This window comes from Syngnathus typhle, linkage group LG6 (assembly GCF_033458585.1).
Source record: "Syngnathus typhle isolate RoL2023-S1 ecotype Sweden linkage group LG6, RoL_Styp_1.0, whole genome shotgun sequence".
NCBI lineage: Eukaryota > Metazoa > Chordata > Actinopteri > Syngnathiformes > Syngnathidae > Syngnathus > Syngnathus typhle.
The window spans coordinates 5,785,004-5,900,443 of NC_083743.1; the positions used below are offsets into that span (position 1 = coordinate 5,785,004).

The 115,440-nt window shown below is 43.5% G+C and overlaps 3 protein-coding genes across 3 annotated transcripts; 1 reads left to right on the top strand and 2 right to left on the bottom strand.

Moving 5' to 3' along the window:
* Window positions 1-5,186: 5,186 nt before the first annotated feature.
* On the bottom strand, window positions 5,187-66,772 carry nectin1b (nectin cell adhesion molecule 1b). The gene is made up of 7 exons (XM_061280816.1): window positions 66,163-66,772; window positions 63,709-63,744; window positions 25,162-25,533; window positions 23,184-23,483; window positions 22,353-22,470; window positions 19,339-19,490; window positions 5,187-8,688 (listed from the first exon to the last, which is right to left on the bottom strand). The coding sequence occupies exons 1-7, from the start codon at window positions 66,215-66,217 to the stop codon at window positions 8,198-8,200; spliced, it is 1,524 nt and encodes a 507-aa protein (XP_061136800.1). The 5' UTR covers window positions 66,218-66,772; the 3' UTR covers window positions 5,187-8,197.
* A 31,375-nt stretch (window positions 66,773-98,147) lies between these two features.
* ttc36 (tetratricopeptide repeat domain 36) lies at window positions 98,148-99,195 on the top strand. The gene is made up of 3 exons (XM_061281818.1): window positions 98,148-98,353; window positions 98,494-98,682; window positions 98,803-99,195. The coding sequence occupies exons 1-3, from the start codon at window positions 98,248-98,250 to the stop codon at window positions 99,072-99,074; spliced, it is 567 nt and encodes a 188-aa protein (XP_061137802.1). The 5' UTR covers window positions 98,148-98,247; the 3' UTR covers window positions 99,075-99,195.
* On the bottom strand, window positions 99,095-102,998 carry LOC133156066 (F-box only protein 40). The gene is made up of 4 exons (XM_061281817.1): window positions 102,868-102,998; window positions 100,745-102,482; window positions 99,686-99,857; window positions 99,095-99,425 (listed from the first exon to the last, which is right to left on the bottom strand). Exons 2-3 carry the CDS (start codon window positions 102,476-102,478, stop codon window positions 99,690-99,692), a joined length of 1,902 nt encoding a protein of 633 aa, XP_061137801.1. The 5' UTR covers window positions 102,479-102,482; window positions 102,868-102,998; the 3' UTR covers window positions 99,095-99,425; window positions 99,686-99,689.
* Between the last annotated feature and the right edge of the window lie 12,442 nt (window positions 102,999-115,440).

The window sequence follows — 115,440 nt, forward strand, 5'->3', positions numbered from 1 at the left end:
TGGTTTTATTCACATGCTGCTCGGCTTTAGTTGATTGTTTCGGGGAGGACAGCATGAGATTAAATTCTTCCCGCCGCTCGGAGCTGATTAAATCAGAAGAATTAGACTGTGTTCCATTGTTGGCGTTAAAAAAACACAGGCAGGAAAAAATCCTCAGTTTTGCCGTTTAGCTAGGATGGAAGGAGTGCATCGGGAGACACGGCGAGCACAAACGTCATTAGCCGCCGCGCAAGACGGCGACAAAGCGTGTGGCCTTTGCGTCTTTTTGCCGCCATGCTCGCGGCCTTCAGATTATAATGTACCCTGCCGTCGCTTCAATAGCATTGACGATTGAATAGAGGAAACGGTTTCCCGGGTGAGCACAATGGATCACCTGATTGATGGCCGCTCCCGGGAGGAGGCACCCCGAACAAAACAAGAGCCTGCGCTTCAATTCCCTCGCCGCCGATGAGTTTCGTCAGGCGTCAGGACGGACAAGAAAAGGAGCGCGCGTTCATTGTGGCTTGAAACGAGATGACAGAATGAGGCTAAGGCGGTCCGACATTCCCGCCAACGCCAAACTAAAAGACCTGATGAAAAAAGCTGTTTAATTAGGCGCTACAGCCAATCACATCCACGATGACAATTACTGCATACAACAGCCAGGTGGGCTTTATTTACGCAAATGCAGAGGGGAGGGGCTGAGTATTTGCAGATGGATGTTGCTAGTAAATTGTCATAACTATCGATTATCACCCAAGTAAAACTCCCAAAACAGTCAAATGTTGGAACTGTCGCTCGAGAACGAGATTTTGTCATCGCTGTCCACCATCACATAAGTAAACCTGAAAATCAAGATGGCCGTCCATCTAACTGTCCACCTGCAGCAAAGTCAATTAAAAGCAGAACGTAACAAGAGCAGGTTACATTCTCCTTCATTCATTAGCCCAAAGTGCGTCTTCCCCCGAGAAGTCAAGAGGGTTGACGCGTTTCCACATCAAGCAAGACCGTGCTCTTGAGCGCCATTGCACCTTGATTGCAAACGGCGTCGCCTACGTGAGCAGAGCCGGGTCACGACATGTCAACGTGTTGATGAACGCCGCTGAGTTGCACGCATATGATGGGCTCATTTGCTGCGTTGCGCACACTTTGTTGGTTCCCCGTTAGCACGGAGCCCCTGTGGCTTCACCGCTCACCTGGCAGTCGGACCACTTCTCATTATTTTTAAAGACGTATTGAATGGTTAGCATTTCTGTTGTGCTAACAAATAGAAGCGCGGTTCCTGCGCAGCAATTGTAAATTTTATCATCACCATCATTATTATTATTCTTAAGTTGTGAAAAAACAACAACAACATGACTACGACTCAGCGCGCACGTTAGCATGATAGCACTTTCCCTCCACTCTGTATGAATTCCCAAAAGATTTGATACAGAAGAAATGCCAAAGTGTATCTTTGTTCTTGCAGGTATATTCTTGTCTGGAGGCCGTCAGCCGGCGCACACACCTTCCACTTCAGACGAAACCTCCGACAATAACAACAACAAAGCCCGCAGATCACATTTCGCTTTCTAAACAAAAGTCGCTACCCGCTCGCACCCCTCGACTTAGCATTCTATGAGGGAAAACATGTTACAGTTCGAGAAGAATCTTATAGCCGGAGGTAGGGGGAAAAAAAGCACTTTCAATTCAACAGAAATATTTTTTCAGTCAAGTCACAAGTGCTTTGATTGAGCACAGAGGGAGGCTAAATGCTAAGCTAACCCTATCGAAGTCTGGCAGAATATTCAGCAGGTTATAAATAAAGATCAACAAGTCGCCGGGAAAAGCAATCAGCGAAGACGTTAAAGGTCGCCGACAAACAAAATAACTGCCTTTGCCTCGCATCGTCCTCAAGGAGGCATAAATAAACATCACTCTTGCACTGCTTTAAATTATGCTAATACCTTCCCAGTTTTGATTGCTCAAGGAATGCAGGGAAGAGAACAAAAAAAAGTCATAAAAAAAGACAAGTGCGGTACTTGACGAGTGGTGTGCTCAAAAAGGAGCAAAAGGCAGCTCTGGCGGCTGATTAAAAAGATGCTGAGGAGTTTTGGCCACAAAGTCACGACTAATATCACAACGGATTAAACGTGCTATGCATACCAGTTGTTACTCATGAAGGCCTTTTAGTGGCACCTAAGAGCTGCTTCAATGTTTTTCAATCCACTACGGTACATTTGTTTGGTACACGGTGTGTGTATGTGTGTGTATTGGAATAATACAGCTGGCTGCAGTGAATCAGCCGTGTTATTAGTTTGAGCATTTCGTCTATTAGTTTCATTCAAGACATGTGGAATGACGTCATCAAGCTTAATGAGAGTGAAATGCCAATCCAGAGCATAAAAATAACTAAGAATGAATATTAGTTCTCTATAAATATATTAAAAAGATGGTAACTATAGAATAAAATAAAACTTAATTTGTGTTTAAACCTTCAGCCGTGCCTATGATAAGCTCATAAAAAGGACACAAGCTAAAATAAAACATGAAAAAGGACACACAGAAAAATATCGTACATCCATTTACGTATACTGAATTAATAATTAAAATTGCCCACGTTTTATATCTTAATCCCATTCAAATTGGCGCGTGAAGCACGCCGACTACCGTCGCTATCGTTGCTTCCATCAATGCATTCGCGTTTGTCTGTGTGACTGTTAATCATGGAATAATCCTTTTTTTTATTTTACACAAATTAAACCGCAAATCAATATGCAATCAGAGACGTGGCAGCGTGTAATTAAAACGCAAACTGTGGACTGTTTGGGGAAATCCCCTCAAAGGCATCAACTGGAATTACGACACTCGTGTACACACATTGGAAATTATTTCCACATAAGTAGTGTATTTTTTATTTTTTCTTAGCATATATCGTCATATATTATATATCATATAATGTGTGTATACGTAAAGACACACTCAGCCGTTTAACTTTCATTTACGTGAGATAATTTGTCAAATCATGGCCGATCCATTCCAATTAAACATCAGCAGGGGTCAAAAGGGGCCAGGCGACGCTCTGCGACTAATCGATGCGCGTCACACGACACAAAAGAGAACAAACAAAACCCGGAAACGAGAACAGAAAGCTAATTGGAAGTGACGACAGGAAGCTAAACGTCACGCGGGAGCAAAGTTGACTCGTTGCAAACTTTTTACTTGTTGCCTTGGAAGAACGAAAGCGTTCATTGTTGGACAAAAAAAACGGCGCTCATCGATCAACGAGGGCTTTCCGTTTCTCGGCAGGTGGATTCGTTGATTTGTGCGTCACGTGCCGTTGATGCTTATTGATCACACGTCGACTCGCATTTCAGCGTGACATGCAACTCTTTAGTAATCACATTTATCGCATGCGTTACTATTAAAATTGTTAATTAAGTAACAAATAATTCTTTAGGAATAATACAATCATATTTCAATTTAAAGTAAAATACAACAGAACTCCACTTAGCCACCAACATTGTACGTACACACTTTGAAAATTGGAAAAATGGCTGACGTACAGAAGTTGCTAACGCTACTCCTTCCAAGGCAGGTTCATTATTTTTTAAAAGTTATGCCCAATCCAACAATTGCTGCTTCATCCCGTGGCTTCGAAGCACAAAAGTTGAACCACGAAGAATGAGCGAGCGAAACCGCCTCGATGCTAACGATTTGTTCACGCGAGTACATTTGACAATGATTAGCGAGTGTTGCAAACTTTGGCACCCAATCACTGTTTATCTAAGCGAGCCGACGCGGCCGATAATAGTCGCGCGGGGGCGAATGGAAGAAATTCTAATCAATACCATTCACAAGAGAAGCGTAAAGAAAACTCATTAGCTCTTAGCGCCGCTCTTCAACTTCTCGTATGAAAAAGCCCCAAACAATCATCAGATCATTTTGTGCTTTGTCTTTAGTTAATAACAAATCGATCGCTTTTAATATAGTCGCGCCGACACTTTTACAGCTTTTACATGAATTAATGAAAAATCAGGAGAGTGAAGCAGAATGGCGGCGCATGCTAAAAGGCCAAGCTTGGTCGTCGCTGTCAAAGGACTGTGAGGAGCAAACGGATGGCGCCGTTCCACTCCGCTTGGGTTGTCATCAAAGTGCCGATGGCAACATGCAATTACAGCATAGAATCGATAGAAGCCCTCCTTTATTAATTGCATACGGGCTTTAATGGGCACACGCTGGGATTCCTTACATTGATTTTTTTTTTTTTTTTTGAGAGCTGTGTCCACGCGTGGAATAACATCACTGAACATAAGAGAATTTATAGGGGCATGTTGTCACTGTCCTATTAAATCGTCTATATCATTCTCAAATCAATGAATCAGAATACGCATTTCTATGTAGGAATAAATATAATTAAAATCCAAGAAACGAGCGTTTCATTTGATAGAAACAAAAAAACTAAAGACTTGCTCCTACCAAGAAAAGACAAAGTAGTTTTCTCACGTTTGGCTCAAAGTAGCCGCAGGCACGTTTTCATGCAGTCGCACATTTTCTGATACTGTGCGGTAATGTCCATTTTTGGGATTGATGTTCTTAAGTGTCGACTCTACTGCGTTTGCATCGCGGGAAGGGTCATAGTCGATTCACATCATGTTGTGAGATGTGAGCTTGCATGCTGGGAAAGGGAGGTTGCATCAAGAGAGCCCTGCAGACATTTTATAGAACATCGGAAGTTCTCGTGCACGCCTCCATGTTTCGCAGGTGGAGGTTGAAGGCTTATCGACGATGGACATCTCGCCTGCTGGGTGGTCCGCAACATGAATTGGGAAGCGCCCTTTGATGCGTGCGCCAATTCGGCAAATAGCGTGACATCATAGCGTGGTGACTCAAGCGCCGTTAAATTCGCCGAGGCCACGCAGTAAACAACAATGGAGGACATTTTTCTTCTTGACATTTATGACAAGAAAAAGACAAGCTTTTGGTTTTTGACATCTTTCCCGTTCGGGAAGTGATCACTCTTTTTCCCTCATCTGGAAATAGACAGCAGCCATGTTGTGGCATTACCTAGTGCAATGTTTTCCAAGATTCGAGCCAAGACGCAAATTTTGCAGGAGAAACATCTTTATATCTAAAAGTTACACGACCTGTTCGTGTTGCAACTAAAAAGTCTCGTAATTTTTTTTTAAAAAAAGGGGCATTTGCTTCTACAACACGCACACACCGAGTTGACTATTAAAATCATTTAATGCTTAAAACAAATACAAGTTACTTCACTGGGTCATCACAATTTTGAACAATTGTTTTTTTTTTTCCATCTTTGTAACACCCTCAGAAATATACATTCACATAGCTGAAGAAAAACAATTTCTCTCTTTTTTTTCCCCATTGCCATCGATATCCCGGAACGTAACGTAGACATTAAAAGCGAACGTATCAACTGGCGCCCCCTAGTAGTGGTAAACTGAGAAACACGAGCGTGGGGGGGAACGAGGGGGGTGGGGGGGCGCTTGACGTCTCTGGGGCTGCAGTTCCATTTAGATAACACCCTAACACACACACGCTCACACACACACACAGTGGACCTACACTCTCAATCTTATGTACACTATTTACAGTGCGATGAGTACAAAAAAAGCAGGATGGAATGAAGTTACAGTCATTATTATTATTACAAAATGGTAAGACCATGTAAAAAAAATGTCAAACAGCGTCTATGGCAGGACGTTGATTTTGTGCTTGGACAGCGTGCAAGTTCGTAATCTCTTTGATGGGGTTGTGCTTACACATGGGGGGGCTAAGACTTGCTTTTTTTTTTTTTTTACTTGGGGGGGGGGAACAGAACAACTGGCTGTGATAGGCACTGAATGCACCGGGATATTAACATGGAAGGAAAAACTCAAATTTTTCTTACGTGAAAAAGACAAAAACAGACGTCAAAGGTGGAGAAAAAAAAACTTGTTGGGTATTTAAATGGAATCCATATAAAAAAAAATGACACAGAAGAGAAACGTCTTGACACCCTTTACTTTGTTACATTTTTACAAAAACGTTGACATGCTACTCTGAAAAAAAAATTGTAAAACATTCACCACCTAGATGCTTTCCCTCTCTCCTATTTATTTATCTATTATATTTATATATTTATATCGATGTCATAAAAACGCGCTAGCGTTGTTTGTGTGCCCATCAACTTTTGACTGCAAATGAAAACACGCAAACACTCTCTCTCACACACACGCGCACACAAACATGCAGGCAGTGGAGGAAATAACGACTTGATCCCCTGCTGAATTTTTAACAAGGATCATTAAAAGTCTTACATTTGATGGATTTTATGGACACCCTAAAATAAAAGTTGTGACAATGTGGAATTCCGCCAAATCATCTGGTGCCTGTCAACCAATCGGCCACTACTGATCTTAACAGGTCATGTGGAGGAAGATGGCCGTTGTGGGAATTTCAAAAGCTCTCAAAATCCAGACCCAGAAATTAGAAATGCACAGTTTGGTTTAAGCCACAGGCGCTAATCGATTGATTAGAAACCAAAGTTCGGCAGACTTTTTACTTTCTGAACCTGGTCTTGACCGTAAAGTCTTGTGCCTGAACCTCTCGCCCAAGACCAGCTGGGCTACGCTCCAGCACACTCTGGGCTCAAATGAGGACAATCGTTATAAAAACTGGATGGACAGATGGATTCTGTCTTATTACCATAATCAATTCTAGAAATTGGACATTTTTCCAAGTGAGCAGACTTACAATTACTACCAGCAGGGAATCAAATTCTCATTTGTCCCACTGTAACGTAAGGCCTAATACAATTTCTGTATTTTTCCACTCATTAACAGTGATTTTTTTTTTAATATATTAAAAAGACAAACAAGCATTCATTCTCATCAAAATAAACAAACATGAAAGCTGTAGGCAACCTGTCCCGCTCCAAGACGGCCGCCGTTCATGTTGGAATTCCCTTTTAATAGGTTGGAGGGTCCGCTGCAGTCCTTGTACCATAAACAGACGCTTAGCGCGCGACCTCAATCGCAGTGAGCGCTCGAGTGTCATTGATGACATTTGCCACCCCCTTGAGCGCTCTTGTAAATGTCACGACATGGTGGACAAGGGGGCGGATTGAAAGGGGGGGCTCCAGTCCGTCTCCAAAAACGCCCCCCCCCCCCCCCCAAACCAAACAATAGCTGCTGTCTTTTTGATCGCAATATTACAAACCAAGTGAGACACGTAAAAGAAAACGATTTTTAAAAGCCACGATGAATCCAGTGTCAGACTTTTTTTTTCCCCCATAAATGTGCCTGAAAAAAAAACTCCACCGGCAAGTGATCTACACGATAAGACATTTACAACAAAGAGATCAGAGACACCAATGAGCTCTCGCCTCCAGACTAAAACGGCGGTAAATGATCTTTGACTGGCGATGATTGGTGTCTGGCGAGACGAGCGGGCTTTGACCGACGTGGGTTGGAAATAGACATACCGGAAGAAAAAAAAAAAAGGACCGATGTATCCAGTGTCAAACTTTTTGCCGGGCGAAATCTCTCCCAGCGAGTGGTCTACACCTTATGACATTTACAACATGATGATCAATTAAGTCTGTGTAGATTCTGCGTCTTCCAGGTAATTGGCAACACTTGAATGGCGGCAAGTGGACTCTTCTTGTTGGTGAAAGAACTTTCACATATCATCTAAAACATTTCTTCAGTTCTAAAATTCTAAGTGTGGTGTCCAACAATAACATTTTATCTATACTATCGTGAACCTTGGGGCGTTCAAACCTAAAACTGAAGAATCGTTTTCGATGAAAGTAGAAAGTCTTCACCGACCAAAAAGTAGCCAGTTGCCTCGAATCAATTTAAGCGAGCATGGGTTGTGCCACCGTCCGGGTTCCCCACGCGTTTTTTCCAACGAAAAACCCTTCCACCTGCAAGCAGTCCACACGTTAAGACATTTACAATAAGATAATCCAAGAGATCAAAGACACTAAAGAACCAGCAGCTCTCGGCACCGGGTCAAAGTTTGTGATCCGATGGGGCTCCAGACAAAAACGGCGGTAAATAGAAGTGATTTCGAGGGTCCGGCAAAGGGGGGCGGGGTTAGTGAGGAAAGGACGGAGGGCTCCGAGGGTGGGGGGGTGCAGTTTGACCAGTGTGGGTTGGTGATGGAGGTGAAGGGGTTGGGGGTGCGCCACCGCAGGGCTGGTAGGCTTCCTGGTGGGGGGCGGCGCCCGCTACACGTACCACTCCTTCTTGGAGATGACAGAGCCGTCGGTTTGGGAGATCATGTCGTCGGCTATCTCGGGTTCGGCGTCGTACTGGAAGGCCAGAGTCCGCTCGTCGTAGTCGCGGCTCTCGCCCTCGTCCACCGTGAAGTAGGGCCTCTTCAGGTCCTCGGCTTCTGCGTCAAAATCGCGCTCGCCCCCCATCTGCGTGGGTTTCTTCTCATCGTCCGAGTCGTCCGGGTACTGCAGGTTCTTGGGCATGGGGGGGTGCACCGGGTGACCCCCGCCGCCACCCGCCTTGCTGTAGCCGTTGCCGAACACGTGCTTCTTGGTGCTGTAGTCGCCCTTGAAGGTGCGCTGGCGGCGGCGGAGGAATACGAAGAGCAGTATGGCGGCAACCCCCAACAGGGCCACGCCCCCTACCGCCAGCCCGATGGCCACGCCTGCACTGTGTTGCTCCGGCGGGATCTCATTGCGCCCGGATGGGTTGTTAGGGAATTCTGGGTAGGAAAAGACAGATGGAAGGGAGTGTGTCAGTGCTCTGGTGGGAGGAGGTGTGGTTGTGCAGATGGAAGGACGGGAAAGACAAGGATGGGAAAGCAAAGGGGGAAAGGGAGGACACCCCAAGCCCGTGGCGGACCCCCGAACCACCCGACCCAAAAGGAGGCGGCATGCAAATTCAGACTGGAAAAACAAAAGTAGAGAGCCCCAAGCATAACCAAAAAATTGTGGCCACAATACAGTCATGGTTAACCAATTCCGGACCTTGGACTCCTCTGGTGACCCCTGGTCTCTGGACCACAAATTCACAAACGACTTTGTGAGGGCTGACTGTTTTCTATATTGTGGCCACAATTGAATCCCCCGCCCCGTGCTTCATACAAAAGTGCATCGTGAGTTGAAAAGGGGAAAAAAAAAATGCATGCATGAACTTGGAATTGTCTGGAATTCCACGAGGTGTCATCAGACAAGCGACAAACATTCAATCAAAGCTCATCATCAGCTTGGAGGCAATGAAAGCAAACAGCCAGAGAGCAAACAAAGCAGCCGAGCCGTCACACAAACCAAGACGACCTCCTAAAACCACACCGAGGTGCTTTCTGTCAAATTTGCGTGGCACAAAAAAAACTTTCAAGTCGCAGCCTGCACAACGATGACATCATCCACTTCCTCAGGCCGGGAGAATACCACACCCGACTGACAACAATTTCTTCAGCCGAGAATGAATTACCTGCGTTCCTCCACAATTTACGACACCGTAATTCCATCCACTGATCAATCAGAAAACATATTTTGATGAGCGAAATGCATGAACAAACACATTTGCCATCACATCCCAGGCTATAAATTCTCAATTTTACCACCCTTTGGTCATTATTTAAAAGCAATTAAAATAAAGACATGCTTCTGACAACACATTATTTTCACTGTACCAAAGCGTCTGCCCATCCAGGCACTCAATTTTGTCACCAAAACGTTCTCGGCTATAAATCTTTCACCTAATCGCGTCTGATGTAAACGCGCTATGATGAATGCACTTCTACAGGGCATGGCGCAGTTGAAGCAATAAAAAAAAGAAAAAAAGATACAAGAAAAAAAAAAGGCTGCAGTATTTCATGTTATTCATTGCCCGTATAAATCTATCACACCCCTGGATTGAATTATCGCCTCTCACTGCGCATCTTGGCACCTATTAATCTCAATGGTAGCTTTTAGTGCTTCCAAGTCAAGGTTAAGGCGCTATTGGAATATTTTCTCGGCGCATCGCGAATAGAGGCTGCCTTGTGTTGCTGGGAACAGGATCAGGGCTGTTTTATCAGTCTGTTGGCAGGTGTTGCCGCTAGCGACGACGCGTCGGTGGGACGTCGGCTCCCTCCCGCGCGCTGTCACAGACGATTCCGCACAGGCGACGTCACCTTCAATGTGCCATATTAATAGCGTTTCAATAACGACAAATTAAGACAAGGTAAGGATGCTGAGATTTTTGGCGGAAGGCCGACACCAGTGAGGCGGGGATGGACTTTTAGTTTAAATATATATATATATGTACACACACACACACACACACACACACACTATTTCATTCTCTCTCTATATATATAACAGTTTATTTTTATGTGTCAAACGCAAAGGATTGGAAAAGATAACATCAAGGCCATTAAATGACACGAGTAAGACATTAATAGCAATTCAATTTGCGTTCTCTTACAGGCAGACAAAAGAACAATGACCAAATGTGTGAACATCTCTCGACAGTTTTGATCCACCGCTTTGTGTTTTAATCCAGATGTAAAAAAAAAAAAATTCCAACACGCTGCATGTCATCGTTGTATTTGTTCTTGCCGACTTGTAATTTCCCTCTTCTCCTTTTCATCCTCACTTTGTCACGTTACCACGCCCTATGTTTCTCTTTGAAAGGACCCCCTCTCGCCCCCTCATCCTCGCAGGGATGGGAATGTCTCATCGAAGCGTGTGCAGACACGCAAGTGGAAAAACGAGCGGCTGCAGGTTGCTTTTGATAAACTTGTTTCCTTCACAGCAGTGTTTTCTTGTCGCATTCTTGCTGGCGTCATGTTTATTTAACGTACGAAAATGCGCCGTGGTGCCTTCATGCCCGAGGGGATAGACCAAAGTCTTTGGACACGCCTTTGAATCAATGTTACATCTGTCGAGGGTGGGACTCCACCCCTTGAATGTTGATTCCTTATCGACGCAAACAGTTATTTGTGTTTGTGAGCCGTAGGCTCATGGCTACACTTACTTAGGTCTTCAAAAGGCCACAGCCAACCAAGATAAAGCTATGAGACTGGGATAAAGCCGCACCGTTGTCCGTATAGTTGAATGCCTTAAAAAAAAACAAAAAAAAAAACAACAACAACTGGCAGACCTTTGTCTGCTTTGATATACTCGTATTAGTGCTACACCTAGCTTGAAATGCTAACCAACGTCAACATTCATCGGCTCTTACCTGGCCTTTATTGTTAAAAAAAATCATTTGATACCTTTTAAAGTAAAAAAACTAAACCCAAGCCAACCAAGTGAACCCATGCGGCTATGTAGTCTTATTCAATTCCACACCGATCAAAAGCCACATCTTTGTCGTAGCTGTAAAATCCCCATATGTTGTTGTCAGCTTCAAAGCTAACGTTATACTACCAAGGCAGCGACATTACACACCCCCTACTGATCAAACGTGAATTAGTCAAAAGAGCACACACGGCAATTTCCATTGTTCTTTTCTTAATCTCAATGGCACTCAATTCAAAGACTTGGTCTCTCTCTTTTACAAAGACGGCGTCTCCAATATCAACTTTTAAGCATAGCAGCTAATGGGATTACAGAGACACAGCTCCTCATTACACACATGAATCAGAGGTCACCCTCCGCAGGAACACCTTGTCCCACCCAGCCAAAAGGGGGATAAATATGGGAAAGGCTTTCCCGTAATCCTCAGCCTTCGATTCACGGGTGCGTCGTCGCTCTCGTTATCGGAGCCTAATTAGCTCGGACAAATGGACGACATGAAAGAGCGCCAGCCGCCCGGTTCCCATAAAAGATCAGGTGATGCCACCCTTTGACATCCGCCTTGGAAATTTTGCTACAACTCACGGCAGGAGAACAGGCATGAAAGAAGCCGTTTAAAGCAGATCTATTTTTAAAAGTTCCCAAACTAGAAATATTAGGATCGTTAGCTCCAGAGGGTTAAAGATCACAATATCTTGCTCTGAAGCCGTTCTACCCGATTGACCGGTATTGAAAATGATTTCAATCCAACTAAATGTTGACATAGTGATTAAAGTCTATTCACAGAAACGACATGAGGGCCACGCATTTTTACTTTGCTTCCCATGGAGGGAAGCCTGTGGAGCCTTTTGCCTTTCACATAAGTCTGCTTCACCTGCCACACTTACTAAAACCCCCAAAGTGGTTTGAAAGAGGCCAATACAAGTCATAACGGGTGGAAAAAAAAATCTAACAACTTTCTTTTTAAAAGCCAAAAGCATGTCAAATGTTCCCCCGGTAGAGCCTCAGCGTACGTGTGGGACAAGATAACTGCGCATCAAAACACCAATGACGTCATCGGTGGAGAATGTGTGGACACAGAGGATGCTTTTTTTATTTATTTATTTTTAACGTGCACAGCGGCAGCCTGCCCAAAAAAATCATTTTATTTTCATTTGTGCAATATTTGCTATTTCATTCATTTGTGACATACATCTCTTCTTTGATTCATTGCTGGCTATTCTTTGTGCTACTTAATGTATTTGCGGAGGCGGCCATTTTGCTGAAGGGCTCCATAATGCGTGCGTCTGTGTCAACAACTCGTCTGGCCTCCTTGATGCACTTTATTGCCATCGAGAGTCTGGAGCGCTGAGCGGACGCGACGTAAAGACGAGTTACTGGGTCAGCGGGTATTCCACCGCGAAGGCTTTTGCTCTTTTTAAGCAAGCGGCCATTTTACCCCAAACCTTCTACTTGTCTTCTTGCTTCTTAAATGTATTCTTTTTCCCCCTATTTTATTCGTTGATCGTTATTATTTTTACATATCTAGAGCCGACGGCGTGTGACCTACATGACGCGCTGTCGTTGAGGCGTGACTTGGAGATTGTGAACCGAGAACGCTCGGGCAGACGCGTCCCCGCTGCTCGTATCCTCGGGAGAAGCCAAACAAGCAGAGCTGGCGGAGAAAAATGTTGATGATAAATGGAGCTCGCCTGTCACGTGCGCTCTCCTGGTGACATTTTATTCCTTCACAACAACAAGATGGAGGAGCATGCCCCTAAGCCCCTTCTCCATCTTGTCGAGCCTCTGTCAATACTTTTGCATTATTTAGAAAATATGTGCTAGCGGGACCAAGGAAATCCAGCACGGATTCGTTCGTTGTTGACGAAAACTGCAAATCTGGTCATTGTTGACACTAAATTGTCTTTAGTAATTGCAAAATTGTACGTGAAATCATATATTAGGGTACTTGGAAGTGGTTTTGATGTTCTACATTTACTACATATAGTCTGATGTTTCGGAACTATACGCTCAGAGATTAAAAATGTATTAGATTAAAAATTGAGATTAAAAAAATTAACATTCAAGAGATTAATCTCATCCTCACGATTAAAAATTGAGATGAATAATTGTCTTTGGCGCTAACAAACAAATTGTACAAGACTAAATGGGATTGTCATGATAGGACGCACAAGTCTGAAGACCACCAAATAGACCTTTCAAGTGGTTTTAATTAGCATTAGCCGAAGCACTAACTCAACTACAGCACGCACGTACATGTGGTCTGGAGGCGCGTTGACGCTAATGCCTCATTTGGATAATGAGGGGTGATCTTGGCCGAGGCAAGGCCTCCCGCAGCGAGGACGCGTCGCTTCGCCGTCGGCCCGACTGTGTCTGCGAAAGAGCGTTTCGGCCGACAACAAGGTCGAACCAGACGAGTCAACCTGCCCCAGTGTGCGATTATAAATATCTTTGCATTGCTACTAGCAGAAGGTGGCGGTTTGGCCTCTGAAAACTCTCTTGGAAAATGTCAAATCTTTTTGTAGATGTTCTCCAACATCCAAACTTTTCATCTCCATTTTGTATTTTTCTCAACACCGACCGCTGCTTTCTTGCTAACATGGGAATCTTTAAACAGAAGCACTGGATTATTCACACGTTCTCCAAAAAGAGGTTAGTTAAGGGAGTAAAGTTTCTTTTGGCCTTCAATCCTTTCCAAAATCCACTTTCATCATGTGCCTGAGCCCATCTTATTTCCCATTTTTTCCTACTGCCGGATGTTAGCAATGCATTTGTCTACTTTCCTCCTGTTCTTGACGGATCTGGTTGAACAAAAAGCTTTAGTGCACCTTGACTCAGATAAAAAAAGAAGCTTCAGATAGAATAAAATATATCTCTGGAAGCTAGGTTCGCCCATGGGCTGAACCTTAACTTCTCTGATATCATCTCCTCCTCCTTGATGGCGATAAAACAAGGATATAAAAATTGTTTACAGCGCAAAGCACATTACAAGTATGGTTGCCTTCCTTAGGCTGGTTAAAACAGTGGAACCGCACAAATGTATAATTGTGTAATAAAAAAAGTGTATAATATAAACAGGCTTATCCTTATCATGAACTATGTCAGTGATTCTCAATTATTTTCTGTTACGCCCCCCCCTAGCAAGAAGAAAACTATTCGCGCCCCCCCTCCCCACCGTGACTATCCTAACTTGTCTTGTAAGTCGTAAAATGTTGCACTGTCGCAAACGTGACAGAAGTAACAATGAGAGCGCCACTGCCCCCTGCTGTAGTAAACGCGCAATTACACTTTATTCTAGTACTGCCAAAAAAAAAAGCCTGTTCCCCAGGGTCACACGCGCCCCCCCAGGAATAGCACCGCGCCCCCCAAGGGGGGCGCGCCCCACTATTTGAGAAGCACTGAACTATGTCAACGTGAATTGATGAGTTTCGTGCGGTGCTTTGCCGCTACCTTATGGCCGTTACTTACATCGCACCACATCTACAGTAAGATGGAATCCTAATAATAACAACAATAAACCCGATAAATTACACAATTGCCTCAGCATTTGATTGCTGTGAGGCTGCGGTGCAAACTTTGAGACAGAACAAGTTTCCCACCTGTGCGATAAAACGTCTCTGTGGGGGGGGTGTTTAAAAAAGAAAAAAAACTAACAATAATAATATTTAAATGAAAATTTCCACAGGTCGACCCACCAGAAGGGCAAATAAATGTTCCCACATTTATCAGTACAATGAAAACAAAAGACAAGAGGATGGGTGATTATGGCATAATTGTGAGGCCTTTGCGAACAGAGAGGCCATTCATTAGCACTTATTGTGTGGGGAAGAAAATGAAGACGGCGGTATCATTTTGCCCACCGCACAAAAACAGAGCGGGCTTGTTTCCGAAGGTGATTAGTGTAAAAAAAAAAAAAAAAGAGGCTGATTTCCGTTTCTTAGATGACCACAGCGCAAGTTCATTGCATGTTTATAAAAACTCGATTAGTTTGAAGTCTCAACATTTTCTTTGAAATGTACGATTATATACGGAATGCTCATTAGGTTGATGACTCGGAACTGTCTTTTGCTTTTACAAAAAAAGATTCATTCAAAACTTAACTGCTTTTGATGTTTAATGAATGCTCAATTGTCTTTCATGTTTATATAAACATACTCTAGCGCAAATGAAAACACTTGTCTTTGTTGGTAATGGTCTTTGATGGTCCCCAAAAAATCCTAAAGAGTGAATCGTCTTATTAATTGACAGTCATGGAAATGTTGAGTTCATTAAAGACTGAATTGCGTTATAAAATAGTATTTTAAAAAAGAAAACACTAAGTAGTCATCATTGTCCAAAGTTGGGCATCACTTTTGCTACCGAGAAGGAATTGGACAAATATCCGACTGCATCCCTAGCAGGAACTCTGAGTGTCAGTATATTGTATTTTTCTTGAAATTTCCGATTTCCTAGTTATTGGAACAGCCTCAAGATTGACAGCTTTGACAGACTTCAGCCAGTCTGTGACGGTGACCGGAATAGGCAGAAGAAAAAATAATGGAAAAATGGACAGATGGATGGATGGAAGCTAGCCACAACTATTCCACACTGTTGCAAAGATGATACACACAGTTGAATTCACCAGCCAATTGCGGATGCGTACAAATTAATCTTGACCTTTCCAATTTGCTGCCTTGATTGTTGAGAATTAGATGATCAAACGTTCCCAACTTCAACAGCCAGCTGTGCATAGATTAATTTTAGAGCAACTATTTTGTTTCCGGGGTTGATTAGCATATCAGTAAATTTTCATTGACAAAAATTTAAGACCTAAGATTTGAGAATTTGCTTGATTAAAAGTAGGTAACATCAATATATTGCCAGTTGTGGGCGCAATTTATTCGAGTCCAGCTATGTAGTTAGCTGCTAACCTAGGCGATAAGAGAAGCTAGTATCCCCATATCTATAGTAATAAGTATGGAAATTTGGCCAAATTACAATTTCACTCGGCTAATTTGCTACCGAGACAAGCTAAGCGACCAGGTTTGTTTAACATCCGATGCCCTTCTCCAACGAGTTGATTAATCGGAGCGGAGTACCTGTCGGCTTCCCTTCTGTAGAGTTGTGAGCGAAATGGGAATAAGCAATTTGTTTTGAAGAAAAACAGGCCTGTTTTTCTTTGGTTTATCTTAAGGGAGAAGTGATTAAAAGACGAAGGTGCTTCATTAGATTGCAACGAACGACGCGCGTCCTTGGAGGAAGCGCTCCGTGCCCGCGTGACTCATTGCGGTTCGACGCCTCCCCCCCCCAAACTAATTGAAACAAGGTGCTCCTTGGCCGTCGCTATCTGCTGAGCGCTGACAAACGGTGGGGCGAAGAGCGAAGAGCTTGATTAAAATTTGCCTCTCTTAAGTGCTCCATCAGCGTTGCTTCCCGGCGCGGTGAAAACAGATTTCCTCGGATACGCAACACCTTGTCTCGGACGTTTTATCTTGGCGAAAAGTGGAAGCAGGGATGTTTTCCCTGGCAGACTTGTACTGCTGTGTCAGTCCACGCTCATGCATAATGCACATCGCACGCAGCGACCGCGCATTCGAATAACATCCCATTTTGATAGACGCCGGACGTCTGATATTTTCTGTCAGCGTCTCGGGTACAGTTCGGAGCCGGCGGGAAAAGGCCAAGGCGTGAACGCGTTATTGACTAAATATGAAATGATTACATTTCTGCCCTTTAAAGCAACATTTGGAAATCAAATGTAAGAGCAGGTAAACAAACTTGTCTGGAAGGCGAGAAACAAGAATTGACCGGAAGCCGACACCATAAAATGAAGTTATTCAACCACGAGAAACAATCTGTTGACATTTTCCAGACCGCAAAATCACATTGCTGCGGACTAATGCTACCTGTTAGCAGGTACGCAATATTAGCTACCAGTTGGTTCAGGAGTCTTCTCATCAAAAGATATATAGCACTTTTTCTTAATCAGTAAGGCGCTAAATGTTAGCTTTACATGGACCTGAAAATTTAACAGAACCTAATACCAAAAAAGTGCTATTGAAAGAGTCGAGAGGTCCTTTGTCGCTAAGCACTCGGCTAGTTATATATAATGTTCGCAATGTTAATCCCTTTTGTGACACACTACTAATCTTGGAGCGAGCAGAAATCAAGCTGTTAGCATTTTAGAGACTTCAAAATCAAATCGCTCCGGATAATGCTACCTGTTGGCAATGACACAGTTAGGTGCCGACAAGTCGCTGCTAAGCTTGCCCCAAGAGTCTTCGAATCAAAACTTAGCATGTCCTCGCTCGTTCTATCCCGACAATATGTTGCTACACATTCGCATTTCATCCAAAGAAAAACCTTTTGCATCTGTTTTAATTCAAAACGCTTAAAAATAGCTGTATGGAACTCAAACGTTGAGATCGTAAACAATCTTGTCTGAGACAAATAAGGATTCCCCTGGAAACTGAGGTGCTTTATGTATTGTAAACAATGCCAATCGTTTTGCAGACAGGTCATGTCAATATTTAGATGAAGCATTCCAAAAACAAATAATTACTTTGGCATTAAGGTCGTTAGGTTAAACAGGCTTATGAGGCTCTTTGCAAATGTACTCTCTTGAACGGAAAGAGTTTAAGAACCTCTGGCTTAGAGCGTGTCTTGCATTTGCCGCTCCAGATAACAAACAAGGAATTGGCATTGTACATTACGAAAACAAGTCTCGACCTGAATCGGCCCAGGAAACAGTTTCATCTCCCCGTCACGTAGCACCTGCAATGTCGAGGCGCGTGGGCATGTTCCGGCAAGCCGCCGCATTCCTCGCCACATCAAACGGCAACCAACCCTGTGTTTGACAGTCATCTGTTACCCTGAAATTTGACAGGCCGGCGTGTTGGAACTCCCAGCAGCTATGTTGGGTTAGACTGTGACCTTTCACCGCTCATATAAAAAAAATTGTGAACCTTTGGGAACTTGTCCAAAACAGATTTTTTGTTGATCAAACTTGAAAACAAACGTTTGTTACTTCACCAGCCACCAGTAAGAACAAGTCAAGTCTGTCCTTACTCGTTGACTAGCTAGATAGGTTGCGCCTCGATTGTGCTTTATCGACCGACTCGCACTCGGCCACTTTCAGTGAGCTACGCAACCAGGCAGAAAAACCAAGTCGTGCATTGAAACGGCGTATGCAAACATCCAGCAGCTGAATGTGCTTAAATGAAGTATCGTCTCTCTAGAGTCACTCAGCACAAAGACACAGACGGCGGCAGTAGAACAAAGCGTGCTCATTGACAATAAATAGAGAAAATGACTTCAGTGGCTTTTCCTCTTTGTCTTTGCGTCGCATTGTGTGGCGTTCAGGGGCCTTTCGTATGAGCCGATTGCTTCCTCGCTTTCCTGTCTGGTGACTAACGGCCGCCTCTCACACCTGAATTATCACACAATACACCCCCCACCTCTCCTATCAAGAAAGAATAGCAAATAAAAATAAAGGCACTGTATGACAAGTTGTTCCCGAGACAGGATGTGAGTCACTAACTAGAGTGTTGGTACAGCACCACCCCCGCCTGGGAGGAGCGCAAAAAAAATCCATACGTTTAAGTAAGATGTTTCTACGCCCACCACGATGTTGCTGAATCATCCGTCAATAAACCCGCTACCAACTTCCCCAACGTTATTCAGGGTTGCACAACACTGGTTCATTCCCGCACTTTTATGATATTAGCATCGACGTATCATCGGCTACATCCGAGTGAAGCTAGCTTCTCCAATTTTGTCGCTAACCAATGAAAATCTCAAAACAACAAAAAGCTCACGGCGATGGCATTTTGGCAAACCTTGTCACTTAGCCAGCTAGCGCTTAGCGACTGCGGATTTTTGGCAGCTGCTTAGTCACTTAAGTCCTTCCAACACTAGCAACTTGCATTTTTTACAACTTCTTTCATTTGTCAGCGCTAAGCAATTGCTTAGCGACCCCACCGGTCGCTACACAGTCACTACCACACTCATTCATGAGCAAGCTGTTAGCAAAACATAGAATCGGAGACGGCTTGTAGCTTTGTTAGTAGCTTTTTGCTCTTGCCAGTTATGAAGCCATGCCAGAGAACGGCAAAAGAACAAGAAAGCGCCGAAGAACGGCCGCCTACCGGTGATGTTGACGTCCACGATGCCGGTGCGCGTGCCGATGCCGTTGGTGGCGTCGCACACGTACGTGCCGGCCAAGTCGTAGGTGACGGGGCCCTTGAAGAACAAGCTGTTGTTCTTGATCTCCACGTTGCTCGGCAGTGAGCCGTTCAAGCTGGAAGGTGGAGGGAAAGAGCGTTAGAGAGAAAAGCAGAAAATACGGCACCGCGCACAGATCGCGACCATCGTCCATCTTTCTAAATTACGAGGGAGGCCCCAACAGGGACGTTGCACACTGAAAGCTGAAAATTTATACGAGAAACAAACATCCAATATAGTAAATAAAAAATGTCCTGAAATAAAATGAATTGTAAAAAATGTCAAAACTGGAAAAAAAAAGACATTTCAATGACAAAAAACAAAATATAAATAGCAAAGACACATATTGAAATAAAATGAATTGTACAAATGTCAGAAGACTGAAAATGACGTCAGTATACGAGGGGACTTATAGGTTGTGTTTCGGGGCTTACTTTGACAAACGGCTTATTGTCTGCATTTCATCAGGTAAGCTAGCTGCCCTGCGGGAGATTAGAAACCAGGAAAAAAAAAAAAGAGGAGCATTCGCAGGGCAGAAAATGGGGAAAACGTAGCGTGCATGTCTACGCAATATTAGACAGAGTTGCATGTTGAATGTAATCTGTCATACTTAATGACTGAGCAACCAGATCCCAATAGGTATGCTGCGGCCTGAGGGGGGGTCGTTAAACAGGTATGTAAGTGGGAGATGGAGTCAACATTTGTGTTCGGGGGGCTTACTCCCCCCCTACCCCGGAAGACCAACTGATGAAATGATAACCTGTCAATGAAGTGGCCTCAGGTGTTTGCCGCCACGGCAATGCTTCCGCTCGCTTGATCAGGTCATGCATCGGATAGCCTCTTTATTCATTTACACGTGAAGGAGGGGCCGCCGTGCCTGTTGCGGCCGTATCGATTTCCAACAACAAGTCGCCCGTTTCCTTCGTTGGCTTCATTGACCGCGAATGGACGAGAGTGTCGGACTCTGGCGAGTGCGCTTTGACGGTCGCTGTATTAACGGGAGTCCATTTCCTCGTGTTTGAAATCTTTAATAACATCTAAATAATGGTTAACATGTGTGTTTTATTGTTTTGACATTTTTAGTACTGACCGTTTAACATTTTTGACACATTTTGACACTTTTACTATTGACAGTAGTTAACATGAAGGATTATTGTTTGAATTTGAATGCGGTTAACTTTGTTTTTACACTCTTAGGTGGGTGATTGTTTTGACTTTGTTAACATTAACAGCAATTCAACAGACCTGAAATATGATGTCACGCTAATGACATGAATGTCAGTGGATGCCCTGACACCTCTGCTATGTGCTAAGTGTGTGTGCGCAAGCCCTGGACCAGCCTGTTCCGGACACTTCCGTCACAGCCTTGCGCTGACCTCCAGCGCCGAGCCCAGGGGAGCCTTCACAACAAATTTGGCGTCTGGCTTTCAGCGCCGCAATGGCCGTCCCCTCCGATCTGTCAGCGCCGCGCCCTCGTCTTCCTAGATCACATCTCTCCTATCTGCCGCATTTGATCCCCCCTCCCCCGCATCGTCCTTTGAGTTCTTTATCCGAGCTTCTCTTGCTGAGCGCTAGCTTGATATATATGCACGCATACATAAAAGCGCTAACCGGAGGGAGGCTCACGCCGTGGTTACGATGATCAATTAATCTACGTCTACTCCGCTGGCGTGACTTATTCGTTCACCTCGCCGCCGCTGAGCATTTAGCGCATAAATTGCCGCATTCATCTCTGTGTACTTGGGCTCGACGCTGCTGTTTACAAACAAAAGAAGCCACGGAACAGTTTTTGTGCTATAGTGCGAGAATACAAAAAGATGAAATCGTGGGAAACGTTAGCAATATTTGTTCCTATATGAACTCTAGCATGTTGGCATTCGATCAATATTAGCAGCTACGAGGGTATAAAAAAATAAATAAATAAATAAAAAATATTACATTGTCAACTCGTGAACAATTTGAAAGAGTCTCTGAATTTCCATTCAAGGACCGAGATTGGAACTGTTGTTTGTTTTTGGCATCATTGCTCCAATGGAGCCATTGTGATCGGCCTCGGGTCAGGCTTCTTATCGCCATCAAAACAAACAAGCCACCGGAGAGAAGTAGCACGGCAAGGACACTGAAGATATCCTAGACGTGTTTGTACAACTCCCAAAAAAAAAAGTGTCGAGCATGATACAGAAACTTTGGTCAAACGCACGAAATTTGAGGAATATTTTGATTGCGAAATGCTTTAGATGGATTTAAGAAATGTGTTTGTAAAATGTGTCGCATGTGGAATACTAAGAAATGTTACAGAATTACTGCAATATGCCATGCAGTAATGTTATTTAAATCTTTTACTTCCGAGTTTTATTGATGGGCACAATTGCACCATTTGTGAGACAGTCAAGACTTCTTTAGCTGTTTATCAGGAGGGCTGATTGTTGCGCTGTGTACAGAGCGCATCGACTGCTATGCGACGAGGCCCTGCTGTCATCATTTTAAAAATGCTTCGCCACACGGAGACCAAGCTGAGCGAGCCCACTCATTCTGTTAACTTGACTTCATTATGCGCTTTTATTATGCTTTATTACCCGCGGGGGGTGCAAATTTGTCATACATTAGCCTGCCGTGTCTGCTCGGCACAGAAACCTTTGCAAAACTCAAGAAAAAAATAAAGGAAGAAAATAGAGCTGTGCATCACTCTGCATGAAGCTTTAAAAAGAAAATGTTAAGAACGACAAACGAATAAATAGGGGAAAAACAAACAAACAAAACCTTTGAGTATTAAAAAAAGCCAGCCAAAAAGATCATTCGGATAAAAGAAAAATAGCTTAGGTGAAGTAAACAGACAAACCCCAAAATAGAATAACATAAAAAATGTATAATGATAAAAGAATAATAAAGATAATAAAAAAAGTAGAGGTTTTTTTTGTGACGTGTGGGCACCACTCACAGTTTCCATTGGTAGATGGTGACCGGCGGGTTGGCATCCGCCCGGCAGGTCAGCTGAACATTCTGGCGGTTCAGGTACCAGTTGGCGTCAAAGCCCTCGATCTTCACCTCGGGTTCATCTGCAGAGCGAGTACAAGAGGGAGCCGGGTCACACAAACATGCTTTTGTGGAAAACCAGATTAGAAAAAAAAAATGCAGGAATTTGCTTCCACTCAAAACAAGCGTGTTGAGTTCTGTCCTCGCTGCTTGGCTTCATACCGAAGTTCAGACGGCAGTCTCTACTCATCACGGTCGTATAATTTGTCAACAACTGATTCATTGCCGGGAGCTACATGCTGGTGATATACTGTACAAAACGTTTGACTTGGTTTACTGAGAGCAGCAAAAATTCAAGCTGCCAAGTGTTTTGTTGTTGTTCGAATAGCACGATTAATACTGCTTAACGCTAAACAATATTATTCTTGCTGCTCTGGTCGCCTCTAATCTTCCCCAAAACCCAACAAATTTCTGTAATTTACTCCTCAATAAAATAACCAAAAATATTCATCCAAAATCCAAACAAAATCTCAATATCCTGACCAAAACCGTAAATATAATTTTTACTCCCCTTAAATCCTAGAAAATTGGAAAAAAATAAAAATTCTATCACCGTCCCAAACCCTCCCCCCAAAAAATCTAAAAAAAGGATTAATTGGTGACCAGAATGTATTCCTGCTAAATCATCATCAAAAAATTAATATTGGTCAAACCCTATTTAAAATTGATACAGATCAATTGTTCTGATAGCCCAAATGTCTCCAAGGACAATAAAAGCAAATAAGCGGATGCTTACACTGCACATTGAGCACCACGCTGTCGGTGAACCTCTCGTTGCGGTAGGTGACGATGCACGTCAGCTTCTGCTTGTGCGTTTCCCGGCCGGGCACGACCACGTAGTTGCTGCGCACCGTCACCGTGCCGTTCTGGTTGCGGATTTCCTGGAAGGTGGCCTCGCCCTTCAGTCTGGTGTCCCAGCGGATGACACTGGGCGGCTTGCCGTTGGCCGACACACACGTGGCCACCGTCATCTTGCGGCGCTGCGAGCGGGCCACGATGGTGGGCGTGGTCAAGGTCATGCGAGTCATTGGGCGAGCTGCAGAGGCGGGCACAAAAATATTTCTTTAGGGGCCAACTTAATTTTTATTAATTATGCCAAAAAAAATACAAAGTTTTACCCCTACCTTTGATAATTGAATTAATTAAACAAAAAACTTTGTACATGACGTGCGTTACCTCCCAGGGGGGCGTGCTAAGTAAGCAAAGACGCGCTAATCAAGAAACGTTGTGCAGTGTTCTCAAAGTGAAAATGCAAGTCTCGCAGATGGAGAAGGCCAACGTGCGCACTCATCTTATTGGAAATCCTTTGTGAGGTGCCAATTAGCAATCTCCACTTAGTGCACGCTTGATCTAAAGTAAACGAAAAGAGGGTAGGCTCTTGCGGATGCGAAAGAGCTCAGCACGCTCTAAAGAAGCGCGCAAAGGGGCTCTCGGATCTAAAACGAGAATCTAAGAGTTGTTTGGGAACAAGGGCCACTTGGGGGTATTTCTTTCTTTCAAAGGAAAATGCATCAAGCCTCACATATTGGCTTTGATGAGAATCAATTCTTGTATTTTCTTCTAAAACCAGATGATTCAAGCACAAGTGGGTCCAAAACCTTTCAGCCTAACCGGTAATCTTCTTGAAAAGTGGATTAATCAAAGTTTTCCAGCCGAGTTTAACTCATTCACAATATCGCATGTTTCGCTTTCCTAGAATTTGCTTTCCTGGACATCGCAGTACCTTGAATTAAAATTCAAAGGAAATCAACTCTACATTTGGATTACAGAGATTCACCGGATTGGAAGAAGACATTAGATTTTATTAACATCAAATGAAAAAAAGCAACAAAGTAACACCCCAAATATCTTTTGGAAGGAAAAAAAATATAAGCCTAGTTAGCTGGCTAGCCAACGACACATTAGTTCCAAGACAGCTAGTTAGCCAGCTAGAGACAGCTTGAACTAGTAGTTGACTAGGTTAAATTAGCTAGCTAGCCAACAACACATTAGTTTCAAGACAGCTAGCCAGTGAGCTAGTAAACTAGCTAACTAGAGACAGATCGATACCAAGGAAAAGCGTGCGCCCATTGGAAGTCATTAAGTTACATGGTTTAAACATAGCTGTAACAAGAATATAACACAGAAGCGTGCTGTAGATTCTTCCCGAATCCTGCAAAAAAAAAAAACAACAACACTGTGGTGATGAGGCGTTCAAAAGGAGCGCCTCACCCCAATTATCGCACTCGACCCGTGGCGGCGTCACCGTCAGAAGGCGCGGCGGCTGACACAGAGGTTGCGTTTATGCAAACTGTAAAAAGTATTTTCAGACAAAAGTCTTCAGAGCGGAGGGGGAAAAAAAAGTGCTGCTTGCCCAAGGCCTTCAAAGGCAGTTTGGCCACACAAGCGCCGAATTCAAAATGCGACGATCATTCTTTAAACGCTTCACTAAATAGGAAAATGTACCTTTGACCTTGCTTTATCTGACTCGTAAGAAAAAAACATTCAAGCATTTAGAAGACTAATTCGACAGAAAAACCTTTGACCCTTATTAAAAGGATCTTTCAGCAACTTATCATTTTTGATCAATGGAAAAAAACATTTTTATGGAAGAAGCTCACTGCCATCCTCAAAGCAACTGGTAAATATTCTCAAAATTCAAGTTATTCTCTTTATGAAAGAAGAAAAACGTTTAATATCTTCTAAATGCAACATAGTTATAAATCCCATCTTACCAAAGACGGTGAGGTTGACCATGTTCTCGCGGTTGCCCGCCGGGAAGGTGGTGTACTCGCAGATGTACGCCGCCTCATCGTACAGCTGCAAGTTGGAGAAGACGATGGTGGTGTCCTCCAGCGAGGGCGTGCGGTGGCGCACGGCCGCCTGCTTGAAGCTGACGCGCTCCTTGAAGGGCGCCAGCACGGAGACGCCCAGGGCCGGGTTGGCGATGGCCACGTTCTGCTTGGTGCCGTTGAGCAGCTTCTGCCAGGTCACCTGCGAGATCTTCACCGGTGGGTTGCTGTTGATGAAAATGCAGCGCAGCTCCACCTGGGAGCCCACGAAGCCCGACTTGCTCGAGTCCATCTGGACCATCTGGGAGCGGGCACCTGAGGAGGTAAAGATGAGAACGTTCGTCAGGAATTGCAGCCAAGTTCCGTGACGGCAAGAAACTGCGATCTGCTTTCATAGATAAAATTCAAATTCAAAACGGTAATAAAACCTACATTGAAATCCCCAAAAAAGCTTTTTAGTTTTTTCACTCAAAACTATTAATGTCATGTCTTAATGATGACATTTTTCTTGAAAAGTATCATCTTTTTTTAATTCCCCTGCCATTTACCTCTGCATGATAATGTTTAATTGGCATACAGATTATGAGAAGGTCTTTGGGAAAAAAAAGAAAAGTTTGTAAAGGCCTTGCTGCACAAGCAAATGAGCAAAAGCCTGACCCTGGGACGCCCATTTACCGCTGAAAGTCAAAGCCTGCTGTTTAGGGACGTGCATAGATAGCAGTACAGTCGCTTAAAATGCGCTAAAAGCCGAGGGAACATCGGGGTCCGCCGTGGGTGTCGTTCCTGATGAGAAGGGAGGCTTCCCGCGAGAAGCAATGCATCGCTAATGAACGAGGGCGACCGGCTGACGCCAAAGTCGCCTCGCCGGCGTGTCGTTTCCCACCGACTGCCTCCTCCTCGTGTAGCGCCAATGCTATTGCGCTTTTAATTACCTCCGACTCGCTCCCACGAACTGCCTGCGGCCATTATCAACCATGTGGAAGCTCTTAATAAACGTAATGGGAGCATGCGCATAGAGAAAAATCAAGCTAGCTCGTTTGTCGCCGACATTCAAAGGCTTAAGTTATAAAATGAGGAAAAAAAAAGTATGTTTATTTAACCCACACAAAATAAGTCCCAGACTTGTAGCCCTTTTAATAGCCTAGCAAACAGGCTCGCTACAAGCTAATTTGAGATTATTTACACTTAATGTCCGCACAAATGGGAAACGAATGGTCACTATCTAAGGAAACGTGGTACTCTAACGGCCCCATAAGAACAATTAAGTGAATTAACGTTATCTTTCGTCGGTCACGAAGCCAAACGCCGGCCTGACAAGCGCACAACAGCGTGCCGTCACGTCCAGCGGTTTGCCTCATCCAGCTTTGTCTTTGCTGCATCTTTATTATCAGTCGGCCTTGATTAATGTTCACTTGCAGGTGAAGTAGGATGATGTCCCATTTCCTCCCCCCCCGGGCGTCTCCTCCTGAGAAGCCTCGGATTTACAAGCCGGTTGTAATCAGCCACAAGGCGCGAGCCAGCAGGACTAGCTGCGAGGGGAAAGTCTTGAGTTAACGACTCATAAAGCCACTGCTGAATCATGTCGTAAAAGCTGAGAAAATTTGCTGTGGTACTTAGCAAACACATGGACCCAAAACAGAAAACCTAACCCAGGCCTGAAACAGTCACTTCAAACCCTAACCGGTTTTGAAACCCGAATTCCAAACTGTAACCCAGTTTTGAAATGCTAATTTGATACCTTAAGAGAGTCTGGTAAATGCACCTTGAAACTCTAAGATGGGCTGGAAAGCTCAATACATCCTTGAAACCCTAACCCAGGATCACATTTTAAACATTTACCCAGACTTGAAGCCCTCTACCAAACCTCAACCCAATCCTAAAATCATAATTTGACTTGTTTGGAACCTTGAAACAAATCTGAACATTAACCAAAGTTTCAACCAAAGGTTAAACCCCTAACCCATGCCTGATATTCTGAACTAGACTTGAAACCCTAATTGGAAACTGATGGCTAAACGAGATAGAGAGATAGCGAGAGATGATCACATCAGATTGACAGGTGTGGCTCTGATGTGTCACGGCAAACTTTTCTGTCAAAGCCGTCTAAGCCGCAGCAAATAAACGGCAGCGCATTCCATCTCCGACACACTCATCACTTGCGTTCTGAGGCGGAACGTTGTGAAAAAAGACCAATTCCATGCATTGTTATGGCTTTCGCTCAAGCGCCGCCACCGCCGAAGAGACTTAAGTGACAACCTTTGGAAGTTAGCAAGCGCAACATCATCTTTCATTTCCCCCTCGTCCCCCGCATCGCGTCTGCGGAGATTTGGACTCGCACCACCCACCAGATGACAGATTGATTCACTAACCCGCTTTGACAGCGAGGACTAGCAACCTTGTCATATGTACCTTGAGGAACACCTGTGTCCTTGCGCACCTCTGCTCTGCTTTATCACCGCTAACATTAGCCGGCCTAACGCTAGCAGCCGTGAGATATTTCAGGAGACGGCAAACGCAATTTAGCGCCGCTTTAAGTTGGATCTGGAGCTCCTTCCTCAACGTTTAAAAACAGAACCGATCAAAGCCGTTGATGGCAACTGCTATGAAAACATTCTACGCTAACTTTTTGTAATATTTACAGACGTGTGCTAACGCCAGCGCTAAAGCCTGATATATTAGCTCGTCAATTAAAGGGATGGGGGAAAGAGATTAAAGGTGAAACACCATCAGGCCAAATCGAAGGAAAGCCTAAACCAGGTTGTTAACTTTGATCGTTATCTTCTCTCACCTTGAGGGTGTTGAATACAATTAATTGTCAGGTACATATTTAACATTATGTGAAAAACAATAGAACAAAGGGTGTGAAATTTAGCACTCAACACTTGCTTCACTCATCTCTGTGTGAAAAATAGCTGATAAATGGCAGCTCTAATAGGCTGATTTGAAAAGAAACCATTACAGCTGTGTTCTTGATGCTGCGAAACAAACACGGAAGTCAAACTTTCCGGCAGTATTAAGTTAAAGAATAGCCCAGACGCTCACTCGCCTCGCTGAGTTCTGTGAGAAAGACCCCAGCTGCCACTCCTGTGCCGTTGCTATTTTCCAGAAATATTGGGTCGGTCATGTTCTTTAAAAAACACAAAGCCTGCCAGACCCACAAAATACTGGCAGGAGATTTTCTGGTGTGAAATACTGCAGTCCCTCCCATCATCTTTGCTGCTCTTCCTCCTCTTTTTTTTTCAACAGACTGAAGCTAATAAACAGGCCCTCGCGCAAATGGAAACCAGAGGGCTACGCGTAATTACGCAGCCACAGAGCCCAGATCCCCGCTGTCGAAGGGCCAGGGGGCGCCCACGGGGACTTGAAAACTGGAAGAGTCCTCGCCTGACACGGTGGAGCTGTAATTACAGCGTTACATGGAAAAGGTAGACTTTGGGATGAGTCCTGAGAGAAGGGCGGCGATTGAGGGAGATTTATTATCACGTGGTCGATTTAAAGCCGAGACGGCAGAGGACGTCCAGAGGACAAAGAGAGAGTACGAAACACTTTCAGGTGAGCCCGCTGGGATCGAAAATGGGGCGTCATTAAAGCAGCCGCAGTCGTCTGGCCCCCCACTGATAGTGACGCTCCCTCGGCCTTGCGACCAAGCATTCAGAACCGGTCGGGTCCAGCAAGCGTGGGCTTTGTGTTGTCTGGCAAAAAAAAAAAAAAAAAAACAGCCGTCTCTTAAAACCGCCTTCCCACTTTCTGATAAGAGCCGTCACAAGTACGATAAACATGGGGGAACGGGCTCGACTCGTTTCTCTCATGTGGCTGTGGGATGTTTGCTTTTTCATCTCGGCTGCTGGGAGAGAACGTGTGGGCCAATCACGTTGTTCTGTTCCTCGGTCTTGTGTCAGCGGAACAATAACTGCGGTGGTACCTTCAAGTGTGACCACAAACCAAACTGTCGCCGTCGTAAAGTTTGTTTGAACTGTACAAGCAATGTTTGAAGCCACGTTAACATTCGGAACTGTTACGCAAAATTACTTCTCCATTTGTGTTTTTGTCCTCTGTCACACCCTAAGAGAGCACAAAAGGACAACAGTAGGAGCTAAGGTTAGCCTGGGTTACATTTTTGTAAAAAAAAATAAACATTTGTAAGTTATTAATTTAATCATTTTATGGGATGAATTGGAAATAATAAGCAAAAATCATCTCAAATCCACCATACCAATCACAAAAAAAACTAAAGTTACTAAGTTGATCCGAAGGTGCTGTCAAGCTAGCAAGAAGCTAACACTACTCAGTGCTAATACTACTCAGTACTACTTGGACACCATCTTGCCAAACATCAACGTTAACACTTTGCATTAAAAACGAGGACACCCTTCCCCCTAAAGCCTTTTCTTTTTTTTTCGTCATGAAACAAGCGCTCCTTGGCAGTTACGCACCAATCCAGCTGGCGGGTGCCCAGCCAGCTTTTCATAAGACAATTATTGGCTCGTTTGCTGGCACGCTCATCCCAGAAAAAAACTCATTTGCGCCAGAGTCCAGGCATAATTCACGGGCCGCGACGTTGAGCGAGGCCAAGACGAAGTAGGACCCGTTGCATATTTCAGAGGAGACGCTCATTAATGTCGTCTATTTAAAGCCAAGCCAGGGAGCTTTGGCGGACAAATGGCGTGCTCGGAACGCTAGCGAGACGTCGCCGTCTTTTCAAGGGTGACGTGAACTTTACGCTGCGTTTAAAGTAGTGATGACAACACCTCCAGATGGGCGCAGCTGGTGAACCTTAGCGTAAACGTTTTGGTTAGTGGGACACGGAAGGATCAAACACGATGCGACCCACTCGGGATAATGAGCGTTTAATGCGGTCGCCGTTCCCACGACGACCGTGCCCAGGGTGTCCTCATTGGCCTCTGGCCACACATGCAGCTATTGAGGGTGGCAAGAGAAATCTTTGAAGTATCAGCTTTTATGGAAAAATCTCAAAATGATCACGTAAATCAAATTGGGGGGGAAAAAATGGATACCTAGGCGAATTCCCTATTTGAGGTTTGGCAAAGCGTGAAATGGCTGCTTCGAAACAAAATGGCTGCTTTCTTGTTCATTTTCGGGCACGAGTCCTTGAGACCTTTCATAGCATGCCCAACAAATTCATCAAATTTCATGTCTTTGTTCATGAGAATGTTTTCCAATTACAGTTTATTTCTTTAGTTGTTGTGAATTAAAAAAAATAAAAAACTTCATTCGACAGCACACTATGGAAAATTTGCTTCATGTTTATCAAGAGATTTATTTTTATATCCTGTCATGAAACGATTAGCAAAAATAAGAGAAATATTCTGTGGTTCAAGTGAGGTGCATTTTTCTCATGAGGATAAAACACCAAATCCCCATTTGACATTCAATGTCACAGATCAGACAGTTTTTTTTTTTCCAAGTGGCAATTTGTTTTCCCACAGATTTATTGCGAATCCTCCCGCCCCTTTTGTTTATCGCTCGTGCCAATTAGCGCGCTGCCGCTGCTTTGTCAGTATTTCTTCGTAACTGTGGCACTTGTCGAGGGACAGCAGCATTTTCTTTTTTCTTTGAAATGCGACATTTTGCAATTTGTGGAAAAAGTTCATTCACAGCCCGATGAGGTTTTGATGAATAAATTAGACTTATCGGGAAAATGTGCTTTGACGGCAGTGCATTTAAACGATGACTAATTAATGACAAAACATTCTTCTGTTCTGGCAGAAAGTAAATAAGAGACTTTTTGTCTACTAGGGAAATTAGTTCATATGACAAAAGCTTTGTGTAAACAAAAGAAAGTCTGTAGAAATAATAAGCGGTGCCGACAAACAAATACGATGACAAGGTAGCAAAGTAACTGATGAGATGGTTCAGAACACAACTCGCATTTCAGATGTTTCTTGGACCATTCCAAACCATCCTCACTTCAAAATGTTCATCATCAAAATGTTCGGTTCATTTAAAAGCATTTCTGTATTTCATATTGTCCAAAACAACTTCAGCGTCACATGAAGCTAATTCATTATGTGGCAACATTAGCATGTCAGCAACGAGCGCTTTCAACCCAAATGACAGACTGGACCTGTTTGAAATGGTCCAGCCACCTGCTTTTCATTTCCAACGCGCAACCCACCGAGAACAATGTAGCATCTGCTGCAGCGCTGTAAACGTTAATGATTATCGACAGTATTTACGGCCTTGGGCCAACGTCCCGGACTGACTTCTATCTGCGGCAAACGGTTGTTTGTTTTCAGTGATGGCTACGATCCCATCGATTCTAAGTAGGGATGTTCGATACTACTTCTTTTCAAACCGAAACCAGGACGACTGTTTACCTTTTGAGCAATGATACTGAGCACCGATACAGCTAGCATCACATTTCATTTAACACAATTACAAAAACATTTGTGCGTTTTGCTGAAGATGAGTCAAACTGCAGCAGTATAGCGCCAACTACTGCGGAGGAGGACTTACTAGAATTTTTCCCCTGGTATTAAGTATCGGTGGCTGGTATCGTCATCTTCTGTGAGTACCCAATACCTTAAAATAAGGCTCGATACTGATGTCCAGAATATACCTCAAACAAAAGGAAGCCGTGGCAGTAATTTGTCGCATTTTTGTTGCTAGTTGCAGTTTTTTTTTTTTTGCAATAGAACATCGTCCGGCCTGGGCAACGCTTGACTGTAGTAGTAAATGGTTACCATGGCAACGGCATTTGACTGAAACCACACAAATAAAAATGCCCAGAGCATCTTTAAGGCATTCCAAATGTCAAGGGAATTCATCAGTAGGATGGCTTTTCATGACAGTTCAGCGGAAAGCTGATTCGCCGAAGCGACGCAACGCTGCAAAACACGGCAACTCCATTTTGTCAATTTGGCTTTTTGCAATGGAAATACATGCGCCATTCTCATTCCTACAGAAGAGAATTAGGGCCACATTTGACACCATTCTTATCCATGCCACATCTATGGAATGTTTTTTTTTTTTTAAATAACCAAAATCACCACATTTCCATGGTAATATTTCCCCCCAAAAAATCTCAGGTTAGCTTTTTGCTATTTGCTAGCATACACATTTTAGCACTTGAGCTATTTTAATGAGAAACGATACATAAATTCAGGATCAACCGTATTTTCCTTCATTTCACTTCATTTTAGCTTTTCGGCATTCAGACTAGACAGCATCTTGACACAAATTACACTCTTGAGTTGTAATTAAAGCTTTCTTGTTTACAGACGACACAGCATGTAGTGTAATCTGGGATTTTGCTCATTTTTAACCACAGCAAAGACACACACACACACACACACACATTTTTTTTTGTGGCTAAATAAGTGTAAACAACGCCCCCCAATCCATGGAAGTACTCCCCCCCCCTCCTCCACCCACCCCCGTCTCGCTTCTCCCCTGCAGCTTAACTAAACAAGGGCACAACCGGTTTCGGTGCGACGACACAAAATAAACAGTGATGACGCAATGACCAAATGGTTGGATGACATCACCCACTGATACCCGATACTCAGGGACCAACCGTCTGAAAACAAGAACAGATCCTGTGCATGGGGGTCTGTCCACCTGGTGAACAAGTAGGCTCTCTAATTCGTTCCGTTCTGGACATGAAACTGACGCATTAGTGGTTGAGGGGGGAGGGCGCGTTGGGACTGGGTTGGGTTAGGTAATGCTGTCTAATGGAGCCGTTGTGATAAGAGCAGTAAAATAAAATTAACATTTAAATAAGAATAAAAAATAAAATAAGTGTAGTATTTGGACATTTAATCATCCATAAGAAAATTAGAGGATTAAAATCTTGCCTACATTAGCCACAGCCTGAATATGAAATAAAATGTATTTCATGCAAATAAAATACAAGGTACTAAATAATATAATATTTAGGAGGGCCTAAACATAAATAATTAAATATTCAACAATGTCATCCTTCTATTTGACCCTAATCAGGCACCATAAAATGAATTGTAACCAAAATAAAGTTGAATATTTATTGGCTGAAGAAAGTACGCCGAGGTCTTCGCGTACACAAGCACAGTGGGTCCATACACCCACTGCGAGGTGACCTTTACAAATACTCAACCAACCAGTTTTTTTTTTCTTTCTATTCTGTTTTTCTTCAAAAAAGGCCAGCTTGATATCTCCAATGTCTAAGGATATATATGTACACATGCGGAAGACCCCCGCTGTGCGCCCACCGGCTTTATTAAAGTGAGAAAAGCATACTAGCCTCCAATCAATATTTGATAAGAGGAGCGCATCGACTGTCGCCGAAAGAATCGTGCGTATCATGCATTTTTAAAGACGTGCGAGATGAAACAAACAAGGGCAGCCATCAAAGCGCATGCCTAATGTGCGGTAGGGACCTATGCAGGGCACGCTCTTCCTCAGCTCCTAAAAGCTCCTCCTCTTCCTCCAGCTGGATCCACCGTCTGCTATCAATTAGCTCATCGCGCCTGGATCGGCGACGTCGTGACCTGCACGCGTCGTCGCGTCTGCGCACGTGTCGGGAGGAATTAAAGGCAAATCGACGCGATTATGAATATAGCCCCCCCGCGGGTCACGTCGTTTAGGTACGGATTAGCGTCCCGTGTTTAGCCTTAGCTGATCCACTTAAGACGTGTTTTAGTGCGGAACCTGTTTTTCTCTTTATTGAAATCGGTTTTTCACACAATGAGAATGAAGGTGCTATGTTATCGGCGACCCTTCATCTGTGGCTGTAGTCCAAATCAATTCACTAGATGCTATGATATTTTTTACAAATTGATACGAGGAATGTTACAAATCACTTCTTTGGAGGCATCGTTAAAGGTAGAAGATTTCAGACCTGTCCAGTCACCAAACGCACTTAATCTCTCACTAATCTCGTCTCGTTAACCGCAGTGCTAACAAAATGCTAACAAAAAAACACTAGCGCAGCGCTAGCACATGGCGGTGGTGGCGGCTAGCACGAGAACACACCAAGCTTTTCAGCATAGCGGCTCAGCCGCCAACCTTTGCTGTTTTCATGTGTGTTTTTGATCGTAAATCTCGGCGGTTGTCGCCAGCTCTCCGAGGCCGGGCCTGAAGCGTTTCCTAAACCACGACCGCAGCCCAGTTTGACGAGGCCAGCGCGGCTCCATGTTCCACATACATATGAGCATTGGAATGCTGGCCGCGTCGCATCGCCACATTCGCGCCGCGCCGCATGTGCTCTCCAGCTGCGAGTCCTACTCGCCACTGTCACCCTTCCCCAATGTACTTTTCTCAAGTAGTTAATCAAAACCCAGCTGGAATAAATAACGCCTCTTTGTCACAATCCAGTTCACTAATAAAACTGTCCAGTTCTGGTGACAATCTTAAGAGCTGTGATTCTCAAACTAGGGCCCCAGTTATCTAACTCGGATTCTGGCCAATTGAAAGCTCTGATATGATTGTGATAAATGGTGACAAATTTGATATGAATTGTTGCTGGTTTTAAGAGCAAAGAGTCAATGACTACAGAGGTGTTCCTATTTTTTCAAACATAATGAGACGTTAGGATTGAGAGGGGGGCTCTTGGAAAAATATCAGTCCTGGACCCAAAAACTTCAGAAATTGAGCTTTCAAGGGGAAGGCGGGGGAACCACAAAGCCACAGCAAGAGGGAGAGCGAGTGCAGCTTGAAAGTAGCTTCGAGTTACTCGCATACCCGCCGCTTGTTAGATGTCTGACAATGAGTCGCGACAGGCTGCAACCTGGGCCGACGAGTCGTGCGCCGGATTTCAAGCGATGCGCGCCGCCAGAAAAACAAGACGCAGAGAAAAGGATGGCAGGCTGAGCTCAATCTGAGGGCGTCTGAATCGTTGGGCGAATCCGGGGTGTCGAGGGTTTGCGTAGCGCCGTGGTGGGTGGGCTGTGGGCACGGGGAAGGGCAGGAAATTAACTCATGCTTCCCCCCCAACCCCCCGCTGTCAAAAAAAAACGAGGAGTGGGATTCACATAGCGCCAGAGAAAGGAACCATAATTGCAAACAGGGCAGCTCGTACATCGGAGTAGGTGGGAGGGGGTTAAGCCTCCTCTCATGTTGCGGGTCAAAGTCGGCCATTTTAAATTGAAGAATAAGATAAGCATACAAACTCCTCTGAAGGCCTTATAGCTGTCTTCATTTTTCACATATCTATAATCATTTTTATGAATTTGCTAACAAGATCCACTCTTTCAGCCCGCTAGCTCAATGCTAACGTAGCCATTAGGTCAGAATTTAACCCATGTCATGCACATAGTAACTCTGGAACCTTAATCCCAGTAAAAATTGCAGTATTCCATAATGTCCCCCACACACACACTCAAAAGCAAACCCTTTATTTCCTCCCCGATTGAACACACGCAAGGCACAGAAAAGTGACAAGCTCGCAGGTAACAGTGCACTGAGCGGAGGTAATTGCGCACGTCATGCATTTCGAGCGCGGCCAAATGCTAAGCGTTTGACGGGCGCCCCCATTTGTGCGTTATCAGCGGCAATAAAAAGGGAGCCCAAATTACCCGGCAAGACGTTCGCTAGTCAAAGGTCGTCGCCAGCCGCCACGAGACGGCAAACGGACCTGAATGTGCTGCGACTCGCCAAGCGCTTTGATGAAACAAAGGCAAAAGCATCGCTGACACATCCTGATAGCGTCGTGCTATTGATCACGAGGCGGCCGAGTGAAGCGGGCGAGATCCAGGAACTCAATTAGGGCGTGTTGGAATCACTGTCACTCACCCCAGGAGAACCAACGATGCTAAAGTTCTGCTTTTTCCCCCCCTCCTAGATGAGACAAAACAGCCTAATTAGAATTCTCAAAGCAGACGAGAAGGTTTGCTTTGTTGTGTCACAGAGGGAAGGTTTGTGAATCCGTGGCCTCTTCATGTAGGACAAGATGTTTATCTCCAAATCGAACATCCTTGGACTAGCTTGGGCGTTTGCAGTTCTTTTTTTATTATTGTAATGTACAAGTATATAATTATTTGTTTGTGACTATTTAATTCAATATATTTGCATTTGGTCATAACAGTCAAATACTTATTAATAATTAATTAATTCATTCATTCTTAATTTTATTATTAATTTGCTATTATTAATGTATTAATATTTATTTTCCGTCTTTTTTTTTTTTTTAATTTAGACTTACCCACTACCTTAAATTTCCTTCTATCAGGTCGCCCCCCCAAAAATCTTAACAGAAAGCGAGGACGTGGCTCTCCAATGGAGCGCTTATCTTAATTCCCCATCATCCCGAGTAAATTGAAATGTCCGCTTGTGGATTATGACTCCCGGACAGCACGACCGGTCCATGTCGGACCCTCGCTCGCTGATGGAACTTAATCGAAGAGGTTTCAAATGAACTCGAGCATCTCTTTCATGATCTATAATCCCTCAGCGGGCAACCGAAGACTGAAACGTTATTTTTACCAGTATGTAGAAAAGGATGAAAGAAGATCTGACTCTGCACATTCTGGCGATGGGGGGAAAAAAGCATTTAAAAGACTAAAATCACTTTTAAAAAAATTAATAAAATTAAGATAAAACTAGGGATGTTTGATAGCACTTTTGAAATGTCATCGGATTCTGGAAGTCCTTTTAGCAAGACTTAAAGGCTGAGCGTTAGGCGTCATGTTGCTACGTGCACTTTGATACGCAGGAAACCCATGCAGGGTTTGTTTGTGCTGCCAAAAAATAGAAAACGTCCCTCATCGATCTTGGGCGAGCAAGTGAGGTGGGGACCTCCTCGGCGCGTACAGACAGGTGTTGTTCGATAGCCGTCCCACTTTCTTTGACCTTAAAGCTTTTAATCAACTCGGCCAGGGAGCTTGTCAATCCTGTCAAACAACGCGCGGGGCGTAAACTGGGGGAGGCAGGACGCCCGGGCCTAGAGCTGCAAATAATACTAGTGTGATGTGAGAAAAACGTAACCTTTCGGAGAAGAAAGATAACATTTGCTCAGGCTAAAATGTTACAAGGATGAGGGCAGGGTGTTTTCCAAAATAGTCATAAAGTCAAACTGTCACAACAACAAATTCATTAGGGGTGTATCAAAAACTAGTGGGACCACATGAAACCCTCTCGACCTGATTATTAGCATAATTTAATAGGATGGTAATGCCACTGAAGTGAGACCCCCTATTGCTTTTACAATAGTATTTTCCATCAGGCTTATCAAGGGTCGTGATACATTTTAGAGTCAATTTAGGCTCAACTGGAGATCATTGGGTGAAAATAAACAATGAGATTAATTCACATTCATGCCTGCTGTTACAGCAATAAACCGATTTTTGTGATTTTTCACTTGTCACATCATCAGGCCCTATCCCCTGCTAACAATGCTAACAATTTCCTAGCGATATGATTTCAATAGTTAACATCTCAAGCTAGGGCGACTCAGACACCTTTTATCGTGTTTCATCAAGCGGCTCGACCTTGAAGGCCAGCTTTTCCGCCGCCGTCGGCTGAAAGAAGAGAAGGTGCGTAACGCGGGGTTGGCTTGGTCGCCATTCAATTGCCGTCCACTTAAGGGAAATTTCATAACAGAATGTCAAAAGAGAAATGACCTTCAAGCACGCACATGCTATGCTGCTGTTTGACATAAGAGGAGAATTAGCTACATCATATGGAGCACTTAAAGCTGCTTTTACTTTGCGTGCCACCATGTACGTTCACATGCTATACACTCCGACTGCATATCCCTCATACATAATCAATGTGGATATAATAGCGGAGGAGGCTGGATGAAGGCCAAGAGTTGTTGTGGGCCAAATACACCATGAGGCTTTTGAAAGACGGATTTACCTTCTTTTTGCCTTGTTATTAGGTACTGACCATCAATGCTAATTTCAGCATAAATCAGCTAAACGTAGTGTAGTAGTAGTAGTAGTGTTTATAAAGTTTATGAAGAATGCTTAGAATACACAACCATCAATAAAGTTGATTAGTGTTAAGTAATATGATCGATTTAGATACATTTGTAGTACTAATTGCTATCAGCAGTAGCTAAGTTAGCCGCGCTAGCTAAAACAGTGAGTGCTAGAAATGAAAGCTATGGAATTCACCCATTTACGTCAACAACGCTTGACCAGTTTTGTGTCAAGATGACGATAACTAAGTAAACAGTGTCTCCATGTAAATCAAAGTGATTTGTGATGTCTTCCAGTGTGTATATTTGTACCAACAGGTAGCATAGATAATGTGAATCTAGCTAATGCTATACGGATGCTCCATATTTAAAGGCCCCAAATCACCGGCACAGTTTCTGAGTTGGAAATCAACCCTCGGGCTGACCCAGTTGTACAATTTGTTGCCCTGTTGAAAGAAAACAAACTAAAAATAAAGATGAAAAGAGAATCAAACCCTGAACCTGAGGAGTGCGAGACGGGCGTGCTACTCACTTGACCATTTCCCATCATGTCCAACGAGAAAAATATTTTTCAAACACATGTAGTTGCACTCATTTTATTCATGAATCATCTCACCGGTGCCGATGAAATTCCGACTAACCAACTCGTTTGCATTTAATTGCATATCTTTTGTCCGCGCAAAAATCAAAAGATATTGTATTCCAACTCCCCAAATGGCGCCATTTAGTTGCCATTATTTTGCCTGTGCGCTTTATTTCATATACACACACGTCCTCTTCATTGCCCTTCAGAAAAAAAACAAAATGCACGCACACACGTGAATCGCTGTTAAATATTTATCTAGCTACGAGCTCCTCTCGCTCACTCGCTTGGCTGCACTAAAACGAGGCTGACCTAGTTAGGGGCTGAGATCACGTGACTGCGGCCGCGCCCACCCTGCCACAACGCGAGGGCGGCCAGGCGGAAAGCGGCCGTGGCGTGCTAAGCGCTTTCCTCCAAAAAGAAAAGAGTCACCTTAGCTATCCACCTCAAAAAAATGCAAAGTCCAAGTGAGTGACTTTGCGGCATTAAAACAAATGTTAATCCGCTGCAAACAAAGCAATTTGTTTTATAATAGCGGAGGGACCTGAAGTATGGAAAACAATATGTTAATTCAGTTATTTAAATGTTGCTTGCTGCGTCCCCGAAGGGGAATTTCTGTTCTACACTTTGAAGATAGATGTTGGGGTGTTTTACTTGTATTCTCAAGCTAATGCACAGTGGAAGTGTTACATAAAACCTTCACGGCATAAAATGCCTTCGTCTCAAAACAGATTAAAACTCAAATTTAGATATTTAAAGCGGCAACGATTAATCGACAATTAATTGATGATCAGATTAAATCTTTTTTTCCCAAAAAAACAGTGATTCGTACAAAGCAACAGCATCAACTACTGGCCTGGCATGCATATTACATCGTATTTTCTCATCCACGTGATTGGTGTTTGTTTCTACAGCTTCTATACTTTCACTTTTTTACATTGTGTTTTCGCATAATCTCACAAGCCCACAGGGTTCGCAAGTCCTAACGGGTCGAGCCGACAAGGCCGTCTCCGTCTTGACAACAATGGTTGCGCCACAGTTGGCAAGCAAGTCAGTGGAAGCGGACACGTTGCCGACCTTCGCATCGGCGACACACTCGGATGCGCACCTGAAAGATACACGCAGGCATTGTTGAGACAGGCTCATAGAAGAAAAAAAAAAACAACAACAACACAGCATCCTGATTTACCTCCCGGAAAACTTCCAAACCTGTGATGGCAGGAGCCGAAGGCGTCAAACAGCCAGGGAAAGCTGCTTCACAAGTGAACAAAGCAAAGGGACGACGATAACGTGTTTGAATTAGCATTCTTGTCGCTTGCGTGCGCCATCTGCACCTGGAGCTTGAAAGACTCAATGCCACCACTTAGGGAATCTCCCAGCATCCTGCAGTGGTATGATTTTTTGTATTGTTTTTTTTTTTCTCATTTGGAGATAGAATAATCAGTTGCAAACTCTCTTCCTGGAACGGAATTCATGATAAATGTTCATGCCTGGGTGAGCCATTGAAAAACTTTCTAGAATGTTTGAAAAATAAAAATAAAAAATCGTCCAGCAAATGAAAGAGACAGGTCAAAAGTTGAAGCAAGTGAAATTTAGTGTCTTTTCTTCAAAGACACTTTTGCAAAATATTTTTTCACAATCATGAATTGAAAAACACATTTTTTCCTTTGAAACATTTGAAGGAATTTACAGTACTTTCTACTCTTCTGCCGGCGCTGATTCTAAGCAAGCTAACATTGAAAAAGCAGCCCAGCAATGACAACTGGCACATTTTTTGTTGTAATTGTCGGGTCGCAAACCTCACATAGTTATTTTGCAATCAGCTGCTTTTCTAAATAACTGCTTTCATAATTGGTTTAGCGGGGGAATAAACCCCGCCAGCGGTGTTTGTAGCGCGTCCACATTCACTCGAGCAAAATTCGGAATGCATGAGGTGACTAACAAACGACAACTAATGAACTAACTAAAATCAATATCAATAAAAAGTCCAAATCATCGTAGCCTCCGAGTCAACACGTGCCACAGGTAAAAATTTAGACGTTCCCATCAAAGCTCAGCCTCATTTACATTCCAATGTTGTGCTGGCCCTGATTATAATGAGCAGGCAGCGTGTTGAAATAAAAGCTTGGCGGAGACAACTGACACATTGGCGGCTCGCAAGTGACCGACCGGATGCAAGCCTGTGGTTATTTTGTAATCAGCTTCATTTCTAAATAAGACCTCTCGGAATCGGTGGCAGATGCTGGCGTTTTCTCCGAGGTCATTTCACTTTTGTTTTCTATTGGATGATGTAATTAATCACTGACAACATCATTTGATTATTACAGATTGTAATATATACAAAGGGACTTCTACATACTCGGATGTGACGTACGCGAGTTTGTGATGTAGCGCCCCGCCTCGGTGTCCTTGTTTAAATATCAACAAGGCATTTCTCATGAGATACAGCAGGATCCGAAAAGTGAAATTCCTGCATGGAGCCAAAACTATTCTGACGCCGCAGACAAGTCAAAGCCAGGCTGGAAAACAACAACAACGACGACAAAATCATAAGATGAAAGGACCTTGACGACGGAGAACTTGAGTTTTTCCATTTGCAAAAAGAATGGAAAAAAAATCCCGTAAGCGAAAGCAATAAAAGAACAAAGTCGCACAAAAGCCTCAAACACAAAAGCTTGATAATAAAAAAATAAATGAAACGCTTGGCTGAAATAAACATAGTCGAGATGAGTGTTATCATCATGAGATCAAAACCAGTGAACTCGCCAAAACTTCAAGAGAATATTTGTAGCACTTTTAATCAGCTGTTTGATGCAAACAATCTGAAGAGCGTTCATGTCGACACCGGCATGAATTATTAAGAATAAAGAGGCGATGGCTTTTGGCTTTCCCCCCACATTACCATGATTTGACACGCGCCAAGTTGACATTTCTATTTTAGCCACGCTGGCATTTGAAAATAATTAATAAGACGTATCGCCGTCGAGCTCTTTGCTAAGTTAAAAAAAATGAAAGCCCCTCACTTATTACTTCGTCCATTTAGTTTAAGATCATTCACATGTGAGCTTACTTCTTTATTCTAATACATTTATTTACTGTAGCTACCTACAGAAATTTAACTAGCTAAACAGTCAATTAGTGAACGTTCCACCCTAAAGGATCAATAAAATATTGATGTATTCTAACTAATTCACTCACTCAGAGGATCAATGAACTTTCTACCCAACTAACCTCATGTTCAAACTATCTCACTAGCTATCATGGTAGTTCTGTGAAGATGCAAAAAAAAAAAAAAGAAGCGCGAAAAAGAAAGAAAGAAAGAGAGAGACGTCCTTGGCGTGACCACGCAACACCTCATTAATCCAAACTATGATTCACTAGAGCGGCCGCTGAGATCTAAGCGGAGAGGATGGGGGAAAAAAAAGGTTCTACTCTGTTTCAATGAATATGAAAAAACATGCAGGCTGGCTCTGCTGAAATCCCATCTCGTCTGAAAGCATTCAGTAAATAAAATGGTGGTTCTACAGCAAGAGTGGCTGCCGAGGCCTGGCTGCAATATGTTTACTGGACGCAAAATGGCTAGCTATATACGTCGTCACGCTAGAGTACAGTTCAGTAATATTTGCGCTAAGCAGCTAACCAGTAGAGTTTAGCGGTATCGTATGCTAATCCCTCCCAAAGTTTACGTTCCGGACCATCTAAACACTCAGCTAAAACACAATAGACAAAAAGCAATTAGACGAGAGGGCAATTTTGTAAACAATTAGCTAAAAGGCTAGCTACCAGAGCCCAGTAGCACTACTTAAAACCGCAAAGTTCAGCGGACTTCACTTTTCTTTATTTGGGCTGAGACGCATCAAAACATGACAATCAAGTGGGTAGCTAGAGCGGCAAAGAAGAGCGCTTTGGCTCCTCGGAGACTGATTTTATTAGACAACAATCCTCTTGTTTGCTTTCCTTTTTATTTTTGTGTTCACTTTGCTGGCAAATACTCCTGCGTTGTTGAGAGAAATAATTTAATTCAACACTTCACCTGCACTTCACATGTATGCACTTTTAAAAAACTGCAGATATTCGGAGAAGGTACAAATATATTCCATCTGGACAGTGAATTCCACTATATGTAATGAAAATGAATGAGTGCTGCTGTTTTGGTTAGCAAAACATTTCAATACAGGCTCCTTAGGTAAGTCTGTTATCAGAGTCTACAGAAAAAATAACAGTCGTGACAAAGACGGCGAATTCGTGACATGTACCGAATGTTCAAACAGGCCAAGACATTTCCCATCTGTGATATGAATAGAGGCAACTACTTTTTTTTTTTTTTTAATCAGTTAAAAAAAAGAGGGCTGTGTTTGTTAGTTTTAAGCGGAACGTGCATCTAACATTAATATGTCTATTACAGTAATGACCACTGTGAGAGTGCACTTTAATTGGACCGCTAAATTAGCAAAGACAAGAAATATATATATATTAATCAAAATGTTTACACAAATTCAAGATCTTTGTTTTGATACATTTTAAAAAAAGAACTAAAGCTAATAATTTGATTTAATTTGCTGGATATGTGAAAAGCAAGCAAGAAAGCAAAGGCCCTTGAAACAGCAGGTACTCAGAAATAAAGAGAGTAATTAAGACGATGCCACCTTTCATCTGTTTTAATTAAAAAAATAAAGTAAAAAAAAAAAAAACCAGAGTGGAGCAGAGTGCATTTCAGAGAAGCACTGACATTTTTTCCAAAAGAGATCTCAAAGGTCGGCCAATTGGAATTATTTTTTTAATTCTCAGGGTGTCGCCCCCTGCCGACGTAGAGCGAAAAGCAGACGGCCGACATGACGGATCAGCAAAGAGGCAGGATGAAACATCTGGCAAAGCGAGAGCGGGGGTCGGGGGCGTGTTGAAGCGAGCGTGCCGTGCATGAAATTTTCATCGGAGCGTCAGTGGAAGTGCATTATGGAAGCAAAGCAGCAGAAAATTTCCTGGAGGAAGACGAGAATAGGAAGGAAATATATTCCTTATTTATGGCGTGCGCTGGCCAAACAGCTGACTGCATTCATTAAGCTAATTAAAAGATGTGTCGCGTTACATCGCGATGTATCTGTGTGCAAATGTGAAATATCAAAATATCGTATAAAGCCTCAACCAAACTGGTCACAGCATTAGGTACACCCAGATAATACAATGACCTTCCTCCTCCCATCCGAGTCTTGTATAAACCCTGGCGCCCTCCCCAGTGCAATGTTATCTTTACTCCCGGCTGTTTACTCTGCTTTCATGTCAACTGAGGTTCTTTTCCGGACAAAACATAACAATGCCGAGGTCGTCCGGGCCAGGTACCAGCTAAGAAAGCCAAGTGAACCTGCTCACAAGTTCCGGCTCGTGGACGTCTGAGGATTCCAGTTTGAGAGCAACTACTTTATGATATCGTCTCCGGGCTGTGTGTGTTGTGCGGGCTGGGCTCTCTTTATTGACCTCATCTGAAGCCAGCGTGCCTCTGACTTATTGTTTTACGGCTCGGGGGAGTTAAAAAAAAAAAAGACAATGGACATGCCCCTGTGTTGCTTGTACTTTCTCAAACACCATTATATGGCAGCATGACTACATCAAATGTGCGTTGCGTGTATAGTATGTGTGTGCGTGTGTGGATTACAATACATGTGCGCCCCCCCCCTCTCATTTGTTTTACACACACATTACACGGCAGCGCTTCCTCTCCGCGGCACATCTGCTCGCCGCATCTGGGATACGAGGGGAGCCGAGTAGAGGGGGAGGAGGATGAGCCGAGCGGGGATAGAAAAGCAGGTGTGTTGCTGAATTGTCGTTTGTCAGCCTCAAGGGCTTCTATCTTTTATTTAGGTCGCGCAAACATTTGGCGCTGTGCTTCTCAAGCTTTTGGGGGTCCTCTGTTATGTCAATTTCACATTCATATCTGCCCCTGAATGCCATGACATTTCTTTAAATGAAAAACCTATTTTCAGCTTTAAAAAAAATAAAAAATAATTCAGAGTCCCTGGAGAACGCTGCTATAAAGTAGATGCATATAAAAACAAAGTCACAGCCGCCGTAAATGCACAATTCTTTGTGCAAACTCATCTTGGCTAATCACTTGCCAGGGTTTGAATGAGACTCTCGATGCGCTCCCGAGTGCAGACAAATCCCTAATGGACGCGCACGCTCCACAAACACGCCAACGCGTGCGGCAATCTCGAACCAGTTTCGCGGCCCGCAGCTGAGCCAGACTCGCGTGGGGGCGCGGGCGCGGCCGTCTTGGCCCACGCCGCAGACTTGGCTTTTTGGCCCCACCGGCGTATAATTTGCACACGTTTGGCTTTGACCGCGACACGACACAAATGAGAGAGCCGCACGCGCCGCGGCAACCGTGTGTGGGTTCTGACCCGCTTGATTGTTGCTTCTATGGGAACCGCAGCGTGCGAGCCAACATGCGTGCGCAAAGTAGCGAGAAACAACGCCGCTATTTCTTAGTGTTTTAATTTGTGAGAGAACATGTTTGATTTATGTTTAAAAAAATAAATAAACCTTGACAAGAATCTGTGCTTCGCATTTAAAACAAACAAAATGGCAGCAGGTTTGTTCACCAAATGGTTGGGGAGCAGCGGGTGTGTGTGGTGGTGGGGTCGTTTTTCTTGTGAGCTGACAAGGAACAAATGTCAAGGTGTGGAAAAATGACACACAAAGAACAACAGCAGCAGTCGTCGTTATTATGAGTAATCGTTTCAGCCGAGGAGACAGCAGAGTCGGTTTGGCGGGTCGGCCGCGGCGAGCTCAGACTTGTCCGCCTGTCGCAGATGGAAGCGTCATCTGATAAATGCACGCCCGCCATTATTTATTCAAAACCGCCAGTGAAAATTTTGCGACGTAGCATTCTTGAGGCCGAAGGGCAAAAAAAGAAGAAGACGAGTGCAGCGGTGCTGATTCCAATATTTGGCAGAAGAAATTTGCAAAAAACAATTCAATAATCGATTGATTACAGAAATTGGTTCTCTCAATGGTGTTTACGAATAATTGTTGAAACTTAGCTGAAAACTTGGCTCATTGTTCAGATCTCACTTCCTGTAGAGATTTGAAATAAATATTAAAACAAATTGCGCAATCATGCCTCTGAAGAAACCTCTCGTGTGAGTTTTTAGCAAACTTTTTCAATCGCATACTGCCTTTCTGTCGCTCGAATTGACTGCCGGCCTGATGGCAACTGCTGAGGCAGCGGAGTTGCGTTGGCTGTCCGGCGGTGTGCCAACGCTAACCGCAACAACACAACAACGGAGACTTGCAAACAACCGCAATGCAAAGTCGACACGGAGCACAGCAGACCGCTCTGATTCCAAGACGCCTCGTGTTTTGCCTTCTCCAGTGTGTCTTTGCGTTGCCACACCCTAGTTCAGGGAGAAACCCAATTTTCTTTTTTTGCATGACACAGGCCAACCCCATTAAAAAACGTCTGATTTATTGTCAAAGAAATGGGGGGAAAAACAGAAAACTGCTCAACACAGTTTACAGTGTTGATTATTTCCCAACAGTTTGTACATTTCAAAATTAGATTCTTAATTGGATTCATTGAATTTAATTCCAAGCCCTTCCTCACACACTGCCCCCACCCACAAACATGACACCAACCTCGAAGAAAAGTTCTCATTAGGGCTGGGGCACATGCCGCCTTTTGTAGCAGTAGCACATTAACAGCACAAAGTCTATTTGCACTCATTTTTACACCCTCTGGCAAGCTGCCACTTCTGGAATAGACTTAATTCCGGAGTGTCGCATTTCCACAAACCGGATCCAACGTGCCCCCCCCCCTCTCGCTCTGTTCTTTTGCATACTTCCAAGCATTCATCACTGATTAGCTACGTTCTTGAGCTCATCTCGGAAATAAAAGGTTCAGTAACCTTCTGATTCCAGAGATTACAAATGTGCTAAGACTGAAGTTAAAATTCAACTCCTTTACTTAGTAAATAAATACTAATTATTGACAAAAATAAACATTTCCTTGTCCTGAAAATGATATACAATAGTTTCCCTTTTTATTACCTTTTACTGAGCTCATGATGAGGAGCATTTTGTCATCTTTTGACCAACAGTCAATATTTGTCGCAGTTCACAGCCCCACTTTCTAACAGCCCCGCCCCCAACATGCCCCCTGATAATTTCCCCAAAATCCGCCGCTGTACTTTAGTGTCACACTGCTGCTCCTCTCTTTCACAACCTTTTAGAAGCTTTGCCTCCCTCCTCTAATTGCACCAAACTGGTGCCGCTACCTCTTTTTACACCCACTCAGCAAGGGGTGACGGGGGGCTTGATTACATGGAGGTTTGGCGGAGAACGGGTCAGTGACACAGCCAATTATTTTCACCTATACGCCGCCGACATGTAATCTTAAACGGCCTCTGTGGTCCCAGTACAGTTTTTGTGCCCCTTACCAACGCGATGCCGCTAACCCCCAGAGAGTTCGGCTGCACAAACAAAGCCCTTGCTAGCTTCCGCGAGCTCCTATTAAACCTGCGCCACCTGACTTTTCAATGAGTAATGACTCACATTTTATATTTGTTTATTCCCAGCACAGAAATTGCGGATGAATACGTATATTGGTGTTTCGAGAAACAACCCAATTAACTTTTCAATTAAGATTTTTCAGATGGCGCTGTACGGCGGCAGTAACTCGGCTCTTTTTATAGCAAGCGGCCAATCGGGGGATAGTGAACAATTGTTCAAAAAAAAGTATTCAAGCTGTTTTTGCCACTAACAAATGAAGTTTATACCATCAAACTAAACATAATACAAAGAGAATTAAACTACTGGGATTTAAAATAACCACATAGCTTAAGATAGCTTCATGTTAGCGCTAATATTTAACGCTAATCTATGGATTGCCCATTCCTAGCCGACTTTACAGAAAGTTTTTGTCATTCCAGTTGAAATCAAACTTTCCTGGTCAACTGTTTACATGTGACACAATTTATTCCGTTATGCCGTTTACGTCAACAATCGTTTTGGGTTTTTTCAGTCGTATGAAAAGCGTTAATTGATGTAAATTGTGTGAAACTGAAGTTCATTTGTCTTTTTAGCGCAGCAGTTTCAATTTTTTTAACACTAATTAAATGTGCAATTGTTTTAACACTTATTAAAATGGACTGCCTGATAAAAACAAAACAGGACTGAATCAAAAGTGGAACATTGATCTAATCCACTGACCTTTAGAATCCTCCATGAAAATAATCGGTCCGTATCATGCTTACGTCACATTACACACAACTACGTACAATAAATATTATTATAGTAGTCTGACATAAATCCAAATCAACTTCAGGCATAAGTAATAGTAATAGCATTATTAACAGCATGCAAGCCGCATTATTGCTTGGCCTTAGTAGGATTCATCCCTCCCAGGACGGCCATTCCAGTTCTGCTCGCTTGGCTAACTTCACTTACAGAACACGGCGCATTATATAGTAGTGTGACTATCATGTAATGCGCCGTACGTGTGTGGATGCAATTTCAGCTGTGCGGCGCAAAGAAATGGGCAGATAAAAAGCAGAAGGATGCTTTTACAAGCCAAGCATCAGGTGACACCAACGTCTCTCCAGGTGCTTGCTAAAAATAATAAGACACGCGGCCGTGCGAAAAAAAAAGAAGAAAACACCGTAAACTTTCACCCTAAAGGAGAAAGTTGAGCACCCTGTCGATAATGAGTCAGTTTCCCCTGACCAGATGTCACCGTAGAGAGAAAATAATGAGGGAATGAATGTTGAGAAATGTGTTATATGGAACTAGGAGTGATCCTGTAAGCTAACAAGCTAACAACCTTCACGCGAATCCCAAACAAAGCCTTGAGACACTGACAGAAGGGAGCCAGCCAGAATGACAAGTTTGCAAATGAGCCAACGCTAACCTGCAGTTTTCTAACACTACATTTGCATACTGTGTCGCATTTTCAACAAAAGACAAGAGGGGAAATGGATCCAAGCGAAACTCCAATACAGACACTTGAGTGGAGGCAATCGTGAGGAGAATCCACAAGAACGCCACTGTATCTGCGTCACACACAGAATTAGATATGCTTCGATTGAAAGGAAGGATGCTGATGGAAAACGGAACTGTAAATGGAAATCGGATTGAACGCGTGATAATATTAGCGCAGTTATCGAAATACACATTGAACTACACGTATCGGCTCCAGATATTTTTCTGAAAACACTTAATGCTAAAACCAATCAAAATTTAACAAAAAGAAAGAATTAAAACTAATAAACCTGCTATAAAATGTGATTAAAATGAAGAAAATTGAAACAACAAAAGTTAAGAAGAAATTAAAGCTAACTGTAATGACAAATACATAGCAACTATTACATCCCTAATCTGATCCCAACCAGCCACTCGGCTGTATTGTGCCACCGGGTGGAAAATGGGTTTCATTATGTATTTATATTAAAAAAAAAAAAAGGTGTCCTCCTTTATATTCTCCCCTCGATATACGGCGCTAAGAAGTGCGAGGCGGCAGCTTGTTCCCAACAAATTGAAGCTTTTGAAGCACTTTCAATCATAGAGAACACGGCCAGGGTTTCCATGGACGTTTCAAAGCGCGTCTTGGACATCAAACCGGTGACAGTCGGGGGTGTCAGGAACGCCGACATAATCTGACGGCGGGCCCCGTAAGTCCCGCCGAGCCCCCCAGCCTTTATGGAAAACAGCGCTGTCAGCCTCCCGCCCACCCTCCCCTTTTTTGTCACTGTCATTTTGCATCTGCGGCCGCCTATCATGCTGAATGCCAAGCCGACGCTGGCTGCGAGCGCCCGCATCAGACAGGATGCTGAACAAAGGCGGCGGGATGATAGATGATGTCGTACAACGCTCGCACTCTTTGTCAGGAGGACGGGGAAGGCCTCTGTCTGACGTCTACTGATGGATACCGCGCTGAAATCACAGAAGGGGTCGAGACGGAGCTATCGCGGGTTGCAAAAAAAATATGATCCTACTCTTGATTTTTACGATTACTAACTCTTTGTAGAAACAGGGGTTGGAGAAATTTCTAGTTGTGAAAAATTAACTCGTACCTGCAGAAATAACTTTTCAAAAAATATTTTCTCCATGTTCTCTTTTGTAGTTATATTTACCACCACTACAAAATGTCTTCTTCCACTGAGATGAAAGATATGATTCGCACTTGGGCTCCCTCTAGTGGTACCTGATCGCAGCCTAAACAAGCCATTGTGAAACATTACGCGTTGAGTTTAGGCTAAGTTGTATTAAATTTACATTCATATTTAAACAAACTTGATTTTGCACCTGACGTTTTAAGAACAAAGGTGGCTCGCTACCTGCCTGATGGGAATTGACTAAGTCAACAGAGATCTTGAAGCAAAACGGAACCCGGTGCTAAATGACAACAATTCCAGCGCAGCTGTTGTGTTGAGAACTGCTCCAGTCGCACTTTCTCACCCACACATCCCCCCCACCCCTTATAGTATATGTGTTTCCGGGTGCTCAAGTGGAGGCAGAAAAAGTACCCACACTCTCTACTTGTGCAGACGAAAAGAAACTGGTTAAAAAGCAATTTCATCAGGGGAAAATAAAGAGCTAACTGTCAAAAGAATTTTTATCTAAAAATACAAACGATAATATATTCAATTCAATTATATTGAGAAAGCCTTGGGCATGTGTCAGTGCTTTTGTTTATTTCTCAGACACGCCCTGTCTCGGCGTTTCCCATTTCATAATTTGTCTGTACGGTGAGAAGTTGATGGGTTAAAGAATAAGCACAGGCCGGGTTTAGCTAGCATGTTGCACATGAAGTGCTTCCCCTTTAATAATCATGGCTGCTGCGAGGTCAATTTATAGATTAAGTGCTATTCTTCAGCATAATTAAACCTTTACATTCAGAAAAAAAAGCAAACGTAACACTTTTAATGATGTGTGAAGATCGTGTTCAACGCAGCAGCGATCCGTTGTGAAATGCTTCATTGCTAATAGACGCGCCATAAAAGCTTTAATACCTACAGGAGGCCAGCGCGAAATGAACGTCGATAAGCGGCCGAGAGGCAACGGTAGTAAGCGATATCGACGTTTGCCGCTGACCTGCGGACAATTCCTCGTGAGCCGCGCGCGCCATAATTGATGGGAGCGGTGAGGGCGTTTTTTTGGGGTTAATCCAAATAGAGTGTTGGATTGAACTATTTTATCAGTCAGCCGCTCCTTCAACCCACTCAGCTCACGTTGTTGCCCAAACATGCACGTTTATGCGGGATGGAGCAACCGAAACTTTGACGTGATGTTCCGTGACGCAGCTTCTCAGAGAAATGCCTTTTTGTTTCTGCCCAATGTTTTTGCTTTTAAGGCTATAAAAATAACTGAACTCTCCAACAGAAGGCACCATCGTTTTGAAATGCTGAGGTATTGAAAGAGACAATTTGGTTTTTATAAAAACAGCCATGCACAAAAATGGTTCCATTTGGTGCGCTTGTTAATCATGAGCAGACCCACACAAAAAATACAAGTCTTACAAAGTGCACTTGCCAGAAAAGAGCCGTCAAGTCTGCAGCCTTTTTGGTTTGAAGTGATGTGGCTTCTACTCGTACAGCACCTGAAGACTTTTTTTTTTTATCTGTCCCTCAAAGAGTGTCTCATGTGGGGACAGGAGCTCCTTTCTTTTTGCGGTGTGTATTAAAACGTTCTTTGTGTCACACCATGTGAAAGGCGGGACAAAAGAAAAGAAGTCCAAGTGTGCTCAAGCACACCTGGAGACGGCATCGCTGACCCTCTTGAGTAGCGTTATTAACCCTCCCTCGCCCTTCTCATCACCACCTACGTAACGACAGTAACCCCCTCTTCTTTGTTTTCCCGCCGGCATCTGCTTCCAGCCAGCAGGAGTTAATGCAGCACTGAAGGAAGTTGGACAGCTGCGATGTTGGAACGGCCAAGGGAGTGGGTGGAGGTGGGGGGGAGACTTTTATGAGCCTAATGTTCATATCAACACAAGCGTAAAAAACGACTAGACTGGACATTTAATAGCCTCCCCAACGTGGGAAGTCTCCATCTTAAGGTTCCACTACTTACTGTGGTTTATAGAATTGTACTTTTGGAAATGTATTTATTTATTTGTTTGTTGACTTTGCACAGTGTGTAATATCTAATGGCACGATCGTGGTAAGATTTAGATTTTTTTTTTTTTTTTTTACACGTTTTCTGGAAATTACTTTCTTCAGGTGTCTGATCTGGCTGACCATCGTAACCATTATTTTTTTTAATTGGCAAAACGTCATCTGCACGTACGCTGACATGTCAATCAAATGAAGGGTAAAAGAACATTAACCGCTAAAAAAAATAAACATTAATAAAACACCAATCTGACTTTTCTCGCTACACAATTGGAAGCTGATGTAGGAAGGGGAGGGGGTGTGCAGGGAGGAGACGCCGAGCGTAACAAAGCATGTCAGCTCCCTTTTCCAAGGATAAAAATACTAAATCTCTCCCAATTTTACGAACGGATCAAGAAAAACGTTTCTGTCTCTGCTTTATTTGTGTCGGGGAAGTCAGTTGGTTTTTTCACAGTAAGCCGCCTCCCAGATAAGTCACTCAGTCTCCCGTTTACGGCGGCCGTGATGCCGCCGAGCCTAAAGCCTACTCGTGCGCACAATGAGGTCAGCACGTGACCCAGCGCACCCCCCGCCCCTCCCCGCACGCCTTCCAGCGCTGGGTACAAACTCATCCCTGTGCCCCCCGGTGTTGAGGACCATCTGACTGAATCTTTAACATGATGCCACCCCTGACACATTGCATGGGAAGCAGCCCATTCCCGCAGCTAAAAATAACTCCACATCCCAACGCAACTTCGAGAAGTCGACCTGAAAGACATCCATGCGCACACGCTGTTGCCATGCGTGCCTCCTTCCCATGTAAAAAGCACCACGGGGAGCAAGAAGCCTTTAGTGAACATTTTAACCGACGCACCCTTTTCAACATTCCGACAAGGTTCGTAAATTCAGCTCCAATGGCATCGGGGAATAATATTTCGCAAATGTTTTATACCACACGCATTCTTGAACACCGTGAGGGAGTTGGCGCACCACTTTCCCAAGGCAACACAGTCCAACTGGCCAAAAATGAATTGCAAGAAACTCCAACGTGCAATTTTGTGTTGATACTGACACAGAATAGCTAACTCCATCCAGCCAGCAACAGAATTGGCGCACCACTATTCAAAACACTAAACAATGTAAAAATATTACATCAATATATATCATGGAATGTGATTTCCCATTCAGCTCAGTGGCCTAGTGGTAGAGTGTCCTCCCTGAGACTGGAAGGTTGTGGGTTCAAACCCCGGCCGGGTCATACCAAAGACTATAAAAATGGAACCCATTGCCTCCCTGCTTGGCACTCGGCATTAAGGGTTGGAATTGGGGGGTTGGATCACCAACTGATTCCCGAGCGCGGCACCGCTGCTGCTCACTGCTCCCCTCTCCCCCAGGGGATGGATTAAAATCACACGGGGATGGGTTAAATGCAGAGGACAAATTTCACCACACCCAGGTGTGTCTGTGACGATCATTGGGACTTTAATCTTAATCTTTTAATCTTAATATATCTTTTATACCATGCGCTACTTCAAACATGACAGAGTTGGCACACCCAAAACAACCCATAGTATGCTTTTAAACATATTTTAAATATTCATAATATTTTGAGAGCATGAAATGTACTCAAACTACTCGGCTATAGTGCCACGTTAATTTGACAACTTGCCGATATTTAAATTACATCCAACATTACAATTTTAATCCAGCGCACCCCCGGAGGGCACACTGGTAATCCCCCAGATCACAGCATGGGGTGCAAGTGGGAAGGTTGCTCACTCCATAATTGGCTCCTTCTTGCACACCTAGGTGGGATTTCTTTCCCTCTCCTGCTTTGGATACTGATTTACGACATCACGCAACTCTCCGTGGCTGAAGCCTTGTTGATTCATCGTAGGCCGCCGGCTCCTGACAACCCCCCATAAATATGAATCGTAAATCTAAGGTCGAAGTTACGGCGGGGGAATAATCTGACATTACCGACTCGGAATATTAAACGAGCGTATTTGAATAATCCCTTCTGGATGTACTCCTACGTGAAGTCATCTCCGCCTGTTAGCATGTTAGCTTGACATTAAGATAGGGATCCTTTTCTTTCCTAATCAGAAACTAAAATTCAATTGAGATCCCTTTTTATTAAGGACTGCGGAGCTGTGAGAACCAGATTCAGACCGAGCAAAGTAACTGCACAAAGAGGCGGAATTACAGCAAAGTTACGGTAAAGCCCGTAATCCGCTCATCTTTCACAACTCTCGCGTCTGTAAAAGACAAACAAATGAGTCGGTGCATTGGAGTACAAAGAGGCAATTCATGGCGCTGAGATCCTGAAATGCTTTTAATGCACAATAACAGCACCCAACTCCAGCGGGACTTAAATACTCGGATGTATCGCGGAGAAAGGTTGTTGCTATTCGCAGTCCAGCCCAGAAATAGTCGTGGGTCTTTTTATTCAGACATCACGCAGATGACAAAGTATTTTCTTGCAAAAAAAAATCCATTGGCCAGTCCACCCGCCGACTTTATTGCCACAAGTGTCATCTAGTTGGAAAATAACGGCAATGGCGGCCTGGTTTTAAGCCGCCTCCGCCCTCCCGACTCGCTCCCGCAGCGATTGTAGTGTTTCTCTTTTGATATTGTCTGCTTGTTGTGATTGCAGATGGGCTGATTTTGCGCTGCTGGGGGTTCACAGAGAACACGGCGGGAATGCGTATATTCTCCACACGGAGTCTTAGGGGAGATGAGCCGGCTGATGAATACCGAAGACGCTATTAGCCGCAGATATGTATGACAGGGTGGCTGTTAGCATTCATCACAGAGCCGAGTGGAAGCTTCGGAATTAGACAATGCTTTTCCACTTCTTTGCCGCGAGCCAGCCCTGGGCTTTACATTTCACGTGGTTGCTATTGCAGTTCACAAATTGGATTTATTGTTTCTAAGGTATGTAACGTCTTGCGAAAGACGTAAAGTGAAGTAAAATACCAACAAGAGGAAGGCACAGGGAATGTGGCATGCCTAAGTTACACTGTTTTAGATTTTCCGACTCGTACTATAATTGCTTTTTGTACAAATAATATACAATGCGTTTTGGGGGATTTTTTTTCTGATTAATTGTATATTCTTTTGGAATATTTTGGTCACCCAAAGGGCAATGTTACATCTTGTTTTCTAATATTTTAGCTTTAAAATATTTTTGTAATTTGCTATTTTTAATCTAACGAGTATTTTTATAATATATATATATTTTTTTTTTTAGGGTTCTTTTGTGTGAAATTTTGCATAATATTTTGATACATAGTTATCATTTTTAGGTATTTGTGTCTAATATTTGTCTAGTTTTAATATTTGTGGTTTTCATATTTGTAATTGTTGTCTCATGTCCTATGTGAGATATTTTTTGTCTATATAGTTAGTGGGGGGGGGGGGGGTTCCAATAATTTTCTTCCCAAATATTGCCCTTCAGATTTTTCTATAAATTCAATAAAGGTGGATTGAAGCCTCCCAGTCAGGCAATAATCAAAACCAGAATGGGCCGCTGTAAAGCCAGAAAATGTAATGATGCAAAACAGAAGCAAGGCCACAACCTGATCCGAAGGGCCTTGTTTGCGCAAGAGCGGCCAATAAAAGGCAGTCGCCCAGTCAAGAAGAAATGAGGCAGGCGTCCTTTGTCTAAACATATCACAAGCTCGAAGAGTGCTAATGAACATGGCCGCCGTTCAAACCGCAATCAGCACTTTGGCAAGCGCAATCGGCCCCAGTTCTCCGTGATGCGCCAAATCCTTCTTTGCTTTTTCATGTCACATCATTCGATGCTCTGGACAAACAGACCTACCTCCCCTTCAAAAAAAAAAAAAAAACGAGCGATGGGGCTTAGCGCGGCCGGTAACCTCAAACTTTTTAAGTATCGCACAAATTAATTACCATCCTCCATAGAGCTAGCATGTAATCTAGCACGTGGTGATAAGCTGCCACCAGGGGACGGACAGACGTGATTTGTGACCTTCATGGCCAGAGACAGACATGTGTCTGACCGTGATTCTTATTTTTTTCTATTATTTTTACATTTTTAATATTTCCTCATATTTTTTTCTCTATTCAGTTTGTATGTCTTTTCCGAGGCATTCAGGGGCCCATCCTGAGTTGCAAACAGTAGCATCTTTGTGACACGAGCGAAACAAACGCCGGCGGATTTCTAATGAGCTATTGACCTATGAATGGCGCCTCAGAAAATGACAGCTACCAATACTGACCTTTTAGCGAGACGAGTAAACATTAAGAGATTCCTGCAAAACCTCACCACGTCATTCCGGTCCGTGCCAAAGTGTCTGTTAGAAACATTAACTGGGGAAAAAAAGGCAAACTTAAAGCTTAAGATGGAATAAAAAGGACGCGCTTTCCTTGTTTGAGGAAATTACAGCATGTGGGGGAGTCATGATGTTTTTTTTTTTTTAATTATTTTTAGTTTTTAATTAGTTTCGTTTTTTAGTTCATTTGCTTTTTTCCTCCATAATATTTGTATATTTTGCTTTGCATCTTTCACAAAAATGGTCCCAATATTTAAATAGATTTCATTTAGAATTTGTGTAATGTATTTTTGGGATGGTTTTCGTCACAGTTTAAGCATTACAGCGTTGGCTCTTCCATTGTGTCGTTGGAGATGATGTCGAGTGCTACGTTAGCTTCACGTGCTAATTCACTTTCCAGGTGCTGTCCTAGCACCACCTTGTGAATGTCCGGCTCACCCGCCCCGGCCCCGCCCATCGCCTGACCTCCATTTCGCTCATGGTCACTCTACGGCAAATCCGAAAAGCCTCCCGGCATCTCCATAGCGACCGGGCCTCAGTCGGAGCAGATGGCCTCAGTGTGCCGCGCGGCAATTAAACAGCCAGCGATGAGCGGCGAGGAGAAAAGTGGGTCAGGATCGGGAGGCGGGGCCGGAGCGGCTCGCGTTTGGGACGTGCTCCACGGTCATGCCTTCGAGGCCTAACACGCCCCCGCCCCACACAAACACACACAGTTAAAACAAACACACGCCCAGGGAGTGCACTTCAAAATTTGACATTCGAAAAACAAGGAGTGGTGAAAATTTGGAATCCAACAAACTTTTCTGTCAACATACGATCATACAAATAAATATACACACACATCCCACCCCCCAACACAACAGAGTGAGGAGAGCAGAACTTCAGGCAGGATTACGGTGGCAAATCCCGCCATCCAATCGATAGAATTAACCCTTAAATCCCTCCTCCAGATAAAGAGATGGAACACAACACAACTGGATTTCTTTACTCGCCTGAAGCAAAAATGTGGGTCACTGCCAGCGTCGTGGTTCGCTCAGCTGACTTTCATTCAGACGAGCTGTGGGTGGGCATGCGAGTTTGATTGGTCGCCAAATGCCCTACCGCTGACTGGCGACCAATCCAGGGTGATGGTGGTCTCGTTTGTCATTGCGACTGACCGGGTAGTGGCTAATGCAGATCCACTTCAGGGGGTGAAAAAAAGGCTCACTCTGCCTTTGAATAGCTCATTAGATTCATTTAAAAAAAATAAAAATTAATTCCAGCAAACGACGGCGCTGTTAATTTAATTCTCACTTTTCCATGTCATTAAGTCACAATTACGCAAAAAAGAGAAAAGATAGTGTTGAGTGGCTTTCCCGACAGGGCGGAAAAAAAAAAAATACAGCTGGAAAAAATTAATGAGCTCTCATTGATACAAGCGTCCTCGACATGTTCAAAGGGAGACGACGCCAAGAAGGGGAGAGCGAGGCGAACTAGAATCCTGCTTGGACGTCGGCCACGTTGGGGAACAGCGGGTCCAATCCCCCTGCGGGGCCAACATGAGGATCTTCATCTCCTAACTTTCCTTTTTACATGCAAGCTTTGTTTTATTCTTATTTATGTTTTTATAAAGCCCTGATGGCAAATCGACTTTTTAATTGCTTGTAAACAAAGAGCTCTTTGTGTTTTTGTTTTTTTCCGGCTTCATCACACAACCCCAGGTATGAGTTAGCTAAACTGTACCAGCCTTTTTTGAGGCTGGCAACTATTCTTTCCTGTTGATTAGTTACTACAAATTACATCATATATATCTTTATTATTTATTATTATTTTTATTAATTATTCCTATTTTTATTATTATGTTATTAGGATCCAGCACATTTTAACGCATCCATCCACCAACAAGATCAAGACAGTCTGGCGCTGCTTTGCCACTTCAGCACCTGGACAACTTGCGACTTTTGCTAAAACTATTTTCTTCTGTCTGCCACAAACTCCAGAAGGCGAACGGTCGCCAACCCGAAATTCCGTGAGTCTTACGAGATCAGTCGAAACGCTCTAAAGTGGCTTGTGATACGCACAAGTCTCCTCTGAAAAATGTTGGAAGTGAATGCAAGACGCTCCACTCCCCAGCCAGTTGTTGCCGCATAATTTAGCGTCATGTTAACTCTGAAACACACGTTTGACCTTCAGGGGTCGCCGCCCTCGACGTGACATTTGTCATCTTCTCCGCTTGACTGACAATCACGGCGGGATACAAAATGGCTCCCCCAGCGTGATGCGGGCTAGCAGGATTTTTCAAGATCCCGCTCGCTGAGGCAAGATGTCTGCGTGCGCTCCCATGTGGAAAAACCCTTGAAAAGTTATTCAGCTGCAAGAGGCGAAGGGGGAGGCAGGGAGGGAGAGCGCTATGCGGAGGTGGGTGGCGAGAAGAGCAGGAATTTATTTCGAGGCATGACTAAAGATGCTAAAAGTTCAATATTTTGGCAGCGATACAATCTTTGCTTTCCGAAAGGGCACATTTCATTTCACAATTTTACCGTTGGCCGTTAAAATTTCAAAGGCTAGAACGTTCTTGTCTTCATTTACTCCCAAATGTATTTCTTAGTAGATTGAACAATTGTCCAATTATTACAAGCTTCACATACGGCATAAAATGAATGTGTAAATACAAAAAGGAGTCTGTAAGGCGCATGCGTCTTCGCGCTACACTTGAAATTAAACCGGAGCCAAAGGCACAAACAAACATAATCTTGAGACGATTTAATGAGCTTAACCCAGAGAAGAAAGTCAACCTGTGGCTTTACTACAAGACGTGAGCTCCTTACTACAACTCAACATGTTTTCCTCACCAAGTTCTAAAGAAATAATAATAATAACACCGGATTTATTCATGTTTGTGTCAGCAATACAGCAAAAAGTAAATAAATAAGGCGAGTAGGACTCCTCCCTCGTCCGTCACATAAATAATACATTTGGGATGCGGCAGTGGCCTGGTGAGAAGCCTTCGACTCCGGGGGCGCAATCGTCTCGTCTCTTTCACGTCAGCTCGCTCGGTGTTGTGTGTTTTGAATTAGCGTGTTTGCTTCGCTTGTCTAATTGCGTCGAGGGAGCCCGGTGCTAGCTTCGCCCCTCTCCCGGGTCTTTGGATTCAAAAGCCAGCCAGCTATTTGTGTAGCGCATTTTGTCCAAAGAGGCATTACAGGGCGTCGTGGTGGCTAATGAAAGCAGGCGGGTGAAGGCCGCTTGACACCTGACGTTACGCAAACATCGCACTGAAATGCAGCGGGGCTTGAAAACCGGGCGATCGATTGCTAGCTGCATTAGTGCCGTTTGGATCCGGACGGCAACACGGAAGGATCAATGCCACATTGCAGGCCAATGTGTTGTTTATTTTCACTCCACTCACAATAATATATATACATACAGTATATAAATCAATGTGAGGTAGCTTAATGCTAACATATGATGTGAACCGCTGTACGAAACGCTAACAGAAATTAGCCAACCTGTTTTGTTGACTTTACTCATTTGGAGTAGCGACACAAAGGTTTTACGCTAAATGAATACCGTAATTTTTGGACTATAAGTCGCACCGGAGTATAAGTCGCACCAGCCATAAAATGCCCAATAAAGTGAAAAAAAAACATATGTATACAAGTCGCTCCTGAGTATAAGTCGCCCCCCCACCCAAACTATGAAAAAAAAAACACGACTTATAGTCCGAAAATTACGGTAACTGAATCTCTCAACCCTGCCCTGCATGTTAAATTTGGCAACGACGCTGTGTTGCTAGCTTTGCACGAACATTCACAATAAAAAGTAGATTTCAATACCAAGCAAAGTCAAGCCAGCTGTTTCTATCCTATCGTTTTCCATTTGTTTTCTATTTTAGCGGAGCAAGTCCCAGGTCCTAAAATAGGCAATTAGAGACTCAAGTCAAGTCTCTCACCTCTGCTACGAATCCCGTACATCCCCCAGCGGGAAACAACAAACCAGTGTTATTTGATGCAAAACCTTCCTCACTGCTGCCAAAACCGCAGCAGACACCCGTTTACAAGCACGATGATACTTTGAAGCCTCGTCATCTCCCGGAGAGATATCATCGCAGCATATTAAATGAGCCAACATTACTCATTTAAAAAAAAGGAAGCATTTCATGCAACAAAGCCCCCCCTTTGTATTGCGAGTGCGGAGAGCCGAGCTAGGAGACGTTTCGGTGTGTGTGTGTGGGGGGGGGGGGGGTTTGAAGGGTGGGCTCGGAAAAAGATGTAAAAGTCTGGCAGCAGAATCTGAGGAAAGAGCCACACGCGTGCGTGCGTGGGGAGGATGGAAATTTCATCGCAGCTTACTTTTGTGGAGCGTGAGGTTAGCGCTACGTTTTAAGAGTTAAAGACTTTCATCAAAGGGGATGGAGGGGGGGGGCAGAATATGGAGGAAGGCGGGAACGGATGGTTTGAGTCACGATTTGGATGTGGCCACCATTCCAGAAATCTGAAATAAATCTCACGCCATGCTGGAAAAGTAAGTCGGTGTTGACGTAACGTCGTCTTCATTCGAGGATAAAGAAAGACAGGGTCATTGTTTCAAATATTTCATAATCAGGAAAACAACCAGATGGGGAAATTAATCAATTGGTGAGTTCAATTCAAAATGGTGACCGGGAGACTTCCTTGGGGTCATTTTTTAGAGTCTTTGTTTTTCCAGATTGACAACTTATTTTTATAGCGCAACAAAAAGATCCAAAATAAGCAAAAGCAACTTTCAATTGTCGGCTAGCCAGACCTCACAAATGTTAGCCATATTATTTACACAAAAAGTCATTATATTTTATAACCTTATCTAAAAAAAACAAAATAAAGATTTAAGCTAATGTTTTTTGGGGCGGGTCAACAAATGTTTTTTTGTTTTTTTTTTAATAAAATAGTTTCTACCTCATCATTCTCAACAGCTTGACGGCCACCCGCTATCGGATAACCGTATTTTGTTTCGTGCTTGTGTCCTCCTAACATTGCTGCAGCCCACATCTTATTGGAGGAATGGTTACAAAAACCAATGGAGGAGAGCTAATCTGGTTTATTTTAAAAGCCTACAGCCTTCAAAGTGTTCGGAATTATCGGCCTTCAATGTCTTACGAAACAACGATTTAACGCCCCACTGGTGAATTTGAGGTGTTTGGATGAGTACATGAAAAGTCTGCATTTGCTTCCACGAAACATCACGTAAATAAATAGATAAATATCATTTGCTTTGTTGTCGATGTAGTGTATGCTGAGAAAGGTGGTCGCTATGGTAACAACCAAAGAGACTTGTAGCAGTCCTAGCAGCTATTTGCAAACCGATTAATGTGTTAAAAAAATATATATATATATAATAATAAAAAAAGAAAAAGTCAGCTGTCAGATCTCCTCTAACATTACTTTGGAGAAGATTAAGATCAATTTAGGAAGCATTACAAGCCTATCAAACAACGCCGGAACCGACAAACACAGAAGAGAAAGCGCGCAGGACGGAGTCAAGTCGAGCGAGATTTGAACCGTTTAATCCCTCGACAAGAATCTGTCTGCTAAATAGAAGAAGAAATGTTGAGGACAGATTAATGCCGAATCAGAAAAGCTTGGGGCGAGATTTGATCCCCTTCATTGATTTGCCTGGCTTTGCTGATTCCGCCATTCCGGTTGAAACAGAGTGGAATGTCAAGGCTTTAAAACAGAAAATTGCACAGAGCTGGAATTCTTGTTCTTGGAATTGCGGTTCTTTTGTTCATTAACTTTCCAGAGAGGGCAAATTAAAGTCAAAACTATCTGCTTCAAACCAAAATGGTTGCTTTTCCTTTCAGTTTCTGACATCTGTCCTCACGAGTTTTTAGATAGGGCTAAATGTCAGCCCGATTTAAGATTAACCAATTTAACAAGTGTTGAGGGCTAATTTATTCCAACTTTCCAGGAGGTGCTGCTAAGTGAGTGTCTAGCAATGAGCATAAAATCGTCTTCATTAAACCGATGCGTGGGTTTCGCCTACAAGTCGTCAAAATACTCCAGGTGATATTAGCCTGAGCGCCCAGGCATAATTTAAGCACAGAGAACAAATTCACGGCTAAACTGCTCAGCTGGGAATTTCAACCATTCATTTATTCCTCATCGTGACTGGAGTCTCACCCGTAAGCAGATTCCGGGCTTGGGCCAGGCAGGGGTTGAACTTAATTCATCATTCATTCTTTCTCTCGCGATTGTATTAGCGCGCGGAGGGCCGGAGCTCTCGCTAGCACTCAATTTTAGCGCTTTCATGTCATGTTTTATTCAGGCCCGCCCGTCCAAATGCGACCTTATAAGCAAAACGCTAAGCGGGCCTGTTTGAACTCCAGCGTGGAAAGAAAAAAGAATTTAAATACTTTTAGTGAAAAATAACTTTTGAGAGTGCAAATTACCGCTAGGCAACTAGCTAGCCCGAGCAGAATATAAACTTTGTTTTGCTAACAAAAGACAAATATTTCAGAAGGTTTTTTGGAAAACATGAATGTTTGATACCACTTTTTTCCGACTAATTATAGGCGCAATATAGTGCCCCCTACTGTCAAGGAGGTCTCACGCAACAGACACTAGCGTTGTAATGTCCGCTAATGCTAGAAGTTGACCTGCACTCTTTATTTAGGGGTTAGGTTTAGAAGTGTGGCTTGAGTGTGAGGCAGCCACATTACGCAACCGTTACCAAATTTATTCCACAAACGGCGGCGTGGAAACACAAAGAAAGCAATTCAAATATTTTTTTGACTGAATAAAAGTGGTTTTGAAAGCCCGGATATTACTGCGGGGCAAGTCGTGGCAGACAAAACGGAATCTAAACTTTCCATTTCACGCAGCGTTCTGGGAGAGATTTGACAGCAGCGCCGCCGCCGCCGACAACGAGCCCCGAACGCTCAAAGACAACTCGGAGCGAGCGCTTCCATTAGTTCCCGCCGGCAGCGCCTGCGAGAGAGAGAGCGCCGCGGCTTAATCTCCCGTCAGCTCGCCTTCAAGCAATTCTCCCGGGGACGCTGCTGCCCATCCATCACGAAAGGAGATGCCCCCCAGAGGAGGGCGGAATCACAGCAATTAGTAGTCACTCTCAAACTATCAAGCCTTACAATCCCCGTGCGATTTTGCCATCGGCGTGGGGGACAAATTGCCACAAACGAGCAAATAACAAGGGAAACCCGACTGACGCTAGCGGATCTCCGCCAAGGCAAGTCTTAATTTGGTCCTGCGCCAAAATGACAACACACGACATCATACATTTGAATGGATTTTCAATTTTCATTCATTTTCAAGGAGTCACTTCTGCGTGGCTGAGGAAATTCCCAAATTGACCTGAACTCTCCCCACGTCCCATTTCGGTTAAGCAGTTCTCAGTTTATCTTAAATCGCTGCATCAGCAAATGAACAAGTACATGCCTCCTCTAGCAAAGAAAGAAAAGAAGGTGTTATTTTGGATTGTTAAGCAAAGTAGGGAAAACAAGCCCTGGATCAGCTAAAGAGCAGAGTCATACCACCACCACCACCAGGGCTCCACAGTCCTCATGCACCAATCACTGGGAAACGAAAGGAAATGGCGGGAAAGTCCACCAAATCGAAGGAGTCCCATCACAACAATGTGGAAGAGCTTTGTTATTGTTGGTTAATTTCCAGCAAAAAACAAACCGGGGCTTACCTCCACCGAGGCTCGACATTTGTGATGCATCATTTCCTGGGAAATTGAGAAAAATTCAGCAATGTCTCATGGCTTCTCATTCAAATATTAACTTTCAAGTGTGAAATTCCAGAATCAGAATTTTGGGCAGGTGATTGCTAAACACCTCCAAGTCCCCAAAACTGAATGTATTACTCTGAGAAAATTAAGAAAGTTTGGCGGAATTTTTTTTATTTGTTCATCTTGACGCCTCTGGGAAAAAAAAATACAAAAAACGCACACAGTCCATGCCATTAAAGATTGTGATTTCATTCACCTGATTGCGTTTTTGCAATTGCAAAAAAAAAAACAAAAAAACAGACAAAATGTTTTTTTTGCAAGATGGCACAATTAGTCCTTCATTCCTGAATCCAAACAACAGTTTGACTGCTCAACAAACAACGGTGCATACCTCCACCAAGGCCCAATTATGCTTCGAAATAACACTCTAGGGAATGATGTCGCTTAGCAAACAAGTTCCCGCTTTCTCAACGCTGTGTCAAAGTAATTTGGATCACCAGCAAACCAACAAATGGCTGAGGTCAAAAATGTGCAACGTCAGCATGCTAATTAAAGACACGTGTATCCCCCCGGCACTTTCCTGCCATAGTCATCATCAAACATTCAGAGTAAGACCTTCCAGTGCCCCCGTGGCCTCCGACCCGCCCGACCGCACTCGGCTTTGGTCCGAAATCCACGGCCGGCCACCTAAACAATGGAGCCGTCGATCACGACGACGCGTGGCTCGACTTAAAGGGCCAGCCGCGCGGAAACACGCTCTGGCGGCCAACGCGCCGACTCGCGCCAAGGACGTCCGGGATGTGATTTCTACTCGCCCTACGTCTTGGTTAATAACTCACTTCTTCCCGCTAAATAAAAGAGACATCAGAGCCGTACCTCCGCCGGCCACCACCTGGCGGAGGATACCAATTAAACCGAAAGTCTGGACCCGCGGCCTGCCAAAGACAGCAGGCGCTCGTATTACCCGCGCGCGCCGATCATCGTTTTGGCGAGCCTTTGCTGTTTTGGAATCTGGCGTGTGGGTTTATCGGGCAGCGTTCCCTCTGACGACGCAGGGCGTCCGACTGCAAGCCCGGGACACGCCCACTCCAGTGAGGATCGACTAGGGAACAGGCTGTATATCAATAAGGACTTAAAAAAAGAGGCTGGGCATTTACAGCGACGCCCTTTAACCCCCCGGGGCCACTGAGAGCAAATTCTTGTTGCTACGTGTCTGACAGACAATGATTCAGGCAGCAGCTTTTTTCCATTAACTCCCAGTTCGAAATAAAACTGTGGAATAAACCAATTTGGGCTCTTGATCGTTTCATTTGGTCTGAACAATTAACAGGCTGAATCGGTATCTGCGTGTTCACACATCTCCACTTCCTACTGCTCAGGTCTTGTTAAAAAAAAAAAAAAATAACGGGATGCATCGGTTTTTTTGCCTCAATTGATTAACGACGGCAGCTCCGCCGTGCAAATCCGATTTTTTAAGCATCTACGAACTCATTTGGATGCGTTGCCGATTTCCCCAAGTGTGGCAAAACATCAGAATGGTTTTTGCGTGCGTGTAAACGCACCCTTAGGAGAAACTCATTTGGCACCCGATTTCTTCCTTTCACTTTCCCCGAAACGCCTCAAGTACAATTCTGGACACATTTTCCACACACAGCCTTGATTGAACTGCTTCACATGCCCCCCCCCCCCAAACACACACAAGGGAACAGGACTAATCCTGATCTTCTCCACAACCAAAGGGATCATCTCACTGTAAATCACACGGAGCTCTTTGTGATCAAAGTATCCAATCGCTGTTAAAACACACCAGCGAGCAGGGTCGACATCTTCCTTGTTTTTTCACCTTGGAACAGGAGGAGGAGCCTGAGGGCCTTTTTTTAGGGGGTGAAAAATGGGGAATATGGCACATTTTCCATGAGGAGCACCACTAACCACAGACATTTATTGAGTTTAAATTGCCTTTGACAGGCTTTAATGTGCAAAAGCACATACAGCCAGTAGTCAGTGGCTGGAATATATTCCGAGACGCAACATTCCCACTGCAACAGGGTCGAATCCACAAAGCGGAATAAAGGATTTGGACAAGAGAGGATGAAGGGAGGGGGAGTCATTACATTAAGGAGATTCATCCCATTACAACTGGAGAGCAGAGGATGCTTTTATTCCAACTCCCCCCACTCAAATCTAAATTAGCCTAACTTTGCAGTGCCTCGCTCACAACGCCATCTGCCGATCTTCCACGTAATTACACGCGAAATAACTGCTCTGCAGCAAACACACTCCAAATGTAATATTATGCGGATCGGCCTGCGCATTTATCCATGCAATGACTAAGAAAGTCCGTGACAACAAAATGAAAATAAACAGATAAATGCGGCTAAAAGTCAGTTTTCTTTTGTTTTTAATGGGCATTACCTTGGACGTGCAGCACCAAGAGGAGCACGCAAATCCCCGCACACAGCTGCGCCATGGCACCTCAGCTCTCCCGGGGGTCTTCTGAGTTAGAACCGTGCACAAAGAGCGAGCATGCAACTTGCGCAAATCCCACTTGTGGGGGCAAAAAAAAAAAAAGAGAGAAAGTGGGGGGTGGTCCCCTGGACTGAACTGGACTGCTACCTCCAAAGCCAGAAAAAGAAAACTAGATGATCATCTACAAGTCAGGAGGAGGGTTCCACGCTTGACTTCCACCGCGGTTTCGATTTGAGCCTCAAGCGCGCCGCTCTGGCTCCATCCAAGTCTCTGGATCGATGGCCGGAGGGGAAGTTTCCCAACACTTCGGCGTCCCGATTCCTCTTTGCTGGGTCAAGTTCTCCGCAGTGGCGCTGGGAGAATGGCGGGGAAAGATCCGCGAATTTCTCCCGGAAAGAAAGTCGGGTTCTCGATTTCCGATTGGCACCGTGGAGCTCCACGCAAGTGACGGCCGTGTGCTCACGGCTGCTTCCCGAACAGTCGACTACTGGCCGGCTGAGTGAGCGAGCGAGTGAGTAAGTGAGCGAGCGAGCGAGCTAGCGAGTGAGCGTCCCCTCCTCCCGCGCTACCTTCCACGGGGAAACTGACGTCACAGCAGGGGGAGGAGTCGGGACGCTGGAAGGATGGGATGCGACGCGGCCCGCCAAAATGCGCGTCCACGCGAGCGCGCACCAGCGCTTCGAATTATAGTTATGTACTGTTTTACGTTTGATGTACAGTACTGTATTACAAAATATTTGCGTGTGAATGGGGGAAAAAGTATTCAAATCACAAGTACATTATTAGTGCATTCAAACTCTGGCGAGTTTTAATATATTAGATAAGCTCACACAATCAACCAAGCAATCATATCTGATAATGGTCTCCAGCTCCTCACATAGGATACAAATATTCCCCCAAGTAGCCAGAGGCAGTAAAATCACGGCAATTCTTATTGGATCCTTTAGGAGTGTAGCCTCCAGTTATATACATGCATAAGCACTTTAATAATACCCACACCAACTGTTGTATCGTTTCTATGTTCACTCTTTTTGCAACACCACTGGGAAGCATTACGTAACTGCACAATGACCATGAAAGTGGCAGCGCCACTTTAAATGACCAAAACAAAATGGCCAAATTGGTTTGGTAGCTCATTACAGTTGCCAAGTTTTGTTGTCTCAAATGCCGCATGGCTGTCTTCAAAACACCCACCGGGGAAGAAGCATTCGACTATCCCACCATGTCTGCATATTGTAAAGTTTCCGTCTCAGTCGCTGTAAAAACACAATATTGAGGAACAGGTGAGCGAGTTCACATTATACGCCAGTTTTTGCTGGGACACAAGCACAGCATGCCGGGGAAGCATAAAAACACTTGGCTATTCCTGGAAAATAACCCCCCCCCCCCAAAAATATAAATGAGGCTGTAAGGTTTGATTTTATACATGAATTAATACAGAGCTCACAAATCGTTTTTTGGTTTTGTTTTTTTTAAACCGGAAATAAAACAAAAGATAAATGCAAGCCAGAGTTCATTTCAAACTAGAGATGTTCAATAACAAATTCCACAATAGATGTGAGTCAATGGGATCTCAAGGCAGCAATGGATTGTGAGGATCAAAAGTAAAGAGTCGTCAGAAAAATACTCAAACCTGAAAAACCGACAGTATTTCTTCCCACCAGTTTTTGTGCCATATATTACATGTAGTGTGTATTTTTATTTTTTCAACTCAGCCTCTCTGGCATTTTAGGAAAGAGTTTCCACTTCAAGACTAAACTAAACATTGACTTGGCAGGATCGCAGCTTCACTTTGAAGTGAGTGTGCAGAGGCGTCACATTCACTTGTCGGCGTCACGGCTTTACATTAAGATGCCTTGCGATGTTTGCACGATGTCGACGTTGAATTCCAACAGGAACATGATGTAGCCTAATTAGCTGAATATCTTTGCAAGCGCTTTGATGGAGGTATTTGTGTGTGTGTTTTTTAAGCAAAGGTTTTATAATGGCTCAAATTGAAACCTGGAATGAACTTAATAAGAGTGATGGCGGAACATTTCACGGAGAGGATCTGTTGGGGTTTTCCGAGCACGTTTCCAAGCCAAGTTGTAACAAAATCACGGCTGATCCAAGCAATTCTGACGCCCGCTTTGTGTATTTTCACTCTAAATTATGAGCTGCGACATGTGCCACTGCATGACAATGACACGTGTTGGACGCCATTTGTGGCGCCGCCGTGTGTGCTTTTGAGAGATCAAATGTCCCTGAAATCAAGTTGCCAAAAATCATTCTTTTATTTGAAATAATTGCTCCCACAGCACTTGAATCCAAACTGCCATTAGCAAAGGAGCATTAGCTGTGGTGAGTTTTAGCTTTGCTACAGTGAATGCTAGCTTTAGCTTGTTGCCAAAAAAAAAAAAAACTTTGTTAAATTAAAAGCTTTCAAAAAAGGTATTTGTCAAGATTACCTGCTTTTACTCGCCTACCATGAGTAACTGACTGTTATCATTCTAACTCTGAGTTAACGGCGACTAGCCATTAGCTACTTGCATTAGCTTATGAATGTTAGCTATAGTGGGGACTTTTATCATTCAAACCCAAACTTAAAAACCCTTTCGACCATTAAAGCACCCTGCAGTGCCACGTTTACAAATATGGAAAGCTCTAATGTAAATGAACGCAAGGCACAAAAACAAGAAGCTCCGAATGGATTGGTGTCGAGATGCGGCAGGAAGGATGCGGGAGTTATTTTCGACTCCCGCCCCGAGGCGAGTCGTTTTATTTCGATTATCCGAAAGAAGCCCATCAATAAAAATATTTGCATTAAGACACTCGGCACTGTACGCCTTCCATTTACGTCCTGTGATTTATTTAGCCTCAGCATGCATTCATCACCAAGGCCTGGCTCACAAGGACACTTCATAGATGGCCGTGTTTGCCCACTGCAAAATTAAAAAAATAAAATAAAGCATCCTTTAGAGTTGTTACTGTGCATAGTTTCATGGGACTAATGTCTAAAAGCGCACAAATTGCTTTTAGCAGTCACTTCATGGGCACTCTTCTTGGTAGGGAGTTGTCAAGTTAAGCAATCATCCAAATCTAATCAATAGCTTTTACGTGAAGATCTCAGTAAAAGCACAGCAGGTGGCGGCTTTAATGTACTTGTTTCATTCGAGTGTCGCAGAAAAAATACCACGCAAAAAACTCGATGGTCCATTACGACTTGTTTCAAAAAAGATTGTTGGGGCTGTTTTGTAAAAAAATCAAATCAAATCTCTTATGACAACACAATGACAGACGATTGCCTGAACTGGGGCTTGCAAAAACAAATTGATTATTTTTGTCCCACAGTTGATCCACTGTGTCAAAAACACATTCAAGTTGAAAGTTTTTTTTAATACATTACACAGCTTTGATTGGGCCTTGGGAATTCACAAATAAGCTCCCACCACATTTTAGCGCTGTCCTTCATATTTATTCCGAATCACATTTCCAAGAAACTGCTGAGTGCGTCCATCCGCTGCCGTTATGCAAATTTTCAGCAGGGGTTGTGTCTTAGAGATAAGCCAAAAGTTGGTCTCTTCTCTTCCAACACAAGCCGCCTCGCTGGCTCGCTGGGCTTATTCAGTCTGTATCGAAGCATGTATCAAAGTGGATTAATTAGCCGAGGTTCACTGTCACAGCCAAAATCCGGATTAGCTATTAGCGCGTAGCGTAGCTCAAGGACGGTTTGCGAGTTGCCGCTGATAAAGAGCGTCACTCATTTCCGTGATGTGACGTTCTATTCAAATCTTGGAGTCATGTCATCACAGAATGAAATTGCTGTCGGAATTACAGCGCAAGTTTGACATTTAAACCCTTTAGATTTTAATAAGCACCATCCCTTTTTGTGGAATTTTTCATCTGAGGTTTACAGTATATCCCGCTACTCTTGAGAAATGGAAGCCAAGCCCTGCCCCTCAAAAATGTTTCTGTTGCCCATATTACGACTTCTACATTCAAATATTTCCCAAATAAAACTATAGTCCCTAAACATTACAATTTCAAACTCATATTAGGGGCAGAAGTGATTGTGCCCCATGAAAACTGCCTAGCAACAAGTGTCCATTCACGTCACATGACCAGAAAGAAGAATATAGACTATATGTTAAAAACACAACTGAATAGTCATTCATTCAAAGAACTAAAATCCAAATGAAATGAAGGTGATGTGCAACGGGCGGGTGGGCCTGAGTGGAGCCAGCAATGGGCGGATGATATCTGCAGATCTTTAATTTCTGTCTCGGGCTTCAAAGAACTGCCGAGGGAAAATGAGAGCGCTGCAGAGTGACCGGTGGGCTATCGGTAAATGGGTGGGCAGTGACACCGGGCTCATCAGCAGAACCGTCGCAAGGCGAAATGATTCTGTCTGAACGATTCTCGCTGTGGGCGACAGAAGTCTCCACCTTATTTCATGTTGAGGTCCAGGCGTCGGAAAAATACATCTCGCAGTATGAACTCATTTATCATCCTTGATAAAAACTGTACCGGGAAACATGTACTTTTTTTTTCATACTGCCTGACATGAATGTCAAAAAGTTTCTTTTAAGCTCTTGGTGGAACGTGCAATGAAGAGAAAGGGTGAAACCATTTAATTTCCTTAAATTTGTTACCATTTAGCTCCACTTCCAGCAGGTTCAGGGATTCGCACGACTAAAAAAAAAACCACTATTTTTTTTAAAACATGACCTCCTGCTCTTGGACCTGCTTCACTTAAGACTCCGCGACCAAGTAACTGCAGTCAAAAACATCTGCGTTCTTCGATCCCTTTCAAGGCCATCAAGATAGCAAACAACTCGAGTCCTGCGTAAGAAAGTAGATGACCTTCTAAAAAGTGTCTCTTTGTGCCACTGTTATCGTAGTCGCTTCTTTGTCCGCCTCATCTGTGTAAACCAGCACATATTTCTTACATTTAACCTCCCCGACCTGACCTGACTTTGTAATGGATGACACCTAAAAAAGCACCTTCTGGTGAAGTTGAGCAGATTTATAAATATTTTTTATTTTATTCATCTTCGTACTCGTACAGGGCTACATTTTTTTTCTCAACTTTTTTTTTCTTTTTCTTTTTCTTTGGGCTAAACCAATAATACAAGTCCAACATTTAAATAGACGTAAATAGATTTTTATGGCCACAATGTTAGTGAAGGTCTTAAAAAAATTAACTTAACTTTTCATTGTCAAGTCTCAGCGACTGGAGTTGAGTTCACATCCCTGGTACACATTTTCTTTTTTTCGCAATACAAAGACTGTTTTCAATTAGCCATTTAGCCAACGCAACCCACGCAGACGTCAAGCCGAGGTGCGGTAATGGCGCCGCTAATGTGCGACATGCCGATTGAGAGCTCAGCTGGCAGGACGACGGCCTCGGTGCAGTCTGCTCCGACCGATAAGGCGCAATCTGATTCAAGGAGATCAAGCGCCGGAGGAATATAAGTCGCCTAACAGCAAATAAATCCCAACCGAGATGAATAAATACACACACTCAATTGGGCGGGAGGGAGGATGAAAAAATAAAATCAAATCTGTGACAGTCCAGAGCCCAACTGATCCATCCATTGAAAGTTAGGTTATCACCACTCACCTTGCTGGTAACAAGCTGTCTCATCAAGTTGACAAAAAAAAAAAGTTATTTCCACCACAGGAAGCAACGTTTGAGAATTTAAAGATAGCAGGAGGGGAATAAATAAAATGGCAATGGAGGGAGTCGGTTGATGCTGGCGGTGGGGAGGATCTGCAAGTGCAGATAAGGCACCGGTAGCCAAATTGATTACATCCTGTTTTCTTCAGCCTGTGAATTTATGGCCAAGGAGGAGGATGGATTTTTGTCTCCTTGCATCACTGATGCTTGTCTAAAAGTTGAACGGCCACTTAGGAACAACGCGAGGTGTCGAGGGCCTCCGTGATGGCTGCCTTTGGGATCATTTTTTTTCTACTTCATTCCTCAAAAATTGACATTTTTCTTAAAATTGTTCAAACCAGAAATAAACAGTTTAACATCGTTTCAATTGGCATAAAATAAGCCATTTAGAATCTCGCATTGCATAACTACAACTTTTTTGCCTATGCATTTACAAGGAGGAATTAAGATTCAATGAATGCAACGCTTTCAGATACACATCATTCCATGCCATTTTTTCTTCCCAGTGTGACCTAGCGGAAAGGTGAGCTTTTGATATCACACTTGCATTGTACTCATTGTGAGTGACTTTTTTTTTTTTTTTTTCTGAGGCTTAACGTGTGTGAGCAGCAGCTGTCTGGCGCTTTCGCCAACACCGGAGCCTCGCTATCTTTTTGGCCGTGAGAGCTGATAAAACGACTTCAGCCTCCTCGAAGAAAGGAGGGCGGAAAAAAAACAAACAAAAAACTTCTTTAATCAGGCCGACGCGCTCGGCGAGCGGCGAATGCGGGAATTGAATTGAAGAAAAGTTGAGGTCAGATAATGAGACTTACATCTGTAAGACACAATACCCGCATCCAGCTGAAGGAGGGAGAAAAGCTCATTATCCTTATCGCTCGTCAGGAAGGCCCGATATCGATATTATGCATGTTTTCGGAAATTAGTTTAATTCTTCTTTTTCCCGCGCTTAGCGTCGTCCGTGTCCATTTTCACGCTTGCCGCTCAGAAATGCATGAGGCCACTCTTTCAATTGGTGGCCCCGGCGTTATCGACCAGCTTTATTTCGGTCTGTCTTTTCATTCATTTCGGAGAAAAGCTGACAGTTAATTGAACAGATGGATGATAATCGTAAACGTGGCCAGCTAGCGCACCCCCCTCCCGTTTCCCCCAGGAGAGAGTCCTCTCCCTCTGCTGTCATTTTTTTTTCTTATTTTCTAATATCCTCTGAAGCAACGGACTAAATAAAATGCAAAGGCTGCCGCGAAGGAACATTTTAGCGAGCCATAAAGGAGACATGCAACGTTCAGAAGCGTGCTAGCAATTGGGCTGATTAGCATTTAGGCTAACGTAGCATTTTGTAGATTTTTCATATCTGTTGGTCTTCAGCCACCAAGTTAATGAGTTGAACAGTCAATCCATTAGTCAATTTACTTTCTGGGTTAAGCAGACTAAAAAGTGAAAAAAATAAAACATTAAAAGAATCCTTGTGACGTAACGAGTTGAATGTTTGCGAGGCGCTAGGCGGGCGGAATGAGCGGTTAATTATAAAGTACATGCCGCCCGTCGCTTGTGGCCTGACATTTTGTCTGTCTTGAAAAATGAAGCCGACGCGATGCCTGTCTGTCTGTCGCTCTCCTTTCAGACAGAGCGGAGGGCGACAGCTTGATTTCCAAAGCGCATAAATTCGGGTTGATTTGTAAAAGGGCTCGTCTCGTTTACATCAAGTTCAAGCGGTGAAACGAGGACTTGGGGGAAAAAAAAACGAGAAAAAATGTAAAGGCATACGCATTCGACAATAAAAGGGGGGGCTGTCCTATGCCCGCCCCCCCCAAAAGATCAAATAAAGATGTGCCCCCAAAATGTGACGATGCAGGGGCAAAATTATCTGCCAATAGTACGAAACATTTGACACAGCAAAATCCCTCAAAAAATTAGCTTGCCTCGAAACACACCCACTAATTCTTTAATTTCATTTATTTAAAATTTTTATTTTATTTTTTCAGAAGGTTATTTACACATTCGGTACATATTTTTTTAAGATAACCTTGTAGTTCTATTAGCTTTTAATATCCAATCTGTTTTTAGTCATAAATGCTTGAAGCGAGTAAAACGCTCTTGCACAAAAAGTGCCTGGCAGACAAAGAACAAGCAGATTTGAGTTATGTAATCTCAGTCAGATTTGTACTTTCTTTGCAGGCTGCTGCGAGTCTTATTTATTTATTACTTCCACATAGCAGCAGCAGCAGCAGACCTTGATGCTTTCGGGTTTATTAGGTTGCAGGCACACGCAACACACACACACTTCCAGTTTCCAGTCGATCATGCATATGTAACGTCTCACCTACATTTTGTATGAGCAGCACTACGGTAACTCGGGAGATGCGTGTCGGGGTCGCTAAGATAACTTGCAAATGGAGGATTAGGTTTTCAAGGCCGGTGTAGTTTATAGGTTACAAATTCAAAAGTGAGGGTTTAAGACTGGGTTAAGGTTTTAAATTAGGGTTGCGAGACAAGGTTTAGGTTTCCAAGGAAGGGCTTCAAGGCAACATTAGGATTTGAAAACAAGGTTTGGGTTTCAAGTCAGAGGCAGATTTTTTATTTTTTTTTATAGCATGGACTTTTTAAGTTCATGTCAGGGTTAGGGTTGGAAATTAGCGATTGAAGCCACGGTTAGTATTTGGCGGCGGCATGGCATCTACTCTTCCGAGCGTTACATAAGAGACGTCGAGGCGGGCCGGGCTGATGTGCCGTTGATGCGACAGGCAACTCTGAACACTCCACTTACTGATTTCCGTTCATTCATGTTTCAAAAGCTCCCATGGTACATCGGAGACAACGACCAGTTTTAAAGCTTTGAGCTTTTTAGTTTATTAATTCAGGTAACGCAATTGAGAACAGATTTGTTTGTTTTTTTGCAATGGCTTTAAAAGGAATTTCGAATCAAGACCCTAATATACGTATATATGCGCCCAATGAGCCAAATTGTGTTACTGGAGAGACTCGCTAGACAATTCAGCGCACTTGTCGGAAGTGGACCCGAATGGGGCTCGCCAAAAGCTGCTTCGGTGCCGATCATGTCATCATTCGCCTCAAGCGAGGTCGTGATGTCACCCGTGTGACGAGCCACCATGTTGGATGTTTTTAAAGGGAAGGGGGTGCTGGGGTGAAGCATCCTTGTCGTCATAGCGATGGAAAGTAGTTTTGAGTGCTATGCGACAGTGTCGCCAATATTAATAATTCAAATTAAAGTCCCAAACCGGGAGTCTGTTTCATTTATTTCACAGGGTTTGTTTGTGTGAACAAGATGGCGCCTAGTGTCAAATGCTAATGTGTGTGTGTCCATGAAAACTGCCAAATTTTCTGCTCTAATTCCCTCCTTTAAATTAGGCAAGAGGCATAAAATATGAACAAGGCTGAGATATTTTGGAGAGGTCATGTGACATGCAGGGGGGGGAGGGAAGTGTGGGACATAAATCCTTCAAAGCGCAGCGGCCATACATGATCTGGAATATGCATCCTGGTCATACATGTGCACATGATCTTGGTCTAAACTAGGGCCATTGTTTGAAAATTTGGATTCAAGCCGCACTTTGAGGTTTTAGGACAAGATTGAGGTTTCAAGTTGTGAATTTAGACAAGGTGACTCTCCACTAACAACCCAGGCCAACCTCAATATGCGTATTTTGTAGCGACCCGCTAATGTTTACGAGTTTTTTTTTTTGCAATTCATTTCCCTCAAGGCGGCAGTGTGGCAGAGAGGCCGGTGAGCTACGCGGGAGATCTATTACTCTGCGGCGACAGGCTAAGACCCGTCGCTGTGATTTATTCCAAATCCCCCCCGCGCCTCGGACCCGGCGTCTTGTCAATCCCGCCGGCATCACCTCGGGGTCGCGTCGGCACGGAAAAATCCCAGACAGTTGTTTAGAAAAATCTTCTACTTTGATGCCGTTGAAGATTAGGCAGTAAATTGGGGCTGATGTTTTTTCTTTTTTACGGACAAAGCTGAAATGTGAAGAGAGGCTGACATAGCGCAGATGCCCCACGGCTTCATCAACAATTTGAATCCAAGGGTTTGCTGTTGCGCTAATGCTAATGCTAATGGCGTGCATCCATTTTGTGTGTGTTCATATCATGTGTGCTCATATCCTGTTTCCAGAGACTGCTGAAGTGTCACATGAGGACAGGCGAGCGTCCCGCACTTTATAAATAGCACGGCTGCAAGCAAAGAGAATCTGGGCTCGTCGTTGCCGATTGCGCCCACCCACGCCGGTCGTGCATATTTGTTGATGACTTCCGCCCACCGCCGCTAATGGGAAACAGCAGCCTACTGCTTGCGTTGATAAGCGACAGCCAAATTTGTGATTGACGCGGTCTGCTCAGCCATTTTCTTTAATTACGCCACCGCCTTGACTTGCGCGCCTCATCGGTGCCGTGAACGTGTTTGTAACTCAAAACGCTAAAGATCACCTTTGCCAGTTCAAACGAAAGACGTTTTGTTTCGTGTAATTCGCCAATTTTACAAATCCGGCCTTAAGGTCCCTTCATATGAATATTTTTCCTTTTGTCCATAAAATGTCAAAGATTAAATTGTAAATTGTCTTTCTATTCGTCGTCACACCTTTGATGGTCACCGTGTTACCCTTTAAGTGATAAAAGCAGTTTTAATGGTCTTTTTCTTGCAAAGCATCCTAATGTGCTATCGGATTGCCATTGAAAGGCGTCTTTGTGTCTCAGTGGGTGATTCCAGCTGGCGATATGGAATCACGCTGATTGCAGCTACAGAAAGCCAAGGTGATTATCCTGATGGACTCCATTGCTAAACGTAGCCTTTAATTATGTGCACCCGGGAAAGGGTTGATTAAAATGGATAAAGAGTCGATTGCATTCTTACATACGTTTTGATGCAAACTTAACGGCAGAAATCATGAAATAGACTTTGGTTGTGTACAAGTGAAGCCGTAGTTCTTCTATTTCTTTCATGCTATTTTTTTTTTCTACAAAAGTCTGTTGAATTCCTATAAATAAGGAATAAATAAGGAAAAATAATATTTAAAAAAAAAACAATTCTATTTCTTTCATGCTATTTTCTATTAAATTCTGTAGAACTTCTATAAATAAGTAAAATAATATTTAGAAAAAAACTAATATTCCCGAAATATTTTGTTAAAAAAAAAAAACGCAAAAAAAAAAAATATATATATTTTTTAAATGAATTTAAAAAATGATTTTTCATAACCGATTACTGGCTGGCATTTGCATTCATTTTAATGGGAAATGACTTTTTCTGCTACAGCACAGGATAAGAACAAAACGGATGCAAGCCTCCGAAACACATTACAAGCATCAGCTTTGCAGCCCGCGCTCGACCCTACTCCTCCCTCGACGCCGTTTGTGTTTTTTCCGCCCTAGATAAATAACAGCCAAAAGACATTAGCCAGCTCTCCTATTGCCGACACTGGAGAGGAAGCGCTGCCCCCCCCCCCCCCCCAGGCCATGTCACCATACGTTAGAATCATCCGCAAATAGGTACCGAGGATAGGACACGTCAGGCCGGTTTAGGTCAGGAGGAAGACGGCCTTTGCGAGAGAGAATAAAAAGCAGCCCAAGTGGCTCCCGATATGGTTTCCGTACTGCCCCTTCATCTCCACATTTCTGCTTCTTAACGTGGCTGACTTGCGTTTACTCGCCATTCGTGTGTCTTTAGTGGAAGATGGCATCATTCGGGGTCTGCTGGGAAAGAGACGGGGGGCGCAGATGAAGTAGTGAGTGGACGCCTTCCCAACGCCTTCAAATATACAAGCCTTCAGGCACCGGAAGACCTTTATAGGCCAAGCAAACCGTATTTGGTTGTGTTAAAGAGGAACACTTGCAGCCAACAAACAAAGGAATGTGTATAATATTAAATAAATCCACCTACAGTACAGAAAAGTCAAAATTACATATATTTTTTTGTCAGTTTAGCGCAGGATTTTCCCGAATATATAAATATATACTGTACATAGATTTGATGGCATTTTACAGGATATGCTGGTGGTTATTGTCATCTGTTCTGTTTAAATGTGTTGCTCCACCATTTCAAATGGTCAGTCACTTGTAGTTGTAACGTAATTCTCTATGTTTAGCTTGACAAATTTAGTAATTCATAAATCATCGTCCATCATAACAAGTCGACTTGGGGTGAAGCAAAGTCGTTTTTGTCCATTATTACTAACTACTAAATGAGTCTCAATATGTCCACTGGCTACTTTGCTTCAGCTCATCATTGTACAACACACCAAAGTAGTTTCATCTCTATTCTAATATCAATCACGCGGCCCCCTGCTAACAAAATGTGACGGTCGAGGCGGAGCCAACGGCAAAACTGACTCTTTAGGCCATTCCACGAAATCATAATTCATGCAAACCGTCGGCCGATCATCAGCCATCCGTCTTTTATAGCGCCGCTTCCCTCTGCGCAGGTTGACAGCAGCGGTAAAACACTCGGCCAGCTTTTTAGATTTACCTTGTTAGCGCATAGAAAGGGCCGGCAAAGGAGTCAAGTGATTGAATATGGCTTTCTATTTCACCTCGCATTTTCTTAATGGGAGGCCAAGCATTAGCTTTATAGCTAATGAGATAAAAGCAACGTTTTACTCAAGCGGTGTTTTTCATTCTCAGACTGCTCTCGTGTATTTATTCGCCTCTTGCCAGCTTTGAACGCCACGCTTGCATCATTGGTAAAAAATAAATAAATCAATGCTGGTGGGAGGAGTTACAATGATGACGGTCTCTATATTATAAATATATTAAAGTTGAAACAAAAAGTATATTGATTTCTAAATATCGAATTATTTTTTATCTTGAACAAAAAGCTCCCCAAAAATAAATCAAATAAAAACAGAAAATCTGAATTTAAAATAAAATTTGATCTATGACTTTTTTATGAAAACATTGTTCCTTTAAAAACAAAAAAAATCTGCAACGTTCTCAAAAATTCTAATCTTGCAATTTTGTTTTATTGGAATCATTTCCAATTCAAGGGGTGAGTGAGTGGGAGTTGTCTCATTGCTTCATCATATGCGTCCTGCTGGCTTCATTAGAGCTGTAACACGTGGGATGACAATCATCTCATCCGACACGCACGGAACAACAGGATAGTCGAGCTCGCAGAACATGAAAAATGTCACGCCGCGTGTCACATGACTAATCAATGGTGATGCTTGATGGCCACCGGCGAACGTCTCGCGCCACCGCAGACCAATCAAACTAAAACAAAGTGGAGAGCTTTAATCACGTATCACAATTTTGTCACATAGCTTGATATGACAAGAGGATCACAAAGCCTATGATCAACTTTTTTTTTTTTCAAACATGCGCTTTCTGTGCCGCCGAAGACGGTTTTATTTCCTTTTAGTTAGCTTGATGACTGAATAACAAACGACCTCATTAGTATCCATGCCATTAGCAAGTTTAGCTAGCTAGCTAACAAAGCTAGTTCGTGGGACCAGAGCATTTCCAAAGTAAATAGAGAGATAGCTAGCTCCACTGGAACATATTTTCCCCTTAATATTGCCGTCCAACGATAAAATACAGTATGTCCTTGCCTCAAGCGTTGTTCCAACTGTTCTAAATCAAAACCGAAGTGGTTTATAGGAACTAAACAACCTGAACCGCTAGCAGTCATTTGCTGCTGTCGCGAGCCCCGAGCAATTTGTAGCCACTGCCTGGTGATGACCGTTATTACCGTGACACCTTAAACGGAGGGCAAAGAAAATCAAAATCACCCCACAAGTGACCATTTCCCGGGTGCAGTTTCTCACACTGACAGAATAATATAGATTTCTTAACTTTCTTACTGTGTTAACTGTCCATAATACAGTTCATTTCCTTTCAATGTTTTCAGTCAGTAAACTTGGATAGGATTCATTTTCCTTTTGTGAAGAGGCAAAAGATTCAAGAAGACTACGCTATACGTAGCTTGAAAGCAACAATGAGACATACCATCAATCATCAAAGTCTATCAATTTCAATCGTATTGATGTAGATTGTTCCCAGCACAGCCGACAGAACCCCCGGGAGGTGCGACGGCCTGCTGAAAAGAAACCAGGGAAATGCCGAGTTCACTTTGTCTACTGTAATCTTCTCTCGGGGGAAAGTTATTCCAGAAGAAAGTAATCCCGCCGAACCTGGACGGGCGCCCCCTCGCCGCCCCGACAGCACAGATGCTCCAGCAGGCTGCGACTGGTCATAGAGTGTCAATCACAATCAGCTTCAGAGTGCCAAAGTGCATTCATCCAGAGAATGCCAGATTCCACTGTAATCACTTTTTTCTTATTCCATCTCCTCGTCTTCACCCTCATCCTCCGGCTTTCTCGGATTCCGAGGACAGGCTGTCGCTAGGTTTGACCTTGGGGTCTGACTGACAGCCCTCGTGACAAACATTGGCAACGGTGAGCGCCAATCGAATTCTGTTGATGAAAACGTCTATACGTCGCTCTCGCCTGTTGGCGCGCGGCAATTTCCACACAAATTAAATTCCCAACAATATCAGAGCCAACAGCACGAGTTGAAGCTGTCCCTGTTTTCTGGTTTTTGGCAAACGGTCTGTATGATCTAGTCTTTGTTATGAAAGTCAAAGAGGAGTCGGACAAGCTAGGAGGAGGAGTGCGTGCGCATTAGTTAAACTTGGGTTGTCCTCTGCAACCTGCTAATGTCATTGTAAGGAAGAAATAAATAAAAATTCTGTCCATTTTGGAAATAAACGAGGAGAACAGAAAGTCATTTTGGCATTTCTGGTGCATAAATGGCCGCCGCAAACAGACTGCAGACGATCTCACGGGAAGCGCATAACAATAAAAATCAACTCTTAAAAAGGGCGGCATCTTTATGAACGCATCCTCAGTTTTTCGGCCGTACCGCCAAGAAAACAAAAAGAATGACCTTCCACCGAACCGAGTCAAGTTTCAGCAAACAAAAGTTCCCATCTGCATGCAATCTAAAAATTCAGTCTGATTTGCATAATTCCAATTTGGAGCTGAGAGAGAATCCGCCCCTCGCGTTTTAAAAGTTAGATGAGGCAGCCTTATGATACCCAGCACACCTTAAGCGTCCACATACAAGCGCTGCATAATGTAACACTCCTTATCTGCAAACAAGTGCGTGCGTGATCTCGGATAATGGCGGCATTTGATGAGAGCGCAGTTGGAAGATAACGCACGTGCGGGAATCAGGCTTGTTGTCGCGTAAATCAGACAACGACATGGGCGGAAAATGCCATTTGTAATCCGACGGCCGCGGTGTAATTCAGATTATTTCGTGTACGAGGCCAGCATTAATCACGGGGAGTACGTATTTGAAATGAATGAGGGGTAAACAAAAGGCAGCTCTTTTCCCATCCAATAGGCGAGATAGAGATCATGTGATAGTGAATAAAACATAAGCGAATGAATCAATCTTTCCACGTGGGTGTGTTTAGCTGATAACACAAAGATAGCGCTAAGGAGACGCTGCAAAAAAAAAAAAAAAAGAAAGAGCAAATCATGAAATATGGAGTGCCATTAAATTTGCCTGATGAGAAATGCGCTACGCAAACTTATTAATTAAATCTTTATGTGATTCCTGATGTCGCAAAAATAAAGTTACAAGTGTAGCATGTCGCAAGATCTGCCCAGCAACTGGTGAACTTAGTGACTTCATAAATCTTTCTTGTTTTGTTTCTTAACTGATTTTTTTATGCTAATAAGATGCAAAAGTTATGACAAATATTTTGTCGTACACGCTGAGATAACCTCAAGTTTGGCAACTGAACTGCAATTTAAGAAAGTAAGTCTCGGGAATTGCTTGGAAGTATCTTTCTCATTCCGTCCTGTCGCCGCTATCGCAACAATTGTCACAGTTGGGGTGTCGCGTCGTAATAATCCTCTTTGACAAAGCGGAAATGTACTTTATGCTCCTCCGACTACTTTTCCAGGAATGCGGCGGAAAGTGCTTCCCTTCCTTTGCCGCAAACGCAGTCAGCATGCTCAAAACCGAAAAGCTCACGTTGGCGTGTTTGGGAAATCGTCAGAGGGTTTTTTTGTTATGCGTTTAAATGTTTGTTTTGGCCGCTTGGATTGTCTGTGTGTTTTGGTAAATGGCACATGAAAAAAAAAAGAGATTTTTTCAACAATACAAAGCCTTCTTCCAACCATCCTCCATTTACACAAGAACTACAAATGAACCCAGTTTACAATATTGGAGCGAGAACGCGAGGCGTTTACCCCCCCCCCCTTCATACAACCCTCCACACGGCAATCCCGCTCAAGGACATCCGCGACCAGATCTGTTTTCTAGACGTCTTTCCGGCATTCCGCCATTCATCATCTCAGAAGCCATCTCCAGTTCCAATACGGTGGCGATGCATCGCCCCGCCGGGCCACAGGCGGTGATTTACAACCCGCGCCGTGGGCCTGTCACCGCGTCGCCGTGTTTGCAATTCGGCGATGGAGTGCGCTAACAGGAGATGTGCCGCCGACGCGCTTGACGGCCTAAAAGTACGCCGATTAACACGCGGGCCAGCGCGAGCGACTCGCTTGCATGATTGAAGCAATTGTTGCTCGTCGGCCGTGTCGAGTCAGCGGGATGTTTTATCACTTACGCGGGCAGTATAATGCTCACTTTTGACACCGTTGTAGTTCTACCGGTGCGCACCAATGACTGTCTTGACATCCGAGGTGACGAACGGCGTGGGTGTTAATATTTTGTCCTCAATGGAGCTCACCTAACTAATAAGACATCTTTTCTTGGAAGTATCAATCAGTTAGATCGCTTTTGTTTTTTGGGAGGCAAAAAGCCGGAATGGATTTCCAGCCACCTGTGCCCGCAGGAAATATTTCCCCTCGGCACCATTTCAACTTGGCTATTGTTTGACAGCCACACATTTGTTTAATAGCCTCTTCAGTCAGCAAGCATTTGGCCAAGTCCAACCACCCCGGGCCAACGCAAAATGGATGTTTGTCTTTTTAATGAAGGAAACCACTTTTGCAGTTTGAAAAGATGTCACGCACACCCGTGTTTGGACGGCATTATTCTTTTTTTAATAGCTGGCGTTGTTGACGTGGACCAGCTGGCCTTAGGGCTCATTTCGTTTGTTTTTGTTTTGTTCAACGCTTAAAGAAGACATGTGATTCACAATCCCCCTCCCCGCCCCATTTGATGTAAATCAATGTCGCGACTCGCCAAACATGGTTGACCCGTAACTGTCAAGCGTTTTTACATTTTTAATCTTGTCAGATCAGCAGCCATCCATTTGGCCGCGCTGACACCTGTGAATAAAACAAAACATTTGGGCTGCTGACAAAGAAACAAGAGCATCAGCATCCTTGGGGGAATTCTGACGAGCCGCCGCATATCACGCAAGTTTTCATTTCCATAAAGCCAAAACGCAAGACAGGAAATCGTTTCCCGAAGCATCAAAAATGCACAACGTCCTATAAATCACACGGCGTTAATAGTAGCCCTGGAATAAGATATTCCGCTTCCCAATTAAGGTGCCGCCGGCTTTTAAACTGAAATGATCTTTGCGTACGTGTGAGCGAGAGTCGTCTCGTTTTGCCGAGGGACTGCAGCGCGTCAGCAAAAAGCCACAATAACGCTTTTGAGAGGTGTTGAAGAAAAGGAAAAAAAAAACTTCACACATCAGCGAGAATCTTCTGAAACAGGCAATTACATTTTTAGAGGGCGGCATGGCAACGAGGGCTTTGCATTTACGTCTGACTATTTCGTTCTACTTAAATATTTTATTTTAAATATATTATACATATTTGGTACGATCAAAATTGTTTGAACAGACGTGCGCACACAAAATAAATTCCTGCCATTGAGTAAATAACTGCCAATGGCCACACCTGCTAATTGCTAACTTCATTTGCTTCACAAAACTGTGAAATCTTACCACACATTTTGCAATTCAAAAAGTTGCTATCAAGCACGATCAATAAAAGTGTTTAGGACAAAGTTTAAACACGTAAGTCATTTGTATTTTGGTTTTTAAATATTTCTTACAAAATATGTACTTGTAAATCCAAACAAATTTCACAACAGGTCCCAGCTTATAATTGACTTATTAATTTAAAAAATGACAATACAAGCAGATCAATATGCAATTACACACACCGAGAAAGAATCGTTGTCTGTCGCCCGCTCAATTATTTTTGTCCAATTTTGTGGAGCCTTGCTGGTTAACCAGCTCATTCTTTGTCATTATGGAAATGGGCAACGGCTCTGACAATTACGCTGTGCCAACGTTGTTCCGTCACAATGCCATCAAGGAATGAGCAAAACAAAGCATCTGCTCGCCAATTAAAAGATTGTTTTTGTCTTGGTGGCAAACAGGAAAAAAAAAAAAAGTCAAAGTAGCTCAGAGGACAACGAGATATTCATTTGCAGGTTTTTTCAAGAGACGCAGCGCAGCATGTGGCGCGCTCGGAAGCCGAGTCAGATAACTTTCTCGGCTTGATTTGGGAACTGCGGAACCAAAATTGATAAGGTTTGGGTACACGCCATGATAATTTGGCCCCTTTATGAACAAAGGACATCAAATGCCAGACGGCCTTGTCCTATAAGATTATTCCCTTTGGTGTGAGGTGTGTTTGTGTCAATAGTTGGCTTCAAAACGAGTCTGGGATGACAATGTTGAACATTTACAAGCCAAGTTTTAATTGACTCGGTGGACTGTGTAACACGAAAGGAATGCAACCATCCAAAGAAGAACTCTGACTGATTAACAGGAGATAAAAGAAAATATGTCCTACCTTTGATGCTGTTTTGTTTGGTTCACATGTCGGTTCCTTGGTGAGAAAATTCCAGACCATTACTTGATGATGTCGTTTCCATTTTACACCTCTGGTCCTCTTCAAAAACATCTGTTCTTCTTGTTTTTCAGTGCTCACATGCAAGAATTCTGCATCAGAGGAATGTCATTCTGTGGGACAGAATTTATGAAAAATGAGGTAAAAGACCAGTACTTCATTTTGTTTGGTCATGTTATCCTTCTCAGCGCATGTCACTGTCTATTCCACCTGATTTTCCCAGCCCGGTTCTTGTGTCCACCAATCAGCTTCCTCCAGCCACTTGTGTCTTCTCCATGTGTGCCTCGTTGTCTCCTTGGCGTGGTTTTGTTTCCTTTTTGTTGGTTCGTCATGTTTTGCCGTTGTAAGTCGTGTGAATTAAGTCATGGTATTACAGTATGTGACTTTGCTCTCTAATATTTTCTTTTATTTGTATTTTGCTGTTTTAGGGTAGTATGCTGATATAGTTTTTATTCAAAAAAACCTCTCCACTCCTGTAAAAAAAAAAGTTTCAAAGTAGCTCAGAGGACAATGACATACTCAGACACAACAAAACTACCTAAAGGTGTGTGTTATATCTTGGATCAGAGATGGACAACTGGCAGCGTCTCAATTTTTTTTTAAACATAATAAAATCTGAAAAACACTGACAAATATTCAATGTTCGATCTCCACATAAACAAGAGGAAAAAAATACAGTGGAAAAAAAATGACACAGATGCAAATAGGCCGAGAACTGCAGCATTTAGGTGTATTTTCACCAATCACCACTAGATGGCAGCCATGACTTAGTTTACTTTTAATGGGTCTTGCAATGCTTTGAATGTTGTAAAGAAACATTCCCGGAGTTAAAATGTCTCGTAAATTGTGTTTTCATCAAATACTTCAGCCTCCGGATTAAATGTGCCACACACCGTGACAATATGCGTCTTTTGCTTGACACAGTCTCGTAGCCCAACAACCTCATCATAATAAATATCATGTCCCGAAGTCAATCCAGCATCGCGAGGAATTTAAATGGTAATGAGACCGACCGGGTCGGAGTTTTTACACAATTAATCCCTGTACAAATTAATCTTGTTGACAGCATTTTAAAAAAATAATAACATCAGACAGCTATCATCTGATTTGCATGATTACCACGTGAACTTTATTTACCTCTGTGTCATGAACTTTTCCTTTTCTTTTTTGTTTCCAGGCTTACTTTGTAAAGTGGAAAAGTTTGGAAAGACCGGGTCAAGCCAGTAATATCGGCTTTACTTCTGGCGGGTGAGAAATGCGGCCATCTTGACATATTAGATGACATTGTAGCACGCTAATTATGGTAAAATTTCATGCTGTCTTCACTTATTATAGATACGAGGTTGTCCAATAAAATCCATTACATCTAGGTCAGGGGTGCTCACACCTTTTCAGTCACAAAGATCTACCCATATATCTATTTATTTGTTTTTTATTACCTGAGTTTAGTTTAGTTTGATGACTTGCACTGAAGTGAATCAGCCAGGGTCGCATAATTGACATAAATGACATTGTGAAAAAAAACTCCAACTCACATTCCGTATGAAAGTTTTACGTTTTTGGCTTCTTACTTGGTCCAGAAACCCCACACACTTTTGATGGTCATAAACTTTCTTTCGTTTAAAAGAAAAAAGCGAGTACTTACTATCCGTGCGTTGATGCGTCGTGTGTTGATTAGCTTGTTAGCTTTGGCGCCGAGTTTGTGTTTGCGCGGCCAAACCTGCTAGGGTGAAGGAGTGTGGTCACTTCTACTGCGCATGTGCGGTTCACTCTGATTGCCTCCTGACAGGCTTACCTGTATGTCAATCAAGCGATGGGATGGATTCTAGCCAATAGAATTGTATTTCTTTCTTTCTTTCTTTCTTTCTTTCTTTCTTTCTTTCTTTCTTTCTTTCTTTCTTTCTTTCTTTCTTTTTATTTTATTTTATTTTATTTTATTTTATTTTATTTTATTTTATTTTATTTTAAATGTCATACGATGACAGGTCGATCGTGATCGACGTAATGAGCACCCCCTAAAAAATTTTAAAAAACTATAAAAAAAAAAAAGAAATAAAAAAAAAAGAAGCTCTGCTGTACTTTTATTGTCCAGAAATAACCCCCCCTAAAAACTGAAAGGCTCATTTTTGGTTATGTGAAACTTTTGGCTTATAAAAGGACGATATTAATCCTCCCGTTGGGTTTGTTTCTCAGGAACAGCAATAATGTCCCCGGGTCTGAACCGTTACAATAAAAGTGCCATGAATGGGGAGCCATTATTAACTCCATTACCGCTCACACATCATGTTTCGATGAGAATAATCTCCAATTCCTTTATTTTATTTTCCTTTATTTGTTCGAGAAGGATAATGAACACTAATGAGCATCTCAACAATGAAATGTAAATGCACTCAATTAGAACCATAAGGCTCATTTCCATTGGGACTCCCCCTAACAGAATGCACACTAAATTTGTTTGGAGGCAATTGTTTCTTTTGTCATTGATTATTCAAATGTGATTTATTTAATAAATACATTTATTTAATAAATAAATCACAGGAGAATTTTTTCTTTTCCTTTTTTTGTTTTTTTTAATAATTCAAATTAGACGCCGCTTCTTACTCTGTGTCAAAATGACCCACATACTCAAAATGGTGACAAAATGAACCATTTTCATTGAACAGCAGAAAATGTTGGGTCAGTTTGACCCGCACAATAAATATCCTTTAAAGCAAGATTAATTGGCGGGATGAAGCAATTTACAATGTTTGGATTTTTAGTTATTTTCTAAAAAACAAAATGCTATGTAAAATTAAAAAATAAAATGTTAGCAACCCCTCAACCCCCCTCAATTGAAAGGCACATTTTACACGTGTTTGACACTTTGGGTTTTTAAATTGGCCTTTAAAATCCTCCTGTTGTGTTGGTTTCTTAGAAACAGCAACAATGTACCCAAGTTAGATTGACACAAAAGGTTTTAGCAGTGAAGACAGGTTTTAAAAAAGCTAATTATCCATTACCTCTCACGGAACATGCCTCGGTAATTATTATTCCATTAAAAATGCATGTTAGAAATGATTTAAATGTAATCACTCATTCTTTTACTTTGTTTATTTTCTCATTCTGGGTCAAAGCGACAAAGGACTGCAAATTGTGGCAAATTTTCTTGGAATACACTTGGATTACACCAAGCAGACAAAATTGCGTCAAATTGACCCGCAACATAATAGGCGGTCTTTAAAGCAAGGTTTCCTAGTAGTGCTCTCTTGACACATTTAGTTTTTGCACAAATGAAAAAATATATACAAAGTACTAAAAGAAACACGTGACATGTACCAAGGGGTACACAATTATGATAATCACGTTAGAACTATGAAGGGGTCTTTTTCTCCTTTCAGGAGACTTTTCACCCCCCTGGCATAGCAACAGCTTGTTTAGATTCCAGCGTGCTGGCATAGAAATTGAGACAAATCCTCACGGTGTGTTTTGCTGGCTAAAGAAATCCATTTACCAAATGAAGTGTAACAACAAATGTGTGTGAATGTAGAGAAACAACTGTGCTGCAGGCTTTCAAGCTTAGCAGAGGCCTTAGTGAGGTGCGTGACCCCCCCCCCCCCCCAACAACAACAAAAAATGACAGAGTAAATTCAGTAAACAAATTACACTGGCAAAAAGGCAACGTCATTTGGCCCGCTGAACACCAGCCAATTTATTATGATTATTTTTAATTTTAGCGGTTGCGTTTACACCATACGGTTTTATAAGGCCGGTTGTAGGTTTAGAGGAATAAAGTGTCTGATTAAGAACATTAAATTATGGAAACCTTTAGGACTTAATTGTAATGACTAGCCAAAGTATATATTTGTAACAAAGGAGAACATAGCTTTCCTCATGAGCGATGCTAACTTGGCCTTGCTAGCATGTTACCTTGTAAGAACCTCAGGAATATTGCTTACCTTAAAGCAGACAAAGGTATGCCTGCAAATTTTTGAAGAAATTACTAAACCAAGGTGGGTTTATTTGGGGAAAATTAAATAAAAACTATGAAAATACTTCAATACAACAAAAGCCAAAGTCAACAAAGCACGTAGCTAGCTAAGTAGCAGTGTTGTCATGACCGAAAATATCTAGGCCTTTACGTGCTAATACGTAAATGGTACACTTTGGGCATTTCAACATTCATTATTTTAAGTTTTTTCCTAGGATTAGAAAATGAGAGAAACGTGGCTAAAGTGTGATTTAGTTGTTGTGACTAAGCTTGTCTGACTTATGACTTGCCTAAAGTAAAGTCTTAACTCAACTTGCTTGAAATTTAGTGGGTGCTCGACTCGACTTGTCTCGTTTGATTTGTGCGGCGGTAACTTGGGGATGCGCTTGAAACTTGAAGGTTAAAACTTGAGACTTACTTATGACTGGCAAATATCTGACTTACTGCCACCCCTGGATAGCAGAGATGAAGCACAAGCTATTGATCAGTCCAAGAGATCAGAAGGTGGTTACATTTCAGAGAAGCTTCAGCGATTGCACGTCTTCATCATCGGAAACGAGAGTGACTTCTCAGCGACATGAAAGCGGCAATAAGCAATAACCATCTCAAGCATCGAGAAATTCTCAATTAGCGCCGAGTGCGAGGTAATGCAACGGCACTCCTCTTTAATTTTGAGATTAAAGCCTAGTGGATTCTTTCTCTCTCGCTCTCTCTCGGTCGTGTCTTAACGACATGGAGATTCGCCGCGCCAGCGCAACGGTGACAATAGGAAGCCTGACAGCCACGAGAATCAAACAGATGACAAAAGAACAAAAAACATCTAAGTGCGTGCGTTGTACCTCAAAATGGTGCTTTAATCTCGGCAAAGAGAACGCTTGTGCTCCACGCGCCTTGAAATCCTTTTTCATCTTATTAGCCAAAAGACCTGAAAGGCCCATCTCTGTACCCCCCCCAAAAAAATGACATCAAAAAGAAAGAAAATGACACTTTCCTTGAAAAATCATCTCCCGTGCCTAAAAGCCCACCACGAAAGAAAGCGGTCCTAAAAAGTGTCCCTGGTGAAGTTGATTTTCAGCAGTTCTGAGCTGCGACGCCATCGATCGGCTCCGTTTGTAAATTCGTCTTTGTGATAGTTGACAGTTGCCCCTGAAAGTGCTTTTGATGAGCTTCCAGTTGCGCAGTTAAAAAAAAAAAGAATTAAAGTAAGACATTTGTGGATATACTTGATGTGACACAGAAAGCCAACAAAAAAGAATGAAAAGCGATCCAGGGCCCAATCATGTCTGGGACTGAGATCGAGTATAAGTCAGACAATTTTCTTTTGTGTGACGTTCCTATTTTAACGAACATGTAAAAAAAAATCCAGACATCTATGAAAATTGTTCCAAATGTAAAACAGTTCCCAGTTTATGTAGAGTCCAGTCCCAAAATATGTGGACTTAATATAGAGCCTTGTGGAACACCACGAGGTCTTATAATGATCAAATGCTTTTATGCAATATAAAGCATGATCAAATGAAAAACAGTGATGGAAATCTTGGATAAGGTCACAAAGGCCGTCGCTTGAACCCAAACGTCTGAGTTTAGAAATCCCCAGACTGCTACTGAGCCATCCCGTCTCTTGTGCAAACAATTCAAAAATCCACTTCTCCGTAATAGATTCCCTTAATGTCTAATTAGCTTCAGCATACTTCATTAAGGCAAATGGAGGGCAGTGGGAAGCTCAGTCATGTGTAAGAGAGACGCCGTTGTTTATCGTAGAACTCAATGCTATCCGCGACCCGCCGAATCGTACCCACACTTTCCCGAGAGCCGAGGCAGGCGGGAAGTAAACAGTTATGCTTTTAACATCCCAAGAGAAGCTTTCAAGGTCAAAGCCGTCCAGGAAAAATGGATCTCTTTGGTGTCTAAACACTCCCCAGAAGCGTAGCGAAGCTTTTATTCAATCTCTAGCCAAGTGTCTTTAAATGTTCCATCAGGGAGCTCACGTGTGAGCACGTCACGCGTGGCTTACGTAACGGCCAACATCCCCTGCAGTCGGTCGCATGGAAAATGTTGTCTTCAGCTCAGTGAGGCGTGCCAGCCTCTGACAGCCATTACTGCCGCTTCCTTGTACTACTCTGAGCACAAATACCCTTTCAATGCACTGCAAGAGTGGTCTTGAAAGCTAAATAAAATGCATCAGAAACATCTGCCAATATTTATTTGGTAAGATTCTTACAACAAGTACAGCAAAATCTAAAATTAAACCAGGATGAGAAAAAACAAATTATTTGACCCTCGCCATCCTGTTGTGTGGCAAGACGTGGCCGGTTCGAAACGCTGACCTCAGCAAACTTGAAGTCTTTGACGATGACCGCCTCAGGCGCCTCCTTTGCTGCCGCCATCTTTACCGTATCCGCTCAGCAAGCCTTCGCCAGGGATGCTGACTTGACGCTCTCGCTGCTATTCTCCTTCAATCTCGCCCCCGGTGGTTTGGTTATGCAACCTTACCCAACCTCCCCTTTCAACCTGGTGAAAGCTCAGGCAGTCGGGTTGTTTGCACTTCAAAACATCCACTGGCTCGAGCACCCCGCCCCCTCCCCCCTCCTGTCCATATTCAGGGGGCTATTATTGGTAACCCCCACATATTTGTGCTTCACTTCTTACAAATTCAGCTATTTGTGTTTATTTGTTTTCTGTGGCACCTACCTAAAAACGAATAATAGAAAATAAATAAATAATAAAAAATAAATAAATAAAATGAAATAAAATGAAATGAAATTAAATAAACAATCAATAAGCTAATTGATTTTAAAAAAAAATTCATTACAGCCCTATTTATGAGGGAACTTGGCTTCGAAAAGACATATTGCTCCTGTTGGATTTTCCTCCCTCTTTCACTTCCAGTCCATCTATTACGCGTTACTCGGGGCAACAACAACGACAAAGGCTCAAGGAGATGAAAGCCTCAAACCCAGGAACGCCAGTCGTGCTTACATTTCATCTACACCTTTTCCCATACCTCAAAGGTCTAGCAACATTTTTACAAAAATAGTTGCAGGCAGGATTCCGTCTTCACTATGCCAAAATGATTTTAATCAAGTTATTTGGCCTGCAATAGCGTGAAACGACTCATACGAGCTTCATCCATCACCGATAATACGCTTCATCATTTCTCTTACCTTTTTATTCTTTAGTCAAATTCAGCAAAAACTCTGACGTAAAAATTTCCATTAAACAAAAACGTATTCGCCCTGGGTGCCATATTGCATTTTTTCCCTCTTTCATTAAATGCTGCTATTATCTCGTCAACCAGGAAATTCAAGTTACAAATTGTTAAGGAGAACATTTAGTCAGTTTTGATTTATGACAGTATAGCAGAAATCTCAAATGCAGCCATAAGTGCACAAGTGATCGTGGCTTCATCCTCAAGACTGACATTTGTGCTGTCATGTTACTCCCCCTCCCCCTCCCAAACGGCATTCAGGTAGTACAAGCTTCAATTTTCTGCTCCAACTGTTCATCTACACATTCATCAAATCGGCCCGACACTTGCTTTGGCACAACGCCGTGACAAGGCACAACTAAGACACCATCTCGTTTAATAAATGTCAAAAGTTATGTTGGAAGGCTGAGTTTAAATTCTCAGACAAGAAATCCAAAACATAAAGTCAATAACACTCGGAAGGGCGTTTAACATTAAATTATCTCTGAGTGCATAAAGATGACTCTCTCCAATTCGTTAATGAAGCTTTCTTTTATACGACCGAAATAAAAATTTCCTAAAATCAAGCCAAAAAAACTCAAAGCGAGTCTGACATTTCAGGTTGAGTTGTTTTGGTAGTGCGACGTGTTTTTTGTTTGTTCAATAAGATAAATTGCATTTTCCTCCGCAGCACACAAAGAGACAATAACATTTGAAGACAAATATTTTATACTAAAGGACATTTTGTTTATGAGCAATAAATAGCTGGGAAATGAAGCAGGTGTACTTTTCTGCTTCCCTCGTTTTGTTTCCGCTCTGGGCGGTGGGGTAATGAAGTGGAAAGCCCTTTAAAAAAAAAAAAAAAGTAGTAAACTTTGCAAGTGATGACGCTTGTGAAATGTCTAAAAAGAATTGATTGGAATTCTACATCCAAATAGATTTAGATCTTTAATTAGGTTTGCCGGCGTTTGGCCAAATGTAAATGTGACATCTGACTTGTGATGGCATCAAGATGTTGATGAAAGATTCCCACGGTGCCCCCTGGCAATGGAACGCCATTGTGTTAGCGAATCTGATTATCGCCAAAGAATTGTGGCTAGCAAAATGACTGCGCGTTATCCGTGGCCAAAAGCAATCAAACGTAAATCTAAAGCCATTACAGCACTTTTAGCAAATGACCGCACTTTATAACTGAGAGAAAGGACTTTAAATTAAACTTTTTCATACCATTACTGTTATTTTGTAACGGTACTGAGGTTATAAAGCCAGTCTGTGGATTTCCTTCGTATTTTGGACCCGCCAGAAAGTCTTACTACTGAGAGAATTACAGTAATTCAGTCTAGAGGTCACAAAAGCTTGGGCTACTTCTCCAGCATCGGTGAGAAGTGAAAAGTGCTGTCCTTGAAACTTTGAGGTGGGAGTGGAACGATAAATTTGATCAAGGTTCCTTTAGGCGCTGCTGGAGGCGAGCCCAAAGTCGTCTAGAGCAGCTATGTCATTACAGGCATCAGGTAGTCGAGGTCTATAATTCCAGTTTTACCGGAATTCAATGGAAAGAAATCGCAGGTCATCCGAGATGCGGTGGGAGTTTTGATCGTGGGAGTTATCTACATAACAGTGCGAGTTCACAAGAGTTCTTCTAATAAGACGGCAGAAGAGAAACTCGTTAAGACGGATGAGTAGTGGTTCAAACACGGACCCCTGTGGGACACCGTGATTGACATTTACACAGTTTGTATTGCTGATATTTACAAATTGTAAATAGAACAAATAATGACAAATTCCTGAATTCAATTCCTAAATTATCAACAGACATCCTCTTTAACATTTTTTTTAAATTTCTTTTATAGAATGTCAAAATTGACGGAGAACATAAATGCAACGTACCGCGCTCCATCAGCCGTTTTATAAAGTGTCGCCGTTGTTGTTTTGACACGGACACAAGCCAACGCAGCCACTTGGGCCATTTAATCAATCTTGGCAAACCCTCAGAGGCTTAATGAATGTCCCTGCCAAGTTTCATAAATGGGGATCAATTATAATTGATTTGCCAGTCTGATACATTTATTAAAGTGACATCCATTTATTCGCCCGCTCACCTGCCCGCGCCGCCGGGCCAACCAGCGCACCATCTCATACGTTATTCCAGCTATCACTTTCACATATTTGTGCGATAATTGGATGAAGATTCAATAGCCCATTTCTCAAAATGTTTATATGGTTCTATGATTGGCCCCGCAAAGTGACATTTGGTGATATATGGTGGCAAGATCCGACAAAGGCGATTATGGTCAGCATGCTGCAAAAAATTGCTGCAGTGCCTTTGTCAACGGCGACACTGGGGGGAAAAAAAAGGTCTTCATCTTCAAGTTCCAAGTCATCTTTCAAAAGCCTAAATGATAAGAAATTGACTTTTGTTCAACACGATTATACGATTTGTTTGCAAAAATAAATGGGGTTTTTTTTCACGCAAACACAAAAGTACTGGAGATGAGAAAGTGTTCACATAAAAAGTGACGACCAGGCTTCAGTGATTTCTGTGTGTGTGTTTTTGTGAGTACACTGCAAATTGTCTTTTTTCGCACTGAGATGAGCCAAGAGCGAGACAGATGGTTGGCTCTCCTAAATCCTCTCCGACCGGACGAGCGGAACCGTACCGTGACTTGTCAAGGGCGATAATCAAGATGTCATTCCAAACGCTTTTGAATCAAATTACCACAATTTAGCCTCGTATTGGTGATTCAACATTTTTTTTTGTTTTTTTGTTTTTATAACACTTACCCTTTCATGCTTTGTTGGCCAGTGCAGAGAAGCACTGAAAGTCCTCGGGCAAAGTGGTCAAACAAAACATAAAGTACAAAGTTAAAACATAAAGTAAGCAACAATGGAGCACATTAAAACAGTGAAACTTTACAGGACTGACTTTCCAGTTAGCGATTGACCGTGACCCCAAATGGCTAAGAATCTACACGAACAAATCAGATTTTGTTCCAGCCGGCGAGCACCAAAGCTATCAAATTTCAAGGGTATATAACCGAGGTCAAATAATGAAAGCTGCACCTGTTCTTTTCCAGCCTCAGAAATGGTCCAATGTCGGAAAACACGGTACACAACTCGTTGCTTCGATAAGAATCAACTCATTTTGCAGTTATTCTCAGCTGACGCGGTTTTATGACATTCATGTAGTGTATAAAACCGCAAAGCGTCTGTGGACTGAGTAGCGAGCCCTGTGGTACGCCATCAATTTTCTACTGTACCAGCGAGTGCATATACCGTATTTTCCGCACTATAAGGCGCACCGGATTATAAGGCGCATCTTCAATGAATGGCCCATTTTAAAACTTTGTCCATATATTTGGACACACCTGCCGTATTGGCTCAATATTGGTCCGTATATAAGGCGTACCGGATTATAAAGCGGCTTTTGAGAAAATTGGAGGTTTTTAGGTGCGCCTTATAGTGCGGAAAATACGGTAACACTTTGGAAGAATATAGTGCTAAAATATGAGGACTTAGTATAGAGCCCCGTGGAGCCTCAACAACAGTAAATATTTGTATACAAAAAACTGCCTAAGCGATAAATATAAAATGATCAAAATTAAATCAAAACTGGGGTAAGTGAGCATGCCATCTTGTTCCCTTGACGATTCATCGCCCAGCAGTCATAACCTTGAAACAGATTATGTCGACACTGCTGTAAATCAAGGACCCGCTTCTGTTTGTGTTTTTGGCACAAGGTTGAACGAATGCAGAAAGCAGCACACAGTAAAGGGATGCGGCATCTTTGCCTTCAGGTGCCTATATCTGAACATCATAAAACTGCTTTCTGGTTCCCTCCCTCTCTCTGGCACCATTTTCTAAGCGTCTGCTGCCGCGTCCATTTGTGGGTCGTCGCGTGGCTCTCGGTGATGAATTCGAGCAGCACTGAGGTCAGCGCCTTAGCCTTCAGATGACTCTGAAGCTTCACAAACAATATGTGAGGATCTGTGGGGGAGGGCCGAGTCCTGTGAGAGATGTAAGAGCAGCATTAATAAGCATCATTCTATTAATACCTTGTTGGTTAAACGGTAGCGACTATTTATGGCTCGTGAGAATTACAGGGATTAGATGCGCACAGAAAGGAATGATTCTTCAAAAGATCGTTTGAATTATATGTTGCTTTTAATGTCAGGAAATTTGGAAAAAGAGTAGAAAAAAACAAGCCAAGGCCAACTACACCCCATGTCATGTTGCAACTTTATATTTGTATTGTTTCCTTCCAAACTGTCACTATTTGTAATAGCAATTTGATTTTCTTATTTCAGGCTATTTCGTGTGTTCCATCATTGTCAACTCAGCCATATGAGCTGTGTCACTTGAAATGTACAGTACACGGGAAAAAGACATAGGATGTATGTATGCAGTGTAAATTCAGACTAATACAAAATGGCTCCTCTCATCCAGACGCGTCTTGATGTTGTTGTCTTGCTGAAAGCATACAGAAGAGCCATGTTTTATTCAAGCGCGAATGTGCGTGTGCGGCTGTTTGTGAGTGCGTGTGTACACGAACGCCTCATCCGGAAGATCTTGCTCAAAAGGCTCAGTGTGATAGCTCCCCCTGTCGGCGGCTTTACGTCACTGCACATAGAAGAAGAAAGTGACCATCCGAACGTGAGGCCGTCATATTCTTTTTCGTCACGATACCTTTCTCTTTTTTCAAATGCGTAAAGCTTGTAGCCGCGTGACATCAAGTGTTAAATAAGCTTCCGGGCCGCGACTCGATTTTGAGGCGAAAAGCAGGTGAAAGCGTCTCCATGGATTTCCCCCGTGAGCTCATTTCCCTTTCAAATGGAGGACATTCAAAGACCTGCTTGAACGCACACGCTCACTCGCTAAACCCGAGAGCAGTTTCTCGAATACATCCTGCCATGACAACACTTGACTCGGGGCGGATGGAGAGCGGCGGGGGGCAACCATTTTGTTACACTGACTAAATGAAGCTCATCCCTTTGACTGCAACACAGTTCCTTGGCACCTAGCTGCCACAAGGCGGCGCCAAAAACAACAGTTTTAGATTAACTCGTTTAGTGCAGTTCACTCAAAATGACATCAACGGGAACCCCGCCCCTTTCCCCATAACTCGTCACGGGGAAAAAGAGAGCTTGTTTGTTGCTAGTTAAAATTTGCTGCCTTTTTTTTCTAAATTTCATTGGGGACAGGTGAATCCGAGGATTACATACTGTCTGCTTTTTAGTAATATTTGGTGCTTTCCCATACGGATTTCCCTCGTAAAATGTGTGCCTTGGCTTTGTTAAAAACGTCATGAAACACCGTTTGAGCACATGTGCTACTCCTTAAATTGAACAGTAATCTGTTGCGGCGGCCTTGGCGGAGGTAACGATCCCCAGACTTCAAAGTGAACCGATGCCAAAATGGACTTAAGCTGCTTATGAAGTGACACGTTTTTAAAACGTCTGCTCCCTACTGGAAAAAAAAAAATGCAGTGTGAATTCCATCTGGCGTGTCAGCCAGTCCTTGGAAGCTCAGCGGGATTCTCGTCCTCGGGCCTCCGAACTGGAACACGGCTGACAAATAAAAGTGTGATGACACAGCTGCATGCACTGCCCGACATGCTCTCGTATGAATCATCTGCTGACTTTCTTATTTGACTCCCTTTCAAATGGAGCATTGGCTATTTATAGGCAATTGCGGACATGACTGGACAAATGCACGCTTTTGAAGGAGAGAAAATACTCGAGAGGTCAACCGATGGCGCCTGACTAAACTCTTCTTAAAACGCCAACCAAGGTTTGAAACCCTAATTTGTTAATCTGGTAGTACTTGGGGAACTTTTTTTTTTTCCAGTCCTACTTGGTGTTAATTTTCAAGGTGTTTATGAACTGTCTGAAAACACAGTCCGTAAAAGCAACATGCTTCAAAAATTGTACTGTGCACACTGGAATACAAGCAGAGCCCCATACGGCTGAAATAAGAAAAGAAATATTGCCCTCTAGTGGTAGACGATGAAACTTCGAGTGTTTTATTTAATTTTACTTTTATAAAAAAAATATAAATCCTCCAGGTTTAAGGTTTATTGTCCTGATTAACTAAAATAAAATAAACTCAAATAAAACTGAAAATAAACAAAAAATATTACAAATAAAATTGAATGAAATTGAAAAATAACAGCTTTAAGAGTCAATCTGACATTTAATTAAAATAAATTTAAAAAACAACAACAACATAAGCCTTTGCAGCGTCATTGCAGCTAACCACACACAGATGTGCTCAAAGTCCACCTCCTCTCTACCGCCCCCTCACCCGATTGGCCAATCCACTTTTTCTTCACCAGGCCCAAATCATCCCTTTCTACTCCTGCTGCAAACATAACTGTTCTTTCCTTTGTTTATTTCTCTCCACCCTTTTGCTCACGATGGCATCGGAGCACGACCGAGCGGTGCTGCAGGCCATCTTCAGCCCCAACACCCCATTTGAGGACGTCCCCGGCCTGGACCAGGAGCAGGACCTAACAGATGACGGTGAGCCTTGATGGACCAACACGTTCCTTCCTTCCTTTATTGTTAATTATTCTATATTTAATTTTGTTGTTATGTTTTTATAAACCTGCCAAAATCTTTCGGGTCCATTTTGCAAGCAATTTATCTTCCCCTCCTGCCAGACGGCCCCTTTGACGCAGACTCACTGAGGCAAGTAAAGGACTTGGAGAGTCGCGGGGTCTCTGCGGCCGAGGCGGGGGATTTGCAAGGAGCCCTTGAGCTGTTCGGACGGGCCATACGCGTTCTACCCCGGCGGGCGTCGGCCTACAACAACCGGGCGCAGACCCTGCGACTGCAGGGCGACACGGCAGGTACAAATAATAATACAATATTTGTCATTTTCACACAGGATACAAAATATACTCGGGTACTCAGTATCAATACAAAATATGTCTTTTTTAGTTCACAAATATGATCTTGCGTGTCCTCAGGTGCTCTGGCGGACTTGGACCGAGCTGTTTCGCTGAGCGGGTGCCGTGGGCGGACGGCCTGCCAGGCGCTGGTGCAGCGGGGCCTCCTGCACAGACTGGGGGGACAGGACGACAAAGCGCTCCAGGACTTCCGGGAGGCGGCGGAGCTCGGCAGCGAGTTTGCCCGCCAGCAGACGGTGCTGCTGAATCCGTACGCGGCGCTTTGCAACAAGATGCTACGCCAGGTCATCGGCAAGCTACGCAACCCCGATGGGTGCGAGCCGTCACTTTAGACGCAATCAAGAAATGAAACTTTTGATATCAAATATGTACTTTTTAATTGTTTGGATACAAGTTCCAAGTGTGAAATCCAACAACCGAGTAAACGTTACGTGAGCTGCCGATTCCAGAGAATGTGTTCTTCATTTTGTCAAATTGTGACATCACTATCCAGCTGACTTGTATTATACAGCCCAGGACTGGGAAACTAGGCTGGGCGAAGATCCAGAGCCACTTTCAAGCAACAGCCGCTCTGTCTGATAGGCCAAAAGGTAAGCTGAGCTGCACTGAGATTTGTGTTGTTCTCACCGCACTGACACTTGGTCTGTATTTGAATTGCCAGGATTTTCCTCTCATCCTTGAACCTTATTTGAACAAAAACAGAGATTTGTTCAAATTGCACTTTCGTTTTTCACCGTTAGATGGCAGTGTAATCAACAATTACAGGCATTTGTGTGTAGTGTAGCAGTGACTAACCGGACATTTCATTAGGTACACTTGCTCAATCAATCTTTTAAAACTTAATTAAAAAGTAACAACCATGCACTGGCGAAAGGACATCTCACAAAGACTAAATAATGCGGCTTAAAAAAAACTGGTAAATGAAAGTGTAGCGAAGAATTACTTCACTAATGATCTTCCTCCGTGCAGACTTCCAGCAGGCCACTTAAAGCCACGGGCTCCGTGCGCCGCTCCGTCTGGTAGTAGGGGCACGTTCGGAGGTGCACCGCCACGGAGGGCGAGTCGCTCAAGTGCCATCGCTCCACGGGGCAAAACAGCGAGCTGAATTCCCAAACCTGCAGAGCACATCACATGACAGGGATGAAGGATTTGATGGCTTGTAAGCGGAGGTACACACGAGTTTTACTATATTCAGTACAGGTATCAGGTTTTTTTTTTTCCCTCAACAACGCGCAACAATTTACGACCTTGATTCGGGTGCACATGCTCAGCTGTCGGTCACGTCGCGTTATCATCGTTCCAAGAGCATCAGCGAATGCACGCACTCGTGATCCCCGCAATATGCCTTTGCACCTCATAAAGTGGACCCGGTCCAACTTCTTATTAAAGTCACAGCAGAACAATTTCAAAGTGTGCCACAACTTTTTCATACAGTCAGTCCCCTGGTTGGTCAAGAGAGAAATTGTCCCAATATTTTTGTCTATCAGGTGTATGTCACGTGAGTTGGCGCATATCTTAAACATGACCTAGTGAGGTCTATAATTGTGAAGTGATGAAATGTTGCCAGCATAGTTTGTATTGTTACTGAGGCGTACCGGGCCTTGCCGAGGGTCTGGCTGGCTGCTGTTTACAATGCGGCAGCTGTTAAATATGGCTGACATTTTCCACTGCCAACTAACGAGGGAAACCATAGGGACATTTAGGCAAAAACACATTTCGTCCCAAATTAAATCCAAAGACGGACATTTTGATGCAGGGGAGTCATCAATTCTCATCAGTTCCAATCGTGAGTTCGGTTTCCTTCCACCATGCAATATTATTCAGTTAATTAAAGAACTGCATTTTTTTTCACAATAAACTCACTCCAAATTTTGATATGATTTTCGTCCTGCATATCATACCAAATATTGGCCCTACTCCCGTTGCAGTGTTAAAATGCAATGGATGTCTGCCCTCTAGTGGTGAGACAAGAACTCCAGAAAAACGATGGATGGATACTTACTTTCTTTCGGCTCTTCCAGGAGCTCCCCCCGTGGGAATACGTCTTCTTCTCCCACTTGAGGGAGACCATCCCTCGGCTCTGCAATAAAGTGCCGCACACCTCTCTCATCGGACGCGACACCTGTGACAACTGCGACAAGGCGAAGGAGTCCAAGTATCTGGCGACGTGCCGGAGGATCTCCGCAGGCAAGTGGCTCAAGCGATCTGGGGGATTTGATGCTTTGGTACCCTCGAGCAGCTCCCGCGGGACGTCTGGCCGGATGACCAACTTATCCACGCCGCGGTGGTATTTGACCTCAGCCGGTTGGCCGTCCGGGCGAAACCTCGTTTGGGCAAAAGTGCAGCCGAGGTAAGCCAGGGGGCAACGTTGCAGGAACCAGCCGCCGAGGCCGGCCTGGATTTCGGAGTGCACGTTGCGGAAGTGCGAGGGGTACTCGTCGCGGCGGAAGAAGAGGCCGCACGTGTAGCTGAAGACCGAGCTGGTCCTGTTGTGTCGTCTAGTCACAGACTCGGTTTGCGTACGGACGTGGAGACACGCTGCTTTACCGGCGACCGCGTCTGCGAGCGACGCCTCGGCCTGGAACGGCGCGCCGTCCAAGTTGTACGTTTGCGTCCCGACGTTGACGTAGAGACCGTCCAAACCGGTGCTCTCCGAGATCTGATGCCCTTTGAATTCTTTCTCCAGACAGCACAGCAACGTGACGCTTACCTCCTCGCACTTTGGGAGCTCCTCGAACAAGACGTCCAGATCGGCCGTGTCGGCGCTCCGGTGCGCCACCTCTATTTTGCGGTTGGGGTCCTTCAGGTGCCAGCGCTTGGCTCGGTAGCTGCTAGGGACGTTGAAGGAGCGGACGGACTTGACTTCGATGGGTTCCAGGCTACCGTAAACAAAGTCCTTCTCCCTTGGGGTGCAGGCGGCCAGCTGTCCGAAGTTGATGAGCATGGCTCCGTTGTGCACCAGGTACATGTTGTACTCGCCGATGTTGGCCTCCTTGCCTAACTTCTCCAAGACGCCGTCTTGCCAAGGTGCCAGGCCAGATGTTCTGTTCTCGCATGAGGAACTTTCTCTCACCGCCTCCATTTTCTTCCCGCTCTCCTCCGTTTTCGCTGCGTTTTTGCTGGTCTGCTCACCGTTCATCTCCTTCTTGAATATTCTCTCCGAGGAGCTGTACTTCTGAAGACTTTCCCTGTCCAGCTCATCACTCGGTTCCTCTTCCATCATATTTGCGCAGACATTCTGTGTATCTCCAGCAGAAGCCGAACATAAATCCTCCCTCGTGACCCCAACGTCGATATCTTCGGGATCCGTCAACTCCGGGAAAACGCTCTTCATCTTGATGGACTTGAACAGCAGCTCTTGATCCCTCAGCGCCAAGGCGACATCGAGCTGCCGTTGGCTTTCTCTGGACACGTTCCTGTAGAACGTCGAGTCATTGTCCGGGACGGGCCAGCGGTTCCACTCCTGAGAGCAGCCGACCACGCTGGCGGGACACGCCTCCAGGTGGCGGGCCCGCCGATGCCGCGGCATGCTCAACGGGCAGCCGTAGCCGGCGTTGAGGCAAGGAACCGTCTCGTTGGGGCACAGAAGGCGGTGCTCGTCCTCTTTGCAGGCGTGAAGGGAGGCGCCGCAGTCGTTGGGGCAGCGGACCACCGCGCAGCCCAGGGAGAGCCACGACGGCGCCGGGCAACGGATGGCGTAGCAGTGCTCGCAGTGCTCGTGGCGGACCGCTGGCATCCTCCTGATTGGTTGGTTCACATTCAGTGGGGAGAATCAACAGCACAAATATTTCATGAGTCTACTTCAGACTTTTTGTTCTTGACGTGAGGATTTTGTTTCCTCACAACTTCTTACAATTGGAAAGCGATGCGTCTATTCCTTAGTTTTGTCCAAATAGGCTTGCTATGTTTTTCAACCTCCGAGGCTAATGTGCCAAATGGAGCCACACTTGTTTCAGTTGTTAGTTCATCTGACACGTCTCAATGTTAGCTCAGCTACGCTACCCCGTTCTTTTGAGCCAATGCTAAAAAGCGCATCTTCAAAATGAATCAAAAGAACATGTCAAATCTTTTCCGCCAGCAAAAACATTAACAGCCGGTGCAGCGAACGCAATAAATATTTCTCACCTTGTGTTCTTGAGTTGATGTCACCTCACGTCGACTGACCTCTTGCACTGCGTGCGCTTTTATAAATAGACGAGAGTGGACCGCAATGGCGATAGGAGGGTCTGGACGGGGCGCCATTGTCACAAGTTTGCAGAAGGGCTAAGGTCAAGTTACAGCCGCCAGTGGCTCTCATTTGTGTGCGATAAGCCCACCACTCACTAAACACTACTGCGGCACGCTCGTGCTGGAAACTGTCACCGCTGTGGAATTTTGGTGATGTCACTCTTAAAATAAAACAATAATATGTATTTGCATATCAAATCATTCAAAACAGTTCCTTGGCTGTTTTCTTACAGCAATAAAGGGACTTTTGTTTTGACAAGATGAGAAGGATCTTTTTTTTTCCCCATAAGAACAGTTTTCATTTAAAACAAAAAACAAAAACATATTTGGTAATAAACCAGTTTTGCTGAGCTTTCAGCAGCCACAAGGGATTTTCACGTTTTTTTCCACTAGGTGACAGTCTCACTCCGTTAAAAGGAAGTACAAAACAATACAGCAATAATTTTTCGACCATATCTTTTTATTCCAGAATTAATCACGATATCATTTGTATGCCTCCTAACAGATAAGTTTCAGAAGTATGTGTATGATTTCTTTTTAGATTTGGTATATTTTATGTTTTGAACATAACACTTTTTTATATAGCTGATAGAAAACCAATACTGCATATTGTACTTTATAAAAGCAAGAGAAACCACATCACTGAATAAAATGCAACACATTAAACAGTTGCGCATCACCATTGATAGCTGCATTGCATTGTGCGGCTTCTTCTGTCGGCCACCAGGAGGCAGTATAATACAGGCATGCAGACAAACGAAGAAGAATAGCACCGCTATCGACTCAACTCAGCTGTCGTAATTAATTTGTCCTTTTTCATTAAGGATGAAGATTATAAGACAGTGAGTATTGTTATATCATATGTCTACGTTTGGTATTTTGGTATTTGTATTTGGTACTTTCCAAATAATCATATCAATGAAAATATCAATATCCAAATATTTGTTGTTTAGCGTTTTATACCCGCCATCACATCTGAATCTGATTATTGATGCTAAATGTTAGCATGTTAACGACGTTTTCTATTTTGAGTTAGCATTGTTTCCTGGTTTTAAATACACAACGTGCATTAATTCTCTTTTGTTTCAGATTTAGTTTTAGTGTAAATTTCAACTAGAACTGGCTTTATATAACTTGAAGCTTTATTTTTGATTAAATTCTGAACTATTAGCCAAATTGCTACTTATTGTGAACTGAATTAATTTCCCCCTCTCTCCTTAAGTCAAAGCAAAAAACAAAAAAAAGCTCAGTTTGTAATTCGAAAATCTTGTACGTTGGGGCACTTGTATCTCAAGGCACCACTACGTATGTAATACATCTATTGTGTTGGTCACATTTATGTGCTGTGATTTGAGGCAGCATGAAGATTCATCGGCCCGGTCCTGTAAGCTGACTAATGGCACTGATTTGCACCGACTGCACCATCATCTATTCCCTTGCATGGACCTCCTCCTCAAACACACACACGCATACACTGGAGAGCCACAACCTACACTGTGCATCATGCAAGTCTCCACCGGCCCCGACACATCCACAATGGAGACGCTATTAGAGGCAGATGCTAGCCTGGCTCTCCTGCGTGTTGGCGCCGCAATCAGCATATATTTGATTTTTATGGCCAGGCTTTCTTGCTGTAGAACTGCGTGGCGGTTCTGCAGGCGTCCGTCTATTGAATTATCCAGTTTAAAGGTTCAAAGGCAGTAGTGGAAACTAGAGTCGTTTCTGAATTTGCCATGGCTTTGAAGTCGGATAAAGATCTAGCTTACGCATGTCGAACGGAGTAGAGCTTCGGAATCCAGCAGATGGCACTGTGGTAATAAAATTAAAAAGTTCTTGGCTTTTGTTTATATGATTACAGAAAGCCCTCTCCATGCCTCAGTTGCGAGTTCGTAATACCTCTATTTCGCAATTTTGGTAGAACTCTTGATGGTATTGGGTTTATTTACACGGTGGACCACTAGATGGCGGTATACGGTTTAGTTTGAGGTAATGTAAATTTGGAATAACGACAAAAAAACACAAATCCGAACATTCCAGCTTGGACCAAAATCTATGTACATTCAGAGCCAAATTGCTCTATTAAAAAAATCTAACTACTACAAGATGCTAATTTGATTAACCCGTATGCGTTTGTTAGCATTAAGCTAGCATACCTGTCAATATTCACGTTGATCATTTCATTTTCAGGGCATTGGATGGACTGCAAGTGGACTGTTGTGGTTCTCTTGGAAGATGTTTCTCCTCTCATCTGAGCAGGCTTCATCATTTCATGCAACAAGGGCTGGTTCAGACTGTGCCAGCCTGAAAGAAAATTTGGTAAGTCATGTGTATGTATGTTGTGTTTAATAGTTGTATACATTAATATGATATAAATATATTCACCGTCTGATTATATAACCTGCCAATATTTCATTCATTCATTTATCGTCCTGTTGAAGCACATTTAAACTGTGAAACAGATACTCACGATGTCATGCGCCATTGCAAAAGTAATCAAATAAGATTTTGTGTCTAACATCCATAGTGCGGCGCTAACATCCATCTCTTGTAATGCAATTAATTTCCCCGCTCATCTCACGGAACGCGGCATCCCCAAAGGAGACTCATTCCAACAAGTCCATTTTGTAGGCCACAGGTTAAGCGCTCACAGAGGCTCTGTGTCATGTTATTTAATGTCCTGAAATATGACCGCGCGGCGTTAGTTAGATGGCAGCGAATTGCAGAAGGGGGGGGAAAAAGAAAAAAAAAGAATCCCACTTTATTAAAATTCAAAGCCAGTCATAAGGTGCCAGCGTCACGGCAGGACTAATAAAAGCGTCTCTAGTTGAAAGTTTGGGAAGCGAGCACATCCTTTCCGGTCTGCAGAAGCTCCTATAAATCTCCTCCAATTCCTCTTATTGCCATTCCTCTTAAAGATTGGCCCCGTTTGGGAATTTCCATTTTTATTAAAGCCGGCAAACGTGTTAATAAAGGGGCCAAAGTGATGGGACAACAGAGCTGAGGCAAAAAGGAGGATGCAGGGTTGGGGGAAAAAAAAGGGACTTTATCACACAGCTCAGACTTATGAAAAGTTTTTTTCTCGACAGATTTTTCTCCATATTTTCAAATACAAATAGTATATATCAAACTATCCTCACTATAAAGCCTTTATTAGTAAAGGAGAATTAACGGAAATTGGAAAATGCATATTGTCAATGATCACTCTGTATTTTGGCAACAGAGACTCTGCACGCTTTGCTTTTAATTTGCATATGAAATTCAGACTAATGTAAGGTATTGTTGTTCAACACAATGTTTAAATGTTGAATTGGAGAGATATTTTTCGGTGAAAGCTCATGGCAGTTAGGATTTAGGAGTTGTACAACCACAGCTTGACTTGAAAGGCTCTTCTCAATCTCAATCTGAGAGGAGTGCAAAAGGTCTTTACAACTAATTAAAACGGGAAATCATTGGTCATTACGGTCTATTTAACCCGCCACCATGAATCACTCCGACGCTGTTGGCTACGTTTAATAGGAAATGCTTTGAGCAGAATATGACATGGGCGCCTTCTGGACTCCGTCTTGTGACATATGGCCGCCCCAAATAGGTCACAGGTTCCAGCTAGCCGACTTCCTTATTAAACACCCCCCGTCAATTTGTCAAGATGGCCTCACGCGTGTCTCCTCGCCATCCTTCTGCGATCCAAGCCTCGGCGCAAGCGAGACCGTTGACCAATTAACACGGAAATGTTTATTGGCACATCAGTTTTGCTCTCGGCTTTTCTTCGGCACCCTTGATTCGTCTTTTAATTACAAAGACTAATTAAAAGTAGCTTGTAATGAGGCCCATGTAGGTTCCCCCTCGGGGCAGGAAGTGCGCTTGTGTCACTTTGCATCATTAATGGAGAGTACACCGACAGAATGGAGCCCAAAGTTGTAAATGAGATATTTCCCTTCACTCATTTGCAGAGCTAATAAGAAGGAGCCGCCATGGAAGTTGGCGACGGCAGCGGCACGCCATTTCACGCCCGATATACCGCCGCCGTAATAAATGACAGCTCTTATAAAATTCATGAAAGCAATAAAACAACTTGTTGTGAGCGAGTCCAGTGATAAAGTGCAATGACACAGTTTATCTCTTTGCTCTTGTTCCACCCCAAAGAACTTTTATATGAGGGAAAGTTGCTCAGGCAACCAGTCCAAGCAACGGCGTGCAAGCGGAAGTTAAAAAAATATATATATGGGCGTAAAAAAAAAAAAGAGTGAGCAGATCACCGTGACAAATTAAATCAAAAGATCTTTTCTGCTATCATTCTGTTACTTGCGCTCCTTTAGTTGTCGCTCCGGTGACTTGAAGTTAATATTTGAAACTGCTAGAAAGAAGTCTCACCCGACATTGACACGTTAAGCAACGCCAAATGTGTGGCGTTTATTTTGGAGTAATGTGCTCGCAAAAGGTACGAAAACTTCCCGCTGCGTCGGCCTCCAATTACCGCCAGCCATGTTTACTCGTGAATCAGCGCCGATGAACACAGCGTGGCCTCTCGCCTGCAGCTCCCATACAGGGGCTGTGACTCAACGTGCCAAATAGAGAGGAGGGGGCGGGGCGCGGTGAGGTGGCGGGTGGGACCGTCACTCTCACACTCCATTAGGCCTCGCGTTGCCAGCGGATGAAGAAAAATGTCTTTGCTTCCGATGGACGTCTCCACGTCGGCCGCTCGTCCTTTGCGCGATGACCTGGTGACGACGGGATCCCGATTGTGGTCGAATGGGCGGAGTGAAGCGCGTTTTGGCACGTCATGGAAGTAATGGGAGGTCATGAAATACAAAGACTCGTAAGTTCACTTAATTAAACTTAGCTCCTCCCTCCAACATTCACATTCCAACAATCTGCTCTCATATGCACAAATGTATCTATTAACTCCTTCACTGCCATCTCACCTTAAGATAGACCTTTGACGTCTTTATCCGTGTTTGGCAGTGAATGAGTTTAAAAAAAAAAAAAGCCTTTCTAACTTCATTCAGCCGTATTCTCGAAATTTTAAAGGAGCGGCGGGCACCAGCGCCGGGTCACGGCACCACTTAAAAAGTTCCATGGGAACTTCTGCCGCTTTTTTCATCTTATACTGAAACCAACAATCAGAAGACGTCGGTACACTGCCCGTCGAAGTGGTTCAAGCCTAAGGCAGCAAAAGAGCAAACGTGACACCAGGAAGCGGATGACGCTGGCGGGCAGGAACAGCGTGACCAGAGAGCAGGCGGATGCGCGGCCAATTCCAGTGGGAAATCACAGAACGGCCCAACTCGGGCCCGAAAGCGTTCCGCTCTAAATGGGACGCATGACGGCACCAGCCATCACTTCACTGCCGCAGTATCGATTACCAATGCGAGGTGTCTGCTTGTCTTTCCCAAGCCGCAGCGGCGTGCTCCACGATTGAACTCGTGAACGTCGAAAGACCAAACTAGTCAGGCGGCGATTGCCTCGAAACAGTCGAAAACTCGCCGGGGGGCTTATTGAAGGCCCGACCCCCGTGCAGTGCTCATTAAATTGATTCATGGATTCGATAAGTGGGGCACAGGTGTGGATGTCGAGGGCTCGGCGGCATCCATCATTCTGATCAAGTGGCTTCTCCGCGCAGATGTTGCAGTTTTGGTTGCATGTGCATGGAAAGAGCCTGATAGGGAGAGGGTGTGCACACTTGTGCAACCACTGTAGTTTCTGTTCTTTATTTCTTCTTCCAATCTCTACAATATTTTTTGCAGTTGTTACACGGGTTATAGGTTACGTTTCGAAATGATTTCTTGATTTAAATAAAAAAAGAAGAAACCAGCCATTTGATCTTTTTATATACACTGTCGCCATTGAGCCCAAAAAAAAAACACCGGAGTCCTCATCCTGACTTGATTACCTGGGTAGCGTTGAAGGCCAAGCGAGGCTACGGAAAGAGCCGCTTCATCTCACATCGGAAGCGAAGTGCCTGATCTAATACCTTGGCTGTTTTTTCTTTGCTGTTTTTTTCTGAGACTTTCTCACCTCCTTTGAAGAAGTGTGAGGAAAGAACAACAAACAGCCTCCAGTTAAACCGTCGCATTTATCCGTCACCTTGGAACTTGTTTGACTTTTGTTTTAGCGCAACCATCGCCGCAAGAACATATTTGGGATATTTTTCTCTCTGATTATGAAATCTCGGGATGGAGCCCATCTGGCCCCTTCACGTTTGTGAGGTCACGCTCGTCGCTTTGGCATTTCGTCGCACCTTGCTTGTCGCGATCTCGGCCAGCCAAAACAAGACCGTGAAAAGCGGAAGGCCGCGACCTGCTGCCTTCATACCGGAGAGCGTTTCACCTGCCGTTCCTGCTCTTCGCTCGCTTTTAATGTCACGCAAATGTCACTGACCAAGCACTTCATGTCAACGCATTCCTAATGCAGTGAAATGACGGAGGCCATGATGGTTCAACTTAAAATTCAGCATTTTGATTCGTCTGCGTTTACCGTTTTGTTTGAAAATATTTTCTTTCTTTCCGGAGCTTACTCCTGCCTTTTGCTTCCACACCAAAAAATCGCGACAGGGTTTCTCCACTGTAACCCTGCCCCCCCCCCCTCATGAATATATAAATAAAACCCACAGACCATAGAAAAATGCGATATTGGAAAAAGAAAAACTCGGATAAGACGATAAATTAAACATCTGTGCATGTCAGTTACAGGGTCTAACTTTAGCTCATGCATGAAATCCATATGTACAATCAAGATATTAGAAAAAACACTTTTCATCCCCCTAGGAGCATATGCGCCTAAAAGTGTGTGTGTAGTCGAGCACCTGGAGTCCAGGGACACTCCATCAACATGACGGCTCTTTAAGGCACCGTGGACGACTAAACTCTCTAAAAATATATATCAAAGTCAGCGTGCTCAGATCACAGCAAGGCGACGGGTGCTTCGCTCCGCTCGCTTTAGAGGGAGTGGAGAGAAGAAGAAGAAAAAAAAGCGCAATGAGCGAGAGAAATTAACAAAGTGACGTTGGCATCGCTCAGCCGGTGGCGTTGACGTGACTTGAAATAAACTCGCAGTCCCATGCTGTGAGCGTGCGGGCGCTTAACTGTGCTGGACTGAGTTTTGCCATTTTGAGTGAGGACCATTAAAAATAAAAAAAAACAGTTCTTGGGTTAAATTTTAATGTGAGTTCTGAGTTGTTGCATTGTCTCTTCCTTCATCAAGACCATCTTGCAGCATGAATCAATTGCTGCCCCCTTGTGGATCATCAAGGCAATAGTATATCGTAGATTCTGGCTTTTCAAGAAAACAAATAACTAATTGGAAGCCTCAAAAAGTATCACATTCGACTCATTTGGAATTGCAAAGTGTTTGGTGTCAATGAAAGTGACAGCTGATATTTTCCTCATCGCAAATTAGTATGCAACATAATCATAGGGAAGAAGAAACACAGTCAATAAATAAATCACTGTCTCCAAAGGCTGCCCTCTGACTTAGCGGCCTCATCATTCATGCCGGCGACTGTAACATGCGTATCCTGGCCACCATTCTGGTTATTGATGGCGGCGGCACCGCCGGTCATTATGCATGCTGGGAGCGAGCGTGTGCTCTTCTCCGTGCTCTTGAAACTCATCTGGGCTCAAACAACTCCTGATGGCACTTGCGTAATGCAAAATGGCACAGATGGGCTAGCAAATAGCATCTTTAGCACCGCGTTCTAACCTTACGGACTTTTGCACACAAATGGTGGCGCAACACCTGTAGACAGATTATATATTATTTTATCCTCTGCTAAGAATAACAGCAGCTTACTCAGGGGTCACCAACTGAGAGCGACTGTGGCTTTTCTGTATTTAAATTTTAAAAGCCGCGTCGCTACAAAAGTGTCACCGTGTCACACTCCAGAGAGAGGCGCACTTAGCATGCCCCCGAGCAAACAGCCGTCAAGGACGAAGATTAGTTATCGACTCGGTCGCAGAATGTCACGTCGGCACTGTTATACTGTAAGATGTCGTAAAATTATGATAGGATAAAAAAAAAAAAGCCTTTTGGCTTTTTAGGACATCCTCTGGTAAGAATTTATTTCTTCTGGCTCTTCTTTGTTTCTTTTTATGGACATCAATTTGTGAATTGTGGCCTCATAGTTAATCATACCGAGCGATTCACAAAGTTTGTGGGAACAGTGCGTGATGCCGAAGGTTCTTTTCAGGAAATAGCGTGAACCACAAGCAGCTGGCACATTTTTAATCATAGCAAAGAAAAAAACCAACAACAACAGCATGCGCCTGATGAAACAAAAACCGTGTGAGATGTTGTACTCGTTTCAGCAAACTGTCAAACTGCGTTTCAGCTTTTGGTCAAAACGACATGCGGATCATTTTTAACGACCGGGAAATGTCAGTGAGAACGGTTGCATCGCTTGTATGGCAGATTTTCAAACTGTTTTACACATCCACGCCTTTTCGCACATTTTTCCTCCCAAATGTGTTTTTAACAGGAAAAAGTTCGAAATAGCAGTAGGGGAACATTTTGGTTGTAAATCGACATGTCTATGGCAACGGTGCAAAATTGGCTGAAGTAAATGTCACATTTGCATTTTGGTCACATTTGCAATGTGGGCAATTTCGTCTCGTTTTGATCACATTTAATAGAATGCCTGCCTCTAAATAATTTGTATTAAGAGTTCCATGTGTTTTGACAATTTCTTACAATATTGTAAGTATTTTCCGAGTTTTTGTTTATTTCTTCACCGACATATTTATTGATGTTATGTTGGAGAAAACAATATAAGATCATAAAAAAACAGAATAGCAAACAAAAAAATGTAACTGCATTTGCAATATGTTTTAACTTTTTGTTTTACAATGAAATGTCATTTATTTTGTAATTTTCTTGTGTAGATTTGAATTATTCAAAAATTCTAACATTGAACTTTTTAATGAATTCCTGAACCGAATTTGTTGAAAAAAAAGTTTGTCGAAAAAGATATATTTTGTAACCCCATATCAGTAAATTGCTTTATAATAAATTATAATAAATTAAGAACTGAAGAAAGGAATAGTCTTGCATCGTAGACTGGCGCAGCTATTTATTGATGCATCGTTTTGTTGAAGTGGAGGAGTGAAGTGACTGAGCATTCAGACAAAGACGTGCGCTCGCGTGTTACCATGGGGACAACAGTCGGTACGAGCTATTAATCATCCTCGCCGTTGATTAACGTGTTGGGAATATCAGGTGCATCACGTCCTCTGGCTTTTCTTACACCAGAAATTTCTGCAGCACTTTCTTTTGCCGTCCCCTCCTTACACGATGCGTTCACCTCGGAGAGAAAGCAACACCCACACGTTGGCGGCCGCAGCTCCAAACCTCAACATCAGACAGGCCACGCTGAATGCATGGAGTCTCCGAGGCCCAATTTATTGGCAATGTGAACATGCTATCGTGCCTGCTTTTTGATGCTACGAATCAATAGAGGGCAGCGTGTCACCGGAATGTTGAGCGCCGAGCGTGAAACGCAAACTTCCTTCGAATCAGCAGGTTGCGGTGTTACAATGCAGCACGCCGTGAAATGTGTCCAACAAGCAAGACGAGAAAAACTCAAGTTGCTGACGCTTTTTCCAATTGTTGCTTAAAGTAGTCATTTTTAGCAATGAAAATCTATCTGGATGGCTAACTGGCTTTTTAGCTATCAAGATGGTTAACTGCTATCTAGATGGCTAACTGGCTATGAACGTAGATGGCTAACTGGCTATCTAGCTATCTAGATGGTTAACTGGCTATCTAGATGGTTAACTTGCTATTTAACTATCTAGATGGCTAACTGGCTATTTAGCTAGTATCTAGCCAACTGGCTTTTTAGTTATTGAGATGGTTAACTGGCTATTTAGCTATCTAGATGGCTAAGTGGCTATTCCGCGATCTATCTATCTATCAATATATTGTGTTAGGAGTGTGGAAACTTTTTTTAGGTTGGCTTGGTGAGGAACGTAACTCCTGTGATTAATGAGGAGTTGACTCTACATATGATGGCATGATTCTAGTCGAAGCTTCTCGAGCCGCCACAAGTGAGCGCCTCAACCATGTGACGTTCCGTAGAAGGATCCGGCTGCTGAGCGCGTCCCTCCACGGGTGTCTGCAGTAGAACCTGGATGCACCAGGTTGACGGCTATTGTTGGGGCACTGGTGCAAAGCGCCTGGGCAGTCAACGGGGCGCATCGCTTGGCATTTGGACGCATGATTAATTGCTCCCCCCAACCCGAATGTCAGCCCAGGAGCATTAGCACAGGCGTCAACAGCTATTTCGAAATAGTTCCGACGAGTAAAATGCTTCGTTTTTCCGTCGTATTCGCACCGTGCACCGTAAACATTTGCACTCTGCCAGACGTGTGATTGTTTCCGAAGAGTGGCAAATTTATCCTCCCGCTGCCAACGAAGCCCGGGCCCTATTTTCTTGTTCAATGGAGTGCAAGTGGGCGGTTCAGCTCTGTTTGCCGGTGTGTTACCAAAAGAGATCTAACGCAAACACAATTAGAACAGCAGCCCCTAGTTCTGTTATGCATAAAATTGATCGACAATCGGAAAGGCGGCTTTTGCCAAGCGCGCTCTGTAAATCGAAGGAAACAATCGCATTGGGTCGGAGGAGGGAAAAGCAGAGTTGCGTTGACTTCATCCTTTGGAGCTGCGGGTTATTATTCTGGATCTCCGCACGCCTCCGGGGGAATTCGACTTACAGAGCCGGTCGGGCCCGAGCAACCCACAGACGACTGTCGGATTTCTTGGCGCATTGCTGCATATCTAACCATTGTTAGATCTCATGTTCTTTTTTTAGAACAACTCGCGCATCGCCGCTTGCTCACACTTTTCTGTTGCGGCGGCTTAGAAAGCCCCCTCGCAGTCCGAGGCTTTGATGCAGGGCAGCACTTTCAAGTGGCCCACTGATACGTTTATTGATTGCTCTGTAGCGCAAATACTCCCCTCTGCAGTTGTGCGTTCCCTTCCCCTCCGCTTGGCGGGTGACAAATAGCGAAGTTACGCTTTTAACAGCACAATCGAAAGTAGCTTTCAGTCAGTGAGTGTTCTTTAGGTTCCACAATGCGAGCTGATAGATTGAATTTGGCTTTACGTGGGCTTCTCCTTTTGAAAACCGTTAGCTTGTTTGACATAGGGTTGTCGGATCATTTCACGGTCAGCCGTCCTTGTACAGTGCTCTGCGTTTTTTTTCCTCAGCCTTCATTGAGCCGAGGCACACGGTTTATAGATCGGTTGCCAATCGCAAAAAAAAAAAAAGACAAAGCATTCACGCCTATGTGAAATGAAAAACGTAAATGAAGCTAGCTAGCATGTACCTGAGGAAAACAAGCGGCGGGAGAACAATCAGACGAGAGCCGGAAGAATCACTGAAATTAATTTGTGAGAGCGGCTGGGTTGTACAATATGACACATTATAACAATATTGAAAGGTAGCTAATGGGACGAATTGCATCATGCTCTCATTTTGGATTTAGTAACAGACAATTTTGCACTCCGCGGGTGATGATTGAAGTGGCGAACATTTGCGTGTTCGTCTTTGAATTATTGAGCACATCCGAACGCCGCCGCTGTCTTTAATTCACTCGGGCTGACCGGGAGATCGCCGTGACAACCCCAGTCAAGACGCACAGACATAATGCGGCGCTCACGCCTGCATATGAATGAGCCTGTTACCGCTGGGGTCTATCTAAATAAATTGGGGTTGACTTTGCCAGGGCCCTTTATGGGTGAAGATGGAGAACGTGTAATATTCAGATGAGAGGCGACACTCGTGAGCGTGGGGAAAACCATCGTGAGGCCTCTTCAGTCCTTTTATGAATCCGAAACAGAAGTAATGGCTCACGTACCTCTCCTCCGATTTTTCATTCTATGACATTGAAGCGCAAAGCCTAATTGAAATCGTCATCACGTTATATCGCTGCAAATAATAACGAGAGCAGTGCAAAGCATCCTGAAGGTGACCATTAAATTTTGAGCAGACTTGCGAGATTTATCGTGATGCTCAATTAGTAATCCAAGGGCAAGGAACGTGGCTATTTAGCATTGCGCTAATTAGTGTTGTCGCGGTACTCAGATTTTGAATTTGATCCAAAAGTACGTTCATATCTATAATGATACGATAACGTCGCCAAAGTCTAAAGCAGCGATGTCATTGATGGCAAAACTTTTTATGAATACCAAGTAAGTAGAGGAGCATCAAGCTAGCATCATCATTATCATTAAGCTAGCACCCTGGTTAAAAAAGTTATGCTCGTGAGTCCGCTACGCCAGCATGAGAATAAGTGGTCAGCCGAGAGACAGAGGAAGTCCGGCTCCTGGGACTGACATGAGCCATGCGCGTGTCCCGACAGCATGATGAATGAGAACGAAAGACTGAGGAGCCCATAAATCAATATCACCTACATCCTTTGTGAGCTTTAAAATCCCGAGTGCGTCTTTCTCGTTTCGACGATGATGGCGGGACAT

Coding starts and splice junctions, on each gene's coding strand:
- nectin1b (XM_061280816.1), bottom strand. CDS start 66,217: ATGGCGCAGCTGTGTGCGGGGATTTGCGTGCTCCTCTTGGTGCTGCAC. Junction 63,745..66,162: donor CTTGGTGCTGCACGTCCAAG/GTAATGCCCATT, acceptor TCAATTTCCCAG/GAAATGATGCATCACAAATG. Junction 22,471..23,183: donor CGTGGTGCTCAATGTGCAGT/GTAAGCATCCGC, acceptor CTCGCTCTGCAG/ATGAACCCGAGGTGAAGATC.
- ttc36 (XM_061281818.1), top strand. CDS start 98,248: ATGGCATCGGAGCACGACCGAGCGGTGCTGCAGGCCATCTTCAGCCCC. Junction 98,354..98,493: donor GCAGGACCTAACAGATGACG/GTGAGCCTTGAT, acceptor CCCTCCTGCCAG/ACGGCCCCTTTGACGCAGAC. Junction 98,683..98,802: donor ACTGCAGGGCGACACGGCAG/GTACAAATAATA, acceptor GCGTGTCCTCAG/GTGCTCTGGCGGACTTGGAC.
- LOC133156066 (XM_061281817.1), bottom strand. CDS start 102,478: ATGCCAGCGGTCCGCCACGAGCACTGCGAGCACTGCTACGCCATCCGT. Junction 99,858..100,744: donor CCTGGAAGAGCCGAAAGAAA/GTAAGTATCCAT, acceptor TGTGCTCTGCAG/GTTTGGGAATTCAGCTCGCT.